The sequence below is a fragment of the Podarcis filfolensis genome, assembly GCF_964270895.1.
Source record: "Podarcis filfolensis genome assembly, chromosome: 9".
Lineage (NCBI taxonomy): Eukaryota > Metazoa > Chordata > Lepidosauria > Squamata > Lacertidae > Podarcis > Podarcis filfolensis.
In genome coordinates this window covers 55,296,705-55,440,883 of record NC_139610.1, presented here as the reverse complement: position 1 = coordinate 55,440,883, position 144,179 = coordinate 55,296,705, and the positions used below count along the sequence as shown (strand labels likewise).

The following is a 144,179-nucleotide window of genomic DNA, read 5'->3' as shown; positions in this document are numbered from 1 at the left end:
GAAGATGTCTTATGGACAGCGAATGGCACCTGCAAGAAGAACCTTTCCCCACCTGCAGTTCCCAGAAACTGTTCTTTAAAGACATGCTATTGGCACAAGTACAAGATTCCAGTAGGGTTCAATTAAAAAAAACAACCACTCAGCAAAAAGTAAAAATAAAATTAGATTCAGGTAGGTAGCCGTGTTGGTCTGACGCAGTCGAAATAAATTAAAAAATTAAAAAAATGTCCAGTAGCACCTTAGAGACCCACTGTTTGGTCTAGGTATAAGCTTTCGTTATACCCCGAACAAACTTAGTTGGTCTCTAAGGTGCTACTGGACAATTGAAAAATAAAACTAAAAACCTTGCATCGGACACTTAATTTAGTGTTGTATAGCATTCACAAATCCTCACTGTGGGCTGCAGAAACCTGGCTACTATCTCCATCTTATCCCCACTCTGAGTAAACATATGGAAGGCTATCTTACATTCACCTGGATGCCACTCCCTACTAACAAACCAACTGATAACTCAGATCAAATTGTCACACACCAGGAGCAGTACAAAAGAGCATGGGAAACTGATGCTATTTGTCGCCTCTATTAATTGGTCTATTGTTTGCTTCCATCCTCCAACAGTGAAGATAGAAAACAGTCTTACCTCCCATGAATTTGCCTAATGCTTTTTTAAAGCGATCAGAGTTGTTGGCCATCAACACATCTTGTGGGAGCAAATGCCGTGGTTTAACTATGTACCGTATTTTTTGCTCTATAAGACTCACTTTTTCCCTCCTAAAAAGTAAGGGGAAATGTGTGTGCGTCTTATAGAGCGAATGCAGGCTGTGCAGCTATCCCAGAAGCCAGAACAGCAAGAGGGATTGCTGCTTTCACTGCGCAGTGATCCCTCTTGCTGTTCTGGCTTCTGAGATTCAGCATATTTTTTTTCTTGTTTTCCTCCTCCAAAAACTAGGTGCGTCTTGTGGTCTGGTGCGTCTTACAGAGTGAAAAATATGGCACTTCCTTTTGTCTGCCCTGATTCTTCCAACATTCAGCTTCATTGGATAGCCCTGAGTTCTAGTTTTAGAAGAGAGGGTAATCAGTAAGTCCCAAGTATTGTAATATTTTTTCACAGGGGAGTTTGCTCTAGGCCCTCAATCATTTGCATTGCCCTTTTCTGAACCCTTTCCAGATGTGCAATATCCATTTTGAGGTGAGGTCACCAGAACTGTGCACAGTGCTCTGGGAAACACAGAGTTTTGCAGCCGCTGCAGCAAGGAACAAGCTGGAACTGAGCGCTGACATGATAGTAGCAGCAGGTGCAGCCTGACTGGGAGCTGCAAGCTGCTGCTTGACTTCAAGGAGCCCAGCCTTCTCCAGTAACCTTTGACTGACACAGGGCAGCCTCTGCATCGTCTCAGTGCAATTGTCTGAATCACCAGTGCCATATTCTCAAGCCTTAGTGTGACTCATGCAACACGTTGGCTGTTCGCCCCCCGATGGGGCCCTTTTACTCTTTCTTGGCTTAAGAGACTGATTTGCTTAGCAAATTTCTTATAGAGTATTCTCTATAAGATTGAATATCAATATACGTATCAAGACTTTGAGATTAGACCACTGAAGAAGCCCAGAAAACTATCTTGGGAGTGTGCTATCTGCAAGCCCCAGTTAAAGGGCCCCATCGGGGGCGAACAGCAGCCTCTTGGTTACTTGGACTGCCAGGGCGAAACAGGTGCAAAACGCTGACACTCTGTCGTCTACAACTTCATTAACATCTATCTACAACTCCACTAGGGATGCGGGTGGTGCTGTGGGTTAAACCACAGAGCCTAGGACTTGCCAATCAAAAGGTCGAATCCCCGCAACAGGGTGAGCTCCCATTGCTCAGTCCCTGCTCCTGCCAACCTAGCGGTTCGAAAGCATGTCAAAGTGCAAGTAGATAAATAGGTACCGCTCCGGCAGGAAGGTAAACGGCATTTCCGTGCGCTGCTCTGGTTCGCCAGAAGTGGCTTAGTCATGCTGGCCACATGACCCGGAAGCTGTACGCCGGCTCCCTCGGCCAATAAAGTGAGATGAGTGCTGCAACCCCAGAGTCGGTCACGACTGAACCTAATGGTCAGGCGTCCCTTTACCTTTACCTTTACAGCTCCACTAGCATCTCTCGGTATTGTGAATAACACCGAACTTACCTTTTGTTGGTATCTTCATGAACTTACCGTATCTAAAAGACTGAGTTAAGCATTTGAAAAATCTATTGAAACCAGACATTATAAGTTCATCTTAGGTTGGCTAGTTCACAAGTCTCTGTGGCTTTGTTTAATGTTTTGTATTTTTCTCAGAAGGTTGATAAAGAATGTATAATTTATTATTCTGTGTATATTAATCACCAACATGTTGCATGAGGCACACTACTTCTATTAGCAGCACAGGTTGCATTTTTCTAGCAATATTCTCAAGCCTGGCATAGCCGCAAAGACCCCACAGGTTCTTCTGATAGCAGCATTTCTTTGGCTGGCTCATCCCCTTCAGGTCTGGAGTCTTCCCCACCATCCACCAGTGAAGAGAAAAACCTGACTCCTAGTTCCTGGCAGCACCTCAACTATAGCTAAACTTAAAGAACCCTCCCCTCCCCTCGTTATCTGTCATACATCTACAGTACATGAATCAGCGGACCTTTCCCTCGACATTTGCATGCGCTTCTCGTTAGCAAATTACATCTCCTCTCCTTTTCCCCTTTTCCCCTCACCCTCCAATTGCTAAGTAAGTAATAACCGGCAACCATTGCTGCAGCAAGATAAATCCACAAGAAAAGGGTTTCTAAAGTCTTTGGGGAGATGGAAAACCCAGGGCCACAGAAGCTTAAACTGTTGACTGGGCTATTAACATGGTATTTATGGGGCCATCGCTTATTTTAACTGCTGGTCATATAAAATTTGCAATGTAGAAAGAAAGATGCAGGGGATCTTCAAATTATCATTTCCATTTTATAAAATCTGTTTAGCAAATCGTAATTCTTGACCCCTTTCCCCTCAAAGTACAGATGAAGAAATCTAAAGTCTTCTGGTAACTCAGGCTGCAATCCTAAGTGCACTTACTAGAAAGTAAGTTGTGTTGAAAATGGCCCAGAAGCTGCAACTAATGCAGAATGCAGCAGGCAGAGTGCTGTTGGGACCCAAATAACACCTGTCTTTAAAGAAGTGCACTAGTCAATTCCCTCCTGAGACCAGTTCAAGGTGCTTAAGTTGATGTATAAAGCCCTAAACGGCTTGGGCTCAAAAAATTGAAGGAACATCTCCTCTCATATTGACCTGTCTATGCATTAAGACTGGAGGGGAATCTCCTGCTTGTGGTCTCACCATCAAGAGAAATTTGTGGGGGAACGGTACATGAGATGGCCTGCTCTGTGATGACTCCATGCCTCTGGAATGAACATCACTCTAAGCTACATCTGGTACTGACATAACTAGCCTGATGATGTGTGAAGATGAGTCTCTTTGCACAGGCCTTTCAGAAGGGATGGGGAGTGTGATGAGTCACTAATTTATAGCTCCAGTTCAGTATTTAATCTGATCCCATTATGATTTTAAAAGCTGCATATGTATGGTCTTGTTTTTAAGTGATCTAGTTTTTATGAACTTTGCTTTGATGACCTTAATGAACTTCCATCTCTCCTGGGCCTCTGGACCAACCGTCAAAGCCTGATCTAGGCTTACTAAGAAAGCCAAACTCACCCTAACCTTACTAGGTATTTTAGTGGTGGCTGGTGCTCATTGGACTAGTAGAGCAAGAAGATCTAGAGAATGTGGAGGTAGAGCCAATTAATTCTAATTCTGTCCCCATCTTTCTCCCTACTGAGTTCCACAAGAACAATACTGAGACCAGTACCCACCCCCCGGGCTGGTTACAAGTAGGAAGGTAGGCATGGGGGGGGCAGTGCCTCATTTGCCCTGATGGACCAGTTTCACTGGTGAATCTGGTATTTCACAACATAACCCTCATCCAGCAATGAAGTCTTAGAGCAGGGGTCAGCAAACTTTTTGAGCAGGGGGCCGGTCCACTGTCCCTCAGACCTTGGGGGGGGGGCTGGACTATATTTTGGGTAGGAAATGAATGGATTCCTATGCCCCACAAATAACCCAGAGATGCATTTTAAATAAAAGGACACATTCTGCTCATGTAAAAACACACTGATTCCTGGACCGTCCACAGGCCGGATTTAGAAGGTGATTGGGCCGGATCCAGCCCCCAGGCCTTAGTTGGCCTACCCATGTCTTAGGGGGTAGTATGCAACTCAGTTTTACCTAAAGTAGACCCACATAAATTAGTAAACATGACCAAGTTGGGTCCATTACTTTCAATGAGATTATTCTGAGTTAAAATGAGTTGCATATCACCCCAAGTTTCCTATAAGGAGGCAGCGACAGAAGATGGGACTCCGTGATTGTGATTTCTATAAGCAACTTGCAAGCTGCCCCGATCTATATAAACCAGTGGTTGTAAACCATTGTCTTGGGTCTGGTTCATTCTCATTCTACTCTCCTGTGAAATGCTTTATATTATATCTATTTGTAGACTAAGAGCTTTTTTCTGATGTAATGTTTTCCTCCATGGGAATCATTTTGGAACAGTTCTCCTAGAGGAATACATATGAAAAGCATTATGTTGGGATTGAAAAAACATATATTTCCCCCAAAGAATGATACACAAGGGGACAGGAGTTTCCTGTTTTGCCCTACTCATATTTCTTTCCTGGAAAATCTGTATCAATTTTTAATCCTGATCTAACACTTTTCATGTGTTTCGCTCCATGGTAACAATTCTCATGGAAGAATACAATATATTGTATCAGACAAGGTCTTTTGTCCGCAGATAAGTATAAATAGAAACAAGAATAGCCATTAACTGATTGCTTTCAACCGAGGGTCTTAAGAACAACATCACTTGACCACAGCTGTCACCTCAAGGCTGGAATACTGCAATGCACTCTGTGCAGTGCTTTCCTGAGGTTGATCTTGATTTGGAGATGGCGGCTGGTGAACACAGGGGCTATGTTGCTTTGGGGTGCAAATGCTGCCAGAACATAGCCAGAACATCTGCTACCAGGCCAGGTTCAAGGCTCTAGACAACCCAGGACCTCCATACACACTGCCCAGGCTTGTGCCCCAGAAAGGTCACTTCAGTGCTGCTAATGCAGAAGTTTGACTTCACCCCCTGGAAGCAGACGCCGTTGTCTCTCGAGACAGGTGAATGCCAACAACAACAATGCGAAAGAAGGTGGCCCTTCACGTACCTGGTTCCAAGCTGTTTACCTGCAGCTAAGCATCAGCAATTTGAACTATGCTATACGATACGATACGATAATCTTTATTGTCATTGTCCCATACAGAACGATGAAATTGAAAAATCTACATAAGACATTCAAAAACCAACAAGCCTGCTATCCCAGCCATCCCAACCTGGTTAGCCCCCTAAAAACTCTGATACCCCATTTTTAAATACAATATACTCCCATAGAGACTCCTTACACTGCATTTAAAACCAAAATCGCATTTGGGTAGAAACTGTTTCTCAGGCGGCTAGTCCTAGTCTTTATAACCCTGTACCTTCTTCCAGAAGGCAGAAGCTGAAAGAGATCATTTCCGGGGTGTGCACTATCCTGCGCTATCTCTGCAGCTTTCTTATGGCACCTGGAAGCATAGATTTGCATTATTGTAGACATTTCCTAAAGTCCACAATAATCTCTTTTGTTTTCTTTAAGTTAAGGAGTAAGTTGTTTTTCCTGCACCACTCCCCCAACTGCTCAATTTCCTTCCTATAGGCCGCCTCCTCCTCTCCAGCCATGATTAAACCAACCACCTTTGTATCATCTGCTATGAAATAAGCCAGGAGCTCTAGGGAGTTTCTTTTAAGAGATGGCAAGAGATGGTCCCAATAGCTACCGTAGTCTCAGTTAGCAACTTTTTGAGCTAAGTGAAGTTTTCCAAAAGTCTCTGATGCAGCACCCATGAAGCTTTTCTGTATGACATCCCCATGACACACATTCTTGAGGTACAATGACTGAAAGATGAGCCATGTCCAGGAAGATACTCGGCACTGATAATTCCTTATAATTGTGTCACACTATCCTGATTTATTCTGTCCATTAGAAAAAGGGCATTCATTTAAGATAAGGACTCACAGAGGGGAAATACTTTTAACCTGTCCCAGTTCTAGGGCAATCTTTGCCAGATCCAAATGGTTGCTATGTTCCTCCACACAATAAATTGTAATTAAACATTTCGCTGCCAGTCAGTTGTATCCATCTCTTTGCCTGTTTCAGAGCCAGGCTTTTTTCAACAATGCCCAGCGCTTGCCATACATCAAATACCAGGAAGCTGTCCCATCAAGCACAATTCCAATTTTAATAAGTGGTTTCTGGATCGGTTGCTATCTGCTGGCAACCGCAGGCAAAACCTAATGAGCTTTTTTTCCTGTTGGCTCTGATCTCCTTGCTCTTTGGAATCCTCTAGGCTTGTCCCTACTACCAGGAGAGAGGCCAGAATTCCTTAATTGAATTAAATCTATGTTGGAGGATTTCCACAGTAGGCACCCTCTCTATTCCTAGCAGACAAAATTAGATCTCATGTAAACAGCCTGGGCTCTCATTTAGAATTAAAATGGGCAAATGAAGAGATAATAGAAAAAGAGGGAGATGGGTGGTTTTCTGTGTTAATTCTAAAGACGACTCTTGCCAGTTGATATAAAAATCTGGAATCTTTCTCTTTTAGGAAATGTGGGCATTTTTATTTACATTGACAGCACTTCCTCTAACAGCAAGCTAAGGTGGTGAGCGTCAACAGAAATGGAGTCAAAATAAGGCCACTGGGAACGTGAAGGAGGCATCAGCATGCTTGAGGGCACCCTGAGTTTTGCAAAAGTATGAAAACCTTTAGCAATAAAAAATTAAGGGGGCCACCTACTAACTCCCCCTCCCAAATAAACAGCTTCAAGAGGGCTGAGCTCGCTCAGTAGCTATGGAATGTTGAGTATCAGTTGGAAAGGGGGAAATGGAATGCTGAGCTTATTTTCAGGAGTGATTCACCAGGTGGGATGGAGCCGCTACACAATCTTCCCAGCAGATGGGTTGCTGTTGCTAACTTCTGTAAACAGAACTTCTGTAAGCAGAGAGTCCCACATGTGAAAGAAGAAGCAGCCAAGGGCAGCTGGATTGGCCCTTCATCTATTTTCTGGAACTTAATTGGCAGGAATTTCTATTTTCTCTTGCCTCTCCCATAGAGGCCATAATGTGAGCATAGGAGCGCAGGAAGTTGCCTTATAATGAAATGATTTTAGAATGTTGTATTATTTTATTGTAGTTAGCTGCCCTGAGCCCGGCTTCGGCTGGGGAGGGCGGGATATAAATAAAAATTATTATTATTATTATTATTATTATTATTATTATTATTATTATTATTATTTATAACGAGTGAGGCCTTTGGTCCATTTCAGCTCAGTGTTCTCTACACTGACTGGCAAAAGCTCTCCAGGGTTTCAGATGTGGAATATTCCCAGCCCTACCTGGAGATGCCAGGGTTGAACCTGGGACCTTTTGCATGCAAAGCAGATGCTCTACCACCAAGAAGAGCACTCTGGGAGCAAGAGGAGCTGCTGAGAATCTGGGGAGAGGTCCAGCTAGAAATGGAATTCTGGGGAGAAAAAGGTCAATCATTATTCCCTTTTCCAGGGTAAAGGGTTCTAGAGTGAAGAACTCTGAAAGGTGCCCAGCACACAGTGCAAAATGCATTGGCTCATATTTCAAAGAGTTTGAACTATGTGTTGCACTCACTGAAGTCTTACTAAAAACAGCTGGGCACATACAAATCTATGAAGAAAGTGCATTCACATAGAGCTCAGCTTGTTTGATCTGGCTGGGTGAATTGGGTTACTGGGTGAGTAACCCCCTTTTTTCACCAGAGCTTCTCAAGCAGTTGAAACTGGAAGACGTGAAACTGTCATTAGCCACAACAAAACCTCTGATCTCACCTATTTGTACTGGAAATGGAACTGTCCTCTTGAGCCTGCCTGTGCATCATCATTGCCCTTTAAAAATGATTGACATTTTGGACCAGTCAACTGTCCATCAGTCAAAGAAGAGAATAAACACTGTTTCTTACCTGCTTTGTTTTCTTTTTTTTAATGAACCTAAACCAGATACTTATTTGTTTTTCAATTTCCAGGCATTCCTTTATTCTATTAGAATCATTGAGCTAAAAGGTTGGGGGGGGGGCAGAATCAACTCATGGGCATAAGCATAAAAGACTTTACAATGGTAAATTGGACTTTATAAGCATATGAAATAGGCACTTTGCTCTGGCACAAAAAAGAAAAGTTTGCAACATCCTTTGCAGTGCATTTAAATATGCCCACATAAAGGAAAGAACCGGTTCAAATATAGGGAGGAACAGTCTGCAAACAATTTGGCACTGTTTCTATGGAATCCCTATTTCTCTCCCTTCCTCTCTTTCATATATATATATATATATATATATATATATATATATATACTATATATTAACAAAGCACTTTTTTGAAGTTTGGTAAATGCTGTTGAAACCAGTTAGGAGAGTCCAGAAATGTTAATATTATTTCACTCATTTCAGATTTCAATAAAAACAGCCTCATTAACATGCCAGCTGCTAAAATGTGTGCTCTTACCAAGAGCGTCCTTCTGCCAGCCCGCAGGAAATGATCCTCACTTACAACAGTTTGCTATAAAAGGGAGTCATTGTATTTAAAAATAGCATTCGCTTCAATAGTGGGCCAGAGCAAAAGAAACAATCAGTAAGTCAGCCTTGCAAAAATTCATTTGCCCACTTGAAAGTTGTGGGGGGAAGCGGTTGTTTTTGTGCCTTTGTGCCATTTCCTGAGAGTGTCTCACCATTATTCAATTAGCATTGTTCACCATGGCGAGGAGGGGACGAGAAGAATCTGGATGTGAGCTGTGAAGTGGTTCATGCTAAACCTGTAAGAGTAAGACCAATGAAGCATTGGTCAAAGCTGCTTTTTGTTACCAGTTGCTGAAATGGGATCCAGGGATCCTGATGCCAGTAATAGGCTAGAGTACAAGCACTGACAGGCTACAGCAACTAGAGTTTTATCCAATGCCTTGATAAGTGGTTGAAGGCAGCTGGCTATGCCAAACTTGCCAAGAAATCTCTACATTCACCCTGAGTCAAACACAGGTCTCTTACCAAGCCACATTTCATATACAGTGGTACCTCAGGTTACATACGCTTCAGGTTACAGACTCCACTAACCCAGAAATATTACCTCAGGTTAAGAACTTTGCTTCAGGATGAGAACAGAAATCGTGCTCCAGTGGCGCAGCAGCAGCAGGAGACCCCATTAGCTAAAGTGGTGCTTCAGGTTAAGAACAGTTTCAGGTTAAGTACAGACCTCTGGAACGAATTAAGTACTTAACCCGATGTATCACTGTATTTGGTCTGCGATTCCATACACCCTTACCTGGGAGTAAACCCTACGGAGCATAACGGGACTTGAAATATTGAATGAAATCTTCTATATAATATCAATGTAAGAATGTCATCACAAAGACCCCATCAGAAGATTTGTACTGCCACATAATAATCCTAGATGTGCATGAAGTCAGAGCACAGGATTGTGATGAGACACTACAAATTCTCCAATGGGGATTGTGTGATGGCATTCTTATATTTTTATTATATGAAGAGAAAACAATTCATTTCATTTGCAGGAACATACTCAAATCTGGGTCTGATTCCACAGCAAGGGCCTGTTTAGACCTGGTTTCCCTCTCCTGCTCTGGAAAAAAGGTACAGCAGTGAACTAGGAAGCGCAGATGATTTAACTACAATCAAATTTATTCTAGTTATTTCTTGCTTTCTACTGTGAATTCATTTCTGAACAGAAAAGAATTCATTCTTGAGCAGAACAACTGGCCTTGGAGTGATCACAAGAAATAGATACATTTCTTATGAAAGAGAGTGGGCAGACATGTTGGATTGCCACCCCCATCTTTAAGCAAAAGAGTAATAGTATATTTGCATATGTTAAAATATATACAAGTGTAATGCTGCTTTATGATGTATTATTGAGGAAGAACTACAAATCTGAGTGAACTGCAAAAACGAATAAGAGTTCAAAATTCACCTGAGCCAGGGTCCTCCTGGGTTTCAATTCTATTGTCCCTAATTCTCTTACTGCAAAATAGAAATAATGGGTACCCAGTTGGTATGCAGAAGATAAATAATGAGCATTCTGATCTACGAAGTGCTATATAAATCAAACCTACTGCCAGATTCTGGTGAAAATGAAATCCGGAGAAAATTTTGGGCTGGGAAGCGAGTCTGCGTATATTGCTGTCTTCACATCATATCCCAGATTCCATCTGGATTTTTGTCCCATTCTATATGCCTAGGGTGCTTTCCCACAAGCATATGTCATTCACACTTACACTGTATCATGGGCTTTGATGTGTTATGGTTGCTTCATAACTATGTGTACACAGCACATCATATGTTACATAATGTACACAATAGGGGGCATGTATGTAGGCCTGGTGTCCTGCCACAGGCATCTATAAATATCCAACCTGCATTTGAGTGAACTAGCCTATGGCCACACTATACAGTGGTACCTCAGGTTACATACACTTCAGGTTATGTACGCTTCAGGTTACAGACTCCGCTAACCCAGCAATATTACCTCGGGTTAAGAACTTTGCTTCAGGATGAGAACGGAAATCATGCTCCAGCAGTGTGGTGGCAGCAGGAGGCCCCATTAGCTAAAGTGGTGCTTCAGGTTAAGAACAGTTTCAGGTTAAGAACGTACCTCCAGAACGAATTAAGTACTTAACCCAAGGTACCACTGTACTCTTCATTGCTAAGCAGGGATATTTCTCCTATCCAGACCCATTGCTCTATCCATGCATCGGACTGGTTCTCCTTATACTCAAGTTAATGTTTCATGAATCTAGAGAGAGAGAGAGGAGGAATACTTTTGCTTAAATTTCCTTCCCCTTTTCAGCTGTGACACTTAAAAGATATTTACATTCCTCCTTTATTCTGAAACTTCTATTCTCTGAAATGACGCCTGCCAGGGGTTTAGAATTCTTGGCGTATTACTATAGAGAGCTGCAATTATGGAATTCTTATCCTTTAGCTTCAGGCCTAGCACCATGTCTGTGTGCAAGGAAATAGCTTCAGGATTCCCCCCCCTTCCCTCACCCCCACCCAACATTTGTTAATTATTACTTTTGTCTCAAAAGGAAGAGAAAGCAAAAAGGAAAACATTTAGCAATGAGTGCATGCAGCTGAAATGATTCATTCTCACACGCTGTAAAGTTCTGTAGGCTTTCTTCTATCCATATCAAAAAACCTCATCCCTGGGAGGAATGCTCTACTTTCTCCTCAGCAAACACGATGGAGAAGTAGGGCTGGGGACAAAAATGAGCTGCAAATCTTGAAAGCATCCCCCCCCCCCAGCAAAACAAAAAACACCTCATCTCACAGCAATCCTTGGATCAAAAGGGAGGAGTTGGTGAACATGGCAGAAAGTTGGGGAGGGTACTAAGATTGCCAACTAACCAAAAACCAAAAAAAACTTCAGCCTGGCCTGCTCCCATTTTAGTTATTTATTACATTTGTATCCCACCTTTCCTCTTAGGAGCTCAGGGTAGCACACATGGTTCTCCATCTCCCCATTTTATCCTAACAATAACAATGTGAGGTAGGTTAGTGTGAGAGACAGTGGCTCCCAGTCCTACCTGGAGATGCCAGGTGTTGAACCTGGGACCTTCTGCATGCAAGACAGATGTTCTACCACTGAGGTACAGCCTCTTTCCCATTGTTTGGGAAAGTGGCATACAAGTATAAAAATAAATAAGAAAGCTAATGTCGTGATGTATGGAAGTGAGAGCTGGACCATAAAGAAGGCTGATCGCGGAAGAATTGATGCTTTTGAATTATGGTGCTGGAGGAAACATAAGAAGAACCAACATCCTGTTCTCAAAGTGGCCAAACCCACAAGCATGACCTGAGCACAACAACATGCTTCCCTGCTGTGGTTTTCAGCAACTGGTATTCAGAAGCATTGCTGCCTCCAGCTGTAGAAGCTAGAGCACAGCCAACATGGAGGCAGCTACTAGTATTAGCGGTAGAATATTGTCCGGTTTTATACAAATGCCCATGCTAGCCATGGTGGAAAATTCAAATCTTATGGGCCACAGGACATTAAAAAAGATATTGACAATGTAATTGATGGAGAAGCTGGGTGAGAGGCATTGCAGCTAAACCTCTCAATGTTTCAGGTATAGGCATCATCTGTGAGTGTGGAATCTGACTACCCTAGTTCAACTACTACTCTAGAGAACAACTCCCATAATCCCTGGTCATTGGCCATGCTTGCTGGGGCTGATGGGAGTTGTAGTCCAGTATTTAAGGTATTGAGAGCTGGACCATAAAGAAGGCTGATCGCGGAAGAATTGATGCTTTTGAATTATGGTGCTGGAGGAGACTCTTGAGAGTCCCATGGACTGCAAGAAGATCCAACCTATCCATTCTGAAGGAAATCAGCCCTGAGTGCTCACTGGAAGGACAGATCGTGAAGCTGAGGCTCCAATACTTTGGCCACCTCATGAGAAGAGAAGACTCCCTGGAAAAGACCCTTATGTTGGGAAAGATTGAGGGCACAAGGAGAAGGGGACGACAGAGGACGAGATGGTTGGATAGTGTTCTCGTAGCTACCAGCATGAGTTTGACCAAACTGCGGGAGGCAGTGGAAGACAGGAGTGCCTGGCGTGCTCTGGTCCATGGGATTACGAAGAGTCAGACACGACTAAACGACTAAACAACAACAACAAAATGTTGACTGGCCTATTGAGACTGTCAGCTCACTTCAGTTCTGGTAAACCATTTCCTAGAGCTCAGAATATGCTCAGGGGCAATTTGTGCTTTTAATTCTATGCATTTTGCACCTGATTCTAGTTGGTATGTCTTTTGGGGTTTTGGCAGAACCTGAAGTCTGCCCACGCCTGTGCCCTTGAGCATACCAGGTGAAAGAGATTGCTCTCATTGGCTGGCATTAAAATGCCCACTTCTTTTCTGGCTGTCCCTCTTCACTCTCAAATCTCGGAGGCTTGTTGGAATGTCTGGAACGTATCATGTTGAAATTCAAAGGCATCTTCCTGGAAGGAGTTAACATACCGGGAGACACATGTGGTTTTGAAACTGAGCAAAATATGTTGATGAGGCTTTAAGTCAGACTCCTCCTTTAACACGGTGTGAAAGATAACAAAGACCAGGCATGCTGATGACACTATCATGATTGCTTGGGAAGTGGACACATTTCATGAAATGCATGTTGGCAACTCTGATTCTCAGTCATGGAGCTTAGCATTTATGTTTGTACAGTGGTACCTCGGTTCAAGAACAGTCCTGTTTACGAACGATTCGGTTTACAAACTCTGCAAAACTGGAAGTAGTGTTCCGGTTTGCAAACTTTACGTCAGTCTACAAACAGAAACTGAACGGTGGAAGGGCACCTCGGTTTAAGAATGGGTTCGGTTTAAGAACGGACTTCAGAAACGGATTAAGTTCATAAACCGAGGTACCACTGTATATCATTTTACACTACTCCAATGTTTTGCAAGAAGACAGTAATAGAAATACATTGCAGGAGCCTACTCATTGAATTTTACATTTTTACTCTCCCCACACCAGGATTTATCCCCGTGCTGACTCCCAGTGGTGGGTATTGGCGTGTTGTTGCTCATAGGGATTAGCATGGCAGAAGGTGGAGAACCCAACAGTTATAGGAGGCAATGAACTAATTCTAGCTTCTCCTTGCTGAGTTCTTCAGTTGCAGCACTGAGACTAAGGTGGTGAAAGCTGACAGTCAGGGCCACCTCTCTGACTAGAGACTTACATCTAGGCAGGCAGCAGTGGCAGAGCTTCATGCTCCAGCACCGGGGGGGGGGGGAGAGCAGGTGGGGGCTGGGCTGGCGTGCGTCCTGGGGCATGGCGCTGCCCGCAGGGGCATAGTGTGCATCCTGGGGGCAGGGCATGCTGCCTGTGGGGGCAAGGCTCCCAGAGTGGGCAGGGGGGCAGCTGCCAGTGGCAGGCAGGCAAGTGTGGGGTGGCTGAAGGCACAGTGAGGTTGGTGAGGCAGTGCCCCATTTGCCCTAATGCACCAGACACTACTGCTGATTTCCTGGCCGATTCCACCCCCCACCCCCCAAAATGCTGCCCTTAACCAGAGTGGGGGAAATAGGTAATAACAGTTCCTGTTGGACCTCTATCTCTCACACACACTCTCCTACAGCTGCTTTTTGGTGAACAAATATTTTTTTTTTTTTTTTTTTTAAATAATATTTATTGAAGTTTCCAAAATACAGAAAGAGAAGAAAAGAAATTATGAAGATACATTCAGAACCTTATTTTCAAACATCCACTTTCTGGGACTCCCCCCTTCCCCCACCCCTACTGTATTCCCCTTTCATATTGTTGTTTCCACAAGTTCTATTTCTGATTTAAAGCACAATTTATATACCCCATTGTTCAAATTTAAATTTATACAAACCTTATGCAACACCCTTGATAAAAAAAAAAAAAAAAAGCAAAAGATCTCTCCCCATAGCCCACCCCCTTTTCTTTCCACAATGTCCCCCTTTTTTCCCATTAAAGTAAAAGCACACAGAATAAAAGTATAAAAAAAATAAAAAATATATTAGAAAAAAGAAAACCAATTCAGAAAATAGTTGCAAGCCTTTGGATTCTAATTCTCCCTCCCCTTCCCCGGTTTAATTTCCCTTATCCTCCAATCTATGTTTCCAGCCTGGAAATCTTAAGTCCATCAATCCCATTTTTCCCCCAACTCCTTGCAGAATTATTTCCCATTTCTAGGATTACTTTCTTTAAAAATTAATTCCTAAATCTTTAAAAATGTCAAATTATAAAATTCCCCCCATTGTTCTTTCAAGGTTATAGTCCAGCTTCCTCTTGTTCCGCTGCTAAAACTTTCTTATTCAGAAGTTTAGTAACTCTACATGGGTTGTTGTTATTCAGGAACAAAAACTTGCGTTCAGTCCCTTCCTTCTTCAGTAAGGTATTCTGTTGTCTCCTTTTAGTCTAAACACCCTGTAGACAAGATTCAGTTTCCGTTTTGCAGCTTTCCCAGGAGATAACCAGTTCTGTGAAATTCCGGAGTGTTGTATTTTTCCCGGCTTACGCCCATCTTTGTAATGTCCCGAAACTCCTCTAGGGGGGTTGTTGTAACTTTGTTTCCAAAAATCCGATTGTTCTCCGTATTTTCGCCATTTTGTATTCAAGTCTTAACAAATTATATCAAGTTGTAACAAATTTGACCAGCAAGGTCCTTGTAATAAAATCCTCTTTAATATTCCGACTTTGACAGCTACTTTGACAGCTGTCAAAATCACCGGCTCTTTTCACCAGGCTCACTCCTCAATCGCCCCGGTTCCCAGGGAGGGGGGTGCATTTTCCTTCTCCTTCAATTCTTCCTCCAGCACAATTCTTGTACTTTCCCATCATGGAATTCTTAATTTAGCAAAGATACCGTTCTTTTTGGGCCTTGGCTTCCCAATCCTTGTTTTAAAATGTCTACAATAGGGAGGGGGACTGACTTCCTTTTTAGATCCCCCCCCGCTCGTCTCAAATCCCAAAAATTTTTCTTCTTTTAAACCCGATTTCCAATTTACTCACGGGTTGTTGTTAAAAGTCCAAATTCTCAATGGAAGAAGTCAGCGCTCTCCGCCGGATGGCATGCGGCTTCGCTCGGCAGGGATGGCAGAGGACTCAAAGCACCACGCTTCTCCCCGGCACCCGATCCGTAGCCTTTAAAAAGGCTCCTTCACGAGTCGGGAGGGCGCTAGCGGTGCTAGCCGAGTCTCCAAGTCCACGGCCCCCGTGGCCGTGGTTTCTAAGGGTCCCCGCATCGCCGGTGCGGTAAAACCCAGCCCCTGCCGAGCCGGCTCCCTCCGGAGAAGGGAGGTGAACAAATAATACCCCACTGACAGATTTCCAATGTAACATATAGTCTGATCCTGAGATGTCTCAGGATTTGCCCTCCTGAATATCCAGGAGGAAGAACGTTATACAATGCAATAAATATATGAAATAACAAAATATTATAATCACAGCCATTAAAACCTCCTTCCTAGTGTGCTGTTCCTGCTTCTGCATACCGTTGCAGCCCCACCTTTGGCTAAAATTAAATAGATTGCAGGGTTTTTATGGTGCTCCCTCACAGGGTTAGCATCTCAATCTTCACAGAAAGAAATCCAGGTCATCTGTATTTCACAGGAAAGGTCATAGTGTGGCAGTACAGCTGCAGGCCGACACTCCCTAAGGGAGGAAGGTAGCACACACAGGGCGTTGAAATGGCTGGCGGAAGGGGGGGTGGGGGTGGAAATGACAATTAGCTTTTATGCTTTCGCTGGCGCATTTGCATTTAAAATTACTTCTCGCTTATAATTGTGCCTTGTCTTCCTTTATGCACAGGCTTCGGTGATCACTTCCTTTAAAAAAAGAAGAAGCTGGCTATAAATGCTGCATAAGCCTTTGCTTTTACAGTCTCTCCCTATCATGTAATGATATTGCATAAATCAATGTAGCATAGCCTGCGGTTCTGCATACTCTGTGGGGGGATAAGGCTGTCAGTGGCTACCAGTCACGGTGGCTATGCTAAGCTTCCGCTGTCAGAAAGTAGGTGCCTCTGAAGACCACTTGTTGGGAATCACAACTGGAGAGAGTGCTGTAGAGTAGGTCCTGCTTCCCTCAGGCATCTCATTGGCCACTGTGAGAACTGGATACTGGACTACATGGGCCTTTGGCCTCAATGAAGGATGGTCCCATAGGTTAATCCTTCCAACCTCATTCTGTCCTCCTCAGCCACATCCTGCCTGCCTGCCTTCTCTCTTACATTCAGTCCAAAGGAGGCAATTCTTCCTCCTGAATCTCAGTGTTGCCCATGCAAAGAGGAAGACAGGGGGAAGACTAGACAGGCTTTGTCTGTCATTGGCTTTGGCCCTTTCTTTTATGTGTGTGTGTGTGTGTGTGTGTGTGTGTGTTTTAACATATCATTTCCAACATTCATATAACATAACTTCTTACCTTATACAATATTTTTTACTTCCGTCAACACCTCTAATGATTTTCTATTCTTTATCACTTATTCTGCATTTCTTAATTTCTCTGTTACTCTTAATTATCATTAGCTAATAATTCTCCTCACTTGTAATATTTCAAATAGTCCTCCTTACAAAACTTCTTACAATCCTACTTGCATAGTCTGTTCATTACTATTACTTTTCAAATAGTTCATATATTTACTCTAGTCTTCTAAGAATCTCTGGTCCCGCAAGTTTTGAATCCTTCCTGTTAATTTATCTAATTCTGCATAGTCCATCAATTTCATCCTCCATTCTTCTTTCATTGGTAGTTCTTCTTGCTTCCATTTTTGTGCCAATAATATTCTTGCTGCCAGCTCTGGCCCTTTCTATGGCTGACTTGTCTACCTTCTGCTGGGAAACTCTGCTTCCAATCTCAATGGGCACCAGCCATCAAAGTTGGTTCTGATCCAGCAGGGCTCTTTTTTTGTGCCACATCTCGGTAACATTACTTGAAGAGAAGCCTTCCTGGCTTCATGTATGCATCTGAATTGGCACTAGCAGAGAGCTGCCCTAAAACAGCTTGGGAGGATGAGGGCATTCACACCAGCCCAGAGCTCAAATGGACCATCAGATCTCTGAGAATGATTGACTGAGATCACCAGAACTAGTCCCATCATCTCTATCAAAGGAGGGCCTTTCTACAACCCATGAAGCTGTGGGGAATCTTTTAAAAGCAGGTAGGTAGCCGTATTGGTCTGCTGTAGTCGAAACAAAATAAAAAAATTCCTTCCAGTAGCACCTTAGAAACCAACTAAGCTTGTTATTGGTGTGAGCTTTTGTGTGCATGCACACTTCTTCAGATACCTGAAGCAGTTTACTATTCAGTGAAAGGAGTAAAAGCAGTTTATTATTCAGTGAAAGGAACTGCTTACCAGTTGTTGTTTTTCTAAAAGTCAACACACTCATCTCTTCGGTGTGCCTGAAGTTGAATCCTGGCAAGCATATGGAATCAATTAAGTTACAACCAGTAATGAAGATGAGAAATTGTTCTGTGGCAATCTAGAGAGAAGCTTCTTGTTGCCTGGGTCCTCTGTGCACAGCATCTACACTCAGGATCAAATTATATGTGACATGAATCACATAATTTGGTATTGAGGGAAGGGTTGTAGCTCAGTGTTAGAGCATCTGCTTTACATGCAGAAGGTCCCAGGTTCAATCCCTGGCATCTCCAGGTAGAGCTGGAAGAGCAACCCTTGATTGAAACCCTGGAGAGCCACTGGCAGTCAGTGTAGACAATACTGAGCTAGATGGACCAAGTGTAATGCAGCAGCAGCAGCAACAAAAAGTGAATACAATTCTGGGCTGCATCAATAGAAGTATAGTATCCAGATCAAGGGAAGTCATCATTCTGCTCTACTCTGCCTTAGTCAGACCACACCTGGATACTGTGTCCAGTCCTGAGCCCCACAATTTAAGAAAGGTGTTGACAAGCTGGAACATGTGCAGAGAAAGGTGACCAAGATGATCAAGGGTCTAGAAACCAAGCCATATGAGGAATGGTTGAGGGAGTTGGGTATGTTTAACCCAGAAAAAGGAGAATGAAAGGAGATGTGATAGTAATCTTTAAATATCATGTGGAAGAGGAGCAAGCTTGTTTTCTCCTGCTCTGGAGGCTAGGACCTGAACCAATGGATTCAAATTACGAGAAAGGAGATTTCAGCTAAACATCAGGAAGAACTTTCTGATGGTAAGAGCTATTCAGCAGTGGAATGAACTCCCTTAATTTGTGGTTTTTAAGCAGAGGTTGGATGGACATCTGTCATTGATGCTTTAGTTGAGATTCCTGCACTGCAGGAATTGGACTAGAGGACCCTCAGGGTCCCTTACAAATCTACAATTCTATGATTCCAAGTTGTTAAAAGTCAGCTTCCTACACTTCTAGCTTTTTCTTTTGCCTCCCTCCCCCCATGGTTCCAGCCTGGATCAGGGGCCCTACATATTTATTGGAGCAAATGGGAGCTCTTTTCCCCAATGCAAATTGCAAGTGCAGTGTGAGGCAAAGAGTTAAAGTCACTCACCCACTATGTCAAGTCCTCATCTCGATCAGAGCCCAGCCTTGACAATTTCTGAAAGAAAATGCTTGCCAGGGTCAACTACCTGAGGAACATCAATGTATTTGGTCCCTGTCTACCCAAATGCATGTAAGTTCCCCAAGCTGCAACCCATACCTTGAGTAAATGGGTGTGTAGGATGATTATTAATTGCATTTATCTCTCAAACTTATTCCAAGGATCCAGAGGTAATGCTCCCAACACTCCAATCCAGTATCTAAACCGAGAGATAGTGATCAGTTAGTCACCCAGTGAGCTTGAAAGCTAAGTGGGGATTTAAACCAGGATCTCACCAGTCCTAGTCCAATACTCTAAGCATAGGTAAAAAAAGGCAAAAGTAAAGGACCCCTGAACAGTTAAGTCCAGTCAAAGGAGACTATGGGGTTGCGGTGCTTATCTCACTTTCAGGCTGAGGGAGCCAGCGTTTGTCCACAGCTTTCTGGGTCATGGGGCCAGCATAACTAAACCGCTTCTGGCACAACGGAACACTGTGACGGAAACCAGAGCACATGGAAATGCCGTTTACCTTCCTGCCACAGTGTTACCTATTGATCTACTTGCACTGGCGTGCTTTTGAACTGCTAGGTTGGCAGGAGCTGAGACAGAGCAACGGAAGCTCACTCCGTCGTGGGGATTCAAACCTTCTGATCAGCAAGTCCAAGAGGCTTCAGACCACAGCGCCACCCACGTCCCTAAGCATAACACCATTTGGGCTATGCTCAAATGGAGCCAGTTAACACATAGAATGGGGAGCAGGGTCACTAGGCCCCAGCCGGCCTGCTCCCCTCCACATACAAACACACATTTCTACAGAAATAAGAATGAACAGAGCTCTTGGCTAATAATCAAATCAGGAAAATGCTGCAAAAATCCAAACTAATACTCTATGCAACATCATCTTCCATTAGTGGAAGACAGTGAGAGGCTCTTGCGGCATGGAGTACGTCAGATGCAAAATTAACTTAATTTGCCTCAGGTACTATGCCTCGGGCGGCAAAATACCTTGGCCAACCCTGTACTTTTCCCACTGCATGCATAATGTTTCCACACGGTGGATTTCTTGCCCCCATTTTACTCATGCTTTAGCCTTTCTTTGTAAGGGTCTTCAACCGCCTAATGATTTCTGTTTCTGCACTTTTCCCATCTCTTCAACATCTAATCTGGTATATTTTATTAGGTTTGAAGGACGAGAAGTAAGAAGAACGAGTTACAAGTTACTTTGTTGGGTCAGACCCATGGAAAGCCATCTCTCCACCCACCCAGTATCCCTTTGAAGGATGCAACATCATCACATAGCCTCATTAAAAGCTTCCCTAAACAGGGCTGCCTTCAGATGTCTTCTAAAAGTCTGGTAGTTGTTTTTCTCTTTGACATCTGATGGGAGGGCATTCCACAGGGCGGGTGCCACTACCGAGAAGGCCCTCTGCCTGGTTCCCTGTAACTTGGTTTCTTGCAGCGAGGGAACCGCCAGAAGGCCCTCGGCACTGGACCTCAGAGTCCGGGCAGAACGATGGGGGTGAAGAAGCTTCTTCAGGTATACTGGACCAAGGCCATATAGGGCTTTAAAGGTCAGCACCAACACTTTGAATTGTGCCCAGAAATGTACTGGGAGCCAATGTAGGTCTTTCAAGACTGGTGTTATGTGGTCTTGGCGGCCGCTCCCAGTCACCAGTCTAGCTGCCGCATTCTGGATTAGTTGTAGCTTCTGGATCACCTTCAAAGGCAGCCCCACATAGAGCACAATGCAGTAGTCCAAGTGAGATAACTAGAGTATGCACCATTCTGATGAGACAGTCCACAGGCAGGTAGGGTCTCAGCCTGCATACCAGATGGAGCTGATAAACAGCTGCCCTGGACACAGAATTGACCTGCACCTCCATGGACAGCTGTGAGTCCAAAATGACTCCCAGGCTGCACACCTGGTCCTTCAGGGGCACAGTTACCCTATTCAGGACCAGGGAATCCTCCACACCTGCCCGCCTCATGTCCCCCAGAAACAGTACTTCTGTCTTGTCAGGATTCAACCTCAATCTGTTAGCCACCATCCATCCTCCAACCGCCTCCAGACACTCACACAGGACATTCACTGCCTTCACTGGTTCTGATTTGAAAGAGAGGTAGAGCAGTAGCCTAGTATTGCTTCCATTTTTTAAAAGTTGTTGTGGTTTTTTTTTGCATGCACACCTTCATTTTGGTTAAAACTGGATGTCACCTGGGTCATACCATTTTAACACTTAGCTGTTTTAAATGATGACCCCCCCCCCCTTTTGTTTAACCAATACACTGCATTCCCAAGTTATACGTCAAGATTAAATAACTGAATTTTGAAATTAAAATTTAATACAAAAATAACAAAATGCCTGTTGGGCTGGGTGAAGTTAATATAAAATTTACTAAGTTCTATTTCAAGTAAGCTGTCACATACAGAATGCTACTGCAGGCCAGCTGTCAAGTGCTGTCAAATCCTGACTACTGCTTTGTGTCACCTGGCAAATATTGTCAAATACAAACTGCTACATGTCAGATACCATCAGATGTAGGGCTGCTGGTCCTAGCTAGCTGACAGACAGTATCACATATAAGTTGCTACTGAGAAATCTATGCCTAAAACTTTTGGGTAGTTATGTCTTTAAGTAGAACATTCAGAAAATAGTCACCATCTAAATCTGCAAAGCAAAAATTTCTGGGGCAAATAAATAATTCTACTTCTACTTTGGACACTTATGCTGAAGTCCTAGGTGCTGATTTGGGTTGTGCCTCAGCTCTCGAACGCCTTGGGAGTTGAACGTTCCAACTCCTGAATAATTGAAAACCAGAAGTGAGTGTTCCAGTTTTTGAGTGTTCTTTTGGAAGCCAAATGTCCAGTGGGGCTTCCATGGCTTCTGATTGGCTTCAGGAAGCTCCTACAGCCAATTGGAAGCCGCACCTTGAAATTTGAATGTTTTGGAAGTCAAACAGACTTCCGGAACGGATTCCATTCAGCTTCCAAGGTACGACTGTTTACAGCTTGGGACCAGGATATCTGAAAGGTTTCACCCCTTATATACCCAATCAGTCACTGGACTCTGCAGCTGAAGTCCTTCTGCAGATACTAGCTTACCAGAACATCCCTTCTGCATAATGTGGGAATCAAGGCCTTTAGCTATGGAGTTGGTGTTCTGTACTCCTTCCATTAGGATTAAAAGGAGGAGGAATCATGGAGGCAGAGACTTAGAAAAGAGGGTGAAACTGAGGAGGAAGCACTCCTTATGTTCCATCCTTTCACTGTGGGTCTGTCAGGGCTTTGAATGTGGTGGTTTGTTTGCCTCCAATTCTCTCCCTACCCATGTCACTTTGGATTGCTCTGCCTGTGTGTCTTGGATTGCAGCCAAAAGTACATTGGGTTCACATAAGACATAACCCTCCCCCCCAAAAAACCCCCATCATTTTGTATTTATGATGCAGATACCATCTGTTGCCTGTACGTAGTCTGGTTAGGAGTCTTCTGCACTGGTTAGATCACATTGGAAATGAGTTTCTCGTGAAATCAGAAATGTTCCCTTGGAATTCCAAAACTTTCAGGAGGCAGACACAGAGGTATTCTAGTGCCCAGAAGGAAAACTGCTCTATTAGTATTCATTGTCTCTTTGCAACAAAGGATCCCTAGTTTGCAAATTAAAACCAAAGTTATTGGGCTCTTTTTCCATTGTATATATTTATTTTATCAGATTTCTTACCCACCCTTTGCCACAAGGGTCCAGGATGGTTTACAATAATAGAACATGCAATTATAAAACAAATAAAGCAGTTACAACCATCCAATGGTATCCTGTGCTCCCATTCCACTAATGTAAGAGACTTGAGCTAGCAGAGATGAACTTTCCCCCCTCCTCTCTTCCCTGAAGGCCCTGCTTCCCTGAAGGCCCTCCCATTTGTCTCTATGGCAATACAGCAACCTCTTGAGACATGTAAATGGAAGTACTTAACTGGCTAGCTCAGGCCATTATCTTGCAAAGACACTAATCTGACTGGTTCAGCAGGTTTACTCTTATAAAGTCTAACTTCACACACACACACACACACACACACACACACACACAGGATCACAACTTTGGAAAGGACCTACAGGTATCATCAAGGCTGACCCTCTAAACCGATAACATTCTTTTCAAGAGCCAAATAATTTTGAGCCAGTGTCTTCAGAGAAGATGTGGACCTGAAGAAGCATTGCAGACGAGGCAACATTGAGTTCTCTGCTGACACTCTTCACGTGTTCTGGGCTTTGCCACTGAAGGGGCACCCTGCAGAACAGAACCCTGTGTTCCGTAGAGAGCAAGTTGCCGTCAGTAACTGAAAAAATCAGATATCATTTTCTATATGCAAATTGCTTTCACAGCTAATCACTGAAAAAGCAGTTGTTTCACTTCTTTCAGATGTGTTTATTCAGCCCTAATTTATTGGTTTATGTAAATACACTCTCCGCAAACAATTTTAAACAGTCGCATTCATAATAAGCTTGTTAACAGCAGTATCCCTCCCTCCCCCAATATCTCATTACCCTTTCAACACGTTAGTGTATCTTTGTTCTGTGGACCAAAACAGAGGGAGGGGGCTCCAGCATGGAGCATTCCATTGAGTGACTCATCACTGGTTCTGTTGTCCTGTATCTATCAGATGAAAGGAAGCTAAGCTGCTGGCCGACAGATAAAACTGGTTTGACATCAGCATGGTCAAGGGAGCCTCTTTGGCAGAAGCAGTTATATTCTTGCGAGTGCAGCGGCAAGGCTGGGAGTAGCACTCAGACACTCAAAACTGCACAGCACAGTGAAGGGAAGCTTCATCCCAACTTTACAGGACACAGAGGATGCAGAATTAAGGCAGAAGCAGAGTCTTGCATGTCACCACCCGAAAAGCTCGAAGCCCCTTGTCATCACGGCAATGTTTCAAGAAGCTGCATTTCTCCTTAAATCTCATAGTTAACCTGGACTTGTTTCTGAAGTGGAACCAATGCACCAGCTGCTTTCCCTGATCCTGCTATTGATGTTTTAATTACAAATTTTGTGCAGAGATCTGTGTGCACATAGCTCATCTTCCAGTTCCTTTCAGGTGACTTTTTTTTTTTTTTTTTGGCAGTGTTTTATTAATGAACTTGTGCTCACGTTGTGAACAAACTAAAAGCTGCAAGTTCAAATTCTGGGGTGAATTTCAGAAATTCTCCTAGATAAACTGGAATTCAAAAGAAGTGGAACTTAGCAGGGGCGAACGAAGGCTAAAGGACATCTGGGGCGGGGCAAACTGCCGGCTGCGCACGCGTTGCGCCAATATGTACGACACATGCATGGTGTCACTACATACGACACATGTGTGGCGTTGCTACATAGGGAGTATGTGCGGCGTCACTACGTACAGCGCATGCGTGTGACACTGTGCATGTGCTGTACGTAGCGGTTTGTCGCCAGCGCCGCCCAAGCACCATATGGACGGTGGTGGGATCCTCTGCTCACAGCTGCAGCAGAGGGATCCTACGCTTGCTGCTGTAGTGGCGATGGAGGGATCTCACCACCGTCCGTATGGCGCTGGGGCAGCGCTGGCAGAAAACCGTTATGTACAGCGCATGTGCGGCATTGCTAAGTACAGCGCATGAGTACGGTGCAGCTGTGGAGGATCCTCCACATGTGGCTGTGGCGGCGCGATGGCTGCTTTCGCTGCTGCGGCCAGGGGTGGCCAGGCAAGCACCCCACGGGGTGCCTTCTTGTCAGACACCCCCCCCCCAGACATGACACACACACCCCTTGGATCTTAGGGCAGAATGACCCAACAGGGCTGAAAAATAGAATGGAGGAAATGTACCCACCCCTAATTTTTATCCTCTGCAGATGAATACCAAGCATGTAGAGAGGAAAAAGTTGACTTTGGAGTTCCTATCAATTCCATCTAGTATCCTGTCCAGATATCCCCTTCCTGTCCCCTGGCAGCCAACCACCATGATTCCCTATAGTCCAGACCCACACCTGCAGCAGGTCTTTGTTTTCCTAGAAATACCCATTCTCCCCATATGACTCGCTGCCCAGCCAGATGAGTTTGATAGGCCATTTGTGTTAACAGGGTCCGCCCAAGACATCTTGCTGCCTGAGGCAAAGAACAAAATTCTCCCCTCAGACAGAAGCCATCCAGAGTAGCGTGTGAAACTTAGCTCATCACTGGTGATTGGACAGTGCCCTCCATTGCACTGATGGCAGAAGGTAGCTGCAGAGATGCAGGGTAAAGCAGGTGGCACAAAGAGCTCTGTCCACTCCACACGCCTTTGCGCCTGCCCCTTGAAGCACCTGCCTCCCAGCTCTACAGTTCTATGATTCTATTATTCTGTGATTCCTTCTGCCTAATGGTACAGCTGGCCTTGCATGTTCAATGCCCCTTTGATTCCTTTCTGTTTCTCCTACCCAAACAGTGCATCTCTCTCACCCTGTCAGTGGTGATGTTTAAGGCAGACAGGCTCTTGAAGCAACGACTGTGACAGCAAGCCATAAACAATTTGCTCTCTCTTCTGCATGCACTCTGATGGCTTGCCAGCAGAAGGAGCTGCTGGTCGAAAAGAGGTTACTGCAGTTTACTAACGCAACCGATGTCATATGACTGAAGGGGCCAATGGGCTCTCACCTGAGCCTATAAAACCTATGTCCCTTTGTCAAATGTGCATGCCTAACCTGCATTTTACAATCCTGTGCAGGAGCAGCAGGGAGAAACGTGAGAGAGAATTAGTAGATGACAAAGGATGCTTAAATCTTTTGTACACCAACCTATTTTCCCCTCAAGGTCTCTCTCACACTGAGAGATTTGCTACCAGTCTTTCAGTATTTATTTTGTGTCATCTATGAACTGATTCCTATAAAGCTCCTCAAAGTGATTTAACAATAAAGAATAAGGACAGTAACAAACGCAACAAAACCTATATAAAACAAGTTCATATATAAAAATAGTTTCAAATACCAACCGGGATAAAATAAAAGATCTCCACTTAGAAGACTTGTTGGAAGAGAGAGGTCTTCAGTAGCCACCTCAGATATAATAGTGATGGCATTTGTCTGCTACATTCTAAAGGGAAGGCGTTCCAAAGGCATGTGCTGCCATACTAAAGGCCTGATTCCTACTCTGTGCAGAATGATCCTCCTGATAAGATACTTTCTGCAGGATGCTCTCTCTTGCAGAGTGCAGTGATCATTTGGGTAGTCATTCCAGGAGTTTGAATAGAGAAAAGGGGACCTGAAATGTTTTGGTGGGGTATATTTACCAATGAGGAAAGAGCTAAGCACTCTTCCCTTTCATTCTCGGCATTTGCTCCTCTAAATGTCCACTTCCACACTGTCACGGTCCGGTCTATGGGCGATCAAAGTCCCAGGCTAAGGGCGTCAGGACTGGGGGCAAGATGGCTGGGTGGGAGCAGGAACAAAAGTCCAGAAGCCAGGGGTCCGAGGGTCAGGAAGCGGGGAGTCACAAAGTCAAGGGTCCGAGGGTTGAGAAGCAAGGAGTCAAGAAGCCAAGGTCTGAGGATCAAGAAGCAAGGAGCCAAACGCAGCAAGGCAGGAAATGTGTTTGCTGTGGCAAAGAGCCGAAGGGAAATGCTGACCTTATATCCCTTCCCGGCTCTTGCCACCAGGTGCTGTGAGTTACCAATCGGCCTCACCTGTGCGGCCGCGCCTTGCCTCTCCAGAACAAACTTAGGAAGGCCCCAGTCCTGCGAAGTCCTACTGGTCACCGAGCCTGGCTCCTGCATGCACTCCTGACACACACACTAGCATTAACATTAGGATGCAAACATGGCATCTAAAACCCCATCTGGCTGTTTATAACTCCCATAATAATGGGAGCAAAGAGCAGGGCCATGTCAAATAGTTCTGCTTCTGACACCACACACTCCTTCCCTGAGGGTGACATGTGCAGCCCAAATGTTGGTAGAAACTTGGAAGGAGAACTTTCTGCAAATAGTTGTATTCATGAAGCCTTCCCCAGAATATGGAACTCAGAATGACTGGGGTTCTAGATCTCAGGAGAGTCTCTCCATACCACTATAGACATGAAGGCTAGTGGAGGCTGGTTCATTAGAGCCAAACAAGCACAGACCCACCAGTCTAGTCTTGGTTTCCCCTACTCCACCCACCTGCCTTTCTATTTATAATCAGTTCAAGTGGTGACTGCCTGTCAGCGTCTTTATTCTCCGATTTGCCCTTGTAGAACTCAAAATGGAGGAAGATGGGGACACAAGTAGAATTAGTTGGCACCTCCTGTCATTGACTCCAGCTCTACCTACTGTTGGCCTCCCTGCCTTCCACCCTACAAGTCCCAATGGGCTCCAGCCACCACTAGTGAAGGACCCCTGTTCATGTTTTGTGTGGGGGTGGTTCATGTTGTTGAGCATCGGAGGCATTAGCATCCAAATAGAAATTAAGCAACACAATTGCTCTTGAAGGAGCTTCTTTGCTTGTTTGCTTCACTGCTTGTAAGCTCACCAGTCTGTCTGCCTGCTCAGTGCCTGTCTTGCTTTACCTGCCCAGCTCACCTACCTCAGCAAAGACCAGCCCTGGCCTACCTGACTTGCCAGTTGCTGTGCTTCCAATCTGCTAGCTCCTCAATTTCATGCAGAGTATATTTGTGGTTATATAGCTGCTAAATGTTCCAGGCTGTTCCTTAAAAAGAAATCATGGAACATCACCAGAGGCCATATCCAAGTATGCTGAACTGAAGAAATGCAGAACATTATGCAACTCGGCTTCTGTGTTGGCTAACTGAGCATTTCCTAATATCATAGGCATGTAGGGAGACTGCAACATATGCTTGGTGTGTATGTGAAGAAGTACTTTCCTTTGTCCTGAATCTTTCATCATTCAGTTTTATGGGATGTCTCTGAGTCCTAGTGTTATAAGAAAGGGAGAAAAATTTCTCCCCATTCACATTCTCCACAACATACATTATCTTATATACCTCTAACGTGTCCCCCGTTTTTCATCTTTTCACCAAACTAGAAGGCCCAAAGGTGTAATCTCTTCTCAAAGCAGAGTTGTTCCAACCCCCTTGATCACTGTGGCCACCCTACTTCTGAAACTTTTCCTGCTCTAAAATGACCTATTTGAGGTGAGGCAAGCAGAACTGTACACAGTATTCCAAGTGGGGTCTCACCATAGATTTTATAATGGCATTGTGCTATTGGCAGTTTTATTTTTTATTCCTTTCCCAATGACAGAAGAGTATATTCAAATCTTCATTCTGCCATAAAATGTAAGCAGATGATCTTGGATTAATAGCCATTATTCAGCCTAAACTACCTCATTGTGTTGTTGGGCAGATAACTTGGGAGAAGGTGAAGAACAATGCACTTTGCCCTGAGATGAAAGACGGGGTAAAATGATGGCGTAAGATGGTCACATATTAGTTACCCAAAAAACAATCATAATTGCCATTTGTCAGCCATTCTGTTTTAGCACATCTAAGATCAGGGCAGCACAACCAATTCCCTCACATAGAGCACCGAGCCCAGAGGGCACCTTCCTGCCTCCTTCCCAGAGCCTAGTAAGTGCTAGCTTCGGGAAAGAGGTGTGAGGGATCTGACAGGGTCCTAGAGTCCTCCTGCCTCCTCCCAAAGGGAAGGCATTTTCATTTGACAATCACCTGTATAAAACTTGAGGTGGTACAGACCATGCATAAGGACTGTGTCATTCCATTATGTGCATCTGAAGTAGTTTTAAAAGGTCTGTCTTGGGAACCAACACCAGCTTTGTCTTGTTATTATCCTTCAGCATAACACAAGATGATGCACAAGATGAAGGCCATTTCTTCATCTGGTTTAGTATTGTTTACTTTGACTGGCAGTGGATCTCCAAGTTCTCAAGCTGAGGTCTTTCACATCAATTGCTATCTAATCCTTCTAACTGGAGACGCCAGGTCTGACCCTGGGAGCTTCTGCTTACAAAGCATGCGGAATTCCTCTCCTTAGATTGCAAGGATCTGTCTATTTCAAGTTTGTCCTTTTTCCCATTTCAAATTCAATTCTCTTGCAGCAATTTGTGGTGTGTGTGTTTTTAATACTTATGAAAATTCGCCAGCATTTAAGTGCAGATTTCTCCTAACAAACACATTTTTATATGCAGTTTTGACTGATGTATACATTTTTGCAAGCAATTTCCCTTAACATAATGCATTTCTGTTTGCAACTCTCACTAATTTCTTCATTTTTGTGCACACTTTCCCTTAAAATATGCATTTTTGAAAACATTGGTTTGTTGCAGAACTGAATTGCAATATTCAGATATGTGCTACTATTAATTCAGAAAGTACAGAGTTGATAGATTTGGCTTGAAATGCACCCTGAATAGAATCTCTCCTCCCATCCTTATTTATGGATAAAGATCTGTCCCCAAAAGCAACTATAGAAAAGATTTGTTGTGCTGCATTAGTTGCATGAGGTATATTTGGAAATGCACACGCAGGAACTTGACCTTGTACTGGGAATACTTAGGATGAGGGACTGGTTGACAGAAACAAAGGCTCAGCATCCTCCAACCTCTTACTTGAGTACCAGCAAACAGGCAGCTACCTGCAATTGAAATTCTAGCTTCTCAGTTGGAATTGCAAATATATTACATTAAAAAATAAAATACTGTAGGCCTTTCAGTAAGAACTGCAAATGCATATAATTACCCTGTCAGAATGGCAGAATGAAGGTCAATTGAGCTTCTAGGTCTTGATGACGAATCTGATTATATTTCTTTTCAAGAGAAAAGCTTGGGGAAGGTTAAGGTGACCTGACTCTTTCTCTGTGTCTCTTTAAAACAAACCCAACAACTTCTAGTCCTGTTTATCCACAGATTCAGCCTTAAAGAGTTTCATTGCCAGAGGTGCTTTTTCACACCCTTCCTCATTAGCGCAGTGAGTGACTATGTGAATATGGAATTTAAATCAATGCAACTGCTAGAAACCTTAAGGCTAAACAGGTGATTAAGTAGTAATGGGTTGAGACACTATCATCCAATCATGGAGCAAGTGGAGTGCCATGCCAAATGCCGGGCCAGTCACAGCTTTCTGCCAAAGCTCAGCAAGTACATGTGAAATTAAATCTCTTATCTATCACACTCTGGAGTAGAAAAAGAATTTAACTCTCATAACAAGTCAATTTCAAAAAGACATCCCCGAACAGAAAAGAGTCAACATTCATGTCATTTAAAAATAAATAAATATTCCAGATTTGTTTGGCAGGGCAAGAAGCCTCAAATAAAATTTAAGATATTAACTGATGCTAAAGAAAGAGGTGGATTTGCCCTGCCAGACCTTAAACTTTATTATGAATCAGCTGCTTTTTGCTGGCTGAGAGAATGGCTGCTTCTTGAAAACACTGACGTGCTGGATTTAGAAGGCTTCAATAATGCATTTGGCTGGCATGCATATCTATGGTACGATAAGGTAAAAGTACATAAAGCGTTTAAAAACCATATTGTTAGAAAAGCATTGTTTAATATTTGGATAAGATATAAGGATTTGTTAGAAAAGAAAACCCCAAGATGGTTGTCACCAATGGAAGCGAAGGCACAGAAAAAACTCAATATGGAGGCCAAATGGCCGAAACATTGGGAAATTTTGGAACAAGACGTAGACAGAATAAAACTGCAGAGCTTTGAAAAATTGAAAAATAAAGTGTGAGATTGGCTCCATTATTATCAAATAATGGAGGCATACAATTCGGACAAAAAAGTTGGCTTCCAGGTGGAGAAATCAAAATTGGAAACAGAATTGTTAGATTCAAAAATTAAGAATTTGTCAAGAATGTATAACTTGCTGTTGAAATGGAACACTCAGGATGAAACGGTAAAATCAGCTATGATCAAATGGGCACAAGATGTTGGACATAACATAATGATGGCTGACTGGGAACAGTTATGGATCACAGGTATGAAATTTACGGCATGTAATGCCCTAAGAGAAAATTTAATGAAAATGATTTATAGGTGGTACATGACACCAGTCAAGCTTGTAAAAATTTACCATTTGCCTGATAATAAATGTTGGAAATGTAATGAGACTGAAGGTACATTCTTTCACCTTTGGTGGACATGCCCAAGGATTAAGACATTCTGGGAGATGATTTATAATGAAATGAAAAAGGTACTTAAATATACCTTCCTGAAGAAACCAGAGTCCCTTCTCCTGGGCATGGTCGGCCAATTGGTGCCAAAAAAGGATAGAACTTTTTTTATGTATGCAACAATAACAGCAAGAATACTTATCATGAAGTATTGGAAGACACAAGATCTACCCACCCGGGAAGAATGGCAGATGAAGTTGATGGACTATATGGAACTGGCGGAAATGACTGGCAGAATCCGAGACCAGGGAGAAGAGTCGGTGGAAGAAGACTGGAAAAAGTTTAAAGATTATTTACAGAAATACTGTAAAATTAATGAATGTTAGAAAAATGTGGAAATGAAGTTATATGGCTTTAGTAGAAATGCTATAAGGAACTAAGTATAAATAGATTATTAGAGTAGTAAAGGAAAAATAAGGTTAGAATATGTTAAGATAATTATAGGATAGAAAACAGAGGAAGATGGAAAGGAATTGCTGAAACAATTAACAGAAGTGGAATACAAAAAGGGAGGTGTGAGGAGGTCGTTGAAATAAGTGAATGAAAGATAAGATATTGAAATTGTTTGATGTGTTTTAAATTGTTTTTATTTTGTTTTGTTAGTTTAATGTGTTAGTGTTATGTAGTGTTGTTATGTTATGTTATGTTATGTTATGTTATGTTATGTTATGTTATGTTATGTTATGTTATGTTATGTAGTGTTTTTGTATTGTATTGTTTATTTTGTTTTGTTTAAATTGTTGGAAAAGTAATAAATATCATTTAATAAATAAATAAATAAATAAATAAATAAATAGATTTGTTTCCCCACATTTTGTTTATACATCTTGCCTGTGCTGAAATATTTCTGAAATTTCCAAGAATGGCAGATTCTCAAATAATAAGCTTGCAAATAGCACGCAATTGAGTCTTGTGTGTCTTGCACCATGAAGAATTCCTCTACAGGCAAGCTTTCCTATAAAGGGGGGGTGTTGTTTGTTTGTTGAGGGTTGCATTTCCTTCTTGTGAACTTGTCAGTGTCCACATGCAGGCAGTGGGTGGAGCAAAGCCAGTGGTGGGTGGGGCCAAAGTGGACAGGGCACCCCCTTCCCTCTCTCACTTTGTGATATTCTTATAAGAACCACCCCAGCGCATCTCTTCCAGCATCCTGTTCTCACAGTGGCCAGGCAGACGCTTATTGGAATACAGTGGTACCTTGGTTCCCAAACTTGGTTCCCATTCCAGAAATCTGTTCCAAAACCAAAGCGTTCTAAAACCAAGGCGTGCTTTCCCATAGAAAGTAATGCAAAATGGATTAATCAGTTCCAGACTTTTAAAAAGAACCCCTAAAACAGCAATTTAACATGAATTTTACTATCTGATGAGACCATGGATCCATAAAATGAAAGCAATAATCAATGTACTGTACTATAAAATAAATAAGACAGTATTGTAGATGATAATTTTTTTTTTTATTTTTTCTTACATGCACTGATGATAGTCATTGTTTGGATGGGGGGGGGGCTTTATCCATTTCTGCAGTCACACAATCAATCAATTAGTAGCTGAACTGAGTTCCACACAGTCACAAAAGCAAGTCACAAAAACAAAGTCACAAGCCACAGTCACAAGTCAGTCCCATAAAACGAAGAACAAGTTATAGTCAAAAAAAGGAAAAAGCCACACAAACAAAAACGCAAAAAATTGCAAAAACTAAAGCTCCAAATACCACCTCTGTGTTGCGTGGGTGCTAGGGACTCAACAGCCAACAGACTCAACAGGAAGCCTCTGATTAGAGGGGGAATTCAATTTACACTCCATAGGAAGCAGAACATGTTCAACTTCCAAGGCAAAGTTCACAAACGGCAACACCTACTTCCGGGTTTGCAGCGTTCTATTTCCAAGTTGTTCATAAACCAAGCTGTTCTAAAACCAAGGTACCACTGTACTGAAATCAGGATCTCATTTCAATAGCACTCTCTCTGCTTGTGACTCCCAGCAACTAGCACTCAGAGACTTGCTGCGTCCAACAGTGGAGATAAAGCATAGCCATTGTGGCTAGAAGCCATAGATAGCCTTCTTCTCTTTGGTATTCCTAGAGTGGGGTAGGGCAATAGCTCAGTGCAGAGCACCTGCTTCCCATGCAGAAGATCCCAGGTAGCATTGTGAATGTCCCCTGTCTTGAATTCCAGGGGAGCTGCGGCCAATCCCTGCACTGAACTAGATGGCTCAGTGGTCTGGCTGAGTATAAGGCAACTTCTTAGGCTCCTAGATGATCTAGCCAGTGCTTTATCAAACAGGATTCTGAAGCTTAGCCAAAGCTCAATCACCACTGCATAATTTACAAATGACAGCTTAGCTTTTTCTTATCGTTCAGAGCATTGCTGCAGAAGAACTGGAGACATTGCACAGGCAGAGATGCAGCACGTCTATACATGCCTAACAGTTTAATGACCTGTAACAATGGGTGTGTCTCTTGGAATTGAGATAAGTGGCTATTTCAGGGCTTTCATTGTCGGTGACTGAACTGAAGTAAGGTGAGACGTGATTCTCTTAGAACCCTTTTCATATTTTTTAGTTTATACTCTAAATCAGGGATAGGGAAACCTGCGGCTGTCCACATATTGTTGGACTCCAGCTTCTTTCAGCCTCAGCCGGCATGGCCAACACTAAAGGATGATGAGAGTTGGAGTCTAACAACATATAGAGGGCCACAGGCTCCCAGCCCATGCTCCGCACATAGGTTCAGTTATTAAGCAACTCTGGTGTTTGTTTTGATGGTAGTAAGCAGCAAAGCTCTTGCAAAAATTCTGGAACATTTCTAGCTTAACAAATATTATTGTCCACAAGTGTCCATGTGCCAGTGGAACAGACTTCTGCCTGCAGAGTCAAATTTCACCTTCCTCTTCTCTCCATATACCATCTCCTGTGCCACACAAATAGTCCCCAGAAGGTTGGGATAGCCTCCAGAGCTTCGTCAACAGTCCACCTCTGCTATAATCTACATCACCTCATAGTTGCAGTGAAGGAAGATCAGCAATGGCGCATATATATATATATATATATATATATATATATATATATATATATATTTATTTATTCAGAACAGACTTAGGAGGTCTATTGCATTTACCTGCCAAAACTGTAAGGTGTTCCCTATAGAGGTATAGAGTCTAGTGCAGGGGTCAGCAACCTTTTCCAGCCATGGGCTGGTCCACTGTCCCTCAGACTATGTGGGGGGGGGCGGACTATATTTTGAAAAATATATATATATGAATGAATTCCTATGCCCCACAAATAACCCAGAGATGCATTTTTTTAAAAAAGAACACATTCTACTCATGTAAAAACACCAGGCAGGCCCCACAAATAACCCAGAGATGCATTTTAAATAAAAGGACACATTCTACTCATGTAAAAACATGCTGATTCCCTGACCGTCCACGGGCCAGATTAAGAAGGCAATTGGGCTGCATCTGGTCCCTGGGCCTTAGGTTGCCTACCCCTGGTCTAGCGGTTATAGCAATGTGATGTACCAGTGTCAGTTATAGCAACGTACTTGTCATTTGCATGGCGTAACAGGTTTGCATGTTTAACCTTTCCCTCTTAATTGGCTTCTATGGGTGTTTTGGTTGTGGAATTATAGACAGACATCTCACAGTCATACAAGTTCCTTTCATTGCTGCCATTATAAATGCAAGGGAGAAAGGAGAAATTAAACTCTTACTGTTTAAAACCGTGAATTCCTGCCAGTCTCATATTTGATCAAAATGCCAGCACACACAAGGTGTTAGAAAACCCCCAGTCTAGAAGGAAGCCTGCCTTTCAACATTTTGGCATGGCTGTGAGCCAGTCAAGAAAAATTTGCACACCTTCTAAACAGGAACCATGCTTAAAATTTAAATGCCATGGTACACTTGCATCAGCACAACCCGTCGCCTTCATCTGTCCCAGCTGCAACAAAACATGTCTCTCCCGTATCTGTCTCTACAGTCACAGCAAGTGCTATAACTCTCCAACGGTTTGATGGCACCCCAAACGTATCCCACTGTCTTCTGAGACAGATGGATGCCAACAGCAATTTTCCTCCTAATAGCTTTTGTTCCTGGTACCTGGGAGAAAAGGCTGCAAGCTTAGAGACAGAGATTCAGTGTTGGATTTTCCCTCCCCACTGCTATGAAAACTTCCATGGCTCTTGCCTACCGACATTGGACCTCTGGGTCAAAAAGGATGTGTGCCTGGGGTGGTTTGGGGACATGTTGGAATGTGTGAACTGAGGAAGGCATGGATCCAGGTTCAGCTAGGAGACATCTGGAGAACCACTGCCAGAAGGGCCAGTGTATAGCAAAATGGGCCAATAGTCTGACTTAGTACAATGTTTGAAATCCAGCTACAGGATGGGAGGGAGATTTGGATATTTGTATTTGAACAGTACAGCTCCGCCTAGAATCTATCCCCATATCTCATGAAAGTCAAAGGACTTCTGCTAGTTTCAGGAAGCATTCAATGATATCCTCATTACTCCATTGTTTTCCTCCTCCTCGGAAATGGCTTCATTTTTGCACCATGCTGTTGTTGTTGTTTAGTCATTTAGTCATGTCCAACTCTTCGTGACCCCATGGACCAGAGCACGCCAGGCACTCCTGTCTTCCACTGCCTCCCGCAGTTTAGTCAAACTCATGCTGGTAGCTTCGAGAACACTATCCAACCATCTCGTCCTCTGTCGTCCCCTTCTCCTTGTGCCCTCCATCTTTCCCAACATCAGGGTCTTTTCCAGGGAGTCTTCTCTTCTCATGAGGTGGCCAAAGTATTGGAGCCTCAGCTTTAGGATCTGTCCTTCCAGTGAGCACTCAGGGCTGATTTCCTTCAGAATAGATAGGTTTGATCTTCTTGTAGTCCATGGGACTCTCAAGAGTCTCCTCCAGCACCATAATTCAAAAGCATCAATTCTTCGGCGATCAGCCTTCTTTATGGTCCAGCTCTCACTTCCATACATCACTGCTGGGAAAACCATAGCTTTAACTATACGGACCTTTGTTGACAAGGTGATGTCTCTGCTTTTTAAGATGCTGTCTAGGTTTGCCATTGCTTTTCTCCCCAGAAGCAGGCGTCTTTAAATTTTGTGGCTGCTGTCACCATCTGCAGTGATCACAGAGCCCAAGAAAGTAAAATCTCTCACTGCCTCCATTTCTTCCCCTTCTATTTGCCAGGAAATTTTGCACCATAGTGGAGGGCAAGTATCCTACATGCATGGAGGAAAATCATATTGATAATCACTAATTTAGATTTGAAAAGGGCTTTGCAAGAGTTAAGAGACACCCATCAGAAGGGGGCAGCAGAAGAATGTGTGTATGATATCACAACAGCCCCATATCAAGTGTGTGCAAATGGGATAATTTTAGAACAATCATAGCTCTGTAGGCATCGCTGCTCCCATTAGGACACGCAGATAACAACTTACTGCAAATTAAAGATGATGCTAATTCCTTTTAATACATCCCTTTCCCACAACAGCTTTCTATTAATTTTTTTTAAAGAGCATCTATTCCCCATATCAAATTTAACAAAGTTAGAAGGCAGCCATATTAAAAGGAAAGTGAGCGTTGCTTTATTTGACAGTCGCACATTAATGATAATGAGAATGGGGTTCTTCACAGAGATCATTAAACAAGATGATGTTAAACTTAACTCTTGACAGTGGCGACATAAGTCACATCACATCACATAGGGTAAAAAGAAAAATCACAATTATCTAGCAATTACATGTACAACTATTAAAACCCCATGAGCCATTAAGGATATTAATGCCCCTGCTCTCTGCTCACATTCTTTCTCAGCAGAAGAACAGTGTGCCTGGGTGCCTCTATCAACCAGAAATTAGGAAACAATTGTTTCCAAATAAAAGGCAAGCACTCACTTAATGAGGCCAATCAGAGAGCCACGTAGCCCCTGAAATAAGGGTTCATCCATAAACATCAATGCAAATGAATAAACAAGGGCAAAATGCAAGATAATCTAGATTTTGTAGGAACTGAGCTATGCATATCATTAGGCATTGGATTAGATGGTCTGAAAGATTGCCAAACCTCCTTAATAAATAAATAATGTTTCTCCCATATTTAAATGGATGTTTCATTCCAGCTAGGGATGTGGAGGAAATTCTCAATTCAGTTTAAGAGCCAGTGTAGTGGTTAGAGTGTCCGACCAAGACCAGGAAGATCAGAGTTCAATTCCCCACTTAGCCCAGTGGCATATTGTGGATTGTCAGTGCCCAGGGCCATGCAGAGAGTGGGGGAGGTAGGGAAACGGATGGAATACACATGTGCCTTCAACTGCCTAAGTCATCCATGTCACCCAGGAGATCGCAGCTGCAGATATAAGAAAAGTAGAGTCATTTCATAGTCTGGAGATGTAACTTCCCAGTTATCATGGAGAAGTTGTTTTCAACAGAGCCCAGCAGCAGAAGCACACAGTTGTATTGAGGCAGCACTGGGCGTTGAAATTGTGCACTCCTAACAATTTTGCGTGGGACGCGGGTGGCACTGTGGGTAAAACCTCAGCGCCTAGGACTTGCCGATCGCATGGTCGGCGGTTCGAATCCCCGCGGCGGGGTGAGCTCCCGTCGTTCGGTCCCAGCTCCTGCCCACCTAGCAGTTCGAAATCACCCTTAAGAGCAAGTAGATAAATAGGTACCACTTTATAGCGGGAAGGTAAATGGCGTTCCGTGTGCTGCTCTGGTGCTGGTTCACCAGAGCAGCTTCGTCACGCTGGCCACGTGATCCGGAAGTGTCTGCGGACAGCGCTGGCTCCCGGCCTCTAGAGTGAGATGAGTGCACAACCCTAGAGTCTGTCAAGACTGGCCCGAACGGGCAGGGGTACCTTTACCTTTAACAATTTTGCACCCATGGCAACCGCCCCTGTTCCCCCAGCCCCCCGCTACACCACTGACTTAGCCACAGAGTTCACTGGGCCAGTCACTGCTTCTCAGCCTAATGTACCCCACAGGGTTGTGGTGGGGTTTAACTGAGGAGGGGAAGACCCATGTACTTGAATATCTTGAAGAAAAGGGTGGGGTAGGTGAAGGTAAAGGTACCCCTGACCGTTAGGTCCAGTCACAGACAGCTCTGGGGTTGCACGCTCATCTTGCTCTATAGGGCGAGGGAGCCGGTGTTTGTCCGCAGACAGCTTCTGGGTCATGTGGCCAGCATGACTAAGCCGCTTCTGGTGAACCAGAGCAGCACACGGAAATGTCGTTTACCTTCCCGCCAGGGTGGTACCTATTTATCTACTTGCACTTGATGTGCTTTCGAACTGCTGGGTTGGCAGGAGCAGGGACCGAGCAATGGGAGCTCACCCCATCATGGGGATTCGAACTGCTGACCTTCCAATTGGCAAGCCCAAGAGGCTCCTGTGGTTTTGACCACAGCGCCACCCGCGTCCCAAGGGTGGGGTACAAATGCAATAAAACACTTAAAAATAAGTCTGCATTTAAACTATCTATCAAATTCACACTTTGCAAAACAATATCAGAACTGAAACAAAGCCATCTTCAAAATCTTACCAAGTTTGCAGTGCAGTTCTTGAACCAACCATTGTTCAGAAAAATGCATATTTTAGGGGAAAGTCTGCCTAAAAATGAAGTTATTAGTGAAAATAGCACACAAAAATGCATTGTATGGGGGTAAATTGCTTGCAAAAAAAGTCTACTTCGAAATGCCATGCATAAGCTTGTTATTACTACTAGTGAATTTCATGAAATAAAAAAATGAAAGAACCGAAATTGGCAGATACTTCCATCACATCCCTAATTCCAGCCTGTGGCGTCTGTTTTGGCCCAAACATATACAAAGCTGAACACTTTTGGCATCAAGCAAAGAAAAACTACCCCAAAAACCCCCACACTCAGCTTTTCCTATATTGTCTGACAGCAAAACAAAAAATAGGTTATCCCACAAAGACTGAGACCCCCCCCCAAGTTCAAAGGAATGGAGGCAATTACTAGTGCAATTAAGTAATTAAAGGAAGAAAATCAGAACAGCCAAATTAATCTGTTCTAATTGTGCACCCTACTCAAATTATTAATCTATTGGTGGTTGTCTGCATGGCGTGGCCTGGTCACTCTTTTTTCAAGTAATAATAATAATGTCCTTTTGAGAGGCTTTTCCTATCTCAAAAACAGCATGAGATGCTGAATACTCTGCAAGCATTCCTGTCCACATATAAACAATAAACATGCATATGGCAGTATAAAATGTGAGCCTATCCGTTTAATATGAGTATTTCAAGAATGGTTCTGAGCCGTTTATGATTCAGCCTTGAAGGCAAGCTGACATCATCCAGCTGTCTTTAATTACCATTACTCTGAGACTTATTTCTTTCCTTATCTGTTACTGCCCTCCAGCATTAGGCCAGTTTGATTAGATTGGGCTCAGCAACATTATAAATCTCTGCTTCTGCACATACAAAGCAAAACCACCAAGTCTCCATTTCTTCCTTACTGCATTAGGATGTCTGTGCTTCTCCCCAAGAACTATTTGTTTATTACATTTATATTCCAACTTTTCTCCAAGGAGATCATGATGGCGTACATAGTTCTCCCTCTCCCTATTTTATCCTCACAACAACCCTGTGAGGAGGGCTGAGTGATAGTGGCCAGTCTAAGGTCTCCCAGTGAGCTTCATAGCTGAATGGAGACTGGAATCTCGGTTTCCCAGGCATTAGTCCAACATTCTAACCACTATGCTACATGAGCTAAGACATGTGTAGGCAAACTAAGGCCCCAGGGGCCAGATCCGGCCCAATTGCCTTCTAAATCCGGCCCACAGATGGCCCGGGAATCAGCATGTTTTTACATGAGTACAATGTGTCCTTTTATTTAAAATGCATCTCTGGGTTATTTGTGGGGCCTGCCTGGTGTTTTTACATGAGTACAATGTGTCCTTTTATTTAAAATGCATCTCTGGGTTATTTGTGGGGCATAAGAATTCGTTCATTTCCCCCCCCAAAAAAATATAGTCCAGCCCCCCCACAAGGTATGAGGGACAGTGGACTGGCCCCCTGCTGAAAAAGTTTGCTGACCCGTGAGCTAAGAACTAAGGGTAGGGTGATCAAATGTTGCTTGTGATAAAGTGTCATACTGCAGCACTAGACTAGGTTTCTCTTGGTGCTCTCCTGGTGCTCTCCAGATGTTTCAGACCATAATTCCCACCAGCATGGGAGCCAACTCCTAAAGGCCGAGGTCCCTTCAGCCCCACCCCCTGAATCAACATGGTCATGCTGACTGGGGCTGATGGGAAATATAGCCCAAGACAACTGGAAAGTATCGGTTTGGGAAAGGCCATTCTTGGCATTACCAAGGGAAAGAGAAGGAGGAAGGAAACACGCAGAACTGCTGTTTTCAGCAGCCACCCCCAAGTGTATCCTGCAAGGTCTAGTTATGGTATGGCTGTAGTGAGTAGGATCAAAGGGCAAAGCATAATAATTCCTAATTCCTACACCCAAGTTCTTCATTATGTTTGGGTGTCTTCAGAAATATACCTGGATTTAAACAGGCTTGGGTAGGCGTCCTCTTCCACTTTCAGAGATGTTTCAGCACAACAATACTCCAGCAACTACCTCTACAAACCTGTGCAGTAGTTCACAAGGAGGACTTCCAAACACCCTGTGCAATGTCCTCCAATCAGATGTCAAGAAGTATCTATACAATGTTTAGAAGACATCTGAAGGCAGCCCCTGCATGGGGAAGTGTTAAATGTTTAATGTTTTATTATGTTTTTGTATATGCTGGAAGCCTCCCAGAGTGGTTGGCGCAACTTAGTCAGATGGGCAGGATACAAATAATAAAATTATTATTATTTCTTCTTTGACCAGGGATTTCCACAATAGGCTCACAGAATTCTTTGATGGTGAATGGATGTTGCTTAGCCTTTAGGTGTTGCTACACGTGCAAACATTTTTCCTTCACTAACTGTTGCTTTTGAATGCTCCAATACAGTTCCAAAGGCTTTCTGAAGCCATACAAATTGTTATTATACCTTTAGTATCAATGCGCCAAAATGCCAGAGCGTTCTGTTCCAACCAAGCCATTGCAACAGCAGCAAGAACACGTCCAAAAGGTGTTTGGCTACAGCAGGTTCATTGTCCAACCAAAAAGGCAGAGTAGAGTAGAAGGATCTGGGCAGCAGAAGGTCACCCCAGAAGATGCTGTGTCTTTGGATTACTCATGTAATCAGATCAATGACTTCACTCTCCTTTGATGACTGTGGCTTTCTTCCAAGAGTACTCTTGTGCTTGACCACTTGAGCCCTTAGCCTTGCTCCCAAGATCCTGTGTGTGGATACACACACACCACAACAAATGGTTGGGAGGTGATGGGACACGTGTCCACACTAATTTGCAGCCTGGTCTCTTTTTCTGCTGCCATTTTGTGTTATGCCACACACCCCATGGTAGCCATTTTGTGACTGGCACCCAAGATACTTTCTAAAAATTCCAAAGGTGCCCCACTGGCCCCAAAAGCTTGGCAACCCCTGTGGCACCCAATGGCACATTGCCTCTGAGAATGAACAAGTCTCAGAACTGCAACATTCTTCATTGGTTCTTCATTCTTCTTTTCCTTTTAATCAAGCAGTAGGAGACAACTGCCTCAACAGCTTGAGACGTGATCTAGGAGCAGACATAAAGTGTGGTGGTACTGCAACATATTGAAAGAATTTCACTAATACTTGTTTAAACCTCCTACTGAAGAAAATTAGGAAATTTCCCCTTATGAATAAGAATGCTAGAGGGAAAATGTCCCTACTCATTCTTAGGACTTTGCTTTAGAAATCTGTAAAGAGTACAGTTGCACTCATGAATATAATTAGCCCAGCCATCATTTAATTTTGATTTATTAACTAATTTAATCATCCCTATTGTAGTCTTGCCTGCCCTATAAGTAATTTGCTATTTTAATGTTTTGGGTCAATACTAATTTCATAATCTGTGAAATGTTGAATTAATAACAATTAAGACTTACCATCAGGATCTCACTCCTTTGATTAATTCTTCCCACTGTCAATTTACCCCCTTTTTACAATAGTTTAGATAGCTGATCCAGTACAAATAGGTTCTATAAACATTCACCCCCTTTTCATAATAGTTTAGACAGCTGATACAATAAAAATAGGTTCTATAAACCAGGGGTGGCTAAGTTTGTTTGGTCGCATTCACCATTAGTCAACTCTTTCTGAGAATTGTATGCCAATAATGAGTGCACACTCTCACACAGGACACACAAGCAAAAAAAAACCCCTTCTCAGCTGATTCTTCTCAGTTGCAGAGGGTAGGTTACCATTCCCATTCTGCCATTACCATCCCCACTTCTTCATTCCTTTCCCAGGGGTGTGCGATTCCATTCACACTTTTGTCAAATACCTCCTGATAGACCGGGAGTCAGCGTTAACCACTTCCAATTAGCCTCTGACTTTTTCTCCCCCACCCCTGCAGCACACAAATACACTTCTGTACTTCAAAGTCTTTGAGAAGGTGTTACAGGATAATCCTTGGCAGTTGCGTTATCTTAATCTTCCAGGTTAAAAATAATTAAATATTAAAAGGTTCTATTTAGTGCCATGTCAGGCATACGTAATAGCCTTCCTTTATCAAGCTGCTATAGTGGTAGCTAATTATTAAGTGAGTTCATGTATGTCTTGTTATTTAATCTCCCAGAACTGATAACTGATGTCAAATGCTTATTAGTAATTCATTCCCTGTTCATCTAGCTGACACACTACTGGCAACACCTAGACAAAACTACACTGGTCCTGGACAGTGTGTTGGGGTCCCATGAAATCTAGTGTAGCATTGCAGCAATAGGATGTTCTAGTGCTAGGACCTAGAAACTTGTTGCACTAGCTGTGATTCTCTCAAAGTTCCACCACCCCATTCTTCAGCATGGAGATAATAATACCAGCCTATCTTACATGTCAGTTAGAAGGATTACTGAGGTAAAAAAGTAAAGGTAAAGGACCCCTGGATGGTTATGTCCAGTCAAAGGTGACTATGGGGTTGAGGTGCTCATCTTGCTTTCAGGCTGAGGGAACTGGAGCTTGTCCACAGACAGTTTTCTGGGTCATGTGGCCAGCATGACTAAACTGCTTCTGGCGCAACAGAACACCGTGACAGAAACCAGAGCACACAGAAACACCATTTACCTTCCCGCCACAGCAGTACCGATTTATCTACTTGCACTGGCGTGCTTTCGAACTGATAGGTTGGCAGGAGCTGGGACAGAGCAATGGGAGCTCACCCCATCATGGGGAGTCAAACCACCGACCTTCTAATCGGCAAGCCCAAGAGGCTCAGTGGTTTAGACCACAGAGCCACCCACGTCCTACTGAGGTAATAAGGTAAAGGACCCCATGACGGTTAAGTCCAGTCAAAGGTGACTATGGGGTTGGACAGTTGGAAGGATTACTGAGATGATGTCAGGGAAGCACTTTAAACATAAGAAGAACCAACATCCTGTTCTCAAAGTGGCCAAACCCACAAGCATGACCTGAGCACAACAACATGCTTCCCTGCTGTGGTTTTCAGCAACTGGTATTCAGAAGCATTGCTGCCTCCAGCTGTGGAGGCTAGAGCACAGCCAACATGGAGGCAGCTACTAGTATTAGCGGTAGAATATTGTCTGGTTTTATACAAATGCCCATGCTAGCCATGGTGGAAAATTCAAATCTTATGGGCCACAGGACATTAAAAAAGATATTGACAATGTAATTGATGGAGAAGCTGGGTGAGAGGCATTGCAGCTAAACCTCTCAATGTTTCAGGTATAGGCATCATCTGTGAGTGTGGAATCTGACTACCCTAGTTCAACTACTACTCTAGAGAACAACTCCCATAATCCCTGGTCATTGACCATGCTTGCTGGGGCTGATGGGAGTTGTAGTCCAGTATTTAAGGTATTGAGAGCTGGACCATAAAGAAGGCTGATCGCCGAAGAATTGATGCTTTTGAATTATGGTGCTGGAGGAGACTCTTGAGAGTCCCATGGACTGCAAGAAGATCCAACCTATCCATTCTTAAGGAAATCAGCCCTGAGTGCTCACTGGAAGGACAGATCGTGAAGCTGAGGCTCCAATACTTTGGCCACCTCATGAGAATAGAAGACTCCCTGGAAAAGACCCTGATGTTGGGAAAGATTGAGGGCACAAGGAGAAGGGGATGACAGAGGACGAGATGGTTGGACAGTGTTCTCGAAGCTATCAGCATGAGTTTGACCAAACTGCGGGAGGCAGTGGAAGACTGCCTGGCGTGCTCTGGTCCATGGGGTCACGAAGAGTCAGACACGACTAAATGACTAAACAACAACATTGAAGGTCAAAGGTTCCTCACACCTGACCTAGTTCATTCAACAAAATGTCCTAATACAGGTGCCAGAGTGTCTTGCTGTTTCTCAACTGGAATAATAATGAATGAGCAAAGATTCCGGCAACCAAGATGAAGGAATCAAAGGGGTAAAGCACGAAGTGTTCCTTTTAATTAAAAGTAATTGTTGTTCACAACTGGACTCATTAATATCTGAAAAGGTTGGAAAGGCTTATGGGAATCCCCGGGCATTTCTGTCCCATGCTGTTTTGTGCATGTTCAACTTGATTAATAAGGAATCTTCACAAGTTGTATGCATTGGCAAAATGATTTTTTATGTTGCTGGGCTTGAGTGGGATATTGCCAACTCAACAAATGAATATTACTATAATGCTGAATCGGCAGAGATCAAAAAGAAAAAGAAGGATAATTACAAGGAGCCAGGGAAACAAGGTGTAGCCTGTTGCTCTCTTCCCCAATGGCCAGTAGCTCATCTCAGTTTCAGTTTCTTGTTTTCTCTGGAAAGATTCTGTGTACTTGTATCTTTGGTCAGATGGTGGTCCTACAAAAAATGGCCTATTTTAGATCTCTTATTCTCTAGAACAGGCAACAAGCATCTATAGCAGATGAAGAAAAGGTAGGATGCTTTGCTCAGCTGAAACAGTTTTATGAGAATGTATATAACATACAATCCCATGACTCCAGTTTCTTATAATCTTCAGTGGCTACTTAGGACCACAATATCTGAAGGACCACTTCAACCTATGTGTATGGCATGCCTAGCTCTGAACTGGTATCAGACACAAAGTCCTTAGAAGATGAACTACACCCAAGAGTTTCCAAGAGTGGAAAGAGAGTGTAGCCAGCAAGTCTACTAGGCACTGATAGCCTTATCATCCAGGAATCTGTCTAATCCTCTTTTAAAGCCACTGACATTGGTGGTATCACTACTTCCTGTGGGAAGTAACCATTTTGTAACCATGTGCTGTGTGGAGAAGTATTTTCTTTTGTCTGTCCTGAATCATCCAAAGTTCAGCATCACTGGATGACCTCAAGTTCTAGTGTTATGGAAGAGGGAGAAAACCCAATTTTGTATATTTAATTACTCACTCACCAGCCTACTTTGCAGAAGGCAGTTGTGTTTTACTCACCTCCTAAGACCCTAGAAACCTTTGAGCAGTTTGGATGCAGTGCAAATGTGAAATAAAGCCCGTAACATTTATGTCTGTATAACATACAAAGCTATCTTAAAGTTCACACGGGAATTGATCCTGAGCAGCAAAAGCCATGATATCCAAATAAGTCCATCATGTTCATCAATTTCAACAGGTCTACTCAGAGTAAAACTTAGTTAAAGGCCACCCCAAGGATTTCATCCTGAGATGTAGTAGACTGAGCCAAATTATAAGCTATTGGTTCTAGATAGGGCAGTCTAAGTTTGTTCTGGATATAAGCTTCTGAAGAAGTGTGCATGCACACAAAAGCTTATACCCAGAACAAACTTAGTTGGTCTCTAAGGTGCTACTGGACAATTTTTTATTTTTTTAAAAAAATTATTTATTTTGACTGTGTCAGACCAACACAGCTACCTACCTGAATCTAGATAGGGCATGTGCAACTTAGGAAGACATATAATTTGCAGCAAAGCAAATTATCTGAATGTGTTAGTTAAAGCTGCTCCTGACACCATTTATATGATTAACCCATTATTTACTAGCATGCATAATTGCTTCAGGAATTATTAGCTTTATCCAGTACTATTTTCTAGAAAAAGAGGTGCCAGAACTCACCTTGAACACCTCCCTCGTTCTTTTATCATGGCAATGGTCCCCACCTGACTGGTGCCGGAACTCAGTTCCTGTGAATTCCGGCTGAAAAAAGCCCTGACTTTGTCTGGCCCAAGATCTTTTGGCTCCTGAGGTGAATCACAAAATGGTGCCTCCTGCTCACCAGGGAAGAAGGGGGTGAGTGAAGATCTACATCAGAAACAAAGATGGGAGGAGACTGGCAGTACCTCCTCTTCACCGAGAGGACACTGTAAAGGCAGCATTGCGGAAGCCAGGACATCCAAGAAGCACATTGCAGCTGTTGTTGTCATAACAGCAGCAGGTGATGCATTCCTTGGAGGCTGGATCTGCTGCCCCTGTGGATCGTGCTACCTGAAGCAGTCACCTAACCTTGCCCCATGGGTGGACCAGCCCTGTCTGTTACTGATAATTTCCATTAGTTTTCAGGGTTTAATTTTTAAAATACACATCGCATATTCCCTTTCAATTCACCTTTCATGTCCCTGTCCTCAATTTAGTTTCTCCCCCTGAAAACTGTAATGGGAATCAGAAATTACCTAAATGTATATCAGTTCTAGTACGACAGGAGAGAAGACTGTTTAGTGAAAGTTAAACATATAAGGAGGTACCATAATCCTCTTCCCAAATATTTGTAGGAGAGATGGGGAGCCTCCGGTTCACCAGGTGTCCCTGGACTTCAGTTCTCACTATCGTTGACCACGCTGGCTGGTTCTAGTTCTATAGCAGGAATGGGGATATCTCTGGCCCTCCAGGACTTGCTGAACTTGAACTCCCATCCTCCCTGACCATTGACTGTGCTAACTAAGAAAGATGGGTATTAGAGTCCAGCACCGTCTAGAGGGCTACAGTTTCCCCACCCCTACGCAGTGAAAGAACTCAAGAGGAACAAAACAAGCTCAAACTACTAAGGATATAAGAAGAGCTTTGCTGGTTCAGGCCAAAGGCCCACCTGGTCCAGCATGCCCACCGAAAACTCACTCTGCCCACCTGCAATTCCCAGAAACTGGTATTCAGAGACATATTGCCTCTGACAGTGGAGGAAGAGTACTGATAGTCCTTGATAGTCTTATCCGCCATGAATTTCTCTAATCCTCTTTGAAAGCCATCCCCGTTGGTGACCATAACTACATATTATCATAGTAAGTTCCATAGATTTAACTATGTGCTGTCTTTGCTATAAAGAACATTGAAGTATGGTGCCAGAATTGAGCAAGTCGTAATATTCAGGTACCAAATTCACAACCTTTACATGCATTTGATGATGATGATGACGACGACGACGATGCCTGCACACAGCACTGAATATAAAATATTCTTTCTTTGAAGGCATGGGCTATTGAAATTGGCGGGCTGCTGTTGTTCCTTTTCAGCTTCTGCTTGCTTTCCCTTTTGTTTTTCTCCCATACAGTCAGGAGAGTTTTAGGGAAATGGTTTGCTTTCATGTGTTTATTTTTAAAAACAGAAAACAAAAAAACCCTCCACTGATCTTTAAAGGGAAAAACACAAGACGAAGTGCCATGCCAAGCCACAGATCGCCTGTGTGTGCGTGCATTCAAACGTGCAATTGCTTATCCAATTTTCATACAATTAACTTTTCAGAATCTGGCTGTGCATTACTTGCTCATTTGACCATGTAATAATTAATTAGCATTAATTACAATAGATTGCACCTTCACACTCTGCAGACACATTCAATTAGGAAAGCGGGGGGAGGGAGGAAGCTGGCTTTTCTGGTGGTCTTATTTTTAGATGGGGAAAGGAAAGGCACCCACAAACTAAGAAACAGTATCTAATGGAAGAGCACATCTGTTGGGAAAGATATTTTGAGTAATGGAGTGTTATAATGCTTTCTTAACTGTCTGTCTGTTTTGAAGCAAAGTGAAATGGGTTTTAAGAAACAAAGTGTGTTGCTTTTAAAAAAAAATATGCAACCCTCTTTCTTCTAAATTAAGAAAAACTAAATTAAAGTTAGTGAGGCTTGAAAAAATCAGTGAGGGAACCTGTCTATGGCTGACTAAAAAGAGAATACAATGTTTCCTCTACCCTGCCAGAATCACTGAGGGGGAAATTGTATACCAATAAATTGTTCTAGACCTCTCCATTTGTTATGTACCTTGTATTATTAGACAGCAATCATGTCCCATGGAACCACTCATACATACTTTTATTTAAATTAGTACATCTTATGGTTAAAATAGAGGGGGTGTTAAATGCAGCCTTATATTTAAGAGGTCAGAGTTTGGCTTGGTTTCTTATGCAAATCACATTAGTTCAGTGGGGGTTTTTAAAAAATAATTATGGGGATTACAACAGGCGTGGATGTGAAAGTGTTATGCTTTCCTCCCTTGCTGCTTTCCTGAGGAAAGCCCCTCCTTTAAAGCTGATGTTTGCTTTGGGGGGAAATCCACCGCTGGTGCTAATGGGCTCCAGTGTGGGAGGAAAGGGTTAAATCCCCTCTCCATGCAGTCTGTGATACAAATCATTATCATCCCCTGCCAACATACAGTGGTGCTATTTGCATCTTTTAGAACCAAGGTATAAAATCCAAATAAACTTTTAAAATCTGTTTGCAGATTGGGTCAAAGTTTTAACAACTTAAGCTTCACATGTACTGCAGGTTCATGGTATGCCTGAGTGTTAGCCCCAAACTGTGGCACTCCTCATTTTTTATTTTATTATTATGGCTGAATCTGTATTCATCTCTCTGCTCTGTAGCTGCATTTTGTAGTGTGCCATTGTCTGCTCTGATTTTTTGTGATCTTAAATTGGGCCATTGCCCAAAGAAAATTGAATTATGGAGTGACTAATAAACGTAATAAATAAACCCTGGGTGAAATCCTACACTCACCGGCTCATTAACTGATGGGGGCCTTAGGAGGCTGAAGACAACTGATGCCACCAAAAGTGAAGAATCACTAAGAACCTAAGAAGAGACTGCTGAAGTTCTGGCTGAAGAGAACACTAGCAATAGGTTATCTGGAAGTGACCTTATTGATCTTGGCTACTAACCATTGATAGGGACATGGGTGGCGCTGTGGGTTAAACCACAGAGCCTAGGACTTGCCGATCAGAAGGTCGGCAGTTCGAATCCCCGCGATGGGGTGAGTTCCCATTGCTCGGTCCCTGCTCCTGCCAACCTAGCAGTTCGAAAGCACATCAAAGTGCAAGTAGATAAATAGGTACCACTCTGGCGGGAAGGTAAACGGCGTTTCCGTGTGCTGCTCTGGTTCACCAGAAGTGGCTTAGTGATGCTGGCCACATGACCCGGAAGCTGTACGCCGGCTCCCTCGGCCAATAAAGCGAGATGAGCGCCGCAACCCCAGAGTCAGTCACGACTGGACCTAATGGTCAGGGGTCCCTTTATCTTTACCTTTACTAAGCAATAATAGTCTAGTCCTATATGGTGGAGTTAATTTGGCCTGGTAACTGAAACCAACTTAGATAAACATTACAGGACAGAACAAAAAAATTTTTTTCCTTCCAGTAGCACCTTAAAGACCAACTAAGTTAGTTCTTGGTATGAGCTTTCGTGTGCATGCACACTTCTTCAGAGTGTGTATCTGAAGAAGTGTGCATGCACACGAAAGCTCATACCAAGAACTAACTTAGTTGGTCTTTAAGGTGCTACTGGAAGGAAAAAAAATTTTTTGTTTTGACTATGGCAGACCAACACGGCTACCTATCTGTAACTGGAATTACAGGACAGATGTACTATGGCAAGCACCCACATACATCCTTGCTGCAACATTCATATACATATTCATGGATACCTTTGTCTGAATAGGGCTTAGATTTCTGTAAAGGGAGAAATGACATTAGTTTCCAAATTTTCTGCATTCAGTTTAAAATATTGGTTCTTTGGGACTCTGCAGGCAACATTTTGGATAGTTTTGTGCTGCAAGACCTACCGGAGGTCTATCATAGAACCCAAACAAGCACCAGAAAGGAAAGACAAGTGTGAAGCTGAAAAGTTTCTTTTAAAAATGCCCATGCAAAAATGTACACCAGTTGGCTACGTCTTAAATATGTTAAAGTAAGAAAGAGCAAGAGACAACCCCCTCCCTTTTCATAATGGATTATAGAGCATATTAAAGCATATTTACACCCCACACACACACACACACACAAAAGCCCCTCAGTGTATTTGTTTGCAATTTGGCAGGCTTAATCCAATCTAGAGGAGATTCTGTGCCCGTAAATTTCATCCACTTTGGCCAAAAACTGAAAAAGTTTTAGCCATATTTAGATTACCCATTATAGAGAATGTGGAAATCAGAGCTAGATCTTATGCAGAGCAGGTCAGAACCTGAATTACAGTTCACGACAGAAAGCACAGAGTGACTCAGGAACAGATTGGAATTTTTAAAAACATAACAATACAAAGGGAATCATGAAGTCTGTGCACACCTCTAGAAAAGGGGACTTCTTTTTTCTTTTTCTTTTCTTTTTCTCTCTCTCTTTCTCTGTGTGTGTAAAAGTAAAAAGATCAGAACCTTTTCTTAGACAAATGTATTATAACAAAGTTCTAGATTGGAGGAAGGTTTTCAGAACCTTCAAGTGGGTGGTAGAAGTAGCTGTGGCTAATAGAACAATCCACTCTTGCCACAGTCTCCTTTTTGCTTTCAAACTAATAAACAGTTTGTTGTATTAATGCCTTGCCTAATTGGGCAGGATTGGAAAGCATTACAGTTTAAAATAGAGACAGATACAGATATATTGAGATGAGACCTCCTGATTTGCTCAATGGCGATATGTTACAGAGCGTGCAAATAATTTATTACTGTCCTCTACTACTGATGGATTATTGCTTTCCATTTTTCACATCATTGGCTCGCATACTCTGGGGAGTGAAAGAGGAAGGGAAATCTCCATATATTTCTTACAATTACACCTTAAGTGACTCCAAGCTGCTCTGAGAGCTGGGTGAGGTGAAAATGGACCCCCTCCTACCGAGATTAACTCACAGATTAGACACGGTGCAAAGATTGCTACGTTAGGGCCATCCAAATATTTTAAAATCTATACTGATGGTCTCCACTATGCGAAGATGTGCTGTTTGTATTTAAACGTTAGCAATGATTTATAAACGTGCATATAAATTGGCACATGCCAATTTCAGCAAACCTTTGTCCTCTTTTTGACTGATAATTTCAGACCCTCCAAGTGTCCCTATTTTCCAGGGACAGTCTCAGATTTACAAAAGCTGTTCTGGTTTCTTATTTGATCCTGCAATGTCTCACATTTCCTTAAGGGGTCCCTATTTTCATCAGAGGAACGTTGGGTGGTATGGAGTTAACTGACCTAAGAGCTATCTGAAAGCAGCCCTGTAAAGGGAAGTTTTTTAAAAAATGTTTAATGTTTTATTATATTTTTATATATGTTAGAAGCCACCTAGAGTGGCTAGGGCAACCCAGTCAGCAGGACAGAGTATAAATAGTAAAATTATTATGAATATTATTATTATGGAATAGGACGCCCCTATTTTCATCAGAGAAATGTTGGAGGGTATGCAATTTTACACTACAAGAAAGTGCAGGTCGTCACCTTACCCTACAACAGCTGCATGTCCAAAGTCCGTTTTGGGGGCCTAATCTGGCCTGGCGGTTGGTTTAATCCTAAAATCCTAAAAAAAGCTCAACAACTTTAATCCAATAAAAAGCACAATAATTGCCATCCTAAAAAAAGCTCAGCAACTTTAGTCGGCCCTTTGGTCAGCCCTCATACATGTTCACTTCATCAAATCTGGCACTCTTTGAAAAAAATTTGGACACCCCTGCCCTACAACATAGGGCAATGATTCTTCAACATCAACTTTGTTGGACTGGTCATGTCGTGCGGATGCCTGATGACTGTCTTCCAAAGCAACTACTCTATTCCGAACTTAAAAATGGAAAGCGTAATGCTGGTGATCAACAAAAGAGGTTTAAAGACTGTCTCAAGGGAAATCTTAAAAAATGTAGTATAAACACTGACAACTGGGAAAACTGGCCTGCGAGTGCTCCAGTTGGAGAACAGCCTTTACCAAAGGTGTCACGGGCTTTGAAGACACTCAAACTCAGGACACAAGGGAGAAACATGCTAAGAGGAAGGCACGCTTGGCAAATCCACACCGTGATCAACTCTCTCCCAGAAACCAATGTCCCCACTGTGGAAGGACGTGTTTATCCAGACTTGGCCTCCACAGTCACTTACGGACTCATCGTTAAAACCGTGTTTATGGAAGACAATCTTACTCGGCTACGAGTGATCGCCAAAGAAGAAGACAACATAGAGGCTACATGTGCAGATGATCTGGAGCTGAGATGATGATGATGATGATATCATCCCACTTATCTTTTGGTCAGCTTCTCGGGGCTATATCCATTAACTTTCCATCCCACTTCATGCATTTGATGAACTGGGCTCATGCCACGCTAAGCTGCTTGGCCTTTAAGGTGTGACCAGACCCCTTTAATTTTGCTTCACAGACTAACACAGCTATTCTTCTGACATTTGAGTAGGAGTCGGCAGAAAGGGCCACAGTAGACAACGACTCTGAGACAGTCTCTGTTACAAATGTCAGCTTACTCAGATGACTCATCTACAGCGGGGGGGGGGGGGGGGAATGCTAACACTTGTAACCTGAGCATCTGAGAATGGAAGTCATAATGATTCTGGAAATAATTCGCCACACCTGCTTCTAATTCAGATAAGTGATTACAATGAGCAAGACCAACCATGTGACAATGCTTAGGGTTACAGCACATTCTACCAAGCACAGTATAAGAGCCCATTCACCTGTGAAGCAGGGGAAGAAAGACCAGGCTGCTGGTGCTTCTGTTTTTCCGCTCTCTGCTGCAGCCTGCAAAGTGGGACTTGCCCGCATCACTCACAGGAAAACCTGTGCATTCCACAGATCAATCTGGCTGCTTTTGGATTTCACCTTTAGTAAGGGTTTTGTTTTAATTCCACTCTTCCTCCAAGTTGAACAGGGCAACCATCAGGTGGGAAAATGTCTTGAGCCAGCCCTGGTTTCCACGATGCAGTTGAGAAGTGCTTCTATTAATTTCTACTTTTGACAGCTCAGCTCATCAGCTCGCCATATGCTTGGATACTGAGCAGTTAAATTTTCATCAGGGACAGACAATTGCAAGCAAAAGTGGTAGGAGTTGGCAAGTATCTTGTTTCGATGCAACCTCAGGCCTTCCCATTCTGTACACATCGAATCCTATCTTTTCCTGTTGTTGACCTGAGTGCCATCTGTTGTTGATGTATGACCGGCCAATCACTCTCCTGAATTGCATGGCAGTCCCTTTTCCAGTGCCCTTGTTTGCTTTACTGAATGTCGCCTTGGTTCCCAACCAGTTAAAAAACTACAAACCACCCAAGGGAGATAAGGCTTTTTTTCCCCAGGCCTGGATACTGCCCACTACACAGTAATTCACACACATAGTTCTTTTGTTTGAATAGAATGTACCTGGGCAGACAGAGAAGTGTTTTGGAAAGAGCTACAGCATGTTTTATTTGGATTGTCTGTTCTGCTGACCTTATTTTTAAACTGCAGGCCTGTCTTGATTGCCTGGGGAAAAACTGAAATCTAATGATCCCATTGCAGAACTGTCAAAGTTACTTTCTTCTGTTCTATTTGCCATTAAAAATTTTTTTAAAGAATATATAGAATAGTTACTGGCATCCTAACTTTCAGTGGCTCTCCACTGAATTGTTAAAACCTGCCTTTTTAGGAATGCTACTGGGTCATTAATGTTTTAAGCACTTTTGATTATTTGTTTAATTTGCTGGAAACTATTTTGGTGAAATTGGCTTTAGGAGCTCCTTTTTATTTTCCTATTATTTTGTTGTGTGTGTGAGTACGGTAAGTGTTTAACCATTATACTATAATGGTTGTTTTACTGTTATTAACAACTTTGAGCTCAGGTGAGGAAAGGTTAAATATAAATACTTTTAAATAAAGGAGGAAATTGCTATTTGTTTGTAAATTGTTATTTGTAAATCCTTCACCACCACCACTGCTGGAAACTACAATGCATGCCATCCCACAGGCTGCAGTTGATTTCTTGTGTTTTGTGGAGAATGGTACCCTAAGCCAGAGAAGCTCATTCCCTGCATCGTTGTGTTGCTGCCTAGGATTCTGAGCTTCTCTTCTCCACATCCCTTCCCATATATGAGATCACTCCTTTCCCATACTTTCCCACATATGCAAACCTATCAAGGTGTTGGTCTGCGCCGAGGCTGAAGCACTGCTGCTATATTGCAGTAGCACTGTGAAGGTGGTGCTGTACTGTATGGGTTAAGTGGAAGTAATCAATTGTGCATCATTTCCTATTAGAAAATCACACCATGGCAGCATATGCATAATGACTCATGTGATTGCAATAAATGAACTTTTCCCATCTGCTGCAAAACATAGTGAGAGTGCTCTTCAAGGAGATGGGCTGGTGTGCCTTTTCTGCATGGGCATGGCCATTGCTGTAAAATGCAGAGAAGATTTTGCAAAGCATGGAGTAGACATCCCAGGTGGAAACTGCAGGTTATCGAGGAACGGCTTGCCTAATCATGGAGTTGGAATGGTCCTTGGAGGTAATCTTTCCTAACACCAGTTCAGGATCTAAAACACAGGGTGCAATGGCAGCATTCCTAGCAGATGGTTGTTCAGTCTCTGATTAAATACCTCCTTTAAGGGCTTGCTTCTGCTCAAACAGGCAGAACATTGTGTATTTGAGCTGTGACATGTTCAGGACTTCGGTGGGTGGTGGGGAAGCTTCTGTGGAAAAGCAACTCCAGGAAAAGACTCAAATGGACAAGAGGACAGTCATGGCTCTGGTTAGCCCTGCTAAAGAGGTCTGAGTGGAATCTGGGCATTCCTCTCTATCAGGTGGATGTCTGACTGTCTGAATGAATAATCAGAATGCCTGGGTCCCTGAAATGACCAAACCCATTGGGAAGGAAGACTCCAAACTGCAAAGAATGCTGCTTTTCTGCGTGGAATCATGTGAGTGGTTGCTGTCAAAACTGGCAAGAAGTTCTAAACAAACTTCAGCGTGTGGAAACAAACTTCCTGGGTAGGAATTCCAGCTCGCTGCATCCAGCTAATAGCCCAGTTTTGCAGTAATATGGCTTCTGCTCAGCTGACAAGACTCACTACTGTCCCCCCCACCCCTTTCCCTCTATTTTATACTGTTCTGTGTAAATCATTGGTTTCAGTGATTCATCCTTCTGGGAGCAAAGAAGCAAGTGCTCTTGGATTTTTCTAAATGAGAATTTAAATGGCTGTCAGCCTATCTGCTGATAACAGAAAACAGATTGTCAGTGCAACGGGGATGCAATCAAGTCAAACAATTCCAGGGAGAGCAGCAGAAGGCTTAATATTAGGATAACTGGCATTCACAGTCTTTGCTAATGACTTAACAATTATTTGTGCTGGCATGATATGCAGAGAGAAACTCTTTCTATTGAATACTAGAGGAAGGGTTGTCATCAAGGTGTGATATTTTATATATTGTGCATGCATGCATGCATACACACACACACACACACACACACACACACACTACTTGGGTCTTTCTCTGTAAAGGTTAATTCAAATGCACTACTTCTATCTGTGGGTGTGGAATTGCATGTGTGAATGTGCCATCTTCTGCACATGCAAAACTAGGGTGTCAGGCAAAAAAGCATCTCATAAATTCCTCTCTGCTCTGCTATCTTTCCCCTTGTAGAAACATGGAGAAGAATTCAAACATGGCATTATCTGCCTACACTCTGAGATGACCCAGGAAGGACTGTATCACATGCTATTTTTCCATGTTTGAAATAGGACTGACTACTGGGGCCTTATAACATTAAGATAATTCCACAGCACACAGTATGCTGAGATTCGGTACACGCAGCTGAAGACACATACAAAAAAAAGTCAGAAAACGGGACAGCTGAACAGGAAAAAAATGAATAAGTATGCCAAGAGTTCTCTATTTCCACCAACTCACTAATTGCACCCAACAGATTCATCAGCCCAAGCTATACTTGTGGTCTCACCTAATTGCTGAGAAGCAAAGTTTACATGCAACCCCTCAAATGCAAACTTCATTACAAAAGAATGGGAATGCCGTGAAGGCAACATTCTTTTTTAGTCATTTCAACCTACTCTGTTCACTTGTGCATTCTTTTTGTTGTTCGTAAGCAATTGCAAGGTAAACAATGAAAGATCAGCTTCCATCATGTGTTTGCTAACAGCAAGAAAAGCACCATTCCTTGCTTCAGATTCATTCAGAAAGGAAGGTTTATTTTTAATTTAGATTTTGCATCCCTTCGGGGGGGAACCCCCATACCAACCAACTGTGCCATTTCAAACCTGAAAAGCCAATCCAATCAATAACTTAGTGTCTGAGAAACATAGCACCGAAACCTTGCAGAAAGTAATACATCTGTCACAGTTGACAGCTTACCTATCTTGGGACTTTAGTATGAGAGATGAGTAAGACAAACCACTTACCTAGGAATAACCCCATTGAACCCAGTAAGACTTACTTCTGAATAGACATGTGTTGAATTGCATTATAAGTGTGCTTTCAGATATGGGAGTACTAAAAGAAGTTAATGCCTTAAAGCTATGGTATTTTGCTGTAACAGTGCTATCTTAGCCTCACCTACACAGAAGTAAAACCTATTAAATGCAATGGGGCTTGCTCCCACGTAAATGGGATTAGAGCTGCAGCCTTAAACAATTTTAGAATCAACAGATTATCTTCTAATGCTTACTAGAGTCTGAGTAATGGCATCTTTTGATCAGTGTTGTATGATGTTCGGTTACTGTTTTAGGACTCAACATGGATTACAAACAGTATGTTGTTATTTTTTAAGAGGCATATGAGCGTTTCACAGTCCCAGCACTGACATTTGATGCAGAAGAGACTTGCCACTTACTTTTGATTCAGACTTCCAGAGGTTGCCAGAGTACAGAACCAACAAGCGAGACAGGAACGGACAGGGCAGGGGACATTGCTGTGCAACCTCACCTCCACACAAGAGTGAACCTGCTCTGGGTTCCTGCCAGCCAGCCAGCCTCCTGAAAATTAGCTTTAAATGCCACCCTTCCCACTTTCCATTTTTCTCTTTCAAGGCCACATGCACACCATACATTTAAAGCAGTATCAGACCACTCTAAACAGCCACAACTTCTCCAAAGAAGTCTGGGAGCTGAAGCTTGTTTAGGGCACAGAGAGTTGTAAGGAGAACCCCTAGTTGCCTAGGTACAGTTCCCAGAGTGGGTTAACAATCAACCCCTCTTCACAGGTAACTCTGGGAATTGGAGCTCTATGAAGGGAGTAGGGCACAGGTCAGCAACCTTTTCATGCCGGTCCTATGCCCCACAAATAACCCAGAGATGCGTTTTAAATAAAAGCACACATGCTATTCATGTAAAAACAGCAGGCAGGCCCCACAAATAATCCAGAGATGCATTTTAAATAAATGGACACATTCTACTCATGTAAAAACACGCTGATTCCCAGACCATCCACGGGCCAGATTGAGAAGGCGATTGGGCCACATCCGGCCCCCGGGCCTTAGATTGTTAGGGGATTCTCTTAACAATGCTCAACATTCTTAATAAACTACAGCCCCCATGATCCTTTGAGGGAAGCCATGGCTGTTTAACGTGGTACTTTTAAAGGTATGTTATCAGGGGGTCCAACTGACAGTCAACGTTCCATGACTACCGATCATGCTCAGTTCATGTGTGTTTGGGGGGATGCGTGTTCTGACCTGATCTCGCATTAGACTACATTCCTATCCAGACAGCTAAATGCACATCTGCTAAATCCTGTCGTGCAGTCTCCGTTTTTGTTGACAATATGACAATTTAAGTAAAATGCACAGGATCAAATACTCCACTGCAGAAGGAGGATGAATGGAAGGTTGGATCTGACTGAGAAGGTATGGATGAGATGAAAAGACAGCAACGATCCATGGAGAGGGAGATGGAAAGAAAGGTCCAGAAAGCAATAGAGAGTTAGAGGAGGGAGAGGCAACAGAAGGTGGGAAGGGAAACAGTTTGGATTACCATCATGTGAGTCAAGTCAATAGCAGGTCTTTGGTGACTAAGATCATAAGGCACACCTGCTGATCAGACCAACGGCCCATCCAGCATACTGTTCTCACAGTGGCGGACCAGACAACTGTGGGAAATTCTCAAGCAGGACCCGAACACAAGAGCACTCTGCCCACCTGTTATTCCCAGCAACTGGTACTCAGAGGCATAATAAAGGGCTGATAAATTTGTGTCTATAATTACATCTTTGGCCTAAGCTGGAATAAATGTCCCATTGCATTGGGCATCAAACAATCCTATATACTCACTTCAGCTAGAAATAGTCCCATAGAACTCAATACATGTCTGCTGTATGGGTTTGATTATTAACCTTGGGCAGTTCCTAACTTCTTGAATCTATGTGTAAATGACTATAACAGAACAAAAAAAAAAATTCCTTCCAGTAGCACCTTAAAGACCAACTAAGTTAGTTCTTGGTATGAGCTTTCATGTGCATGCACACTTCTTCAGATACACATGTGTGCATGCACACGAAAGCTCATACCAAGAACTAACTTAGTTGGTCTTTAAGGTGCTACTGGAAGGGGAAAAAATTATATTTTTTTTTTACTATGGCAGACCAACACGGCTACCTATCTGTAACTGACTATAACAGAGTCACTGCTACCTTACAGGTTGAAATGCAGAACATAATTGAATAACACTGTGTGGTTTTCCTTCTGTCTGTGTCTCTCTCTGTTGCCAGCACAGCTAGTGTTAAGAATGATTCAAAATTTCCCCTAAGGGTATGCAAAGAATGCTTTATAACCTGGGAACTATGCAATAAAGAGGCAAATGGAAAACGGCATGAAAATGGTAATAAAGTGTGGATTTTTTTTAAAGGTCTCTTTTATAGAATAATCACGGTCCCTCTTTTCTTAAGTCTGGCTTTAAAAACCCCTCTTTAAAATGCATGACAAAGGAGTGTCCTACTTTTTTCGTCTTTCCTCTCACACACTCCAGCTTTGGCAGGATGCTAGCCAGACGAAATGGGCTTGTTGTGAGGTGTGGAAATCATGTGTTTTAATGATATTTCTGTTTGTTCTTCACAGAACATTTCTTCTTAACTTCTTCATTATTTGGGGGGAGGGGAGGGGAAGGAGGCAGGTTGCCAGTTGTAACCTATGGAGCAAATGATGGGTTATAACGCTTACCAACCTGAAGCACTGAGGCATTTTTAGCAAAATCTCTTTTCTACTGCAGTAAGAGCTTTTACATAGCAAAAAAATGTTCTAATGATTGATGAGTTGGCTCAGTGCTAGAGCACTTTCTTTGCATGCAGAAACAAACCAAGTTGAATCCCCAGCATTTATAGGTTGGGCTGGTAAAGACCCCTGACTGAAACCCTGGACAGCTGCTGTCAGTCAAAGTAGACAATATGGATCAAGAGTGGCCAATGTCCTGACTTGAAATAAGGCAGCTTGCTATGTAATATTTAATCAGAGCAATACAGCCAATCACATGGAGATAAAAGAGGTACCACTGGAGCCAGAAAGTGCTACAGCAGAGGATGATCCAGGGGACAACCAGAAGGCCAGAGGGGAGGCATCTGAGCATAGTGGAAAGGTGTGCATTGCTAGGAATCACAGTGATGGGAGAAGTCTTTGTCTTTGTCCTGAAATAACAAGTCACATCACTGGATGTAGATCTGCCCCAAGTATGGGTATGGTGCACCACTTTTTGTTGTGCTCTCCACAGTTTCTTGTTTATTTATTACATTTATCTCTTGCCTTTCCTGCAAGCAGCTCAGTTATGGTGCACATAATTTTCCCAATTTCGTTTTAGTCCTGAAATAACCCCGTCAGGTAAGCAAGGCTGCAAATGTGTGTGTGTGTACCAATGACACTCAGTGAGCTTCATGGCTGAGGGATGATTTGAAGCTGGAGCTCCCCAGTCTTAATTTTGACACTGTAACCGCTACACAACGCTGGGTCTTTATCCAGTTTGTCTTGGGGTGATATTTTACAGGGGCCACCAACATTGTGCAATGGGCACAAGTGTGCCCACGGAGTCCTTCCCTTGCTTCCCATGGGCTCAAATAGGTTGGCTACCCATGTTAAAATGGGTATCATACTCTCATTTGGAACTCTGATGTCTGAAAGTCAACTTAAAACTAATTATAGCCTTAAACCTAAAGATGGGGCCATTGCATAATGGACATCTGTCTTCCTTGTGCTGTATTACTTTTCTGTTAGATTAACAGTCAGTGGAACTCTGCAAATATGCAACACATCTATCCACTAATTCCAGTGATACACTGTGCCCTGTTTATTTGAATCTATTGCAGAGTAGGACAGCATGTTCACTTTAAGGTTCCACAAGACTCTTCATCCAGGAAGCTAATGGAATGGCCATAGTTTACTGGTAGATCTTCTGCTTTGCATGTAGAAGGTCTGAGCTTGGAGGTTCAATCCCTGGTATCTCCAGGAAGGGCTAGGACTGTCCTGCTGCCTCAAACCCAGGAGAGCTACTGCCAATCAATAAACAATATTGAGCTAAATAGACCAATGGTCTAATTCAGTATAAGGCAGCTTCCTATGCCTGTTGCTTTTTTCTGCAAAAGGCTAATATGGCTGCCCCTCTGAAAATAGCCATAGAACGAAAAACCTGATTTTTTGGTGAATGAAGCCTGTGGTTCAAGCTCAACCATTTTTTTACATAAGACAAATTTGGCATCAGAATCAGGATTCTATCTTAGTTGAACCGTTGCAAATGAAAACAATTCTGAGGAAAACAATCTGGTCTCAAAAATACATCACAGTTTAAAGGCGGGGGGCAGAATCTAGGTCACAGAGACCCTCCCATCTAGGATTTCCCCTGCCAGTTGTCAGTTCCTTTTTTTGGTTTTGCTGAGTTTGACAGCCTTATGGAGCATCAGATATGTGTGCGAGGCCCTTCTCTTGTGGGAGCTGGGGAGTGGCAAATAAATCAAAGAGAGCAACCACAAAAAAACTAAAGATGACACAACCCTCTGCTAGACTTCACAAACACATCTGATAGAGGAAAGAGGCACACCATGTGCACACCACATGACGCCAGAGAGAACTGCTGATTATCAAAGCAACACTGAGAAAAACACCAATTCTGAGCTGCTGGAAAACTAGGAACACAAGAAGCTTACCATTGGTCCATTTAGCTCACTATTGTCTACCCTGACTGGTTCTCCAGGGTTTCAGGCAAGGGTTGCTCTTCCAGCTCTACCTGGAGATGCTGAGGACTGAACCTGGGACCTTCCGCATGTAAGGCAGATGCTCTAGCACTGAGCTACAACTCAAGGCCAATTTATGTGATCGCATATAATTTGAACCTGAGTGTCGAGCCTTTACACAGAGGACCTGGACAGAAGGAAGACTAAGGAAGACTGCAGTAGACAGAGAAAAACCATATGGCATCTTAGTATTTCACTTGGAGCACCATCTACACATGTCTACTCATAAAGAAGTCATATTTAGTTCATTGGTGCTTATTGGCAGATATAGTATTGCATTCAGAAAAGTATGACTTTGATCCTCTCTGCGTTTCATTGTCTCCCCCAGCCCAGCTTTTCACTGTGTTCTTATGGGTGGAAAAGAGATTCTAATTTGCACTGACAACTTCTATTTATTTATTTATTTTTATTATATAAAAGTCCTGCCTTTCTCTCAGTATAGGACCCACAGTGGCTCACAGCATGAATTAAAACAAATACAGTGGTACCTCAGGTTACAGACGCTTCAGGTTACAGACGCTTAAGGTTACAGACTCTGCTAACCCAGAAATAGTACCTCGAGTTAAGAACTTTGCTTCAGGATGAGAACAGAAATTGCGTGGCAGCGGCGGGAGGCCCCATTAGCTAAAGTGGTATCTCGGGTTAAGAACAGTTTCAGGTTAAGAACAGACCTTCGGAACGAATTAAATTCTTAACCCAAGGTACCACTGTAGTTAAAAATAGACGATCAATATAAATATAAAAAATTTCAATAAGTTACCTTATTTAAAACAGCACTGGAAAAACTTGTGGGTTCACTAAATGTACCTATGATGATGGGACAGAGAGAAAGATTTTCCCAGAAGATCTCAAAGCCCCCAGGCAGGCTCATATGGGGGCTATGGTCTTTCAGATAACCTGGACTCAAGCCATATAGGGCATCAGAAGTCATAACCAGCACTTTGAATTCTGCCCAGAAATGGATAGGTAACCAGTGGCACTGTTGTAACAAGAAGTTTCTGTTCCCCTTTAGACAGCTCCTGTCAGCAATTTGGCCGCAGCATCTTAAACTTGCTGAAGTTTCCTAACGCTTTCCAAAGGCAGCCCCACACAGCAAGTTACAGCGATCCAACTGGGATGCAACTAAGACATGCATCACCATGACCAATCCCAGATTGGGTGCAGCTGGAGCACTAGTTTTCAGTGTGCAAATGTATGTTTGAGTTTGGAGCCAGTGGGACAGCAGCTATTCCACGTTCAATTAAATTGAAAGGTGTGATTGTGCGTAAATGGCATTTCTGATGGCATTTTCCAGTTTTATAGATGGAAACAGGTTGTGTGCAATGAGGTCATCTTTTCTATAATCGTGGCTTTGAGTCCATGGAATTGCTCCAACATAAAATTTGTCTGTGAGCTCTTCTCATTAGGCGGCTGCTAGCAGGAGCCTGTGAGGTAAGATGAACTGAAACAGATGTATACTGTGGATAGAAAGACCCCGTGGGAGCTGACTGTAAGCTGCTTTCTGTCATGGTGCCAGTCCTGATGCTACCCTTCCACATCAGTAGGAGCTCAGAGATCCTACACACAATCTCCTCCTCAATGCCTTCGTTTATCTCTTGACTGACTCTTAAGAATCATCCATTTCTTCACAGGTTACTGAATATTCCTGTACAGATGTGATCAAGTGAAATTTTAGCTGGTGCAGAATATGGCAGCAAGGAAAGGACATTAGTTGAGTGGTTGGGCATCTGAGGTGCATGTGAGAGGTTCAGTTTCCAGCATCTCCAGGAGGGGCTAGAAAGGTCCCCTGTCTGGAACCCTGGAAAGCCACTGCCAAGCAGTGCAGACAATACTGGGAAAGGCAGACCAATATTCTGAATCAATAGCCTCCTATGTTCCTGTGTTCAATAGCCTTTTCACTCCTTCACTGGCTTCTGATTCATTTCTGGTCTCTGTTCAAACAACTAGTTTTGACCTGCAAAGCCCTACACAGCTTGGGACCTCAGTACCTAAAACAGGAGTGGAGAATTGGATCCCGCTGGCAGGCCTCCCCCACCTCACTGTGTGCCAACTTTGACAGGCGGGTGACTATTACAATGGCAGGTGAACGTGTCAAAGGGACGAGTTCCATTAGCTGCACAAGAGAGTTCTCAACTGGGAATTCCATGGCGCAGCTGATCCCGTTGTAGAGCTTGCTGCCAAAGAGTCCCATCTGCCAAAGAACAATCCAGAGTGTGTTTTATGCTCCCGATTGGTCCTTTGCAGATTTTACTTCCCCCCCTCCTACACACACACACCTGGCATCACTTATTATGCCAGGTGTGAGACAGGTGGGCAGGATTTGTGGAAGCCAGCCTCACAAGCCAAATCAGATCTGCAGGCTGGTGGTTCCCCACTGCTGGCCTAAATAGATGCCTTTCCCTATGAGGACTTAACTGTGTCCTAAGATAATAAACTGAGATCCCTCTACAAGTCTAAAGAATGGAGTGTGGCAATATGAGAGAGAGAGAGAGAGAGAGAGAGAGAGAGAGAGAGAGAGAGAGAGAACCTTTTCAGGTGTCTACAAGTGACATTTGGAGCACCAGGAAGACCTTTCTGTTCATCCAGTCTTGTTAACATTTTAAGATTTTTAATATAAATTAAAAGAGGCACAGATTATTATTTTAGTCTCATTTTTGCAGCATTTGAGCATTTAATTGAACTATTATGGTCCTTTATGTTTTTTATGTACATGTTTTATGAATGCTATTTTATTTTATTTGCTATTTTATTCTATACTTTGATTTGTGTTGTGTATTGTCTAGAGGTTAACAGGCAACTAATAAATGCAAAGAATAAATATTAGAGGGTCAGCAATGTCAGCAGTAGCCAAAGAAATGGGCTGGAGACACACGAAGGGGCAACATCACCACACTGAAGTCTTTTTCTGGATCAAGCTAACCATCACATTAAAGCTGCAGTAGCCTCCAGGAATCCAATATCAGTTCCTGGTGTTCTTGATAGCCTGCCTTGTCGCTCTCCTGTTTAGGAAGGAGAAGAGGGCATGCAGCCAAAAGACACAATGTATGTGGTGCCAGAGGAACCCTGAACTGGAATCAGTCCTACTGCCCTGTGTAATGTGTACTTTGTTAGGAAATAACTGGGGAATGCCAATTAATCCTGAAGTCCCACATATGTGGGAAAGTAAAAAAAAAAAAAAAGGATGACTGCCTGAATTCAAAGAGCCCAGGGCTTCGCTCACCAAAACTGGAATATATGCAGTGTTTCCAAAACACACGAAATATAGGTTGTTAGACTTTTAAATATCCCATGACTGAGCGATCATAATGTGCTTCCCACACCTCTACCCCTCTCTCACAGTGAATAGACCACAAACTTAAGTTTAAATGCTCACTCACTCATCAGTTAATGCTACAGCATGAACAATGCAGGTAAAAACCTATTCTTGAGTACAAAACACAAAAAGTATCTTCAAATATGGAGTCTGGGCTGAGGAGTTCCAGGATCATGTGTCTGGCTAGTTACAGGAGAGAGGGAGGGAGGGAGGGAGGGAGGGAGAGAGAGAGAGAGAGAGAGAGAGAGAGAGAGAGAGAGAGAGAAGGAAACAAGCCTTACTTCCTCCCTCCCTGAAGGTGACGGGGTGTGACCTAATAGTGCCTTATCTAGAAATTTACAGCTCTATGGTCCTTAACCCCTTCATTTACTAACTAGCATAGACTTAGACATGCATTTTTAGCTTTGACTGCAAAATCTCCCACAACCATGCAAAAAAGTGGAGTAGTGGACAATTACAACCCTGTACCCAGCAGCTGTACCCTCTTGGAATTATTTCAGAGCTTTTGTGCTTTACCTTGCACTGTGTTTACAAGGTAGCTTTTACTGCCAGGAAATAGCAATAGGAACCTGGAAGGCAAATTTTCAGGTTTCCACTCTAGTCTGATTCAAAAGGGGCTCTGAGAGATGAGTAATACTAGGTGAGTAATACCAGGAAAACGTCATTGCTACTAGATATAAGCAAATTAACTGGAGATCACTCCCAGAACAGAAGTAGATCCTGGAAGTAGTTTTCCTAATTCACATAATGTTTTTAAATTAAGTAGTTTATAGCATGATAATTCTTGATAGGAAAATTTGCCACTGTGTAGACAAAACTACATTCATTTGTAGCATCCATGCACATGATGATGAGAATTTTACTGTCACCTGCTCTTTTAATAAATCTAGAGATGTGTAGCTGTAGTGAAATTTTCACTGCATATGTAGCTGCTACAGGCAGCCAGATAGCTGATTAGCTAAGTTTGTCCTTGGTAGTTTGTTGTCTGCAGCAACCCATAATAAGAAATTTAATCCAAGCATGACAAATCAAACATAAATGTGTTTCTAACTTTCAGGTTGCTCCTTCATACTATTTCTCTTTCTCTCTCTCTCTCTCTCTCTCTCTCTCTCTCTCTCTCACACACACACACACACAAGCTCCCTGATATGATTATAAAAAATGGTGTCAAACCTGAATTTTTAATTTACATTTCTGTTTCAAGCATGGTTTTGAGGAGAGGGGCATGGATAGTTAATGCTGAAACACTGATGACATAGCTACAAGTATTTTCTATTTATTTATCTTGAAATATACCATAGATTTAACATACACAAAATGCACATTATATGAGATACAAAAGCAATCATTAAGCTAAAAACCATGTAGCAGCAAGCAAGAATTACTGAAACAAAACAATTGGTAGTATTATTTATTGGGTTCTAAGGAGAGCTTAAGACGTAGCAAAGAGTTGGTCTCCATGAGGCAAGTGGCTCAGAAGTCGACAGGGATCATGTGAGAAATGGTCAATTTGTTTAACCTAAAAGACCCAGCGGCAGGGTTGGACATAACTCAAGCCATGGCTAAGTGCAAATGAGTGAGACTGTGGTTGGTTACTCAGAGGAAAATCCTCTGTACTTTATTCTTCCTGCTACTGCACTAGCCAGAGCTAAGCCACTATTTAGCTTAGTGTTATGTCCAAATGTATGGTTTATATTCCTCAGACAAACCACAAGTGGTAAGCTAAGAACAAGCCTATGCTAAAGTTCACAACAAACCATGAGCCCAGATTTGGACGCAATGCTAAACAAACTATAGCTTAGCTCTGGGTAAGACAGCTGCAGCAGGACCAAATGAGGAGCAAAGTAGCCACAAGTTTTCCTCTAAAATCTTGCCCACTTACAGTTAGCCAATTAAGTTTTGTGTGCAAACTGGTCTGGTCTCTTATTTTAAGCTGCAGTTCTATATGTACTTATCTTGAAGTAAATCCCATTGAGCTCAATAGGATGGGCTTATGAGTAGACATGCACCAGACTGCACTGTCGAGCAATGTTTTTCATTGCCTAGCAAAGACCACCTTGGCAGTCATGGACAGGCAGAGAGCAGGTGCATGAAGTTTTACAGGTTTAGCATTTTCAGCATAGATTTCAAGTGCTTAAAATACATTTCAGGAAGGACATTTTCATTCACTCCCTCAGCATTTCGAAATGGTTTGGAAAACGAAGATCAAAATTTGAACTTATAAATGATTTTGACCCGATTCACACTGTGCCACAGCATGCAGCCTCTATGCGTGGTGGGCTGTGGTAATTAAAGTTTGTGAATTGCCTACAGCCTCCAATAAACCCACATCAACACCACAAGAAGATGCATACCGTCTGCACAGTCACAGAAGAACTTGGCATTGAATCCTTGCCCATCGCTGAAGCTCTGGTTGAAGGACTAAGAATCTCGGCCTAGTAACAATCTTACTAGGTTGCTTCAAGGACAATACTTAGGTAATACTGTCACCTGCCCCAAGCCCTTGTGGATAGGGTGGGAAATAAATTTAAATATGTTAATTGAAAGCCATGGTGTCAATTAGCAGCCCTGGAGACCAAGCTAATTCAGAAAAACATAAGGCAGACGTTTTGTAGCCAAGGGTTACATTCTGTGGTGAAATGATATCCCGCTGCTTTGTTCAAACTGCTGTTCTTGGTTTTATCAAGGCTGTTAAGAAATAAGATCTCTTGTTGGGCATCCTGAAGTGCTTCTCAAAAATAGCCATGCCACACCTAGAAAAGTAAGCATTTCAAGAATGTCCTCATTTACTACATGCAGCTCAGAGAACAAAGCATGCTTGTGTGTCTCTTTTGCTATGCTATATAACAAGAGAAAAGGGTATCAAGTAAGCTGCATGCAAAGTATTCCTAAGAAAACATGTTTTCTTTATGATCTTCAGGCTGCTCAGGTCAGCAGCTGCTTCTTTTGGTGGGGACTAAGAAGCACTTGTCTTTTTTAAAAAAAGAGCAACATATGTCATAGCACAGGAGGGGGAACATTGGCAAGGAAGGGGTCTAGGCTTGTTTCCAAGCTGGGCGAAAGCCAAAGAAGATTCCAGGCAGACAAGAACCACCTGTTATAACATAGAAGGACACAGATCAGGGCAGGGAGAGGCTTAAAAGATGAAATGAAAAAAGGGAGGTGACCTTATGGATCATTTTACTAAACATAATGTGCATAAATATAGAAACCTAGTTCCATGCATCTATAGGCACTGTGTTTTGAGTAAACTAAGGTGCCCAGCAGTCCCTGCGGAGGCAAACCAAGGTTGCTTCCTATTCAAACATGGCACTGTTGCCCATCCACTGCAAGAACAGTATAGCAGACTGTTAGTTGTGTTGCACAAGGGCAAAAGCAAGGCAGGGGGACTGTGCAGTCACCTCATGTGAACACATTATTTTATATATTTACTCCACAAATTTCAAATACTGTTGGGTTGTATCATGAAATAAGAAACCTCTCAAAGTGGTTTACAATAAAATTATCAGTAAAAAAAATACAACAGCAGCAAAAACAACCATCCAAAAAATAGTTTAAACCAACAAGAAGCTGAAAATCAGATTAGGACACTTGTCAACATTTTACATGTATGGATAGGCTTACCTAACAAAAATTCTTTGAGGAGATATTGAAAAAAGAACGAGGAAGGCACCAGCCTGATGCCAATAGGAAAGGAATTCCAAAATGTGGGTGCTGCCACACTACAAGATTGGTTTATCCCTGGAAAAGGGTATTATGTGGTACCTGTAACAGTGCCAGTTTTGCAGACAAAGCATATACGTGGTAAGATACGTGGTAAGGGTGGTTAAACCATCAAGCCCACTTCCCAGGGAACTCTGGGAATTGTAGCACTGTGAGGGGAATAGGGGGTCTCCTATCAGCTCACAGCACCCACAACAAGCTATAGTTCCCAGGATTCTTTAGGGGAAGTTGTGACTGTGCAAGGTGGTACCATACTGCTTTAAGTTTATAGTCCTGTTGAGGACTTAGTCATGCTGATAGGAGACCCATTTAAACCAATGGTGCTTAAGTTGGTCATAGTTAAACCTCATTTATTTCAATGGCCTAGTAATATGTATGACTAACTGTGCAATCCTAACCATGTCAACTCAGAAGTAAGTTCTGCTGAAATCAATGGGGCTGACTCCCCAATAACTGGGGTTAGGACTGCAGCATAAGTATGGATCCAATCCATAATCTTTGATCAGGCTTACTCCTGTATGTTGTGGTAAGAGAGAACGCCTATCTCTCATGTCACCACCAATTATGCCTCAGATGTTGATGGGACCAAGAAAAGGTGCCCACTGAAGGATCTTAGCAACCAGACAGGTTTGTATAAGGAGATATAATCTTTCAGGGGTCATAAAGGTAAAGGGACCCCTGACCATTAGGTCCAGTTGTGGTCGACTCTGGGGTTGTGGTGCTCATCTCGCTTTATTGGCCAAGGGAGCCAGTGTACAGCTTCCGGGTCATGTGGCCAGCGACTAAGCCACTTCTGGCAAACCAGAGCAGCGCATGGAAACGTTGTTTACCTTCCCGCTGGAGCGGTACCTATTTATCTACTTGCACTTTGACGTGCTTTTGAACTGCTAGGTTGGCAGGAGCAGGGACCGAGCAACTGGAGCTCACCCCGTCGTGGGGATTCGAACCGCCGACCTTGTGATCGGCAAGTCCTAGGCTCTGTGGTTTAACCCACAGTGCCACCCGCGTCATAACCAGCACTTATTACAACTGTGTGGGTACTATCCTATCTACATTTGCCCCATTGCCCCATCTCGGTGGGGTTTACTTTCAAGCAAACATGCATAGCATCATGGCCTGTTGGCACACATGGCCTATTTTTAAAAAGCTGAAAGAACTTAGTATATGTAGTTTAGAGAAAAGAGTGATTAAAGGGTGGAGGATACAGTAACAGTTTGCAGATTTGGATAAAACAGGTTAAAATGGCACTTTTTTTGCAACCAAGTTGCTCTAGATCAGGGTGGTCAAACTTTTCATACCAAGTGGACTGCAGGAGTACTTTGACACAGATCCCATGAGCCACATGCTGAAATATATTTCCACAGTGTAAATTAAAGTGTTGGCAATATATTTAATATGATTTAATATACACAATATAGTTAATTAAATATATGCATAATTAACTACAAATTTAATATATTTAAATGATATTTCAAGTAATCAGACTTAATGTTTTAAGGCTTTAAGATGTAATTTCTTGAATGTTGCCAAGGTCTGCCAAAAGGAGCCTGCAAGCTGCAGATTGGACCACCCTGTTCTAGATTGTCTTGATAATCCTGTCAAGACGCTATAAGAACAGTCAGGCAGTGGAATAAATTGTCAAAGGAGGAAGTGATCATGCAACGTCTCTGAAAGTTTCTAAAGAAAGGAACAGAGGAGGTTCTGCACCTTTTAGCCACTCACAAGACTCCATGTGCAACAGTTCTGAATGAACGTCACATGGACCTCCTTAAACAGGGAATTCTGAGGGTTTCGTGAAAGAAAGATTTGCTCCCTATGTTCACACATTCAAAGGGCAATCCTATGGCAAGATCTGCTGGGATGAGCAGTTTAGGATTTCCAGCTCAGCTGGGATCAGCCAGCATTAACACCCCAACCCTGGCTCAGCAGTTCAGAAGCATGCCAGTGCAAGTAAATAAATAGGTACCGCTGCACGGGAAGGTGTGCCAGTAGAGGTTTAGTCATACTGGCCCCATGACCCCATGACCCGGAAAGCTGTCTGTGGACAAACACCGGCTCCCTCAACTTGAAAGTGAGATGAGCACCACAGCCTATAGTTGCCTTTGGCTGGACGTAATTGTCCAAGGGTCGTTTACCTTTTTTTACCTTTATGCTGATGTAATTTGCTTATTCTGACTCAGCCAGCTGAACCAAAGGTGGCAGGGCTGAGGCTAATATAAATTCCCAAAAGGGGCATTCTGGGGGAGTAGCAGAGGCAGGACCACAAACAGGGTACTTCTGCTGGATCCTAAATCCATTCTCCTCAGTTCACATCATGACCTGACAACCTGGTATGACACACTATTTTAAAAGCTTGTTTACCCTCTGCCAGGCTTATGCAGAACAGCAGCAGCATCTGCTGAATGAGTCCTAGATCTGTTGCAACTTTAAACCAGATTCTGGTGTATGGGATTGCTAGCTGAAGAGTGCAGTCCTATCTATACACATCTGTTGAAAAGGAAGTATCATTGTGTTCAAAGGTGCTTATTCCCAGGTATGTGGATTTAGGATTGCACCCTTAGTGTCAGCTTAGTTTATACCCCTGACCATTAGGTCCAGTCGTGGCCGACTCTGGGGTTGAGGCACTCATCTTGCTTTATTGGCCAAGGGAGCCAGCGTACAGCTTCCGGGTCATGTGGCCAGCAGCACTAAGCCGCTTCTGGCGAACCAGAGCAGTGCATAGAAATGCTGTTTACCTTCCCGCTGGAGCGGTACCTATTTATCTACTTGCACTTTGACGTGCTTTCAAACTGCTAGGTTGGCAGGAGCAGGGACCGAGCAACGGGACCTCACCCCGTCGTGGGGTTTCGAACCGCCGACCTTCCAATCGGCAAGTCCTAGGCTCTGTGGTTTAACCCACAGCGCCACCCGCGTCCCTGTTCTTCTTCTTAGTTCATCATAATAACCATATCATAATATCCTATTACATATCATAAATCATATTATTATATAGGTATATAATACTGTTCAGTATGGTTATGAAATATGGTTAAGAATGACCATCCACCTGCTGTTTTTTATGTATTCTATAAGCTGCCCAGAGTGGCTGGGGAAATCCAGCCAGGTGGGTGGGGTATAAATAATAAAAATATTATTATTGCCTGCTCTGTTATATTCTACAGCAAAATACAAACGCTTTAAACCAAAACAATTCTTCAACACAAACTGTATCACTACAAATGTGCAAAACAAGTTTCAAAGCAACAAACTATCTCCATGTGCTGCTTCAGTGTTACTCTTTTGTATCTAATGCTTGTGCGTATTTCTTTGCAATACATGTTTCAATTGTACAACGTCTGCCATGTTATCCTGTATTTCCATTCGGTGGAACTTAAGCCAATGGATTGCAATAGGTTTACTCCGAGTATGGTTTAGGAAGATATTGTTCTATATCCATCCTTTTTATTTGTGACCACACATTGACGACATTCCAAAAATGATCCAATGGTTTGGATTAACTTTTCTCTCTTTCCTCCTTTTTCTTTTTTCTTTTTAAGTGCAACAAAAGGCAGTCTGTTCTCGTTTTACAACTTCTTAAAAACAAAACGCAGGGTGGTTTTTCAATGAATATGCTGCAACATGCAGTCCAGTTAAACATGCCCGGACCCATTGATCCTACAGGACTGGGCTGATCCCCTCATGACTCTCCCTGAGCCAACGGATTCTTCTGTCTGCAGTAAAACACAAACCACCAAAGAGTTCCGACCTTGATCGGTGCCATCCACGTGCTGCTCCCCGTGCGCTCACATGCCCGGCGTAAACAGGAGGTGGGACTGGAGGAGGAGGAGGAGGCGGCGGCGGCGAGAGAAACCCCGCGGACTTTGGAGAACTTGGGCGCATCAGCCCTTTAAAAAGCACCGCCGAGCCCGCGCTTCCAGCCAATGGCGCCCGAGCCAGCGCTGAATATGCAAATCGCGGGGCGGGGCCTGCGCCCGAGCCGAAGTTCGCCTTGCCAAGCAAGCGAGCCATTGTGGGAGCCTCTTGCTGCTTAAAGGACCCGGGAGTGGGATGCGCGCGTGCGCGCGCTCGCCCTCCCTCCCTCCCTCCCTCCCTAACCAGGAAACAACATCTGTTAAGAATGACAGCTCCTTGTTTTGAGTCCTTTGTCTGCAACTGTGTCACATTATCGGGGCTGCAGTGCAGCAGCAAGGAAAAGGGCGGATGGGGGGGGCTGGGAAAACACACAAACACACACAAAAAACACGCGACTGCTTTCTGGCATTTCCTGCCCTTCTGGTTTTAGAGCCGAAAAAGTGATAAAAAATAATAAAATCCACCAAACACCACCTCCCCCCCCCCGCGCGCGCGTTACAACACCACCCTTTCCTATCCGGCTCCCCTGTTAGAACAACCCAATAGAGATATCCCAGTAAAAAGTCTCCCACGCCTTTGTGTGGGAAAACCCCCAAAGGGGGAGAGGCTGGCGTCTCTGCCAGTAGCCAGTAGCCCGAGCCCGCTCGCTCGCCCGCCCTGGCGCTGTCGGGGAGACAGCGAAGCAGCAGCAGCAGCAGCAGCAGCCTCCCCCTCTCCCGCCCTCGTTCGGATGGCAGTCACGTCCGCCGCTGGGAGCGACGCTGGGGCTCCGCCGAGCGAGGAGGGAGCAGACGTCAAAACGGCCTTATGAATATTGATACGGAGGCTAGGCTGCTTTCGTAAAGGAGCAGAAGGAAGCAAGATGGCTGCCCTTTAGGATTGGTTAGCAGGGAGAGCAGATTGCTTCGGCTGGATTCGGCGAGGCGGAGGGGACTGCTGGAAAGAGGTCAGAGGCGCGCTTCTCTCTCCTTCTTCCCTCTCTCTGTCTCTCTTTCCCTTTCCCCCCTGTTCCGAAACGCTCTCCTTTTCTGACCTCCTTTAGTAGCCCGTGGGGCTCCTTGGTGTGACTTTTAGGGAAAGAAACACACACACACACACAACTCTCCGCGGGTCCAAATGGAAAAGAAAATTACAGCAGCTTCGCCAACATGGCTGACAAATAGAAAAATTCGAAGCTATTTTGGGGGTTCCTTCCCCCTTCTATTTCCCCCTGTATGTGTGTAGCTTTCGCCTTGTGAACTTTGCTGTTTTAGCTACTTGGGTTTGGGGTGGATGAATCTCCCCCCCACACACACACACACCTTTGTGTTTGTTGGACAGAGAAGTCGATCTGCTTTAAGTTTTGTTTTTTTCTGTCTTATAAAATTGCACTTCTTTTTCCTCCTCTTCGCTTCCACGCTACACCCCCCACCCCCAGTTGCAGCCGCCCTTTAAACGTGTGTTCTCGCTTACACACGTGCTGAGTTCTTAATCGCGTCCGGGCTTTATTCTGGAAAGAGACTCCCAAGTGGCCTTGGGGAAAGCAAGTTTGCGGAGGGTCGCTTTACAAAATTAAAAAAATCGATGGTTGGGTTATGTGACCAAAACTTTAAGAGTATATGCCCTTACTAAAAAAAGAATAGCAATAAAGTGGAAGAGGGTTTGTGATCTCTGGGCAAAAGCAAACTCTTTCTTGAGAGGTGCCTAGCGTTAGAGGGCAGGGACGTTCTGCCTGGACGCAGCGGGTTAGAGAGGCGTGCGTGCGTGCGAGATCTTTAATGTGTGAAAGTGTCCCCCCCCCCCGGCTTTGTGCTTTTCATGAATCAGCTCTCATTTGGTTTACCGGTGAGTGACAAGCAGACACAAAGGCAGGCGCAGTCCAAGAGAGAGGGCGGGAGGGGGGGAGAGAGGGGGGCTGTGGACTTTTCAGGACGGCAAGGTCAGGGGCGCAGAAGGAAAGTGAAGCCCCCCATCCTGGGGAAGGAAGAGAGAACTGGAGAGGACATTTGCTCCCCTTCGCAATTCTCTACCTTCGCAATTCTCTGTGCTATCTTGGCTTCGTAATTGCCGGATCCCGTGATGAGAGCCAGTTACTCAATGTGGGTGGTGGGCGGGGGGGGGGGTGGCAGGACGACGAGGGAAGCTTCCTTGTGCCCTTTTAAAATAATTGCCATTTAACGAGATCAAGGCTACTAAACCATAATCTACCAGGAATGTGCCAGTCAAATGCAAAACGTTGTGCCTTCTTGTATTTATTATTTAGCATTAAACCTAATTCCAATCACTCCCATAGGTCATATGTTAGATCTGTAATGGGAGCTTTAATCGAATTGGAAGTGTTTCTTTTTTGCCACTTAGCAGGCTTTCTGCAACAGTACTTGGGTGTACGTTATATAAAATTTGCCTTTGTAAACTGATTGTGGTGGGGATGGAAGGAGCTGATGTGATCTTAGCAGCTTTCCACTGAAACGTTCACTCTGATGATCTCATTTTGAGATATGTTTTTCCCCTCCATGGTGAGTATGCAAATACAAAACATGATACCATGAGATGGTAAGCAATGGTAGAATAGGACTCGTCTGGCTGTTATATATTCACAAATGCATTTTTAAAACAATGACGGGAAAGATGCCTTCCCTCTGTAGAAGAAGGTCAGTGGGTGGTTGTTTGCTAGCTAATAAGGCAATTGTATTTGCATTTTAATGGCAGACTGACACTCCAGGAAGAGGGGTGGAGAGGAGGAATAGCAATAGCCTTACAGTCATTTGTGGAATTGCATGTGTATTCCATGATGGCACTTTCAGTTGAGAACTAAAGCCAATAGAACAGAGCTTATTTGTAAAACAAATTCAGCAGATGGGTGTTAATGGTCAAGCATAATGAGCAGGCTTCAGTTATTGGGGTGGGGGGTTGATCAGAAGGCAGAAACAACCCCATACCCAATGCATGCCTTGGTCTTAAACAAAAACTAAAAAACACCAAACCTCCCCAACACAAACCTGTTGAAACTCCCTTGTGAGTTCTTGCTACTCTTATCTCTGTTAACAAATTCACTCAGTTAGCTTGTGTCCAAGCTGCAGTCTGCTTTGAAAAGTAAAAGGGATGTTAGCAACAACTCCCACATTACTCCTCAAAGGTTAATGTGCTTTGTTGACTTTTTCTGGTTACATCAGCGGAGGGTTGATTTTTTTCGTATAAGCTTAAGAAGTTCATATTTCCTCACATTGTTCTATTATTTTTCAGTAATAATAAAAATAGCAGTGTGCATTGTTCTCATGTGCTGCTTGATATGTTCCCAGATAATAATTGTTGTTTTATTTAAGTTAGTGACACACGTATGAAGTACAGTGGAAAATAGCTGTTTTCTTTAAACAAAACGGTATCCACCTACCAGACCTCTCTCTCTGCAATGGGGAAACTTTCTTCCATAATCATGAACTGAGCCGTTGGTGTTTTGTCAAGAATATTCAATATTCTGAAAAGCTTAAACAAAAAAATTAAATCCTCAAGTACTGCTGATGGGATTAACCTTTGAAAGCAGCTTCTGCACACAGATTCTCTTTCTCAACTGGGAACTCCACACACAGATTGGTTGGGGAACCAGTACAGCTTCCATTCACAATATGGAAGTAGGCTCATCCTTCTCTTTCAGTGAAACTGGTCTCTATCCCAAATTACAGTCTTGGGCTGCATGCATATTGGTGCACACAAATGTATCTCGACTTAGGAGCACTGAGCATCAGCATGACACTGGTTTCTAGGAAAGCAGGTAACAAGTTAGCACAGTTCATAAAGTTCATTTGCCACATGTAGTCCATAAATATGGTAAAGGATGCAGGTGGCGCTGTGGTCTAAACCACTGAGCCTCTTGGGCCTGCTGATCAGAAGGCTGGCGGTTTGAGTCTCTGCGATGGAGTGAGCTCCCATTTCTCTGTCCCAGCTCCTGCCAACCTAGCAGTTCAAAAGCACGCCAGTGCAAGTAGATAAATAGGTACCACTGCAGCAGGAGGGTACATGGCGTTTCCGTGTGCTCTGGTTTCCATCATGGTGTTCCATTGTGCCAGAAGCAGTTTAGGCCACACAACCTGGAAAGCTGTCTGTGGACAAATGCCGACTCCCTCGGCCTGAAAGCGAGATGAGCACTGCAACCCTATAGTCGCCTTTGACTGGACTTAACCATCCAGGGGTCATTTACCTTTACCATAAATATATTACCAGTGTTCTGTGACAGATTCTGTAGCATCTTGTACTTAGTAAGGGTAAGGGCATCTAGATCCTGCCTCAAAAGTACTTAAATCTTTACTTGTGTAACTTGTAGGATAAAACCTTTAGCTTAGCAACATTATACATAATATATACTGTAGAGTTGAATGACTTTTTCTCTTTAAAAGCTCCATTGTTGAACATCCTAGTGGATGCGATAAGAGTTCTAGGTTACTGCATATCATCAGAATAAACAGTGAACAACTTTATCAGAATGTTGCCCTTCTAGAGATAAAGCATGTTATTGTTATTACTTCTGGGACCTTTCACTTATTGTATTGTTCTGCATACACAAACCTCATTTTTGAAATGAGGTTCCTAGCCTTAGACTTTGTTATGCCAAAAGTGTTGTGCCCTGATAAATTGTTATGGTTGTTCAATTGTTACTCAATTTTGAATGGCAAAAGGGCAATGTGAAGTGACTGTGGCTGCAGTCCTAATCTCAGTGGGGCTTGCTTCTAAGCAAACATGTTTAGAGTCATGGTGATTGTCTTGATTTTCAAAATAATGTGTAGCACTGAAATTGCCATTTGAAATCAGTACATTATTCCTGCAGGACCAACTAAAACTGGTTGCCCTTCTCAAAAGCATCTCTGTCCTCAAGGTTTCATAAATGTACATGTGGCAAACTGCACTGTTTTGTTGCAGCTTGCCTAAGTGCTTTTTCTGCTGGGGTTGCTATTTTACTTAGGATGCTACTTGATTGGCACAGTGCAGTTATAAACTTATGGGCTGGATCAACCCATAAGTTAGCTGTGCTTTATTTCTGTTAAACTTGCTGAGGTTTAACTATGGCTAACTTTTCACACTGTGGAACTCATGTTCAGCTAAAAGACTGTGCTCCTAAACACAATTACCCTGAGAGTAAGTCTCATTGAACTAATTAAAGGTTACTCGTGAATAGACACATGTAGGACTTTACTGCTAGTCTGGATCAACCCCACTGACTACTTAAAAAAACAAGACAACTTTCCCGAACGTCCATGGGATGCTCACTGTCCATGCCATCTCTAGAGTATTCACATTGCTAATGAAAGATTGAAAAATAATTACTTTCTTGATAATAAATGTGCAAAGGGGAAATGGAATCCTTAAAGTGATGGGGAGTACATTCACTTTTTAATTCCCTGCAAGGATAAGCTAACTATTGGCAAAAAGTTCTGTTCAGGGCAATATTGCTGATTTTGAAGAGAGCAAAGAGATCTTCTTCATGTTCCATTGGACAAATGTAAATAAGTTTTCTTGTTCTACAATTTTGTGGTTTACCAGAACCTTATTTTTTTGGATTGGAATGTGTGTATGCTGCTGTCAGTGGATCTGCTGGCTAGTCGATTGTAAGGGCAGGTAAACATATATGAGACTCAAACAGATATTTCCCACACTCCCCAACAGCTAGATAAAGAAAAACTGTGACTTTGCTGAGCAACTTCTGAGAAGCAGTTGCTAAAAATTCCTCTCTGTGTGAGATGCTAAACTTGGTTGCTAAACTTAGTTTTCCCCATTATAGTCGAGGATCGTGATAAGATGCAGGCATGATTCTCCTGGGCCATACATGAGACTCTAGGTCAAAACTGTCACCTTGACTTGGGCCTGGAATCAATAGGAAGCTCATGCAGATGATGCAGCATGGATGTAATATACTGCTAGTGACTTCCCACCATGTAGATGTGGGCTGTATGCATGTTGTATTCATTGTACAGTCATACCTTGGATCTCAGACACCTTGGCTCCTGAAAAAATCGGCTCCTGAACGATCAAAACCTAGAAGTGAGTCTTCTGGTTTTCAAATGTTCTTTTGGAAGCCGAATGTCCGAAGGGGCTTCTGACTGGCTTCAGGAGCTTCCTGCAGCCAATCGGAAGCCACACTTTGGTTTCTGAACATTTTGGAAGTTAAACAGACTCCTGGAACGGATTCTGTTCGACTTCCGAGGTACGACTGTACTTCCTAAGGGATTGTCAATGGCATTATAGTAATGAACACTTTGGTTACAAAGTTGTTTGGTTACATGCAAGAAGCAGAGTGGCTACTCTGTTTCAATCTTCTTGAAAGAGATTGTTATGGCCATGTCACCAAGTAGTACAAGAAGAAGAGTTTGGATTTGATATTCCGCTTTATCACTACCCTAAGGAATCCCAAAGCAGCTAACAATCTCCTTTCCCTTCCTCCCCCACAACAAACACTCTGTGAGGTGAGTGGGCCTGAGAGACTTCAGGAAAGTGTGACAAGGTCACCCAGCAGCTGCATGTGGGGGAGCGGGGATGCAAACCCGGTTCACCAGATTACGAGTAAACCGCTCTTAACCACTACACCACACTAGAGCCATTGCAACTTAAACTTCTAGGAACTGGAAATCTGTAAGGCCTGGTTGGTTCGTAGCTGCTCTGGGATGAAGATTCTCCATGTTTATTTCACTTATACCCGGCTGTTTTCTCCAGGGCACTTTTGAGCTTGGATATGTAACTTGAAAGCTTCTCCATGGAATTCAAGCACCCGGAGGTATTTTTGAAAACCTCTGTGTGTGGCAAGGTGGGCCCTGGTGTTAGATTAATTCATGGAAGGTAAATGTGTCATTAGCTATTGCACATAACAACTAAATATGCATATTGTGCCATGCCCAGTGGTAAAATATTGCTGACTACTAGATACTGGGGCCAAATTATAAGGAACGGCTAATGGCTGTTCCCAGAACACCATGCTTGTGAACTTCCCCAGGGCATCTGCTTGAGAGCTCTAGGAGTCAGAAGTGGATTAGATTAGATAGACATTTAATCCAATACAGAAAGTTAGCACTTATGTCTTTATGGGCACAGGCAGTCTAGATTTACTGTGTCTGTCACCACCCAGAAGAATTCTATGTGATGGCATTTTGGAGTTTCCAAAGCATTCTTCACAACTGCCATTGCTGCAGCATAGCCTTTTAACAACGATCAGTGCCACAACTGGGTCAGCTTTGGTACAAGATCAATGCTAACTTCATCTGTGCTGTTTTTCTCCTTTGTTTTCTTTCTCACTCTTGACCCCCTTTGTCCACTTTTGAGCCCTTGCTAAGGTTCGAAAAGAATTGGTGGTTCTTTTGAACAATGCTGGAAAACACAATCTCAAATTATTTTGCCAAACAAGATAAACTATTGATTTGTCTTGTTCTCTCTGGCTGCTGTGAAGGCATTTTGCCAATTCTTAATGTTATGACATCATCTAGAAAGGCTATTTGTTTGATCTGGTTCTGAAACGCAGTGGGATGCATTATGAATCATAAAAAACTGACTGCAGTGTGAATCAGAGATGGATAGAAGCTAAAGAGAGATTTGAACATACCTATCATAGCTCTGTTGTAATTTTAATCTGAACTGCAGGTAACAACAAATCCACTTCAGTTGACCTCTGGAAACTTAGAAGTCTTTTAAATTTATTTGAAAAATCGCTAACTGAAGATGCTACAGAAATACAAAGCATCTCACAGATACAGGTGTAGTTGTGAATATTCTAATAATCAGTGTAAGATTTAAGAAGCCTAAATTGTAAGGGCTGGTGACTGATTTAACCCATGTCTAGTTTACTGATGAAGATACTGTGCTATGAATTGGGAACGCCCCCCCTTTAGCCGTGCTACTGTCCTAAAGCAGGGTTTCCCAAACTTGGGTCTCCAGCTGTTTTTGGACTACAGCTCCGATCATCCCTAGCTAGCAGGATCAATGGTCAGGAATGATGGGAATTGTAGTTCAAAAACAGCTGGAGACTCATATTTGGGAAACCCCGCCCTAAAGTCATGAATTGGCTTCTGACAAACTACTCCCTTGGCCTCAACCCCAGGCCAAATGCATAGGATCGCTGCCTTAACCAAGTCAGACCACTGGTCCATCTACGTTAGCATTCAACACTGACTGGTGGTGGCTCTCCAGAGTTTAAGGCAATAATATTTCCCAGCCCTGCCCAGAATTCCTAGGGACTGAATGTGGGATTTCTGCCTGCAAAGAATGTACTATACCACTGATGTAAGTCTTTCTTCCTACTCCCCTGTCTTCTGGATTCAACAGTATAGAGTGCAAGAAGAGCTTTGATCTGAACACTCTTGGTTTCAAACAGGAGTCTTTCCCAGCCCTACCTGAAGATAGTAGAGATTGAATCATGGAGCTTCAGCAAGCAAAGCACATTTCCTGTGTCCCCTGTCCTATGGTTTACCATGGTGTGTGAATGCAGCCAATATTGTAGATATATTCTAGAACAGTTGAGAACTGTTCTTGTTCTTAATCGTTGGCATTTGAAATTGTTTTCCTCTGCACAAGGAAAATGGGACTTGAAGCAGATCTGCAAGGAAATCCAGTTTTGCTGAAACTCCAGATAATATGCAACACTGGAGGTTGTGGCTGCAATCCTACGCAATAGCCCTGAATACATAAACAGCCACACCGTATACATCATGTAAATGTGGAAGGCAAAGCTCCACACATTTTGCAGAGCTCCACCACCTGCCATTGCCAGGCATGAAAAATACTTACATGAGCGGGAGACTTTGAATTATAGTTTGTAGTTCTTCTGTCAAGAAGGGTGTATCACCTGCCGTTCTTGCCCCCAAGCAAACTAAACAGATTTGTTTGGGGTTCCCCTATAGCCATAATGGTGATAATGTCTGGACAGCTGTGACTGTTTATTCACAGAAGGAATAGAGGACATGCAGTGTGGAGATCTATGGACATGGACTCTTAGGTCTAGTTCACATGTTCAGGAGTGGTCTGACTGGCATGTGTGAATCAACCACTGATGTGTGTGTATATAGCAGGTACATACGTGTTTCTAAATGGAGTCCGTTCATACTTTCATTGGGATCCCATAACCAAGTGATGTCCTTGACTATATGAACCTGCCCTTAGAAATGTTTCGATGTATTGTTTTAATTTCTCTTTCAATTTGTACCCCACCCTTCATTGTGTAATGATTCCAGTGTATGTAACATACACCGCAGATCAGGATCATAAAACCACTACAATGGAAAATTTCCTGAAATGCTAAATAAAATTCCCCATGCAGTTCTAATCCTATAGCAGGCAAGACCCTATTAGTGTCTGGCCTCACTACATTAATGTGCTCCAAATGAGATAGGCTGGTTCTTAATGCATCAGAGGCCAGCCATTATCACAGAGGGGAGGGCATTCCGTGAAACTGGTGCCACCACTGAGAAGGCACTATTCCACATCATAGTGAATTTCAGCCAGTAATGGGATGCCAAGAAGGGGTTCTCCCACAGATCTTGAAGCAGAGCTTTTAAGAGGTTTAAAGCATGAAAGCAGGAGTTGGGTCAACAGCTTTGCACCTTTTTTTTAAAAAAAGGTTTGTGTGTGTATTGCTCCTCTATTTGAAATGATTAATTAATTCATATTATTGAAATTATCTCTGTAATGTAGAAGGGTGAGGAAGAGTACCGGCCTGGAGAGAGCTTATTACTTAACTGGATATACTGATACCCATGCATTTATTATTGTGATAGTGTACACTTGCACATTTTCTGTTCTCCTCTCTAGCATAAGAAACTCTGTGTAGAGCTTGATATTTGTTCCTCTGAAAGAACCGTGCCATTAGTCTATTAAAAGCGAGGTGATTGCTTTGTTGACTTGCCAGGTGAGGAACCTACAATAAATATACATCTCTTGGCTGGAATTGCCCCAAATGACAGTTTAGTTCAGGTCTTGCACAATGTATTACAGAGAATAAGTTGCCAAGCAGGCAGCAGGATATGGGAGAAAGGCATTTTGGCTGCAGCCGCAGATAATTAATTCTCTTGTCTAAAATTCTGGAATGATTCCTTTACCCTGCACATATAGTCAGCTAGAGGTCTAGATAGACTTTTAGTCTTGAGTTTCTGATTGAATCATAGAATCATAGAATCATAGAATCATAGAGTTGGAAGAGACGACAAGGGCCATCGAGTCCAACCCCCTGCCAAGCAGGAAACACCATCAGAGCACTCCTGACCTATGGTTGTCAAGCCTCTGCTTAAAGACCTCCAAAGAAGGAGACTCCACCACACTCCTTGGCAGCAAATTCCACTGTCGAACAGCTCTTACTGTCAGGAAGTTCTTCCTAATGTTTAGGTGGAATCTTCTTTCTTGTAGTTTGGAACCATTGCTCCGTGTCCGCTTCTCTGGAGCAGCAGAAAACAACCTTTCTCCCTCCTCTATGTGACATCCTTTTATATATTTGAACATGGCTATCATGTCACCCCTTAACCTCCTCTTCTCCAGGCTAAACATGCCCAGCTCCCTTAGCCGTTCCTCATAAGGCATCGTTTCCAGGCCTTTGACCATTTTGGTTGCCCTCCTCTGGACACGTTCCAGTTTGTCAGTGTCCTTCTTGAACTGTGGTGCCCAGAACTGGACACAGTACTCCAGGTGAGGTCTGACCAGAGCAGAATACAGTGGCACTATTACTTCCCTTGATCTAGATGCTATACTCCTATTGATGCAGCCCAGAATTGCATTGGCTTTTTTAGCTGCCGCGTCACACTGTTGGCTCATGTCAAGTTTGTGGTCAACCAAGACTCCTAGATCCTTTTCCCATGTACTGCTCTCAAGCCAGGTGTCACCCATCTTGTATTTGTGCCTCTCATTTTTTTGCCCAAGTGCAATACTTTACATTTCTCCCTGTTAAAATTCATCTTGTTTGTTTTGGCCCAGTTCTCTAATCTGTCAAGGTCGTTTTGAAGTGTGATCCTGTCCTCTGCGGTGTTAGCCACCCCTCCCAGTTTGGTGTCATCTGCAAATTTGATCAGGATGCCCTTGAGTCCATCATCCAAGTCGTTGATAAAGATGTTGAATAAGACCGGGCCCAAGACAGAACCCTGTGGCACCCCACTAGTTCTGATTGAATTGTGAAGCTTTTGCTAGAGTCTTGTGCAGAAAGTGTGCTTTGTAAAATGAGCCTAAATGCACTTTTTTTTGGGGGGGGGGTGATCACACTGAGAGAATAGTTAATGGTCTATACAACCAGGGAGGGGGGGGTCTGCGGCTTACCCAACAGCCACAGCTAACATGGCCAGTGGTAAGGGATTATGCATTTCAACAACATCTGGAGGAGTATAGATTACTCACTCCTGTTACATCACTTCCTTTTCACTAAGCTAGTATATAGAATGGGAAGTGGTGAATAGAGTAAATGGAGATGCTGAGATAAAAAGAGAAAGTTGTAATCCAATAAAGTAATAGTTGTGCTAGAGAAGATTGGATAGCAATGCTAGATTGTGCATATTTCTGCTCCTATAATTAATCCCTCATTTGTTTACTTATTTATGACAACTCTTTGCCATCACAGAATGAGAGTTCTTTGGGTGGCTCACAATGCTTTATTGTTCCACAAAATCCTTGTGTTTGAAGGGACCCACTGGAAAGTTAGCTGTGGAGGCTGCATGAGCTATGTCTCAAGATGAAAGGCAATCTGGGCTCGAATGCAGTACTAACAGGGAATAATTATTGTTTGGGTTATATTTTTACCCTGTTGTTTGCACACGGGAGCTAGGGCCTGCTCCAAAGTGCTGAACTTGAAATGGAAGGAAACAGCTCTAGTTCTTGGGCACCTCTCATTATCCACTTCCCCACTGTTGACGGGTGCAAGCCTGAGTGAAATAGGAAGTGGGTAACAGAAGAGAGACCTGGTACCATGCTGGTTTGGAGCTACCATTGCTGGCATTGCACAAAGGCTGCTGGTCCCCATGAGCTAAACTTGTCTGTACATTTGGACTAACTGGCATTGACAAAGTATTTGTCTAGCTTATGGATATATGACGTGCTGGCTTGCCTTGCACAAGAATGCTATTATCATGGTAAAAAACTTAGCATGTGGAAGTACCATAATGTATGAGTCCATAGCTGGTCCACTGAGGTGTAAAGGGGTTTCCCTTGAAAAGTAATATGTCCACAACTCAGCTTGAAAAATGTGTTGTGTTTATCTCTCTCTTTCTCTTATCTATCTATCTATAGTTCTACTGCAGATTTCTAATAAGTTTAACACTCATTGCTTACTGAAATAAGTTGTTTTAGAGGCAGAAACTGAAAGCCCAATAACTTTATACAGGAAAATAAATATTATCTGGTGACTTCCTACCCATACATGAAATCCAAATCTGTGATGCCAGGTAAACTGGCCTTAGTTCTTGAAATTAGATTTCCCTTTTAGTTCTTGCACTACAGCTTTAATTTTCATTTGTGTCTGTTATAGTTCAGTGAATAATCCCAAATATTTAACTTATTTCAGTGGGAAGGCTGCTTCAGGCCATGGCTTTTTAATGGCAGATGAATGAATGCAAGAATTGAAGCCAAAAGAATACCAAACAGATTGGGGGGGGGACCCTCAGTCCAACCTGTCTTTTTCTTGAAGTGCATGCTTCTGTCAAAAATAATTGTACTATGAAGTAATAACCACAATTAAAAGTAGCAGTTAGGGGATAAGGCTGTGGCACGCCACTTCAATAAACAAGGGGCTCTGGTTTCTTTTATTAAACCTGTATGCTCTTTGACTTGTGCCCTGATATACATCACCTACCACATGCAATGACGCCATTAATTAGTTCAGACCTAGCATCTGTAGGTTGCTTACCAGTTCAGAGATAGGACGAGTTCAAAGATAGAATGACTTCTTGCATTGTTCAAACCATATTGACAAGTATTGCCCTGTTGGACTGAAGTCACTTTCAAGTTTGTTGTTTGAGATTGCAACCTTCCAGGTGTCTGGGTATAGTGGACAGAGAAACAAAATATATTCAAGCAGAACTTCATACTCGCTGTGCCCAAATTCTGCAACCATCATGTCTATATATGTGGAAGTAAATACTCATGAACCCACAAGAGACTTCATTAGAAATTAATGCAGATAGGACTGGGTATCCTGTTGGAAACCACTGAACAGTGTCTTTTGTGTGAAAGCTGAAAGTTTGAAAATAAATTTCAGTATCTTCATCACAGCAATCAGTATATCAGTTCTTTATTTTCATGAGGATACTTGTTTTAAATTTATTGCTAACATTCCTTTGCCTGTACTTGAGTTACAGAAAGTTGCATCGTAGCTTGTTCACTCCTCATACAGTTCCTTCTGATTTCTTTCCTCAATAGTTGGCACACGTTTTCGTCTTGCTTTGGAGAAAGCAGCTAACTGTTCTAGGAAATGTCTGCCACTGTGATGCGGTGCACACTTTTTGCAACATTTTGCTCTCCAGGAAGGCCCCGAGATGCATGGCTCCAACTTGCTTTCCCTTCAATGCTGCAGACTGAGCTGCTCTTTCCATTCAGAGTTTCTTCCAATCCAGCCTCAGTCAGCACCACGTGGACTTTGCGCACATGTCTGACTGTTTACAAACACCCTCCCAGAATTCCCAAGAGCTGTTGCGTAACAGTCTGGCGGGTGCAACAGTTCGCGAGTCGGCAGCGTTCACCCGCAATGGTCTACTTTCCCCTCCATTTTTACTATCGCCCACAGCCATCATAACCTTGTTATAGGCTGGTTGGAGTATTCCACAATACTCAGGGTTCTTTTCCCTCACTGCTTTTTCCCCCTTAATAATCTCCTTTTGTTTTGGCGACATTCAGCTCTGTAGCATACAGCAAGGTCATCTGCGGTGAGCCAAAAATAGAAGCTTCACCGCTTGACAAAGAACTGGAACCGGCCAGTGCAAACCTTGTGTGCCATGGGGAGTAGACGTAGTTTCTGCTTTCCGAAAGGACTAATAGTCTGCAGACAACTGCAAACATATGAAAGTAATGCTGGGTGCGTCCTTGCTATTTGGATCTATGGGGGGAAATGCTAAACAGTCCAATCAGCAATCTTTAACCCAGGCTGCAGTCATGCACACACAAAGTAGGGCTGCATAAATCGCACAGAAGAGCATGCTGTAGCAGATTAGCTGTCCAGAATTCTAGTCTAAACATTTAAACTCTTCCAACCAAAAAAGCAGACAAACTTTTTGCTACTGCAGTGATTTTCTTGTTACGGTTGAAGGTAAGCATGGGGTTTTAAAGTGCTTTACAGGTGTGAGGGGTGGTAAGGTGGGATGCGGGTGGTGTTGTGGTCTAAATCACTGAGGTTACCAATAAGAAAGTTGCGGTTCGAATCCCCGCAACAGGGTGAGCTCCCGCTGCTTGGTCCCTGCTCCTGCCAACCTAGCAGTTTGAAAGCACACCAGTGCAAGTAGATAGATAGGTACTGCTGTGGTGGGAAGGTAAATGGTGTTTCTGTGCGCTGCTCTGGTTTCGCCAGAAGCGGCTTAGTCATGCTGGCCACATGACCCGGAAAAACTGTCTGCGGACAAACGTCGGCTCCCTCGGCCAATAAAGCGAGATGAGCGCTGCAACCCCAGAGTTGTTCACGACTGGACTTAACTGTCAGGGGTCCTTTACCTTTTTGTTTAAGGTGAGCAGGCTGCTACACATTCATAGTTGTTTGAGCAGGGTATGCTGTCACATATGGCGGCACCAACTTTCAAACACAAGTGCAAAGACTATCATGCAGCTATCCTAAGCATGCTTACTCAGAAGAGAGATGTGGTGGGTGCAGTTCTCTTTAATTTCTTGGAGGTCTGTGGGACTGTTCTCCTGAAGCAATACCCGGTACTGTTTGGGAAGGTGATTCTCCTTTTCTCCAATAACTGCTTGGATCTCATGAGTGATCCATATCTCAAGGATGGAAGCAACTGTGAATGCTGGAGACATAGGCTCGCTCATAGGATCCAAGCAGTTCTTGGATAAATGTTTGCAGTAGAAAGAAATTCTGTTACCAAAGGTGGTTTGTTGTTGTTGGGTGGTGGTGGTGGTTGTTTGCCAACCTCCTCTTGGCACCCCCTGCTTTCGCTTTCCTAGAATCTCCAAGAATTTGTGGGCAAATGAGAGTTATAATTTTGAAGTGAGTGGGGTTTTTAAAAATCTGTTTCCTTCCGCTGGTTTTGATGCATCTACGTGTGCGGGGGTTGTTTTTGTCTGGTTGGTTGGTTGGTTGGTTGGTTGGTTGTAATTCACTTTGCATTGCCTTGGACAAGATAAAGCAACTAACAAATTAATTAATTAATTAATTAGAACACCCTTGTTCAATGGGTCTTGCTTCCAGGTAAGTGTACGCTGAGGTTGTGTCACATTATGGTTAAACCCCACACTTCTTATATCTCTTCTATTGAAAATTTATTTCTTGATTGATGAGAGTTCTAGAACTCTTTTCTCTTTCCAAATGACATGTTACCTTACTTCAAAAGAAAAAAAATATTGTTGTCTTTTCTAAGGTTCTCCCTTTGTTTTAGTTTGGGGCGGGCCTCGCCTATTTTCCTTCTTATTCCTGGCTTAAACGGTCTGAAGAAATGCAAACTCAGCAGGGCTTAGCAACCTTTTAACTCCATCCTTTTCTCTCCTCTTGCAGTAAAGGTCAAAAGCAAATGGGATTCGCAGCTGCATTTAAAATAGCTTGGCAGAGGCAAATCTATTCACTCCCCCCCCCCACCTTTTTCCATTTGCCTGGATACATTAGTAGAACATTTAATGTACATGATTATGAATTACATTTTCAGTGAACCCCTTCAGCTGTTTTTCAAAAGGAAAGCTTCTCTAAGAAAGAGGGGAAGTGATAGAGCTTTGTTTGTGTGTTTTCCATACAACTGTGATGAGTGGAAATAGTTAAATGTCTCCTCCTTTAAACACCGAAAGCCTGCTTCTGTGCTGCTGCATTTATACTGTTAAATGTCTGTGTATCCTTGTGGTACTCTTATCATTTCTTTGCCTGTTGTATATATCAAATCAACCAATGCTGGAAGTAGAAAGCACAGCTCTTGGTCCCTGAATTGAAGACGCTTTGCCTTGAAGTTCTCTTTGGGAGAAAAATGCCTGGCAGCATGAATTGATTGACATTTGTGGGCCATTTGTGGGCACCGGTGATGAAACTTGCTAGGGCAAAATAGACTGGAACACGCTGGTCTTAGCCCTGCAGCGCAGCTCGGATGTACAAACATTGTAGTGTCAGGGTTTACCTCGAAAGCAGGCGTTCCAGGTCATTCTGATGTCTCGCAACGTGGCTTCGCGCACATGGCTGTAGTGTTTACAAACACTATCCCAGAATTCCTGAGGGCAGTTATGTAACAGCTAGCAAGTGCTGTATCAGGCTCGCTAAAATGACCTGGATCACGGATGTTGGCGTAGACTCAACAGAGCAGTTGGGCGGGAGGTGGGGAAACACACATGCTAGGAAAATGCACGTTGGGTATGTGAGCACGTAACTTTACTCATGCAGCCACTAACTAGCCTGAATAAGCGTTTCAGGCAACTCAGAATAAATTTGATGGCGCTTTCTTCATCGTCGTAAGCTTCCATTTCTTCGAGTGTGTAGTGACTTGGAACATTTTATAAAAGTACAAAAGGAGCTCGTGTTGTGACATATTCTTCTGAAAGGACTTGTCTCAGATTCTTTATTAGAATCCGTTTGCCACTTTTACAATTCCATGTTGGAAAGAACGGGTATTGGTGGAAAATAAAAAAAGACATTCATTCCACAGTTCCACATATGGATTTCATATGCAGAAGACTTTGTATGACTGGAGCCGTGTAATTATCTTTCTGCAATATCAGTTGTGGATATCAGGGTTTTGCACACTTCCATTATTAATTATGAAGACTGTGGGATCTGCTCAGGCTAATCAACCACTCAGTATGCCATACATTAAGTTTGTAAATGTGCCATGAATATCTTAGAAAAGGAAGTGGTGTGCGTAGGGGGAGGGGGACAAATCCTACTACCCCACTTAAAGGGGTGAGTAAAAAAAAAAAGAACACAGACTTAGCCAGTTACTCTTCCAATTAAGGATCAAAAGCCTGGGTAAATAGAAGTGGTTTTGCTGGGCCTAAAAACAAACAGTGGGGGCATCCGTGCTGCTGTGTGTAAGATAATGATGAAACTGTTGGCCAAAATGGGTCCTTAATTAGACAAACGGTACTTATTGAGCTTTCTCAGTGCATGCAGGATGACAATGAAGAGTGTGTGCTGAGCTATTCATGAGACCACATTTTGTTTGGATTCCCACCCTGAAGTGAGTGCAGAATTTTACTTTGCAGCTCTGTTAAGAATGTGATGCATATAGTATCCTTAAATTGATGATGCCCATGATCAAACTTCTCGTGTCCCTTGATGAATGAATGGATTTTCTTGCTTTGTTATCTGCTACATTTGTACCCCACTTTTTTCTCTAAGGAGCTCAACGTGGCCTGCATAATTCTCCTCCTCCTCATTTCATCAATGATGATCACCCACTGAGCACAAGGGAGGCTGGGAGACTTCCCATTGGGTGATTACATGAATCACCAGAAGGTTGCATGTCCAATGCAAGACATTCCCAGAAACACTCTTGAGAGTGGGCAATTGTTAATTATACCACATCTTGACAGTCTTTACTCTTAACAAGCCGTAAAAGTAACACTTTCGGATGTAAGCGAAGCATGATTTTTTTTAAAAAAAATGGGAACAACTGTGGCTCTGTTGTCAGAAATTGCTTCTCATTACCTGTCTTTTCTTTTTTTCCAGATTTGTTTTGTTCAGATTCTCTAGATTTATACAGGCTTTGGAACTGCCAGTCAAATCTGTGCTGCACCTTTTTAGTTCACCTCCTGAAACTGAGTTGGCTGCTAATGTGTTTCAGTTCTTGTTTCAAATATATCAGATAACCAGTGGCAGTTTAATTATTGCCACCCCATGGCATTTAGCTAATTTTAAATGCCGTACTCTGCTCACTACACTCTTTTTAAAAATTACACTGTGACTAAAACCACAGCCAAACCCTTATAAAAAATACGCTGTTTTTGAAGTTTTCTTAAGAAAGAGACTGGAGGAATTAAAACAAGCAACAAGCCATTGCACAGAATTGAAATTCCATGGCTGCAGTTCCCTGCCCACTTAACTGAGAGCAAGCCCCATTGAACTGAATGGGTTTTACTTCTGAGGAGACACATACAGCTTTACATTTTGGCATTAACTGGCATACAGAATTCAGTTCTGTGAAACAATGGTATCCTTCTCAAAGTGTTTTTCACGTAGAGTGGTACCTCGGGTTAAGAACTTAATTCGTTCTGGAGGTCCGTTCTTAACCTGAAATTGTTCTTAACCTGAGGTACCACTTTAGCTAATGGGGCCTTCCACTGCCGCTGCACGATTTCTGTTCTCATCCTGAAGCAAAGTTCTTAACCCGAGGTACTACTTCCAGGTCTATAACCTGAAGCGTCTGTAATCTGAAGTGTCTGTAACCCAAGGTACCACTGTAATCCAGTCAAGTGTGTGAAGAAACTCCTGAAGTACTTCTCCCAGGGTATAAATCTCTCTCTCTTTTTTAAAACAAAAACAAAAACCCAAACCTTTAGTTTTAACTTTGACTCAAACAACCTGAAAACAACATCTTCATGTAATTGACAGGTTTCAGTTCAAGACATATGAATGGACCCACTTACCATTCTACCCCCCACCCCACCTCCATCTTATGTTAGTTACTACAGTGCTGACTGCCATGGTCAGACAACATGATTGCCTGCAGGGGCACCATATTCTTTTCTTTTCTTTTTCTTTATTTTAAATTATTTATTTATTAAATTTATATACTGCTTACTTGAGGGAGAAAAACGCCAAGCACTTTACAAAAGCCATATAAAAACAAACATTAAAAGCAAGTTACATTAAAAAAAACACACACCATAAAACCAGTAATTTTAAAACAATTTAGCAGTGGGACAGTGGGTCTGGCCGTTAACCAGAAGGTATGTGTTTCGAGCTGTGGGCAGCATTTCTGCATTTTAGGGGCTTGGACTTCCAACAGGTGTCCCTTCCAACTCTACTATTGCATTATTCTGTCAAAAACATGTGTTAACATTGCATGCTAAAATTACATATAATGTCCAGAATCCCAATAGTTTCCACAAGTTTTTGGAATGGTAAGGCTGCAGTCCTAACCCCACTTAACTGGGTGTAAACCTAATTGAATTCAATAGGACCTACTCTTGAATAGAAATGGTTAGGATTGTGCTGTGAATCTACTAAGACAGCAGTCCCCAATTGTGGGTCTGTGGACCCCGGGGGGTTTGTGTAACCCACCCAGGGGGTCCGTGACACATACCCATCAACTGTCTGTCACATCCCATTTTTCAGAGAGCATGCTTTCACGTGAGAGCACAGTGCCCAGAAATGTGTGAGGTTGTGGCCAGACGCACATCTCATGGGAGATCATGGTGCCCAAAAATATGTGTTTAGGGACCACTGTGCTCTCACATGGCTCTCATGGCTCTGGAAGACACACAACCCAGTTTTGTGCTGGGAAATGCAGCATTCACATGACCAAAACTGCCACTGAGATATCAACATTTTCAAAAGTAGGGGGTCCATGGCTTGGCTTTTGAAAAAACAAGAAGTCTACAATAGTTTGCCAGTTGGGAAACACTGTGGTTAACAAGATATCGTTCCTGACAGTTCTTATCGCAAAAGTACTACAAAAGAAAGGCATGCTGTTTTGAGATGACACGGTAAACATATTTCTGTGAGTAAATATGTCTGTGTGTTGTGACTCGAGATACAATCTGCAGGTTGAATGGATGGCTGTTTCTGCATAGGGAAGAATATTCCCTACATGTAGAAGAGTAGCGTGTCAGGGAGAAGGATAGGTGTGGCAACTTGTTTTCTCTGTGCGGTGTTTTAGAACAGAGAATCAAGGAATCATGGGAGTCCTTGCTTGAAGTGTTACAGACCACTTGTTATTATTTCACCAGTATTATCATTATTCTAGGGACGCGGGTGGCGCTGTGGGTTAAACCACAGAGCCTAGGACTTGCCAATCAGAAGGTTGGCGGTTCGAATCCCCACGACGGGGTGAGCTCCCGTTGCTCAGTCCCTGCTCCTGCCAACCCAGCAGTTCGAAAGCACGTCAAAGTGCAAGTAGATAAATAGGTACCACTCTGGCGGGAAGGTAAACGGCGTTTCCGTGCACTGCTCTGGTTCGCCAGAAGCAGCTTAGTCTTGCTGGCCACATGACCTGGAAGCTGTACGCCAGCTCCCTCAGCCAATAAAGCGAGATGAGCGCCGCAACCCCAGAGTCGGTCATGACTGAACCTAATGGTCAGGGGTCCCTTTACCTTTACCTATTATCATTATTGTAAAGCCTGATTAACAATGTGAGGCAGCTATAATAATAATAATAATAATAAATATAAATGAATGCTCATGAGGACTTTGCCCTTTGCACTTAGCTGCCAGAGTGCTTTGGAGATTGTTGGGGATTCTACAGAGCTTAATTTTTAGAGAATAGGATTGATAGATGTGCAGGACATTGGGAAAGAGGTTTCTGCCGGAAGGCAAGCACTATGTGTCAGTTTAGATTAATATCTCAGAATAAATACAGACGCTGTCATGGGTTTGTCATCTAAACAGTAGAAGAAAGAGAAATCCTGAATAGCTGGTTTAGCAGAAGCCGCACCTAAGAGCTGAATTATTCTTCCTCCTTTGCTTTTGAAGAAGTGGATCTTAGGTATTTGAGGGCAGAACTGAGAGACTACTTTGTAATTTTGTATCTGTAGAAGAATGTTGCTTGAAAGTGCATCAAGGCATGGCAGGACACAGCAGTGGCCCATAGGCCTCTGAGTTGCTTGACTGATGCAAGCAAAAGTTCCTGTGCTTCAAACAGAGATTGAGTTCAAGAGGAAGAGAGGATTCCTTTTTGGAATACAGCAGTCTTGAGTTGTAAACCTCTTATTTCTGAAGTTCTTCACTGCCGAATGACTCCGGAGTAGTCCTCAAGAAGTGGTGCATCTGACTATCTGAAAAGAATGCATTGCCTTAGATAACCTTACTTTAAAAGAAAAAAGGGGGAGAACAGCTATGGAGCAGAAAAGAAGGAAAACTGAAAAAGGAACCCTTTTGCTGGACTTTGATAAACACTGTGTGTAGGGCAGGACCTGTTGCATATGCCATTGCTTCTTGAGGGCTAGGGTAGAAATTGCTCACTGCTTCTATGGGTATTTTAAAAAAACAAAACAAAATAAAACTTGCTAGTACTCCTCCAATAACCAAACAGTATGAAATGTCAGTGAACAAAATGACTACATTTAAATAGAGAAGACAATACCTCAAGGACCACCTCTTCCCATATGAACCTACCCAGACCCTGAGATCATCTTCTGAGGCCCTTCTTCATGTACCTCCTCCTGAAGAGGTCAGGAGGGTGGCGACACGAGAACGGTTCTTCTCTGCGGTGGGTCCCCATCTGTGGAATACTCTCCCCAGGGAAGTTCACCTGGCACCTTCATTATATACACCTTTAGGCGCTGGGCAAAAACGTTCCTTTTTAACCAGACCTTTGGTTGATCTGACTGACATCCTATGCCCCTTTAAAATGTAGCTCTTTTTCGGTGTGTGTGTGTGTGTGTGTGTGTTACTGGGTTGTTTTTATTTTGATTATATAGAAGGAAAAACCATCTTCCGCAGAAACTGCTGCTTGCCTTCTATCACTGTGCCATTGAGAGCGTGCTCACTTATGGCTTATGTGTGTGGTACGGAAGCTGTACTACCCAGGACAGGATGAGGTTGTGCAGAGTTGTTAAGGCAGCAGAGAGCATTGTTGGCTGCCCACTCTCCACCTTAGAGCAGATTTCTGCCACAAGGTGCCATAGGAAGGCACTGGACATAGTAAAAGATCCATCACATCCTGGTCACTGTCTCTTCGAGCTCCTGCCGTCGGGACGGAGATACAGGACGATGAAGACAAGAACAAGCCGTCTTAAGAACAGCTTCTTTTCCAGAGCGATCTCGGCCCTGAATGGGAAGCCTGGACTTTGAAAGTCATCTAATCTTCCTTGCTGTACTATACTGTATTGTTTTAATTAGTGTTTTTATGGAGCAGTCAAGTAATTTCGTTGTCCCTGAGAGGGGGCAATGACAATAAAGATATTATTATTATTATTATATATTGTGATTTTTATGTTGATCTTTTCTGTGAACTGTCCTGAGACCTCCGAGTATAGGGCGGTATATAAATTCAATAAATAATAATAAAATCTAAACTTGAAGTCACCATTAAGTAAAGCAGGTTGCTATTTGAATTTGAATTGCTGCTGATAAAGTATTTAAAGGTTCCAGACCTCATACTTTATTTGGAAAGAAGACTTGACATTGTGTTGTAATTCTATCCTTCACAGATGATCTCCTAGTAAATTTATTGTGCACAATATGAGACCTTTAACAGTGCAGGAAAGGGACACCTATCTTGTGCCCCATTGTCTCAAACACTTCTTTTGCAATGCTCATGAGATCTGGTACTTAAAAAGTGATAAAGAATGAATGATTATTAAAATGAAATGTGTTTAAATTTGCGTTAAAAAAAAAACCTTGGAAAGTCCCTACTTATGTAGTTTTTGTTTGCTTGCTCTGTGAATATGCAAAAATAATAGTCACACAGAGAGAGAGACACACTGTTTTTGCAGTAGGTATATTTATGGATTTGTTACACATTTACACATTTATGTTTCTAAAGAGTCAGAACAAACTCCAGGATAACCCATCAGACTTTAAAATAAAATAAAATCAGGAGTTGTTCTTCTTTGCAGCCCTTTGTTCCCCGTTTTAATATTTCATGAACATGTGATATTGTTTTAAAGCCATGATGGTCTTATGAAGTTTAATATTTAAAGCAGATGGCTGCTTTAATAAGATGGTTACTATGGAAACTGTGCTGTGAATGCTGTGGTTTGTGTAATGTGTGGTCTCCTTACTAAACAGCTGAAAGGCTCTTGAAGCAGATGCTCAGAGAGGTGGTATAAGAGAGAATAAAAAGATAACATGCCCACCTGAATGGAAGCTTTTATTTTAAGTGCGTTCTGCTTGAGCTGGACAGTTGATTTTTCTGTGGTTTGCTAAGGATTTCCTTGAAGCTACATGGAGTATGTGTGGAGGTAAGATTGCTATTCTAAAGAAAGCTCTGTTCTGCTGCTGATACATTACTGTATAATAGCTGGACAAATTCTTCACATGCATACACATCCCTCATTCCGAGGGATGAAGCAAAGAGCAGTACATCCATTCTTCCTGTTGTTGTGATGCCCTACAAACACAGCAAAGGGGCTGGCTGGAAGAACATATGTTTTGCGTGCAGAAGATCTCCGGTTTAATCCTTGGCTCCTCTCGCTGCTCAAATGCCAAGACTAGGAAAGACCTCTCCAGGAAACCTTAGGACTGCAAGTCAGACAATTCAGTGCTGGTGTATATATACTCTCTGGGTTCTAGGGATTATGCTACAAGATGTGGGGACACTTCCGTAGCAAGCAGTACTGCCTATTAACGGGCCACAAATCATGTTGGCAATCCTTACAGTAATATGAGTGTTCAGGTTTAGTTTATGTGCATAACTTCCCATGTTTAAGTCTGACAAGCAGCACGTCCAGTAACTGTATTCCATTTAATCTTGTACACAGTAGTCCTGTTTGGGTGTTCAGTTCATATTTTACATGAAGACAACCGCATGAAGCAGCAGGCTGACAATTCCCGTCTCCCCCAGTTTGTGTTTTTCTCCTTCGACTCAGCTACATTAGTCAAAATACAGCATTATCAATGTGTTATAACACTGTGGCACCAAATGGCGCTGTAGAGATGAAATCGCAACTCAGTGATATTTTCAATTGTGAGCTTTACAATGGTTTTTTGCAGAGCATATTCGGAGCGTTTATTTATTTTTTAGTCCTTGACAGCCTTCCGTGAGTTGCAGGGCAGCATTCTGAAGCAAGGAGATTTCTGTACTTTTGGAGGTTCCTAAAGTGATTTAGGTGGAATTTACATATATATGAAAAATGCTGTGAAAATACATTTTTTAAAAATGCGCTTGTGTGTGTGTGTGTGTCATTCGTTCACCATTGCCATCTAGTGTCACATTTGTATAATGCACTTAAAACACAGTTAAAACGTTATATTTGCAGCTCTATAGTTAAGTCCTTAGAACCTGGAGGCCAGCATGTCCTCGCTGTCCTTCATGTTTTAGTCTTCACCCAAGTGAACTGAACACCCAGACAGGGCTGACATGAAGAGGGGGACATTTGACATCTTATACTTTTTTTGGAAGGTTATGGAACACGGACTTCTGCATAGAAACTTACTATAGCACGGGTGCAAATTATTACTATGGTAGGGAAGGGACAGGGATTGCTGACTTGCCTCTGCTGTTGCTTGCTACTAGTCTGACTGTTGGATTCAATTTGACCTGATTACTCTGTCTGCAGCCTTGTATCTGCTGACAGACACCAGCTTACTTCAGATCCATGATCAAGATGCACACATTTGCAGAATTAATTGCTGTCTTGCAGACTGAGATCACTGGAGGTACTGAGATAGGTGTGTATGAAACGGCTCATTTGTTGTTATTGTGTGGGAAATCCATGACTCTTAGTATGAAGAAACCTCAAACCATTATATGGTTTGTTGGTGGTACATGCATTATGGGCTGTATAATTGAATCTTCAGTAGGGGCAGGAGAACATTGGCAATGTAGATACTGCAGTTGACCATGGCTACTGTTTTCTGGGGAAAGAGAGAAACTACTGTACTTGCAGGTTTGTTTCAAGATTTGGATCTGGAACACAATATCCCATTGTTTCCCAAAAGATGGGTCACAGACAGAACTTCCTAGCAAACTCAGTCTTCAGGAACTAGGAGTGGTGGCTAGGATACAAGGGCATCTGCTAGCATTTACTATCCTACCAAACTCCCTGGAAAAGACCCTGATGTTGGGAAAGATGGAGGGCACAAGGAGAAGGGGACGACAGATGACGAGATGGTTGGACAGTGTTCTCAAAGCTACCAGCATGAATTTGACCAAACTGCGGGAGGCAGTGGAAGACAGGAGTGCCTGGCGTGCTCTGGTCCATGGGGTCACGAAGAGTCGGACATGACTAAATGACTAAACAACAACAATGGAATCCTGAGAAATTGGAGGAAGGGATAATAATCATTGCTTTTTAAGACACCAGTCATTCTTACACATGTACTGGAATAAGCAGTATAGATCTAATTCACAGCTCTCATGACTTTACAATGCCACAGCACATCTTTGAATGAAGACTGAGCAAAAGGAGGTTTGCCTTTCACTTAAGAATTTACATGCTTGCTCCCAGGCCTTGCATATTTTCATTGGCACAATTCTCTTTAGGCGACACAGGGTGTGAACGAAGTGGGAAAGCAGGTAATTAAACAAAGCCCATGCAGTGCTGCACATATTGGTTGTGTTGGGTTTTTTTTTTAAAAAAAAAGACTATGCCATTTTAGTGCCAGCACCAAAGAAATCATTACACTCATTGTATATCTACAGGATGCTGTCTGGCACAACTGTCTGACACAACTGCACCGGGGGCAAACGGCTTCATGAACAGTTTGTGCTTTCCTGGAGATTACCTTAAAACTTGCTTGCTGTGATCTTGATGAATGAAGCTGATTATATTGGGCTAGGCACCACATGTTTGAAAGCAGTTTCAGACTCTGAGACTTCGGAAAATCAGTTGTGGCTTGTTTGTTTCATTTGGTGTCACTAACGTGGCTTGGAAGACATGTCCGGGGTTTGCAAGAGACCACTTGTGAACTGGATCCGTGCTTATCTGCAACAGTGAGAGACTGTGGTGGGGAGAGTAGGCTAACAATAGCACCCCTTGTGACCACAGGGACATGCAGTGTAGATGGTGTGTATAAAGAGTTCCTTGGCTAAGGTGGCTTTCTCACTTCTATATACTTGTGGCTTTCTAGCTGTGCTTGGAGCTTCAGGCCACATCAATCACCAGCCCTGCTTTTGACCAACTCCATCTTGTCAGAAGAATAGTAGGCTTCCCCACCCCTAGATTCTGTGCTAACCACCAATTTATCCCACCTTAACCTCACCACAATGCTGCAATCAAGGCTGAACTGTGGTCAAGTTCACTGTACTGCAGAAGCATCAATGTTAGATTTTCATGTGGATTGAGAGCAGTGGCATGGGGTGAATTTTTTGGCAGGAGAACAGTTAGGGCCACAGGCACCAGCTTGCAAGGGTGATGGGGGGCGGGATGATGTTGTACTTGTGACATCTTGATGTTGCATGTGTACGCATCACGTCTCCCTAAGTCAGACAGAAGCTTCCTGAGCTTTGGGAAGGAGGTGCCCGGGCTCTGACAGAATGCTGGAGCCCTCCTGCCTCCTCTCCATTTGGGAAGGTGGAGGGAGGGCTCTTGGGGCTGTCGGCAGATGCCCCAACATTGCTCCCAACATTGGGGGAGCCATTGTGCATGCATGAGATCCCACATGTGCTGCCTCCCAACCCGATTTAACTGCAGCTAGCAGGGAAACTTAGTCTGGATGTTCACACATTAGAATTGGAGCATTTGCTGTAGGAATTCCATTGAATCAGCTTACAGAGGGACAGGCTTGCAGAATCTACTTTATTTCTAGAACTCCTTGATCTACCAGGAGGACAGTGTAGAAATTTTAATTATTATTATTATTATTATTATTATTATTATTATTTTCAATGAAGCATATGAATTTGAATTTTCTTGCGCCTTTTTACACTGGTACATTGAATTACAGTGGTACCTCGGGTTAAGAACTTAATTCGTTCTGGAGGTCTGTTCTTAACCTGAAACTGTTCTTAACCTGAAACACCATTTTAGCTAATGGGGCCTCCTGCCGCCACTGCGCCGCCGGAGCACGATTTCTGTTCTTATCCTGAAGCAAAGTTCTTAACCTGAGGTACTATTTCTGGGTTAGCGGAGCCTGTACCCTGAAGCGTCTGTAACCCGAGGTACCACTGTATACACTGATGCAAGTCATAATTGTTTTTATTATTTATTAGTATTTTTATTTTAAGATGTCATAGATTTGGTCTTTTCCCCTCAAAAAGCCATTGAAGATAGTGAGAATCAACGTATTTTGTGGCAATGAATGCTAGAAGTGTGAATTGCATTAAGAAACATTTCTTTTTATTTGCTATAAACCTTCTTCCAGTCAGGTTTACTGAATTACTTGACAATCGTGGCTCCACCTTAATGACTTTATCTAGCTTTCTGAATTGCTTTGATATTATATAGTCCTGCTCATTGTTAGAAACACAGTTGTTGTTGCACAAGATAGCTTAATCCAAAATCCACTGGGTGCAGAAAGGCAAGAACACCTAGTTTCAGTGGGAATGGCTTGTTAGTCTCAAGTCATGCTTGAAGGAAGAATATCAACAAGACACACACACACACACACACACACACACACACACACACGGGGGGGGGGGCGGATATGTTCTTATTGCTTAAGGCCAGTGAAGATTTTTTACAGATGACTTGAGCTAAATGCCAGAATCTAAATTATTTGGGACAAATTCAGAAAAGGTAGTCGTGGTTGTTGTTTTCACTGCAACAGATGAGGAATCCGATGGAGTATTATTTGGGACTCTTAATATTTCCTGCACTTGTTTTCTAGCAGTGTTTTTTCATGAAATAATAAAACAACTTACATGATGTGAGTGTCCTATCTAGAAGTTTGTTCGTAAGTCACAGTTAAAAAGCTTTTCTGACTCCTTTTGCATCACTTATCACTTCAGGGAACAACTAATATGAGGCAAGAATATTCACAGATATCCTAAGAATACCAATTTTGTCCTCAATGGAAAGTTGGCTCATGAATCTCAATTACCAATTAAAAAGAGTAAAATGTCCACCTATGTTTAACCTTTTGGAATGAAAAGAAAAATCACATTACTATTTGTGATGTGCTGCTTAGAAAAGCAGAACTATTCAAATTAAAGCAACTTTAAAGGAAATATCCAAACCACTGTAAGCACAGCTGAATCTGTTAAAATTGTACTCAGAGATGAATAAGACTCTCCTTTGCTGAGCTCTGTATGGGGGCTCAATAATCAAGTGAATTGTGACTGGGGAGTCTTTCCCCCACTTCCAGGCTGATGTTAACTCCACCAGTTAGATCGGCATAGCTGTCAACTTTTCCCTTTTCTTGTGAGGAATCCTATTCAGAATAAGGGAATTTCCCTTATAAAAGGGGAAACATTGACAGCTATGTAGATTGGGGGTCTGCAAAGCATCGTGTTTTTATGAACTTAATAGCTCTATGTTTTCCCTATGTTTCTCTAGGTCCCTGAGCTTTGCAAAAAGTGAGAATTTCAAAAAAAGGTTGCCCCCAGAGCACTGAAGCTTTCTAATTCTTGTTGTTAAAAAACATTATCAGGTGGTTGTTTTTTTCAAAAGTTAAAAGTTTCATTATTATTATTATTATTTTAATCCTATGATGCTCTGCTTTTACTACAACAGCAGCAGCAGCAACAACAACAGTATTCATCACAACTTCATAGGCAACATTTAAGACAGCCACAAGTTTTAAAGCCTATTGGAGGACAAAAACAAGCATTGGAAATGCTAGTGTGAAACTGTAGAGTTTAAGAAAATAAACAAGCAGAAATGTTCTCCCTCCTCTTCTGCCTGTGTGTGGAAGGGAGATGGCGGTGTATTTTATTTCACTTACTTCAAATTATGGTAAGCCAGTTCTGCTGCAGGGCCCTGGACCTCTTCCCCAAACAGCACTCTGGTGGCATCACTGAATGGATACTGAAATGAGAGCATTAATCTTAACTTTTGATTTCAATATAAACTTCATATAGTGTACTGTTTGGGCAAAAACATGTTGAGCCACCCCTGGTTTTTTTGTAAATGTGCAGGAGACTAATAGTTTCCCAAATATGTTTTAGGGCAAGGAGCCATAGCTCAGTGGCAAGCTTTTCGTGCTTGTCATGGTCACTTGTGACATCTTCAGCTAAAGGTAGCAGGTTATGGGGAAACACGAGCCTCTGCTCAGAGAGCTGTTGCCAGTCACAACAATAAATACTGGGCTAGACGGGCAGATAAACTGACCTGCTTTTGGGCAGCTTGGAACGCGTGCATTTCCTTTTGCAGGAATTGGAGACCTGCAACAAAAAAGATACTTCATGAGTCGATGCTTCCAAGGATTGATTTATGCAACTGCTGACCTCCCTCTTGATAACACATGACCTCGTTTATCATTTTAGTCACAACACATACTTTTCTCTGTCCTTACTTGAACCTGGCAGGCTTCTTTGTCCAAGCCACTGTTTAATAAATTAGCCTGCAGTCAGGCTTATCTGATTTTGAAGAAACTTGTGCATCAATTACAAACGGAATTGTGTTTCAACGGCTGGTCCAAGTCATGCAAATCTAGATCTGTACCTGATGCACTTCCAATTGAGCGTTCATAGGGTGGTTACATTGGCCAACATTCCACTCACGGTAGTGAATTATTATCCACGTTTTTACTAAAGCAACTACCAAAAGATCTTCTATGATAAGAATATTTTTTGGCGGGGAGGCGGAACCTGTGAATATTACCATTTACCTTGAAGGTAACTAACCTCTAAAGGTTGTTACTGAACTCTCATCAGTCCATAGTAGTCCAACAGTATTTGTAGGACAGCAGATTAATCACCCCAAACATTTATATTCTGTGTTCTGTCCTTTATTAAAACACACACAAACACACACTTCTGCGTATCCTGTACATCAAGACAAAAGAGCAAGCATCTATTTTCAGATACCCCAATATTGCCAAACTATGAGTAGGTTTGGGCGAATCTGTCGATTTAAGTTTCCTTTGATTTTTCATTTTTTCCAAACTTAAGTTCAGTTCTCCACATCTCCACATCACTTTGAGTAAAAGTCTGTGTGAAAGTCCTCCTTCACAAGTTGCCGGGCTGTGAATGCAGCAGTAGCTCAACTGCTTTACAGAGTCCTGGTGGCAGAAGTGGGGAGTTGTAATTATTCTATTAGATAAATTTGATGATGATGATGATGATACATTTATTTATACTCTGCTTCTTTCCCTGCGGACCTCAAAGTAGCTTACATATAAAAACAAGAATGGCTGAAAACATAGAAGAAACAATCAATTAAAAACCATTAAACACTGATATAATGAAAACTATATACATATATAAAATCTTGTTTAAAATATACAAATACAGTGGACCTTCTGGATATGAATGTAATTCATTTCAGAGTTCCATACGTACCCCCAAAAATCCGAAAGTAGAGGTGCCGCTTCTGCGCACGTGTGCGGTGTGATAGAGTGTTTCTGCGCATGCGCGAGGTGTGCAGAGCATTTCCGCTCATGCGCGCAGTGAAACCCAGAAGAATACATTCTGGGTTTGCCACATTCACAACCCGAAAGTTATGTTACCTGAAGGTAATGTAACCCAAGGGTCCACTGTAATTACAATAAAAACAGCATGGCACCAGTCCTTTCATTGAAAGTAGTCGGTTCCCCTAAGCCTGTCAGAGCAAGAACGTCTTCACCAGGACAACAAAGAAGCAGCCAGTCTAGCTTCAGGGAGAGAGTTCCAGAATCTGGGAGCAGCTCCCAAGACAGCTGTTTCCCGCATCCCCACCAAATGTGCCTGTGAGGGTGGGATTGACAGAAGCGCCTCCCTTGATAATCCCAGGTTTGTCTTCTAGATGACCTTTTAGAAATGACACCACATTCAGATTCTGCTTGTGCAGGTGAAGCTGTGCTAGTCCACTTTTTTTTTTTTAATAACGAAAAGCAGAGAAAAAGACCCATGCTAAGCTACCACAGGCAGGGCAGATCCAGACGGCTGAGGATAGGATGGCACCTCTGTTGGTTTCTGTATGCAGAGAACACTGAGTCTAAGGACTCAGCTATGCAGCTGCAAATAAAATGTTTAAAGTGTGTTTTAAGTGCAATATGCAATGTGACACTAGATGGCGGTGATGAGCCTTATGGAAAATTCAATGTATTTTCAGAGCGGTTTTTATATGTGTCTGTTGTTGTTGTTGTTGTTTAGTCATTTAGTCGTATCCGACTCTTCGTGACCCCATGGACCAGAGCACGCCAGGCACTCCTGTCTTCCACTGCCTCCCGCAGTTTGGTCAAACTCATGCTGGTGGCTTCGAGAACACTGTCCAACCATCTCGTCCTCTGTCGTCCCCTTCTCCTTGTGCCCTCCATCTTTCCCAACATCAGGGTCTTTTCCAGGGAGTCTTCTCTTCTACTGAGGTGGCCAAAGTACTGGAGCCTCAGCTTCAGGATCTGTCCTTCCAGTGAGCACTGATTTCCTTAAGAATGGAAATGGTTTGATCTTCTTGCAGTCCAAGGGACTCTCAAGAGTCTCCTCCAGCACCATAATTCAAAAGCATCAATTCTTCGGCGATCAGCCTTCTTTATGGTCCAGCTCTCACTTCCATATGTGTCTAGATTCCACCTAAGTTTAGCCAAAGCACGCTTTGGAGAATTCTCTGTCTGGGAGAAACACAGCAATGTGCTACGGCTGCTGCCTCTGTGGTCTGCCTCCCCACCCTTCCCATTTCTGTCTTCAACAGTGAGAAAAAAGTGAAAGTGCCAGAACTGAGGTAGCCACAGAGCTCTCCTATATTTGACTGTCGGATGAGCACACACTGTGAGCAGACAGAGAGGGAAAGCAGCCATTCTTACTGAATGGCGGTGATAGGTGCAGGTGACACAAGAAGTGATGGGCAAGCCATCCTTATGATATTTATTTTCCAGCCTCCTTGCTGTATCCACATGCTTTTTAGAGCATTAACGACCACAGCATTCACTGCCTCTTGATTTAGATCTTGCTCAGAAAGCAAACCACAGGAAATGCAAAACCACATTCTCACTTTGTCATGCAGTTGGTTGAAAGTTAGCTCAGAGAAGGAAGATGATCACACAGACGTGAGTCAAACAAAACACTGTTTCTTTACCACCTCCACAGTATTATGGCTGAATTCTCCCTCCATTTTCTACTGTCTGGTTCATTTACTCTGTGATCAAGAACACAGGATTTGGTGCCGAGTAAGATAAATATAAAGGGACGTGGGTGGTGCTGTGGGTTAAACCACAGAGCCTAGGACTTGCTGATCAGAAGGTCAGCGATTCGAATCCCCGCAATGGGGTGAGCTCCCTTTGCTCGGTCCCTTCTCCTGCCAACCTAGCAGTTCGAAAGCACGTCAAAGTGCAAGTAGATAAATAGGTACCACTCCGGCGGGAAACCCCAGAGTCGGTCACGACTGGACCTAATGGTTAGGGGTCCCTTTACCTTTTAAGATAAATACTTACAGGCTGCTTTTAAACCAGCAATTATTATCTGGCTATTTCTGCATTAAAAGAAACGACTTTATCTGATAATAGTGGGCACATAAATGCGCAGCATGTATACACAAACTTTTTCAAGAACACATTTCACTTGCACATGCAAACTGCAGTACATGTATGCCTTATCTTTCACAGTAATGTATCCAGTTGTAGGTGGTCCTAAGTAACAATCCTAGGGATATTTACTCTTAATCCCATTGGTTATTCAGTAGGGATTACTGTCAAATTTATAAGAACATAAGAAGAGCCTGCAGGATCAGGCCAATGATACATCTAGTCCAGCATCCTGTTCTCACAGTGGCCAACCTGTGGAAGCCCCAAAGGAGGACGTGAGCACAGCAGCACGTGTCCCTCTTGAGATTCCCAACACCTGGAATTCAGAAGCATACTGCGGTCATGTTTCATAGCCTTTACCTCCATGAATTTGTCTAATTTACTTCTAATCCAAATTGGTGCCCATCGCTGCTCCATAATTTTAACTATGTCCTGAGGAGGTGTTTTTGTCTTTCCTGAATCCCTCAACATTCTACAGTGGTACCTCAGGTTAAGTACTTAATTCGTTCCGGAGGTCCGTTCTTAACCTGAAACTGTTCTTACTCTGAAGCACCACTTTAGCTAATGGGGCCTCCCGCTGCTGCTGCACCACCGGAGCATGATTTCTGTTCTCATCCTGAAGCAAAGTTCTTAACCCAAGGTACTATTTCTGGGTTAGCGGAGTCTGTAACCTGAAGCGTCTGTAACCCAAGGTACCACTGTACTTCATTGCATCTCCACGAGTTCTAGAGTTATGAGGGAGAAGAACTTTTTTCTGTGCACTTTTTCTATGTCCTGAATAACTGCATGCACTTCTGTCATGTCACCTTCTCTTAAGTACTTGGGCACACGATAGCTTCCAGACTGGCAGCTCCTAGCACTGCTAACAATTCCTATGGTGCTGTTGCTGTGTGTGGAATTGCAACTGACTCTTCGCTCTTTGGGGATAGAGTGCTCTTTTCAGTTTGTATATCCCTCTGTCTCCTGTCCATATAAGCAGTTATGGTATGGCCATGCAGTCTGGGAAGGCACACTTCACCTGAATATGCTGTTGCTTTCATCTATTTTCCTCCAGTCAATTGTTATATATACCGTCATACCTCATGTTATGTCCGCTTCATGTTACGTTATTTCAGGTTACGTCCCGCGGCGACCCGGAAGTACCGGAAAGGGTTACTTCCGGGTTTTGCTGCTTGCACATGTGCACACGTGCAAAATGACGTCACGTGCATGCACAGAAGCGATGAGCTGCAATCCGCGTGTGCGCAGACGCACAGCTGCGGGTTGCGTTCCTTTCATGTTGTGAACGGGCCTCCAGAATGTACGTGTGTGTGTGTGTATGTTCAATTTCTTCTAGAGCACTTTCTAATTTGTGGTAAAGCACTTTTTATTTAGGCCATGCTCCATGATTACAATAACTTCTTTAAGAAGTGGGCTAAGTGTTGGCACTAATTAACAGATTGCCAGGCAGGGGGAATATGTGGTGCTAAAAGGTGCTGACTGAAAATTACCTAATTCTCAGACCTGGGAATACCATCCCAAAGGACTTACATCTTGTTGTCACTTGGTTTCAATATTGCCCAACAACCAGTCCATCACTGCATCCAGACACTGCTCTGGGGGCCTGCATGCTCTCACCTGTCTCAGGTGACATGGAGAAATAGATCTGGATATCTGCATATTGACACTGAATAGCCGCTCTCTATTCGCTCACCTTTAAGGGGTGCTTGCCTGATGTCACACACCTTGCAGATTTTCCATGTTCAGCTTCCTTCACCCACATCCTCAGATAATCTAACTTTTTAGTGAAATTTAACATCTGTACCATTTCCCCAGGTGTAGGCAGCCTTTCACACAGCTATTCTGTTCTATGGATTCCTGGAGAGAAACCATTTGTCAATTTCACCTCATCCCCCCCCCCTTCAACAAGCAGCTGGACTTGCTGCAGTAATGGTGGGGGGAAGTCTTCTCGGTTTCACTTTGCAAAAATGTGCCCTGCTTCTGTCTAATATATCTGCCCTTTGGGAGAGGAAAAAAATCCCATCTTCTCCCGCACCTGGAGCAATGATGGTAGCCAGGGCTGAAGCAGGAAGGCAGCTGGAATTTCCACAGCAACAGCAGGAGAACAGGAGAAGGGACGATAAAATTTTCTAAGAAGCCGCAGTAGCAGGCCTTGCAGTTAAGGGGTTGGGGTAGGGCTATTTGTCTAATGTAACAGTCGCTCTGTGAAGAAAGTCTATTGCAGAAGGGCTGGAAATGGTACAGTTATCACCTATCAGAGCTGATAGTAGACTATTCAGAGTTAGCTGCTTTTTTAAGTTTCCTGATTCATAGGTCTTCATCATAAGGGTTGGCTGGCGAAAACTTACAGGCGGGTGAAATAAATGTTTCATTTCCCCAAACATGAGAGTTTCTCTCTTTTAACTCCTTCATGAGACTGATAGTCATCAGGTACCACAAGGGAAAGTTGAAAGGGACTTTGAAGAGAGATTTCAAGAGAGAGTGAAAGCTTTGAGAGGTAAACGGGTGGGGTCCACGCAGTCCACCCAGTGAGAGCTGTTTGACAGTGGAAGACTCCCAAGAGAGGTGGTAGACTCTACTTCCTTGGAGGTTTATAAGCAGAGATTGGATGGCCATCTGTCATATATTATCTAGTTTAAATTCCTGCAATGCAGGGTGTTGGACTAAATGCCCCTCAAGGGCCCTTCCAACTCTACAATGCGATGATTCTGCGATTCCCCACTCCCTTTCCTGAGTGGTGAAAGAACAAGCAAACAAACCAGAGGAAGTGTAAACTATTTCCTTTCACGAAAGCCATAAAGCTGACTCAGGGCAATCGTTTTTCTTAAAATTTGAGTTCAGCAGCAGCCTGGACAACAATACCCTCCATTTTAATGTCTTCCATATCCGGTTCACATCTCTGGTGTATTATGTACAAGGATTTATTTTCTTCTAGGGATGGAGGTCTGCCTGCGAGATGCAACAACAGCAGAAGTGCTGGAAGCATCTCTGACAGCTGAGTTATGGGAGTGAGAGGATGATTGGAAACGGGAGCAAAACAGGGGAGGTTTGAGACGGCGGGCAACCGATTAATGTATCTTAATGCAGCCCAATCAAAATGGCAGGCAATTTCTGCCAGTCGCTGATGCTTCTGCACAAAAGCTAATAGATTCTCCGAAGCGCATTGAGAAAGGGGGAAGCGCTTTTCTCTCCTTTTGTTCCTTTAACAAGAGAGCCTTGGGAAGAATAGTCCCTCACTGAAAACAGATTCAGTGTTTCCAGACTTCAAAGAGCACAGGTTTCTTTAACATTAACAAGCTTCAGCTTTTGTATCTCACAGTGAAAGGACATTTTGCATCACTCAAAATCCTTTGGGGATGCGGCTGCATTTACTCAGCATGTTAATTGCAAAACAATGCAGAATTTAGATTTTTTGTGGGTGTCTTCTGTCAAAAAAAAAGAGCACGGAGCAAAAAAGCAGGAGGGTGATTATTCATTCTGTGGGGAGCGAATGAGAATGTGTAAAGAACCAGGGACTTCCTTGGAATAATCTCAATCTTCCCCACCAAGAAGACCCTAATTAAAATTAGAAGAGACCAATGAAACAATCTGCATCTTTGTTCTTTTCCTGGTCTCTGAGTGCACACTTTCTCGTTTCTGTCTTCATTACGGGCAGTGCTTTAGTTTCACATCAGCCCTGTTGTAAGGGGTACCACCTGCCTGCTTTTATGAAACTGTTGAGCAACTGAAAAATATTAGGTTCACTAGGTCAGCCTGGAGGCATAATAAAAATACTGAAAGTCATCCCCACCCCCTCATTTTTGGAAAAAGCTATCTGTAAATTAGAGCTGCACTAACTGTTCATCCATTACCGTGTTCAAAGGGTGGGGAAATTGTGCTTTTGGGTGCTTTCAGTCACTATTCTCACTGCTGTGTCTGTGGGTTTGTTTGTTTGTTAAGGACTGCTTCCTAGGGTGATCCCATCCAAAACCGATTGCCCTCATTCTGATTTTTGTTTTTAACTTGTTTTTCACCTTTTTATGTCTTTACTGATTGGTTTTATGTTCTAATTGTCGTAAGCCACTTTTGATATCTTTTTTGTGGTACAGTGGTGTATATGTGTGTGTGCGTGTATGTGAATATATATAAAATCCTGAATATCCCCCCTCCAGTGTTGACAGCAATAGCCCAGTTCATATGTTCAATCTAGGTACAATGAATGTGTTGAGGAGAGAGGTTTGCCTTGCCCCTGACATGGTCACATTTAGCTGGTTGTGTGAACAGACCCATCACATCATTTACAGGTTGCACAAAAGTAGGATCCATTCATGCAACAAAAATCCGACTCCCCATAATGTACCCATTCATGATACACACAGGTCCTGCTATCTGCCTGCTTGTTATGTGAAAATTCATCTATCCAAACATAAATAATTATGCCCAAACCTTTCTGTGCACACTGCAGATTCAGCCAGAGTTTGCGCACTTCTTCCAAAATAGCAGATTTTTACCCCATAGTGGTCTCTTGCTGCAAGGGCATTTTGGTCCAGCTCCAGGTGACTTCATCTCAGTAGGTAACCCATTTGGTACCCGATAAGCGAACAGGTGCAATGTTACGCAGTCAACTCTAATACTAATAGTAAGGTTGTGTACAATGGAGACTTTCTATGTAGTCCGCACACAAAATAGATCTATTGCATACTTTTTTGCCCCTGAAACGTGCTTAAGAGACTGGTTTCATTACAGAAATTAAAATGTGTTGTAGATTGATTACTTCAGTGTGTCCATTTGAAAATAGATGTAGGTGGTCTCAGCTACTAGCATCACAATCTTCTCTTCCTTCTTCGTGTACGTCTGGGCATGAACAGAGAGGAGAAAACATGTATGGCCTAATCAAGGGGAGGGTTGTCAAATGCATATCTTGCAACTGCACCTACCCTTCTTGGTAGCAGGCGCTGGAAACTAGATTGAAAGCAGCAGGCTGTGGAAGAGCATGAATTATTCCAGATTGGGGGGGGGGGGGGAAACGACTGTATTTTTGTGTTATAAATTGATTAGTGTGTTTGCAGCCTAAAGTACAGCAGTTGTTGTTGTATCTGAAATATGTCCTTATTTTATTTTATTTTATTTATTTATTTCATCAGAATATTGATAAGTACCATCTTCTTTTTCTTTTTTTAACATTTTTCATTAAAGATTTCTTGGTTTACAAAAATATGTGCTTTTTTCAAGTTACATTTTCTACAGATCAGTTTCATTTGTTGAGACATTAGTGTTACATTAGGAAGAAAAGGGGGAAAGAGGTGGAGGGGGCTGTGGTGAGTGGGGGTAGGGTGGGGTGGCAATGCTTCTGTTCTACTTAATGTATGTGTGGGGTTTTGTGTCGGCGCTGCTTGTGCGGGTTCTCTTTATTATTCTCTTGTATTCCTTTGGTGGCGAGACAGGTTGGGGTTGGCCTAGGGCAGCCTTCCTCAACCTATGGGTCCCCAGATGTTGTTGAACTACAACTCCCATCACCCCTAGCTAGCAAGGCCAGAGCTCAGGGTTGATGGGAGTTGTAGTCCAACAACATCTGGGGACCCACAGGTTGAGAACCGCTGGCCTAGGATATGGTTGTTTGTTTGTGATTAGCTGTGGTGAACTTTGTTTTCATGTGTGAGTGGGTTTTTTTTTTTATCAGGTTATCCAGATTGATTAGTATACTGTTAGTGGATTCTTGTCGTTGTCTTGTTGGGCTATGTATATGATAAAGAGGAGCCATACCGGGGTGAAGGCATCTTCTTCTATTTGTCCCCATGTCAGTTACAGTTTATTAGTTAGTTTTTCTAATAAGGCTGTTTTCCATACTATTTGATACCATTGGTCCATGTTTACTCCTGAAAGTGTCTGGCTAAGATGTTTCTGGCTGCTGAGAGTAGGTGGGTTATGAGCTCTTGAGTGGGCATTATTATACTGGAAAGTGCCATCTCCTTTCTTGATAAATTTCCTTTTCTTCTACAGCTAAATGCTACTCTTTGTCTGCTTAAAAAAAACCTACAGCAGCATACTTGTTTATGACCACAGTATAACCTCTTCACAGTTGTACAATTTTCTGTCGTCCACTGACATGTGGTAAGCGGACCGTGTGCTTGTCATGTGTTGGTCTGGGTTTCATGGCAAGTTTTATTATCATTATTAATAATAATTTGTATGCTGCCTTTCATCCGATGATCTCAGGGTGGTTCACAACAGCAAAATGCAAAATTACAGCACAAAATATACAATAACATAAGCACAAACCAATAACTCCCCTCCCCCCCTTAAAAGCCATAGAATGTTAATCACCCAAAGGCCTAGCTAATGAGAAAAATTTTCACCTGGTGCCTAAATACATGTAATAAAGGCACTAGGCAAGCCTCCCTGGGGAGAGCATTTCACAAATGGGGAGCCAACACAGAAAAGGCCCATTCTCATATGGACACCCCCCAGACCTCTCATAGAAGAGGCCCACGAAGAAGAGCCTCATATGATTATTGCAGCATCCAGGTTGGTTCATATGGCGAGAGATAGTCCTTGAGGTATTGCAGTCCTGAGCTACTTAAGGCTTTATAGGTCCAAACATAGCACTTTGCATTGGGCCCAGAAACTAATGGCAGCCAGTGCAGTCAGGCCAGAATTGGTGTAATGTGCTCAAACCGTCTTGCCCTGGTGAGCAACTTGGCCACCAAATTCTGCACAAGCTGAAGTTTCCAAACCATCTTCAGAGGCAGTCCTATGTATAATAGGTTGTGGTAATCTAACCTAGAGGTCACCAGAGAATAGAGAACACTAGTTAGGTTACTGGTGTCCAGATAGGGATGCAGCTGGGCCACCAACCAAGGCTGATGGAAGGCACTCTGTACCTCAAGAGACAGCAAAGTATCCACAAGTACCTGTAAGCTATGTACCTGCACCTTCAGAGGGAGTGCTTTGCAAACAAGTCACAGTGAGCTACTGTTGGTTCTACCACCTAGAATCATAGAATCATAGAGTTGGAAGAGACCACAAGGGCCATCGAGTCCAACCCCCTGCCAAGCAGGAAACACCATCAGAGCACTCCTGACATATGGTTGTCAAGCCTCTGCTTAAAGACCTCCAAAGAAGGAGACTCCACCACACTCCTTGGCAGCAAATTCCACTATCGAACAGCTCTTACAGTCAGGAAGTTCTTCCTAATGTTTAGGTGGAATCTTCTTTCTTGTAGTTTGGAACCATTGCTCCGTGTCCGCTTCTCTGGAGCAGCAGAAAACAACCTTTCTCCCTCCTCTATGTGACATCCTTTTATATATTTGAACATGGCTATCATATCACCCCTTAACCTCCTCTTCTCCAGGCTAAACATGCCCTGGACCAGACAATGGAGGCAGCATAGTGTGCCTTCTATGCGGCCTTCACTGTCACCAGGTAGTCTCAGTCATGAGTCTCCACCAGTGTTTGTTTTATTGCTGAGTTCATCTGCAGCATAATGTAGAACGTTAAAAACTAGGGCCAGAGTTAAAATCAGAGTGCCATCCTTATGATACAAACCTGCTCAGCATGTCTGTACCACTGCTCACAGCAACCTCTGCTTAACACCTCTAGAAGAAAAGAGTTGGTCGTATTCCAGGGATAGATACATCTCTCTCTTTTTGCCCGTAATTCCAATAGATTGATTATAACTGAAGCCCTTTATCATTATGATGTGTTTACTTCTACTTTGCGCTTTCCTAATGCAGCCTGGATGTGATCAGTCACATTTAATGTTTTGTCCAAATACCTGCTCCTTCCGCAACTTCCGATGCCTGCGGCATGGTTGAATTACTGCACGTTAAAGCATTAATTTAGAAGTGGAGATAGCCTCTGTGGGTGTTTCTTATCATAAGAACACCGCTGTTTTGAAGGTACATACATCTTCATGCAGTGGGCAGTTTAAAGTAAATTGGGAGAACTTAATAATTGAGTTGAACAACACAAAGCAATGAATCTCTGAGCATTTTGCAATGTGGCAGGGGAAGGGTTCTTAGATGCTTCTGTAACAAAATATTAAGAGCCCTGCTGGATCAGTCCAAAGTACCAGCATCCTGTTCTCACAGTGGCCAACCAAATGCCAACGAAAAGTCCACAACCAGGATATGGGTGTAACAGTTCTCTCCACTTGTGATTCCCAGCCACTTACCATATTTTTTGCTCTATAGGACGCACATTTTCCCCTCCAAAAATTAAGGGGAAATGTGTGTGCGTCCTATGGAGCGAATGCAGGCTCCTTGGCTTCAGCGATAGCAACGCAAAGCCTCCAAAGCACAGAGGGAGTGCTCCCTCTGCGCACCGACCCCTCTCGCTCTCCAGGCTTCAGGGATAGCTGCGCTCCGGAGGCTTCAGGTTCCTTTCGCTGAAGCCAGGAGAGTCTTGCTCTCCCAGCTTCAGCAAAAGGAACCCGAAGCCTGTGGAGCACAGCGGGTACCCGCGCTGCGCTCTGAAGGCTTCAGGGATAGCCGCCGGGTTCCTTTTGCTGAAGGCTTCAGGGATAGGAAGCCTCTGGAGTGCAATGGAAGGGGCTCCATTTCTCCTGCCGCTTTGCTGAAGGGGCGCTGAGCAGAGAGGGGGAGAATTTTTTTCCCTTGTTCTCCCCCTCTAAAACAAGGTGTGTCCTATGGTTGGGTGCGTCCTATAGAGCGAAAAATACGGTATATTCAGAGACATACTTCCTCCAGCGGTAGAGACAAAGCATAGCTATTGTGGCTAGTTGCTGCTGATAGCTTTATCCTTCATGAAATGGTCTAATCTTCTTTTAAACCCATCCAAGCTGGTGCCCATCACTACATCCTGTGGGAACAAATTCCATCGTTTTACTATACACTGTAGAGAAATATTTTGCCTTTTCTGAACCTTCCACAGGATGACACTCGGGTATAGTATTATGAGATACATAACATACACCTCTATCATCTTCTCCATTATTGACCATTTCCCAAACTAAGGAAGGCCCCAGTGTTTCTTCATAGGGAGCTGCCTCATAGGGGAATTGAGGGGTGCCAGTTAGACCAACGCACAAAATGGGAGCATGAAAATTCCCTTTGATAGGGAAACCAGACATTAAGAAGGAAATAATGGAAAATATTGGGGTGCAGGGGCCAATTGGTGGAAGGTCACAGGAGGCACTACAAGGTGTTTTAGTAACCTTTTTTTAAAAAAAAATACCATTCACTTTGTAAGTCTGCTTTATAATGTGCACGAATGGTGTTTCTTTTCTCTTCCTCCCCACCTAAAAAAAAAAGAAGGAAAAAAAGATTACTTGTGAACACTGCTGTAATGAGTTGGGCCTTAGGAAACCGAGCTTCAAATCCCTACATGCTTTTGAAAGCAATGCATTTCAATTTAAAGGAGTGGCTTTTTAGATTTAATTAATAATTAGTCTCTGTGGCTAGCTCATGTTTTTCCATCCACAGCTGTTCATTTTTCCAAAGGCTCTTCACTACCAAATGCAGCTTGGGAGTCATCCATTTATTTATTTATTTATTTTGTAACAGCTGCTGCTACATTTCTTTCAGGGCTGCAGCCTTAAAAGATTTCAAACTGAACATACACCTGTGGAACTTGACCAAGATTTCTTAATCTTGACATATTTCCTCGGCTTCATCAGACTCATGAAATCCCACACTAGTACATTCTTAGGCCATAGCTACCACCACAATTTATGGTAGCATTTCATTGATTTTCATACAAGTACTCCAGAGTAGGGGTGAAGCAGCCATTTGTTTGCTTTTGATATTAGGAGACATATTCACGTTTCTCTGAATTTTGCAATACAGGGTTTTTTCCCCAGCCAAAGAATGCACTCAAAAATGTGTATGTTAGCGTAAAGTGCATGCTAAAATACGTTCTGTTATGGGTAACTTGCCTGCACAAATGCATATACTAGGCAACACTGCACACAAAAATGTGTCTATTGGAAGAGATTGCATGAAAGTGCATTCAAATATTCATGTAGACTTTAGAAAAAGAATTGTAGATGTATGTGGAAATGGGATGCACTGAAAACAGGATTGGAAAAATGAGAAACCAAGGTAGACTTATTTGGCTAACCCTACCCTAGGTTAGAGGGACGCGGGTGGCGCTGTGGGTTAAACCACAGAGCCTAGGACTTGCTGATCAGAAGGTTGGTGGTTCGAATCCCCGTGACGGGCTGAGCTCCCTTTGTTCGGTCCCAGCTTCTGCCAACCTAGCAGTTCAAAAGCACGTCAAAGTACAAAGTAGATAAATAGGTACCGCTCCTGCGGGAAGGTAAACGGTGTTTCTGTGTGCTGCTCTGGTTCTCCAGAAGTGGCTTAGTCATGCTGGCCACATGACCCAGAAGCTGTACGCCGGCTCCCTCGGCCAATAAAGCGAGATGAGCGCCCCAACCCCAGAGTCGGTCCCTTTACCTTTACCCTAGGTTAAGTAAATGGTATGCTTGAAAAGTGCTATTCCTAGAAATGCCTGTTAGCTGTGAACTATAAACTGGAAGTATCCAAAGCAGTGTTCAGATTATATGAAAGGTACAGAGTTCCTTGATGAACTCTACCTCCTGACTCCCCTTAGTTTTTAGCCAAATCATAGCCTATCTACCAATATTCTATAAATGCATCACCATAGAGGCCTGACCCCTTATAATTCAGGCATTTATCTGCAGGGTCTCAAAGCATCGAGAGTATTTCACTGCTTTCAGAGAAGCAACATCTTTTCCTCACTCCTATGGTTGAGCAAAGGTATAAGATTAATGCTTCTATTCATCCTAACATCCTTTATGAAGCTCCTTGGTGACCTACTAAAAATGGTGGGGAGGAGCACTGCTATCAGGATAGACCATAAAAGCTTCATTCAGCACCCAAACCGAAGTCAGGAAAACCCTCCTGTTTTAGAAATAATCCATTTTAGCCACACTGATGCTTTTGTGAACCAATGGTTACATCCATGCTTTGGGGAGACAATCACCAATCTGTGAAATAGCATCTTGTGACTGGCTTTTGGCAGACTATGAAGGGGAACTCTGTGGAAAAATCGACAGAGGGTCATTTTTTCATTAACCTTTCGTATGTCTCCCTTAATATCTGAAAATATAGGAAGTAACTCAGTACTCCTTCAGCCATCTAAAATTATACTGAATCTAATTGGGTTTCTAGGTACTTTGGAAGATTAGGAGCTGAAACTGAATTGGCAGTAGATGGCAAACTGCCAGAACAAAGTCAAACGTGCCATTCTCAAAGCTTTGAAAACATTTTAAAAGGAAAGTGAGGGAGAGGGGTACAAAAGGCCCCTGTGGGACTGCTTGGAATTGTAGTTCCAAGCCTTAGCTGGTGAAGACTAGAACTAACCAGCAGTGAAATGTGGGCGACTGATTTCTTTCAGATGAATGCGTATCTGGGGGGGGGGATGCTCCCACCCCGGATGAATAATAATTCCCAGCTTTCATTTCTTTAAAGAAAAAGTTTCTAGCATATGTTGAATGTGAGAGAGGAGTCAAAATGTACAGGTACTGTTCTTCTCATTTGTGTGTGTGAAGGAGTATAGCCTGTTCCATCCTTTTCAGTGCTTTACCCAGTCCCACCAAAAAATTCACATGGATAATTATTATTATTATTACTTATGTATACCCCGCCCATCTAGCTGAGTTTCCCCAGCCACTCTGGGCTGCTCCCAATCAAATGTTAAAAACAGTACAGCATTAAATATTAAAAACTTCCCTGAACAGGGCTGCCGTCAGATGTCTTTTAAAGATAGGATAGCTGCTTTAAAGATAGGATAGGATACCCATGTACAGATGTAGACAGGGTTCCCTGCCCCCCATACCATTTTAATATAATGAGACCTTAAAGAGAGTGGACTAATAAAATGGAAAGTATAATATTTTAATCAATTGTTTTTATACCTGGTGTTAGCCGCCCTGAGCCCGGGGAGCCCGGCTGGGGAGGGTGGGGTATAAATAAAAATTATTATTATTATTATTATTATTATTATTATTATTATTATTAGCACTGAAAGTGTATGCATTTGCAGATACAGGCCTTTTGGAAGGAAAGGGGAGACAGACTAGAACATCAACTGGCTATGGTATTCTGGTTCATTTCTTCTTTAGTACAGTGTTGAGTTTCTATGCAGCTCTGTGCATCTGTTGCTGGACTTAGTTTTAAGATCACACTTTTGAATGGTTTCTCTATCTGTGGAAGCCATGCTTGGTATGCTGCTGTGACAATGTTTCCATAAAAAGATTAGGCACCTGTTCCCTCCGATATGTATTCCCAAGTGTGTTTTGAGCAAGCAGCTTATGCCATTCAATGCTGTCTTGGTTTCGCCAACCTTTCTGGAATGTTCCTGAGGAGAAGAGAGTTCAGTATATTTCCAGGGAGACCTTTTTCTCCCTGTGGCCATTGCAAGCCTTCAGGTAACCACCTCCCCAACTGCACCTATATGGTGTAAGGAATATCCAGTTTTTTAAAAGAGAGAGAGAAATTGTAGTGAAGGATCTTACAGTTAAGATGTTCTAGGGTATGGACCAATTTTGCTATGCAGTCCTCTTGTAAAACCGTCTGTTGAATGGCAATATATAAATATAGCAAACGAATAATGTGTAAGAAACTCCAGACAAATAAACACACTAGTCTGTAACAGTAGGAAAACCAAAAGGCCCCCTGTCACCATAGCAACTTCATGACACACTATGCTATGCACTTTGACAGGCAACAGCCTACTTCATTAGATGAGCAGCTGGACTGAGAATTGTGGTACAGTAGATGCATAGAAGTAAAATGTCAGGGTTGTTGGCATCTGTCTGTCTTGGGCAAGCGTGCCAGCTTGCTCCCGTGATTTAGCAAGTGTGTGAGTGAGGTGAGCACAACGCACGGCATGTGCACACAACCGCCACAGAAATTTGAGGGGTCCCAGCCCCCTCCTTGAAAAGTAGTGTCTGGCATTTTTTCTCAATGTGGTGCACTTGAAGGCACATGCAAAGAGATGTTGGGCATCTTTTAAAAAGCAACAGTAGCAGCATACGTCTAAATTGGCAATAGTTTATGCCTCATATGAGAAAAGTAATATACCAACATTTCCATGTTCCACAAAGTGTCAATTGGTGTGGGTGGAATTATTTAAAATTCATATTGGGCAAATACGATCACTATCCCTTTTGCACGCTAATGTGCTGTTCTAAGTCATGCATCGTGACATCTTCAAAGAGGCCAGTCATAATTATGATGGATTAGACTGCAGAATTGGTCCTAGATGTAATCATTGTTTCGCAGATGCTACTGATGTGCCATGAATTTCTAATAAACTATGGCTGGTCGTGTGTGTGTGTAAGTAAAGCTGATAAGTATATTGGCTGGAGTTCAGTAACTGAAGGGGACAGGAAATACAAATTATTATACTTGGGGAAATACTCTGCTTTGGAAGAGGTACAATTTACTTCATACAAAAGGGGAAGGGATTTGTCCAGCTATTTGCAGATTGCTAATTCCCCATTTTGGAAAGAAAATAAACATATTGAGCAGTGACCCAACTGCTCAATATATTGGTAGTGACCCAACTCCAACAGAAATCCCTAGATGACCTTCAAGTTGGCTGGGATTTCTTCCTTACTAAAGGACATATATCCATGTCCCAAACTCAGTTGAATAAGCCAATTGACTTTCACATTGGCTAATTTCTCTCTCAGTTGTTCTACCATGAATGGTGGGCAGATGCTGATATAGAACTGGCACAATCCTTCCCCTTCTCAACCCCTGAATTTTATTTATTATTTACTTGTGTGTGGTGTGTGCACGCACACATGTGTGTAAACACACACACACACACGAGAGACACGCATATGCATGCACTATAAGTAGTTTATAGACAACAAAAACATGAGACAACTTAAATACTACAAAAATACAGTTGCATTAATAAAAATATGAAACTATTAATAAATATGAACCAAAATCAATTTTACATCCTTCTGACACACCTTCCTTCTCAGCCGCCTGGTTTCTACTCACCCACCCAGGGCCCAAACAAACCCATAGTTCACCCACAAAAATCTCACAAAGGGTGCCTGGAAACTGTTAACATCGCCCCTAGTCTCTAACTCTAGCCTTGGTGTTTGGGGTAGATGGGGCTTCCTACAGCTGTGCCCTATTCAGCAGTCAGCTACACTTTCTGTTAAGTTGTGGGTGAACATATCAGATGACACAGCAATTCTTCCAAAGCAGCTCTTTATTTGCAAGCTGGAACAGAACTGTACTGAGGAGCTCAGTCAGCCTGCTTATATAGAGCTCCAGAACAATGTAACTGTTGCAACTTTCTAAAACTATCCAATCACTGAACGTCACTTTTGATCCTTCATTTGCATACAGACTATCCAATCACTGAACGTCACTTTCGATTCTTCATTTTGCATAACTATCTACAGTATCCCCCTGCTGGCCCAGGGTGAGAACTTCAGCACATAACACTTTCCATACCTGGGTCCTGCAGGTCTAGTGAGTTTCCCAGGGGGTCCCAAGGATGCGAAAATAACATCCCTCCACTCACTGTTCTTTCTCTGGCCTCTGCCCACTTCTCTTCCTCCAGCTGCTTTCCTGTCCCATGAAGGACAGTAAAGCGGGGATCTATTTAGGATTATTTTGGATTGCCGTGCTTACCATACCATACAGATGTGCACTGTATGAATGCAATTCAGAATTTTGAACTTGTGTGGGAATTGTTGGAATGAAAGCTTGCACTTGCAGAGGGACATACTTCGATATTTACAGTTCCACCTCCACCTATGGTTTGTCTTTATGGCCCAATATTAGATAAAGGGCACAAATGAAAAAAATTAATGGGATTTTTTGGGGGGTGTGGAATGCCTCACCCCAGCTCACTTATTAAATGCAGAGGTCTAATACAGAGGACTTTCTAAGACGTTTTGGTTTTTTCTTCACATGTGGTCATTTTAGATAACTGCAAAAATTTGAATTTCTGTTTTCTTTTACTTTTTACATTACAAGGCAGAAATAACCATGGAAAGTGGAGCACGGCATTCAAACATCACACAGAAAAGGGAGCAAGCAATCTTGTTCTACTGCTGCAGTCTGTGTAATAGGTGACATTTTCAAAGAGTGGCTTTGCTGCTACAATCATTGCATGCAAATATCCTGTTTTAATAATTCAAGCAGGTGTTAATTAATCATACTGAAGCGTTCACATCCCATTTCACTAGCAGCAGTGTTTTTAATGACAAACTTCACATGATTTGAAACTCGGCTTGTCCCAAGATGGAGCTCACAGACCTCTAAATAGAAGAAGAGCTCTGCAGGATCAGGCCAAAGGTTCACTAGTCCAGCATCCTGTTCTCACAGTGGCCAGTCCAATGCCTATGGGAAGCCCACACACAGGACCTGAGCGTAGCTCAACATCAACTATGATTCCCAGCAACTTGTATTCAGAGACATACTTGGGACTTTGAATTCTCTGTGGGTGCTCTTGTAAGCTTTGATCTTGGAACCTCAGAATGCTCAAAGCTGTTTAGCGCTGTCTTCTCCCCTGATGAAAGAGTGAACATCTGTCCAGCTGTGTTCACTGCTTTTGAGAGTGTATATGTTTTTTTTAAAAAACCATCATCTGTTCAGTCTCAGAGCTGCTGAGTTCCATTATAGCATGGATTGTAATATATCTCTTTTGGAAAGAGAGCTTGCGATTCTTAGAACGCTTCTAGAGTCTTCCCATACATGTTGCTATTCTCCAAGAAAGATGCACAGCTGTATATTTTTTGACATAATATACCGTATTTTTCGCTCCATAAGACACACCTTTTTCTTCGTAAAAAGTAATGGGAAATGTCTGTGCGTCTTAGGAGCAAATGCGTGGGCCCTGGATTTTTGCACTGGGTCACCCCAAATTCACCATCAGATCACATAGCATGTCCATGGCTATAGCCTGCACCCAAAAAAATCACGCATCCACTGTTTCAGTGGGCCTCAGTAGCGCAAAAACGTGGTTACAAAGTATGGATCCACATGGATCTTCAGGGTTTTTGCATTGGGTCACCCCAAATTCACCATCAGATCACATAGCCTGCACCACCAAAATCACGCATCCACTGTTTTGTTCAGAATATTTTTTTTTCTTGTTTTCCTCCTCTAAAAACTAGGTGCGTCTTATGGTCGGGTGCGTCTTATGGCATGAAGAATACAGTATATCCCAGCACTTTTAGACTGTCACAATTTCCATGAGGCTCTCGATCTAGGAAGGGGAAGTGCATTAGATGAAGTGCGTAATTGCCATGTGGGGTTGTGTAGCGTGCATCAAATAAACATGGATTTTTCCCCCTCCCCCATTCTCTCTTTCAGATACAATAGGAGGGCAGCCTTGTGGATGGCCCCAGAGTAGGCCAGATGGAACAGGATAGAACCAGCCATGTTGAAGGCAGTAGTTTGAGCCCATTTCTAATACCACATCCTTCTCATGTTTGCCAGGGAGAGCCTTTGTCAGTGAAGCTACAGAATGGGAGCCCACCAGCAGAGAAGGGCCAGGTTGAAGTCAATGGCGACCACACGTGGCTGCATTTCAAGGCCAACTATGGAATGAAGCACGCTGTCAGAGGAAATGCAAATAACAGAATAAGCCCAGACCTCCTCCAAGAAAAGAGAGACTGTGGCAGGTATATGCAAAATGGTGGGATAAAACGCACTTTCAGTGAGCCTTCTCTGTACGGGCTTCACCAGAACAAAAAGCTTAGACAAGATGAAGAAGCAAAAGGGGGGAAAGAAACCTCTTTGGATGGCAGTGATCAACCAAATGCTCCCAATTCATGCAGTGAGGAGGACTTGGTGGGTTTTAGAATGGAAGAAGATGCAGCTTCAGTTCTCATACAGTCCTCCAAAAACAACCGTGGTGCTTCAGAAACTCCTCCTGCTCCCCAGGTTCAGAATGAACAGGAGAGCGAAAACATGAATTGCCACAACAGGGACATTGCCTTGCTCTGCAAGAGCAAGGCAGTGTCAATGCCTAATGGTGCTATAGTTTCTGCCTCTTCTATGGAAAACATGCATGGTGAACTCCTTGAGAAAACGCTGTCTCAGTATAATCCAGATCATGTGTCCATTGCAATGCAGAAAACCACATCTCTTACAAATGCCATAAACACACAGACTACTAATGAATCGACTTGTGGCACACCACATTCATCCCATACCTCAGGGCAGATCAACTCCCCACAAACCTCAAACTCTGAGCTGCCTCAGGTGCTAGATTCTGTGGCCACTGAAGTCCACAGCACAGAAGACGGCAGTAAGATATCCACATTGCCAGCTTGCTACACTTTTCAGAAACCAGAACTGCAATTGGAGCAGCAAAAATCCGAAAATGCATGCCAGTCCCCTACAGAGAATACTGATGATCCAGGAAACATGGGGCAGGTTCCCAGTCAAGATTTCTCACTACCCAGTCAAGATTTCTCACTAAATCCCAACAGCAATATGAAAGCTCATAACAATAGCTCAGAGAGGCCAGCAGAGCCAGCAGAGGAAAATGGTGCTTTGTTCCAACAAGACCCCATGTTCAAGAAGAGTTATTTCAGCCCACCTCCTGTTGCAGCTTCTTCTCCTCTTCCAGAAATAAACAGCATTCTTTCCATGAGTGTTTCAGAAGTGCACAACCATTATGAGACCCAAAGTCAAGAGACTCATTTGAAGAAAGAGAAGAATGGAGAGCAGCAGCAGCAGCAGGGGGAGCTTGCAGCACAAATTCCTGGCCTTTGCCAGCAAGCACTTAGTTCTCAACAGGGTCTTCAACAAGAGGTTCAGGTTTCACAACAGACTGGCAATGAAACAAGGGATCTGATGCTTTCTGCAATGGCATCAGGCATCAGGCAACAATATCCTGATGAACTGCAGTCAAAACTGGAGCCGCGGGTTCAAGACACAGAAATAGTAGGAAGCAGTAAAGAGTTGCAACAACATTATCAACATCTCCTGGGCCAAATTAACCAGGAGACCGTAACTAGCAATGAAAAAGACTTGGTGAAAAATCAGATGCATCAGTCACACCCTCACTTGCAAACATCTTGGACAGGAATATCTTCCCCTCACTTTCGCCCCAGTGAGTCTCCCCAAAAATCAAATGAAGGGCTCTTAAGGACAATGCTTCAGCTTCAGTCAAATTCAGCTGATCAGACCCATCCAAAACAATATCCTGGGAGCCCCAATGCATCAAGGGAGGTTACAGGGCAAACTTGCTTCCAGAACATCACACAATGTGAGCAGATACCAGCACTGTACAAGGGTGAGGCAACACAGCTGCCACCTCATCTTACAGCTGAGAAGCAAATGCAATTCCAAAAGCACTCACCACAGCCTACAAAGATGGATACTATGCTCAAATCCCACGAACAGCAGCAAAATGCAAAGCACTTCCACTTTCAGCCGCAAGCTGAACACCGCACTGAACAGTCCCTGGAGTCGCAGATAAAGCCACAGCACTTAAATCTTCCACCATTGGAAAATGAACAGTTCCTCCGTTCACATATATTGCAACAGATGCTCCAGACCCAGCCAACACAGTTGCCACACAGTCCACAGCTAACCATGGGCTCCCAGCAGCAATCATTGCACATGAAGAGTAGAGAACTTCCTCAGACCTTTCCTCATTCCCAGAGCAGACAAGAGCAGCAGCTAGAAGGGGCATCTTTCAATCAGCTTAAATTGGAAGAATGTTTTGAAACTGCAAACAATTACTTCAAATCAACGGACTTCCCAGTGCAAAACTCCCAGGTCAGGCCAGGACCGGTGTCCGATATGAACAGTAAAGATTCCCTTTACAATCATGCTTTCAAAGCAAATACTGTTATGAAGCATTCCTACTTGAACAACATGCACTTAGTCTCTGAGAAAAAAGAAAACCCTATGAACACTGAGCTCTTTGCAGAAAATGTAACTCATGACTTACAGCATATGCAATATTACACACATAGTATGGCCCCCAAACAAGATGGGCCTCATTGCTTTCAGGAAGAAGCCTCCCAGTCTCCACCAACTTCAGCTGGACAACTACCCTTCCAGCAAACACAGGGATATTCTAATTTGACCAGCAACATGTGTAGCCCACAACCTGCCCAGATTCAGCAAAGGTACGTACCCTACAGTCAGCAATCGGCGTCCCATGCAGGAGTTGATCAGAGAAGCTGCCATCTTCCAACTCAACCTCAAAGGGATTTTCAGAAGCATGCTGCTCTCAGGTGTCACATCTTAAACAGGCAAGAACAACAAAACAAATCTGACACCTGTCACGGTGTGGGACACAAGTCTATTAAAGCTGAAGCTGGCTCCAAGTTGAATGTCTGCACCCCTCCATCAGCTGGGCAGCTGGAGAACAAAGCGTGGAAAAAAACAATTAAACAAGAGATTCAGCACTTTGGTTGTGAGAACATGCAACAAAAGAGTATAATTGAAACCATGGAGCAGCAGCTGAAACAGTTTCAGGTCAGAACGCCCTTTGATCACAAGTCCCTTACTATCAAATCACCGAAACATGTGAAAGTTGAAACTGTGGGACCCATCACTATTCTGTCAAGGAATTCCGCCGCTGCAGATTTCAACAGCCACGCAGCCTCTTTAGATCAACAGCCCATTCATTCCAGTGAAAAAACACCAACCAAAAGAACGGCTGCTGGAACAGCTCTCAATCATTTTTTAGAGTCACCTTCCAAGTTATTAGATACTCCTGTGAAAAACCTACTGGACACACCTGTCAAAACTCAGTACGATTTCCCATCTTGTAGCTGCGTTGGTGAGTTGAGTTTGATGTTTCAGAGTTTGTTTTTAAATGAATACAATAATACCATTCTGCTATAATTTTCCAAGCCCAGCCAGCTCCCTTCCTCATGTCACCCTCCTCCCCTTTCTCCTATAGGGAAGACTTCCCTTGTCTTCTCAAATAAATGTCCCAAACTGCATTTCTCAGTTTGCAGGTTGGAATTTCTTATCCATAAATTATAAGTATCTCAGGCTCTTGCAGTTCCAGCCACTCTGTCCTTCAGTTTCCTTCATGGAAAATACTGTGAGTTGAATGATGCTATACAACACGTGGTTGGCTATGGATTCATCCTGACTCCACTCTCCACTTTGCTTTGGGAGTGGTTTATGGTGTCTAGATTTCCCCACAATCAAATACGGGCATAAAAAGATGGCTGGTTTGTTACATTCTGAGCACATTATATGGGTGTGATTGGACAAAGTGAAGGCAAATGTGGAGTTGAGATTCTTGCAGGTATGATTTCTCCTCTGAAGGTATCGCCTGAGCAAGGCCAGAAATGCAAGATGATTTCCTAGGCAAACAGAATGGAAAACTGTCTCTTTGAAATAACCCGTGCAAGTAAAATGAGGAAACTGCATCTAGTTTTGTCATGGTGAATTAGGACACTAGAAAAGTGTTGGTGCAGAATGACTTAAGACCAAATTGCACATAATAAAGATAACGTCTTCATAGAAGACCTTTGGCCTAGCGCCACAAAGGAATAGAGGTGTGATTTAATGTATTAAATAAGTGCATGGTCTGAGGATTCTGAATCCTCCATTTGTGGTCCTTCCCTCTACAGCCGCTGCCCTTTTCTCAAGGTGGGCTCTCTCTCTCTGTATTGGCATCTGGCTATGGAGTAGAGAAGAGCAGCAGGACATTTAGCATCATCTTCTACTGTACACCCCTTTGGTATATCCACATGCCCCATTTTATTTGAAACATTTCAAGATGCATGCAATTTGGGCCTGAACAGTCGTCCTCCATGTATGCACCACAATGAGAATAATGGACACAGATGCATGAGAATCTTTCAACGCATAGTACTAAACTTTGCTCTGCCTTTATAGAACCGGTCACACTGAGGCATTTGCATTTTCAACAGATGGTTTTAAAGGAATTTATCTGAACCCCAATTTACCTTTTTTAAAAATTTAATAACTGAGCCTTGGGGTGCATATATAGATAGCAGGAACTGCTGCAAAGCTAAAAGGCTAATACTATCAATGAAAATCTAGACTCATTTCCAACCTTTATTTATGGTCGACCAGATGTAATAAAGCAGGAATGGGGAACTTGTGGCTCTCCAGATGTTCTTCTTGGACTTGAGCTCCCATTAGCCCGAGGCGGTGTGGCCAGTGATCAGGGAAAATGGGACTTGTAGTACAGCAACATATGGAGGGTCATAGGTTTCTTGCCTATGTAATAAGGGGATTTTACCTTCCAATATTTCTGCACCAAAAAAGCAATAAGCAGAGGTGCTGACATATCAAAAGTCGAGAATATGCCCTATCTGATTTTCTTCCATTAGCTATTCCACAGCAATAACTTTTATTGATTCCTGATGGTAACGGGAACAGAGAAAATCCTAATTGACCCCTATTACAGTAACTGTATTAACCATGCCTTATATAAAAAAAATATCATTCATCTGGCATTATGCATTAGAACTGCCCCAAATATTGCTCACTATCTTGTTTGGTACAATAATTTCCCTAAAACAATTCCCAAGTGAAAATAGTAATTCTTCCCCTAGCCCTACTATCAGTCCATGAATGATCTGGTGCACAGATGACCTGCCAAGACTCTTTGGGGTTGCTTTTACTCATATGTGTAGTGCAAACAGGTCTTGTTACAGATTTCATTTAGAATTTTTTCCTGAAGTGAGCAAAATATGTGTATAAGGTGAACCTATGCTTTACTATGTAATATCTTTTAAAGACATCTTCAAAAGCATACAGCGTTAACCTTTTTGTTTGTTTGTTTGTTTTTAAACAGAACAGATTATCGAAAAAGACGAAGGCCCTTTCTACACCCATCTAGGAGCCGGTCCTAATGTGGCTGCTATTAGAGAAATAATGGAAGAACGGTAATGAATTTGCTAAGGCACACGGCAGATTAAAATTTATCTATTGTGCATGTCAGGATTTACTCTCTCTCTCTCTCTCTCTCTCTCTCTCTCTCTCACACACACACACACACACACACACACACCCTCGGTCTTTGCACACAAAGAAGACCACAATTGCATACTCCCAAGTAATTATTTGGTAGGCTGGCTCTTCCTGCTTTGCCAGCACAGGGCACTGTGCTATTCACTGGAGGACGACAACATTTGACAGGTCGGCTGGCTTGCTGCCCTGATCTGCCCACTCTGAGGCAGATGCCAGCAACAGGGCCAGCCTGCCAAATTAGCGAATTGGCATTGACTGTAAAAGCAGGAAAGGACCTAGCATTCCCAGACTGGCCACCACACATGCCAAGGTACATAGGGGAGATGGCAAAAGGCATATGCAGCTCAAGGAAAGAAAACCTCAAGCAGGCTCCCCCACCAAAACAAAACAAAAAACCACAACACAATTAAGAGTTCATCTTCCTTCTGTTTATTTACACTAAGGAATCTAGTACCATTCATTGAATTCCATAAAGCAGGCATCCCCAACCTGCGGCCCTCCAAATGTTTTGGCCTACAACTCCCATGATCCCTAGCTAACAGGACCAGTGGCCAGGGATGATGGGAATTGTAGTCCAAAACATCTGGAGGGCCGAAGGTTGGAGATGTATGCAATAAAGGAATAAATGACCAGTTTTGGCTTGGAAACTTGGTCATTATTTCTACATCATAGTACCTTTTTTTTTTTTTACAGCACCTTAATCTGATATGCCGGGGTGAGGTGTTTTTTCCTGTTCTGTATTGTTAGAATCAAGTGGCAGCCAAACAAATGCTATATGCAGATGAGATTTCATTGTATGTAAGGCACATATAATTGAAATTAGCTAAATTCTGGACTCTAGGTCTTGTTTCCCTTCAACACAAATTTTCCATATTTTAAAGGGGCCTTCATTCAGCTAGCAGCAAATTTAAAGCACATTCCACCTTTTTTCAAGACATTGCCTCCTTTTCCTCTGCACACTTACATTTCCATATATGTTGGATATGATAAAACAGTAGATTATCAGATGTAAATGACGAGCAGAGTCCTTTTTCAGATAATTAGTTCAATGTTTAAGCTCATTCTTTCTTAGAGCTGCTGTGCTAAAAATGCGATACAAAGACCCCTGTAGGGCAGGTCTTAATATTCTTCTAAGGACACTTCACGCCTTTATTCTTTTGAGCAAGGAGATCAGATAGATATATCATAGAATCATAGAGTTGGAAGGCACCCTGAGGGTCATTTAGTCCAACCCCTTGCAAATGCAGGAATCTCAATGAACATATTGTCTCTTACAAAGTATGGTGTGAGTTTCTTGAAACATCATGTATACACATAATAGCTACAAATAAAGGATGTGATTTGAGGGAAAATGGACAAATAATGGCACAAGGCTGACTTGACTCTCTCTCTCTCTATATATATATATATTTATACACACATACACTGCATGTCAATCTCTGTTGCTCAGTTCAAATGCTAATATTTACTTTTATTCATTTGTTTGGATTTTTAAAGGTATGGACAGAAAGGCAAAGCCATAAGGATAGAGCGGATTGTCTATACGGGGAAAGAAGGCAAAAGTGCCCAAGGATGTCCTATAGCTAAATGGGTAAGCCTTTTTCCCACTTGATCATATAAAAGATATTTTTTAAGTTTAATAAAGAATACTAGTATTTGTTTGCTGTAAATATGCAGATCATTTTAAAAGAGAATATTACCATTTTGACTTTTTTTAAGCCTCTGATCTAGGATAGATGTCAAAAGAGGTATTATAACTTTGAAATGAGTTTATATATATTAAAAAATACCTAAACACAGACTGTATCTCAAAGTTCACGGCTGCCCAATCATGCAAAATTTGCAAAACAAAATGTATACAAAGATGAAATGTAACCTAGTAATAGTATTGGACTGAGCTAAGGAAAGTATAGTATTTTGAAAATGTACCTCCAATTAAAGGCCTCCCAAAGTTGGGAAATGCCTTGTATTTATTTAGGGTGCTGGTCCATCTAACCCGGTCTTGTCTGTTCTGATTGACGTCTGTCTAATATCTCAGGCAGGGGTCTTTCCTACTTTGAGATCACAGGGATTGAACCTAAAACCTTCTGCGCACAACACTGCAGTAAACTGTGCTACAGGCAGACTGGATATGAGCATAAATGTCTTCCTTAAACAGACATTCTATCCTATTTTGTATCTCACTAAAAACCAGAAAACTTCTTTTGGGGGGGTTGTATTTGCAGGTGATTCGTAGAAGTAGCACTGAAGAAAAACTCCTTTGTTTGGTACGGGAACGTGCAGGCCACAGCTGTGAAACAGCAGTGATAGTAGTGCTTATCTTGGTGTGGGAAGGAATTTCTCGAAGCCTAGCGGACAAGCTGTATTCCGAACTCTCCGAAACTTTAAGGAAGTATGGCACGCTAACAAACCGTCGCTGTGCTCTAAATGAAGAGTAAGTGAAGTATGTACTTGTTTCTCTCAAAATGTGGTCTTGCTATAGCTTGAATGTCTAGATTTAAGGAACAATAATTCCTACTGAAGTCATGTATCCTATGTTCTCCTTTTCATGTTCTTAGCTGACATTAGTCATTGGTCTCACTGAAGTTATTGTCTTTATGTTGTCAGTAACCAAGAAAGTCATCTTTGTTTAACAGAGAGCCCATTTCACCTCCCTTCTATCATTGCCACAATTCCCATCACATTCAGTTCTGCAGCACACCCCTTTTGGGACTATGCCATGACAATATGCATGAGTGGTTGGAGTCTAGTTCCATGTCTACCATGATGCTGTTAATGTTCCTTGCTGCATCAAACTTCTTGCAACAAATTCTGCCCAGTACATGGAGTACCATATAGGGAGCAAGCTTCATTTGTGGTGCCTAGCTCAATGAAGTTACCCAGTCTGCATACATGCCATACATTTAAAACACATTTCCCCCTCTACACAAAAAAGGATATTGGGAACTGTAGTTTGTTGGGGTGCTGGGAACTGCAGCTCTGGGAAGGGTAAACTACATTTCCCAGGATTCTTTGTGGGAGGGTGTATTTTAGTGTATTGTGTCTTTGCAGCCCCAGTCATATTGTGAAGACAACTTCCTGTTGGGTGTTCCCCTACCAATTTTCCTAAGGAACTCATATGGTTTCATGGAAATGTATTCCAATAGACATAATAATAATAATAATAATAATAATAATAATAATAATAATAATATATTATTATTATTATTATTATTATTATTATTATTATTATTATTTATACCCCACCCATCTGGCTGGGTTTCCCCAGCCACTCTGGGCAGCTTCCAACATAATATTAAAATACAATAATCTATTAAACATTAAAAGCTTCCCTAAGACATAAATTGTCTTTCCAAATTAGCCCTTACTATGTATTTATTATACATCTTCAATGCCCTGAATAGCTACACAGTTTTAGTGAGACAGGTGGGATTATTGTATGGCTCATCTGGCCATGTGCTTTGATGGCTTTTAACAAGACCTATTGCAATACCAGCAAAGACAGGACCATAGAAGACCAATAAGAATACCCTATAGCAAGGTACCTCTTTCCAAGGCATGGTAAAAATGGTGTACTGGGTTTGCACGACTGTGCCAGGTGTATTGGAATTTTGTGAATACGTAGGATTGGCTCCAGCATGGCCTTTCCACAAACAGGTGAGGTCCTTCTGTTTGCAGAAAGGTCTTTTGATCTGCAGATAGAAAGAGATGGAGGCGATTTTTGGCCATTCTTTCCCTCTGCAGCCCCCCAGCAGGCTTGTGCCCAGAATGTTCTGGGTGTCTCTCAAAACCACTGGGAATAAATTTGGGAACTGGAGGGGTTGCAGGAAGGAAAGTCAGTAGACATCACACCTTACCTCCTCCTATCAGCTGGAGCATTTCATGATTGTCCCACCACACATGGGATCTCTGGACCTATTCAATATAATTCAGAGCTAAGGTGCCTTCCTTTGGTTTTCATTTTTTAATAAAGTAATTGTTTACAGTGCAATACTATGTATGAATACACAGAAACAAGTCCCATTGAGTTGAGTGGTTCTTCTTCACAGTATGTATGGAATTGCAACCTTAATGTGAACTGCTGGTTTTCAGAAGCTTGTAAGGAAACTACTTTCATATGTGCACACGCACACACACCCCTACACACGTAGAAGGTTGTTGTTTTGCTTCTATATCAAATATCTATAGATGAAGGTAGAACACAAGCAATTGACTTCACTTCCAACCACTCTTGGTACTACTAAAGGCTTTTCATATAAGATGATCAGTTGTCTGCAGTTTGCTCTGGTTGCAACAACATCATGGCCAAGACTTCCTTAGACACATGGCCAAAGGGTGGCTCTCCTTTCCTACAAAAATTTATTAGAGGCCTGTTGAAGGGTTCTTCAGGGAGTGCAGAAGTTGGGCGTAGTGCATATAGCTGCAAAAACATTATGATGTGTAAAAAAAATTTCCAGGCAGGGATTCTTTGCAGGTGTCCACACTATGCTTTTAGGTTGCTACAAATGCAGTTCTTTCCTTTCTTAGGCGAACTTGCGCATGCCAAGGCCTGGACCCCGAGAGTTGTGGCGCATCGTTTTCCTTCGGCTGCTCATGGAGTATGTACTACAATGGGTGCAAGTTTGCCAGAAGCAAGATCCCAAGGAAGTTTAAACTATTGGGGGATGATCCAAGAGAGGTAGGGACTAAATAGATGGCATGTGTGGCACTCTCCAAAGCATGTCTGTTCTAATTGTGGTAGCTGCTCCCAGACTTTGGAACCCCCACCCTAGAGGTGTTAAGACTGGCTCCCTCTTTGTTGTCCTTCTGCCTGCAAGTGCAGGTGTTCTTGTTGGAACTGACTGCTTTGAATATGAAGGCTGGTGCTTTCTTATTGTAATCCTTTGCATGGTTTTAATAGATTATATATAGTTTTAATCCTATCCATGTTTAATGGTTTTTAAATTATTGGTTTCCCCGCCCCCTATGATTTTAGCTGTTTTTGTTTTTATCAGTAAACTGCCTTGAGTCTTTGTCAGGAAAAAGGGTTGGGAATGAATGAATGAATGAATGATAAGATAAGATAAGATAAGATAAGATAAGATAAGATAAAGCTCAATTTTTAAAAAATGACTCACAGTGTCAGATGATGGTCTTAAGTTTTGTCAAAGTACAACATTCCGCCCTAGAATGGTATTTATTTCTAAGTGTTTCCATCTACCTCTTCTGTCTGACGCAGGAAGGTGAGGAACCTTTCTGAAGTCAGGGGCTGCATTCCTCTAGGGGGAAGTGGGCAGGGCCTGAATGCAGGTAATGGGTGGAGTCAAAGTCAGAAGTGAGCAGTTACAGATAGGTAGCCGTGTTGGTCTGCCATAGTCAAAACAAAAAAAAAAATTTTTTTCCTTCCAGTAGCACCTTAAAGACCAACTAAGTTAGTTCTTGGTATGAGCTTTCGTGTGCATGCACACTTCTTCAGATACACTGAAACAGAAGTTGCCAGATCCTTCTATATAGTGAGAAAGTGGGGAGGGGTATTACTCAGAAGGGTGGTGGGAATGGGTGATTGGCAGATAGCTGTGATGAGCCTGTTGACGACTCTTAACGACTGCAATAGGTCTTACAGGAAAAAGCAAGGGGTGAGAAGGTGAAAAATGGCTTTGTCATGTATAATGAGATAAGAATCCAATGTCTTTGTTCAGACCAGGTCTCTCCATGGTTTTAAGTTTGGTAATGAGTTGCATTTACGGACATAAATCGGACATCAAGAATCACAAGACAGAGAAACCAGTAGGAGAACACTTCAATCTCTCAGGACATTCTATACAAGATCTCAAAGTAGCTGTATTACTACAAAGGAATTTCAGAAATAGACTGGAAAGAGAAGCTGCTGAATTGCAACTCATTACCAAACTTAAAACCATGGAGAGACCTGGTCTGAACAAAGACATTGGATTCTTATCTCATTATACATGACAAAGCCATTTTTCACCTTCTCACCCCTTGCTTTTTCCTGTAAGACCTATTGCAGTCGTTAAGAGCCGTCAACAGGCTCATCTCAGCTATCTGCCAACCACCCATTCCCACCACCCTTCTGAGTAATACCCCTCCCCACCTTCTCACTATATAGAAGGATCTGGCAACTTCTGTTTCAGTGTATCTGAAGAAGTGTGCATGCACACGAAAGCTCATACCAAGAACTAACTTAGTTGGTCTTTAAGGTGCTACTGGAAGGAAAAAAAATTTTTTGTTTAGAAGTGAGCAGGATGCCCTTTCCCTCCCTCCTTCCCCTTCTCACACAAATGCACAGAAACACACTTTTCATCTTTTCTCCATTCTCCCTTCATTCATTTTTTAGCTGCCAAGCCAGCAGTTTCCCTGGTTTATTTGCAAATTCAAAATTCCTCTATTTTATAACCTTAACTTTCCTCTGTGTTTCCCGATTTACTAGCATTGAATATTGTAACTGCAGTAACTTAATCTATTGCAATATCTCCGTTCCATCTCCCCCTTTTTTGGCTTGTAATGGATAATTAGGACTACAATATAAACTTAATACAGTTGAATGTTAACACGCGAAATCACTCCTTTACTGAAAAACAGGAAGAAAAGCTGGAGTCCAATTTGCAAACTCTCTCGACTCTGATGGCACCCACTTACAAGAAACTGGCACCTGATGCGTATAACAACCAGGTAGGCTAAAAAAGTGGGTGGGGTGCTACTTATCAACACTAAAACAACCTGATTTATTTTGCAATCACATTAAGTTTCATTATAATAATAAGTCTTTGGCAGAGACCTTGGGAATCTGAAGTTTAAAAAAAGATTGAATGACATCTTTAGAGTACATTTAAACACCACATGCTTCTTATTTTAGAGTAATTAGTTGGAAATAGCTACCACTCCTAAGATCACTCTGTGCTGTGACTAATGCAAATTAGAATTGTTGTAAATGTACTTATGATAATGGAGGAAAGTGGGATAAAAATTACTTCTAATTATGTGAAGCCGAACAATGGATGAAACATGTTAAGGAGTTATTTGGGACCTCTTCTGATCTTGTATTGAAAGTAATAGCCAAATCCCCAAGAAAGACTTCCCCAGGACTTCCCAAGGTTCAGATCTTTCCCACACCAGAATTCCTTAGCTTCTGGCAGCAGTTGGTCTTGCGTGTTCTTCATGGCACTGATTGCAGTGGTCCAAAAAATTAACTCTGCTAGTAAACTTAGGTTGGGATTTTTTCATTTCACACAGTATAATGTCCCTCCATGAGATGCTCCTTATATACTTTGAATTGCCCCAATACATTGATTACAACACACATCTAATACTATCCCATAATCTCTATTAAATATATATTTTTAAAAAATCCATCAAATTCTGCACAAAAGTGGCATAGGAGCCAACTCCTAGGGGCCGAGGTCCCTTCATCCCTCCCTAAAATATTTGAGGGGCTCAAGGCCCTTGCCCCAGAGTTGATGTGCATTGCCATTCAAGTGGTGTGCGTGCACCACATCCCGTGTTTGATTATGTGAGGCAGGGCTTACCTGGACCCCTCAATATTTTATTCAGGTTGGCACTCCTGCAATGTGGGAACCCAAAGATTGGGGCTCTTTGATGCTGCTGATTCTTTCCTCCTGTACTTGGGTGGTGACATTTTGACTTCGAAAAGCTCCAAAATCAAGAGAATTTGCTATGAGTATATATTGGAGGCCTGTGGTATCCACATTTCAAAGCCAAAGACATGGAATAGCTCTCTCCATCATCCCAGCTTGTGCATCTGCCTGGCCACCACCAATGGCGAGTGCTGGACTAGATGGACCTTTGTGTTATCCATCAAATCACTTTCCTCAAGAGACAAAAGTAGTAGGCACAACAAGAATGCAATGCCACTGCACTCTTCCTCTTCACAGTGACAGCAGTGGTATCCTCCACTTCACCCTTGCCACCTATCAGTTAGCTTTAGTGTTGGCAGTGGCAGCAACACGGGTGGTTTTAATGACACCTTGTCCTCCTCCTTGCCTTAACCTTGCTCTGAGAAGGGGTCATGGAGGTCCCTAGCTGGGGTGGCCCAGAGAGTGCCCTTGCCGCTGTCACAGTTTGTCATGGCATGTCAGGGACTGGAATGAAGAAGCAGAGGGCTGTTGGGGATCTCCCCCCCCTTTCTCTTGTAGCTGACGGGGGGGGGGAGAGAGCTTTGAACTGCAGCCAAACTATGAGGAAGATAACAAGGTACAGACAGGCGAGCAGCCAAGCTACACAGAACTGAGAGAATTAAGGGAGGGGGACAGCAGTCATTAGAAAACATAGAAGACCCTCCATCCCCTAGGACACGACAGTCGTTGAGAGTACAAGAACAACGTACGCAGCGACATTTGGCAACGGGAGGCTTCCGTAGGACCCGATGCTGTTGGGGGAGCCAGAGTGAGCAACTGAGCAAATGGTGTAAAGACTGGAATTCTTTGTCTGCTACCGCAGTGACCGAATAAATCGTACTTAAAAGCTTTCTTGTTTTCTCCTGGCTCCTTGAACCACCGGGAGGGGAGGGAGAGATTCCTCAGGCTTGACACTGCATTTAGAAAGCCCACAAACAAAAATTACAGTTTCTTGTAAGCTGCAACAAGCACCTTTTTAAAAAAAGTTTAAGCAGGCTTCCTAGCTGCTACAGAAAGCAGCGCCATTGGCATTCTCCAGGTCACCTCACCCAGAATGCATTGCCAAGCCTACCTTCCCAAGTAATGAGTTAAGGAGGAGGTCCAAGGGAGCCAGTTTGCCACTTCCATATGCCTATCATTGTCCCATTCTACCTCCTCATTGGGTCATCCCTGAGGTCTTATACTTGGTAGTTCATTAGCAGTGCTGACTTCAGGGAGTCCGGTGGTCTTCCGTCACTGTCTTTGCCCTACAAGATTTTGACTTCAATGCTGTAATGGATATACCCCCAGAGAGGTTACTTGGCCCCTGCACTCCACATGACAAATCAAAATAATCCAGCTAGGTCAAAAAAAATTCAACACAGCTGAGGCAATGATTTCCTCTGGGATAATACAGCATTTTAAAATTAGACTATTTCAGTAATGCGTGTGTGCGCTTGTTTTGTTTCAGATTGAATATGAACACAGAGCACCCGAGTGCCGTCTGGGTTTAAAAGAAGGCCGTCCATTCTCAGGGGTCACTGCCTGCCTGGATTTCTGTGCTCATGCTCACAGGGACTTGCATAATATGCAGAATGGCAGCACACTGGTAAGTCAGTGATGCATGCAGCCGTACTCATGCAGAACTAATTTCCTCTATTAAGTTCATTATTTTTTCATAATCTGTATTTCTATTAAATTGGCACATGATGGCTGTCGGGCGGGTGGGGTTGGGGAGAGAGAACGGCAAAATGCTTATATGAAGAGGAATGTGAAACCCTCCAGACTTTTAATTAAAAGATGATGGAGATTCCCAGGGTTCATTCTTAAAATCCTTGCTCCTAGCCTTGCTTTTATTACACAGTGAAACAATATAAGACTAGGAGAGCTCAAGAGCTATGTGGTTATAATCAGCTCCTGAATGGGAAGTTTAACTTGCAAAAAGTGCAAAATCTGACATCTTCATTTGAATCCTGAAACTCTTAAAGTTCCCAGCTGGAGGCAGAGGGAAGCACATTCCTTTAAAGCTGAGAAAACCAAAGGACTTTCTCAGAAAGTCGTGTGCTTCAACTCCCAACAGCATGTTTTGGGTATGCCAACTAATCCAGTGTCCCTTCTCTCCCTTTATCACGACGGATCCTAAGTAAACCTTCTAAAGACAGCCAGGGTGGTGTAATGGTTAGAGTGTTGGACTAAGACTCAAGAGACCAGGGTTCAAATCCCCACTGGGTGACTTTGGGCCAGTCACACATTCTCAGTCTGTCCTACCTCACAGGATTGTTGTGAGGTTAAAATGAAGAGGGGGAGAGCCATGACTGCCATCTTCAGCTCCTTGGAGGAAAGGTGGGATATAAATGTAAATAAATAAATCCATCAATAGTTCTTGAGTGGGCGCTGGAATGGCACTAGGTGGGTGTTGCTATGCTTCAGTCATTTGAAGAGGCACCCTTAACTGGATGTGAGCTCCTCCCCTTTCTTGGACGTCACTTTGCTTTCTGACTCACCTGAAGATCGGTCATATTTCACGACTGCTTTTGTGGCCCCCACTCTCTCAGTCTAACCTGCTTCACAGAGCTGTTGAGAGAATGCCACCTTGCCCTTCTTGCAGAAAAGATGGGATAATAAAGCAAATAAGCCCATTAGAGACACATGCCATACGACAGACCTTTGTGTTCTTGTCATGCTAAGAGGGCATTCATTGTTTTAACAGGTCTGTACGCTCACCAGAGAAGACAATCGTGAAATTGGCCAGACACCCGAAGATGAGCAATTGCATGTGCTCCCTTTGTACAAAATCTCCAATGTGGACGAGTTCGGAAGTGCAGAAGGTCAGGAAGAGAAAAAACGGAACGGCAGCATCCAGGTCCTTAGCTCCTTCCGGAGAAAAGTAAGGATGCTTTCGGAGCCAGTTAAGACTTGCCGGCAAAAAAAGTTGGAAGCTAAGAAAGCAGCCACTGAGAAGCTTGCTGCTATGGATAATGGGTCTAGCAAACACGAGAGAGAGAAGTTGAACGCAGCACGCCAAAAGCAGGCCATCTCAGAAGCATCGGGTCATGCAAAGCAGTTAGCAGGTATGGTTTGTAATGAGTACGCACCATGGTTCACGGTTCTGTTTCCTGTGCTGTTTGTATTATTTACACTCAAGATAAGGGTGAGGCAGGTTAGTTGGCAGGCAGTGCATGTGTTCAGCTTTTAGTGTCTTCTATAGTTCAGTGAACAACTTCAGAATATATGTAGACGACGTTTCAGTTACTTAAGGTATTCGTATACTGCCTTTCCTTACACCAAAGCGGTGTTTGATTCAAGCTATAGACCTCAACCCATAGTTGTTTGAACATACTTGCTTATACCAATTCAGGCAATGTGTCCGTCTTCATCGCCCAATAATGCCTACTTTGACTGGCAGCAGCTTTCCTCAAGCATTCACCTGATGTGCAGATGGAGGCAGCTGATGGGCCACCCAGCAATTCCATTGCCTTTTCCTTGATAAAGCATGTGAAAAGTATGTTAGAAGTAAATAATTCAAGAGGTTATTTAGGGCCAATCTTACTGTGATCTTAAACATATATATATATATATATATATATATATATATTTAAAAATGCATCTAGTGGGAGCTTTCATTCCAGTGTAAGTAGCGTCATTTGAGAGGGGAGCTTTTAAGGTTTATGTTGTCGTTCCCCAACTATTACAGCTACCCTGGGTGCCATTTACATTTTCTAAAGTGCACAGAAAGGGGGAGAATAGCAATAATGCATTTAACATATCCAGGTTGGCCCTTAGGCTTCTATCCAAATGGGCCTCTTGAATAAGTATGAAGACCAAATGTGATGGGATGGTGAGCTGCTTGTGCGTAAAATCCTGATCCCTCAGAGTTTGGCTAAGTTCCCAAACCTCTGTCTGTGATGGAGCTCCTTAAGCATGGCTCCATCAATCGCTCGTAGAATCGGACAGTGGGCGTTTACGGAACTTCTTCCAGCATAAAAGCTCCTTAACGGAAACGCGTCTTCTGGACTCTCGGCGTGACAGTTTCCGCCGAGGAGTGGGTGTCCCTACGGGAGGTCCTGAAACCTCCCCACTGTTCTCGCTTGAAGTGTCTCTGAGCCCTCCCTCCGACTCACTTTCCCTTGGAACTCCACTTCTCCCCCTGCTGGTCCCCTCCTCCGCTGAGTGGTCTCTCTCACCCTCCATGAGCCCTTTCACCTCCTTCGTCTCAGATGACAGTTCCCTGACACCAAACAACCTCTTAGTGCGCAGAAATGCCCTTACAGCCTTCAGGGTTCCTATTTTTTTCTGTGGGCAAACAAGACATAAGCTGCAAAAAGCTGTGTGTATACAATCTCCTAAGGATGTTCTTTCCCTAGCCATGTCAAGCACGGAGAAATACAAACAGTGGGGTTCTTGTTGTTTAACTTTTCCTTGCTTACTTTCTTACACTCACAAGACAAACCGTACTTAACAACTTGCTAGGCAGGAGGGTTTGGGGTTGTTGTGTTGCACTTACATTGTGGAGGTCACAGACAGTTCATTCCAGAGAAAAGCAAGCAGTGGGGCTTTTTTCTCTTCTGAAGCTTCCTTGAGTCCTTGAAAACCACCTCTGAGAACTGGGAGATGGAGGGCCCAAGCACTACCTGCAGGCTTTATATAAGCATCTGGTTGGCCATTGTGGGAACAGGATGTTGGGATAGATCAGGGGTTGGCAACCTAAGGCCTGCAGGCTGGATGCAGCCCAATCTCCTTCTCAATCCAGCCTGCAGACGGTCCAGGAATCAGCGTGTTTTTACATGAGTAGAATGCGTTCTTTTAATTAAAATGCATCTCTGGGTTATTTGTGGGGCATAGGAATTCGTCCATTTCCCCCAAAAAATATAGTCCGGCCCACCACATGGTCTGAGGGATGGTGGACCAGCCCACAGCTGAAAAAGGTTACTGGCCCTTGGGATAGATGGTGTGATCTTATGTTACGTTCTTATGGCTGTGCTAGGAAGAGGCAGCATCCCTGCTTTCTCTTCAATAGATGGAAAAGGCACAGAAAAGGGCAGCCAAAATTATCAAGGGTCTGGAACAACTTACCTATGAGAAAAGGTTGCTCATTTGTGGGAAGTTTAGGCTTAGAAAGAAATCAAGGAAAGGAAGTCAAGATTGTAAGTGGTGTGGAGAAAATGACTAGGGAGGTGTTCTCCCACTTTCATAATGCTAGAATCCAGAGTGAAGCTGAATGTTGGGATCTTCAAGACAAACAAAAGAATGTACTTATTTACATAGCACAATGTTCCCAATTGGTGGTCCACAGACCACCAATGGCACCATTCGCATATCAAAAACTGCCATAGATATGTCAAAATTTTCAAAAGTAGGGGGTCCACGGCTTGGCTTTTGAAAAACAAGGGGTCCACAGTACTTAGTTAATTGGGAACCACTGACACAGCATATAGCTGAGTTATGGAATTGACGAATGTAAGATTTGGTGATTGCAACCACCAGCAGGTTTAAAAGGGAATTGGGCTGTGTACACACTGCTCTTTATAACCAGTGTGCTCTCATTGCTGATTTGGGAAGCATGACATTAACCATAATCCGTAGCTGTCCTGCTATTTGTTATGAAATTCTGCATATTCATGCATTCTCTCTAAATCAGCTTCGATCATAATTGAGAAAAAGATGTTCCCTAGGGCCATCTTTTTCTCCCCTCCCCTTTTTCTTCTCCAGCTTTATACTGCATATAACACTAATGTCTCACAACAAATGTAATTGAAATGTAAAAAACACAACCTGAAAAAAGAGACAATGGACGCACTTTTGTAAACGAAGAAAATCTTTAATGAAAATTGTTTTTTTAAAAGAGAGAGAGAGAGAGAGCAGCCTAGCTGGCAATGCATGCACAGCCTTAGATACACTGATAAGGCTATCAGTTGCTCCTGGTCATGATGGTGAAATGTTATCTGCAGTTTCCAAGACAGCATGCGCCTCTTGAATAACAGTCACCAAAGAGCACAAGTAGGAAAATGCTATTGTCTCCCTATTCTGCTTGTGGGATTTCCACGGGCATCTCATTGGCCACCGTGAGAATAAAATACTGGAGCAGATGGGCCTTTGGACTGACCAGTGATGGTATTACTTATGTTCTTAATAGCAGGGGAGAACTCTCCTGTGCTGAGCTGCACCAACCTCTTTGAGGGGTTGGAGTAGCAGTGCCTCTCCTAATACACAAGAAGGCAGAAAACGATTCCTGTACCTGTGATAATTGGTGTTCTTACCTCCTAAAGCTATTTCTTCCTCTCTCTCTCTTTCCCCTTCCACAGATCTGTTACGTCTTTCAGGACCAGCCATGACACAGCAGAAGCTCTACCAACATCCACATCATGCCCTCCCTACTAAACCTCAGTCAAACCACATCAACTCATACACTGCTTCAGGTCCCACAAACCTCTACATGGGTTTGGCAAATCCAGCCAATCCCTATCCAAACTCTTCACATGCCTCAGATCCTTATGGTGGGTCCAGCCCCATGAATATCTATCCAACGTCTTCACAACCTGCAGGAGCTTATTTGAATTCTCCTGGTCTCGTGAATCCCTATTCTGTACACTTGGGTCAAAATAACCAATATCCGCATTATCAATGCAACGGAAACTTGCCTCTGGAGAACTGTTCCTCCTACTACAACTCCTATTCGTCTCAGCCTCAGCATATGGACTTGTTTAGGTATCAGAGCCAAGACTCTCTATCTAAGCTAAGTCTACCTCCAATTCATACATTATATCAGCATAGGTTTGGAAACAACCAGAACTTTGGGCCCAGGTACTTGAATTATGGAAACCAAAATGTGCAGGTAGATGCTCTCAACAGTTGCACAATTAGACCAAATATTCAGCATGCAGGTTCCTTCCCTCCTTACCCCACACATGAGGCTGATGGTCCTTTTATGGACATCGCCTCTAGACTGAAATCAAATCTAAATAATCCAAGTGTGGACTACATGAATAAAAATGGCGACCATCTCTACCCCCCTCCGCACTTAACACATGACTACCACCCTGCCGCGGGTATGTTCAGTGGCCCTGCTCATCCACTCCACCTCCAGAACAAGAATAACCAAAATGGGTTGTCAAACATGCTTCCAGGTCTTAACCACAATCGGACTGCTTCCCAAGAAGGCGCAAACAAAACTGAGGTGCTCCCGCCAGAAGATCCCGATGACGTCTGGTCAGACAATGAGCAGAGCTTTCTGGATCCAGATATAGGTGGCGTGGCGGTCGCCCCGTCGCACGGGTCAATTCTCATAGAGTGCGCGAAACGTGAGCTCCACGCGACGACCCCGCTGAAGAACCCTAACAGGAACCACCCCACAAGGATATCGCTCGTCTTCTACCAGCACAAGAGCATGAACGAGCCAAAGCACGGCCTAGCTTTGTGGGAGGCCAAGATGGCGGAGAAGGCGAGGGAGAAAGAGGAGGACTGTGAAAAGTACGGTCCGGATTATGTGCCTCAGAAAGTGCATGGCAAGAAAGTGAAGCGGGAGCCGGCTGAACTGAATGAGAATTTGGAGCCAACCTACATGCGTTTCATCAGGTCTCTTGCACAAAGGACTATGTCTCTCACCACAAACTCCACGGTTACCACATCTCCATATGCCTTTACACGGGTTACAGGGCCTTACAACAGATATATATAAACATCAGATCTTCGTTCATTACCTCATCTGTTTTTTGTTTTTATGTTGGTAGGTAGTCGTTCTTTCTAGGCTGGAGACAAGGGAAAAGGGCAAGAGACAGTATTTTTTTTTTCCTTTTCTTTTTAACTTGTCAATGGGAAAACCTCCTTGTACCAGCAAAAGAGGTAACATTGCCACCACATTCATTTGGTAACTGGTCACAGGTAACACGTTAACAACTAAAAACCAAAGCACCCTATGCAAATTTAACGTTGAAATACTGGCTTGACTACTTACTGGAAGACAGATAATCTGTATGCATAACCTTTACAATTTTTACATCTGTGACCATTTAAATGAAAGCAAGTTAATTAAGAGAAGTTTGTTTTTAAAGTAAAAAATACTGTAGTATTTCAGTAGCAGAAATTTTAAATTACCAACTGGTGCTGAATCTATGATGTGCTGAAATACTGGAAATGCAGCTTTTTAACATGCAGGGGTTTGTTTGTTGCTGTAATCTTAATCTTGACTTGATTTTTATTAATCAGGATAGCGACATATATTACATAAAGAATACGAAGCAAAACACTGAATTTGTTTGGCTATTCTAAAACATGGTGCTATGTATAAGAATGGTGTCTAATGCAGCAGCTGAACAGTTTTAATGCCTTTTATAACCATGAAAACGTTAAAAAGTATGCTGTGCTCTCCTTAAACGGCAAACAGGACCTTTTTATTTTTGTGTTTGTATCCAAATTGTATTTGTTTGTAATCTGGTGCTTAAAAGAAAAAAACACACCCAGTTTTTAAAATATGGGAATTGTGCTCAGGCAGGACCAAGATCCAGCAAAGCTTATATATGAGCAGTCGGGTGACTTTGTGTGAAGCTCTCTGGAGCTTTTCATTATAGTTGGTTGCATGGGCAAAGAAGCAAAAGCAACATTTTAAACTGAACAGCAGTCTGCCTTTTCAGCAATGGAAGTTTCAAAGACAGCATCCAGACAGCAGCCTGTTTAGGACATAACACTAAGACATTGTTTACTGTACATGAATGAGCAGAATCAAGCCTTGGGTTTGCATGCTCTTCTCCTCCATGGGTGTAGCCAGTGGGGCCCCTGCCCACCCCCCCAAATCAAGTACAGTGGTACCTTGGTGGTCAAACTTAATCTGTTCTGGGGGTCCCTTTGACTCCCAGAATGGTTCAAAATTCACTCAGTCGGAAGCTGTGGAAGCCCCATCAGACGCTCAGCTTCCAAAAAACGTTCACAAACCGCAATACTCACTTCTGGGTTTGTGGCGTTCGGGAGCCAAAATGTCTGAGTACCAAGGCGTTCGGCAACCAAGGTACAATTGTAGATAATACTTAACTCAAAGTCGAAAGAATCAGAATATTTGAAATTGAAATGCTCACTGAAATGCCACTATCTCCCTCCCTAGCGACCATTTCCCTAGAAAAAGGCAGTGCCTGTTTTTGTAGCATATCATTTCAGCCATTCTCTACAGAACATCAGAATTTAGGATACTACTGCAGTGTATCTAACTGGCCATCTCTCTTGCATAGCTATACACCACTTGTACCATAGAGCAGTCATTTGATACCTTGCGGAAAGTAAAGACCTGACTAATGTCAGGGGAGCATCTCAATGGGCTAGTTACTGAGTGAAAAGGGGGGAATTCGAGAAGGGAGTGCTGAACAGATTTTCAGCAAATCCAAGAAAACTTGTTTGAGTTTAGCTTTTTTAAAATAAATAATTAAGGCATTTTTTGGTAGTTTTGCTAAATATACTTCTTAACTGCATGGAAGGTACTCCCTGGTGTTAATATTTTATTTAAATTCCTCGTTTTCAAATGACTGT

General features: G+C 42.9%; 1 protein-coding gene and 1 long non-coding RNA gene across 3 annotated transcripts; one reads left to right on the top strand and one right to left on the bottom strand.

Moving 5' to 3' along the window:
* Window positions 1–41,068: 41,068 nt before the first annotated feature.
* LOC310742726 lies at window positions 41,069–42,412 on the bottom strand. Its single transcript, XR_014538667.1, has 2 exons — window positions 42,339–42,412; window positions 41,069–41,986 (listed from the first exon to the last, which is right to left on the bottom strand). It is a non-coding gene; the product is annotated as an uncharacterized lncRNA (long non-coding RNA).
* Window positions 42,413–73,339: 30,927 nt separating this feature from the next.
* On the top strand, window positions 73,340–143,760 carry TET2 (tet methylcytosine dioxygenase 2). Of its 2 annotated transcripts, none has more exons than XM_083631578.1 (10): window positions 73,340–73,603; window positions 121,570–124,879; window positions 126,884–126,974; window positions 128,557–128,650; window positions 129,285–129,493; window positions 131,587–131,737; window positions 133,639–133,728; window positions 136,141–136,278; window positions 137,380–137,740; window positions 140,972–143,760. In XM_083631578.1, the coding sequence occupies exons 2-10, from the start codon at window positions 121,678–121,680 to the stop codon at window positions 142,342–142,344; spliced, it is 5,709 nt and encodes a 1,902-aa protein (XP_083487704.1). In that variant the 5' UTR covers window positions 73,340–73,603; window positions 121,570–121,677; the 3' UTR covers window positions 142,345–143,760. The 2 variants fall into 2 exon arrangements, with proteins under 2 accessions (XP_083487704.1, XP_083487703.1); XM_083631577.1 differs by having other exon boundaries at window positions 121,444–124,879.
* The last annotated feature ends 419 nt before the right edge of the window (window positions 143,761–144,179 follow it).

Excerpts from the sequence above, each read along its gene's own strand:
- TET2 (XM_083631577.1), top strand. The coding sequence starts at position 121,489 with ATGGAACAGGATAGAACCAGCCATGTTGAAGGCAGTAGTTTGAGCCCA. Across the intron at positions 133,729-136,140 it reads CTGATGCGTATAACAACCAG|ATTGAATATGAACACAGAGC; the intron begins GTAGGCTAAAAA and ends GTTTTGTTTCAG. Across the intron at positions 137,741-140,971 it reads TCATGCAAAGCAGTTAGCAG|ATCTGTTACGTCTTTCAGGA; the intron begins GTATGGTTTGTA and ends CCCCTTCCACAG.